General features: G+C 41.0%; 1 protein-coding gene and 1 long non-coding RNA gene across 3 annotated transcripts; one reads left to right on the top strand and one right to left on the bottom strand.

Annotated features, from left to right (window-relative positions):
* Positions 1-51025: 51025 nt before the first annotated feature.
* Positions 51026-114595, bottom strand: LOC115030889 (uncharacterized). 2 transcript variants are annotated; one of them, XR_003836478.2, is made up of 3 exons: positions 114365-114594; positions 110831-111034; positions 51026-56411 (listed from the first exon to the last, which is right to left on the bottom strand). It is a non-coding gene; the product is annotated as an uncharacterized LOC115030889 (long non-coding RNA). The 2 variants fall into 2 exon arrangements; XR_015047459.1 differs by lacking the exon at positions 51026-56411 and adding an exon at positions 107984-108228 and having other exon boundaries at positions 114365-114595.
* Positions 86127-124070, top strand: Ubxn2b (UBX domain protein 2B). Its single transcript, XM_021160893.3, has 8 exons — positions 86127-86243; positions 91355-91458; positions 97492-97642; positions 106448-106531; positions 107213-107322; positions 111197-111334; positions 117144-117305; positions 118397-124070. Exons 1-8 carry the CDS (start codon positions 86160-86162, stop codon positions 118557-118559), a joined length of 996 nt encoding a protein of 331 aa, XP_021016552.1. The 5' UTR covers positions 86127-86159; the 3' UTR covers positions 118560-124070.
* Positions 124071-144179: the final 20109 nt, after the last annotated feature.

Below are 144179 nucleotides of genomic sequence, written 5' to 3'. Positions count from 1 at the left end.
AATTAACTCAGTTTTTAAAAATGGAGTATAGAGCTAAACAGAATTCTCAACAGAGGAAACTTGAATGGCTAAGAAGCACTTGAAGAAATGTTTAACATCCTAAGTCATCAGAGAAATGTAAATCAAATTGACTCTAAAATTCTGCCTTACACACATCAGAATGGCTATGATCAAAAACTCAAGTGGGTTTGGAGCAAGGGGAATACTCTTCCATTGTAGGTGGGAATACTCTTCCGTTGTAGGTGGGAATACTCTTCCATTGTAGGTGGGAATACTCTTCCATTGTAGGTGGGAATACTCTTCCGTTGTAGGTGGGAATACTCTTCCGTTGTAGGTGGGAATACTCTTCCATTGTAGGTGGGAATACTCTTCCATTGTAGGTGGGAATGGAAACTCATACAACCGCTCTGGAAATTAATATAGCAGTTTCTCAAAAGGGGGGAGGGAGTGGTTCTATCTCAAGACCCAGCTATATACTCCTGGGCATATACCGAAAAGATGCTCCACCATCCCACAAGCATACTTGCTCAACTGTGTTCATGGCAGCTTTATTCATAATAGCCAGAAAATGGAAACAATCCAGATTTCCTTCACCTGAAGAATGGATAAAGAAAATGTAGATCATTTACACAATGGAATGCTACTCAGCCATTGAAAATAAGGACATCGTGAATTTCTCAGGCAAATGAATGGAGCTAGAAAATATCCTGAGTGAGGTAACCCAGAACCAAAAGGACATGTGTGGTATATACTCACTTAAGTGGGTATTTGCCACAGACCCTTTTTGGTCCCTGTCTGCGTAAAACGGGTCTCTAGTTGCAGGTGGACAAGGAGTTGGCGAATGAATGACAAACAGAAGCAACACAAGAGATTGTGTAAAATCTAAATGTAATTTTTCAAGTCGAGCTTCCAACTTTTTATACAGAAGAGCGACAAGAAACCAGGTGAGAGTTACAGTGACACAATACAAAAGGAATGTATACATCAAAAGAAGGTGGGGACCAGGCCGCTGCTGTTTACCACTAAGAAGGGAGCCAGGTGTAATGCTAGTCTATTGTTAACCCAACCACCAGGGGTTCTTAGTAAATGCCTGATTTATGCTGTTTCTTTGGGCCTACTGAAGAAACCTGTCTCAGGGGGATTCCCTAACTCTTTCATGGTAAACCCACCTATTCACTAGGTCATTGTAAATTCCTTTGTCTGGGTAATGTATGGCTCCATTCTTTTGTAATGTCTAATTAGTTTCACCATCTCTATTAGAAGTAAATTTGAATATTACTGAATAAATAACCTTCTTACTGAATTCCAAGTTTGTTGGCTTCAAGGATTTTCTATGACTTTGGAACACTGGCGAAGGCTTAGCTATGTCAGAATTCAATCTTTATAATAAGATAATACTAAAAGAGAGCACATGGATCCACACACCAGACTAATGTGGGGATAGGGCATGAGTATAGAGGTTATGAGAGGTTTCCAGGAGGTTGAGTTTCCTTGAAACTCCCTGCCTCATGAGTGCTTCCTGGCCTCTTGGCCTGCCAAGCAGACTTCACTGGAGAGTGCATAGCAGATATTAGCCATAAAATACAGGACAATCACATTTTAACCAACAGATCCAAAGAAGAAAAATAGCAAGGAGGGCCCAAGGGAACCTTTCTCAGAAAGGGAAACAAATAGATATAGGATGCTAATGGAAGGAGGAAAGTGGATGAGAGAGGGGATAGGGATGGGAGCAGGGAAGGATGGGGATGGATCAGATGTAGGGAGAGCAGCAGAGAGAAAAGGGTTAGCAGTAGTGGGGGGAGGGGGAAATCTCTAGGATATGCCAGAAACCTGGGATAAGTTGAGGCCCCAGTGGATCTATGGGGGTGACTCTAGCTGAGACTTCTAGAATTGGGGGATATAGACCCAAAAGTAGCCCTTTCTCTAGCCAGGCAGGACTCAGTAGGGGAATAAGGACAGTAACCCACCCATAAAATCTTCAATTCAAAATAGGCCTTGCCTACAAGAAGTGCAGGGATGAAAGCAGAGATGAAAGATTTGGGCAAGTAATGACTGCCCCAAATTGAGACACATCACATGCGCAAGAACCAAACCCTGATACTATTAATAATACTCTCTTAAGCTTGCACACAGGAGGCTAGTGTAATGGTCCTCTGCAAAGCTCCACTCAGCAGCAAATGGAAAGAGAAGCAGAGACCCACAGCCAAATATAAGATGGAACTTGGGGAGTCTTATAAAACTGTTGGGAGAAGGATTAAGGGACCTAGAGAAGACAGGAACTGCACAAGAAGACCGATGATTCAACTAAACTGGACCCTTGGGGGTTCCAAAGCTTTAATCACCAACCAAAGAGCAAGCATGGGCAAGACCTAGGCCCCCTGTACAAATGCAACATATGGGCAGCTGTGGATCCTGTTCCTCTAAATGGTCTGCCTTGTCTGGCCTGGGGGGGGGGGGTAAAGGAGGATGTACCTGGTCCTGCAGGGACTTGATGTGTAAGGAGGGGGTATTGGGTGAAGCTAACACCTAGAGGAAAGCTCTTCCTCCACAAAGGAGAAGAGGGGGAATTGATATTGAGATATAAAGTGAATAAATAACTATATTTTTAAAAAAGCATGTAGGAGAAGAGGAGTCTATATGCTTTGCAGGAGGGGATGTAAACTGTTGCAAGGAAGTCAGCGGCAAACTACCTCAAAAAACTAAAAATAGAATGACTACAAAATACACTTATTCTATCATTAGGCATAATCTTGAAGAATCTAAGTCAGCATACCCCAGAGACACATGCACTCCCATCTTTATGGGTGTATAATTCATAGGAGCCAATAAATAGAACCCAGAAAGTTAGATGCTCACCCACATATTAATGGATAAGTGTGGCATATATGCACAACTGTTTTATTCAGCCATGAAGAATGAAAGTTTGCCATTTGCAAGAAAATCGATAGAACTGGAGATCAAGTAAAAAAAAAAAATAGCCAAGGCTCAGAAAGAAAACTACCATGTTTTCTCTCATATACAGAATACAGATGAGTGCATGTAGATACATGCACACACACACACACACACACACACCATGAAAGTAGACAGAAATGGGACTATTTGTGGGGAGGATGAGAACAAATGAGGGGCAAGGACACTTGAAAGAGGAAACTGGGGCAGTGTACAATGATGAAAGTCTGAGATGAGGTTTGGTTCAGCAGGTAAGAGCATTTGTTACTCAAGCATGAGGACCTGAGTTCAGATTACCAACACCTATATAAAAAGCTGAGTGTGACACATAAACTCATAATCCAGTGTTGGAAGAGACAAGAAGCAACAAGATATTCATAGGGTCTCAGTCCCTAGCCAGATAGCCTAGCCAAAACACAATTAGTTCCAGGCTCAAAGAGAGACCCTTTCTCAAAGAAATAAAGTAGAGGGGGCTAGAAGGAGATATAATTCTTCCTCTGGTCTCCACACATGTATTCACAAAAAACAATACATGTATGTTACCATATGCACAGTGAAAATGTCACAATTAAGTCCATTAATTTGTTTGCTTTAGAGTTTTAAATGAAAAGATGATTAAATAAGTATAACTACATGATATATACCCAGCACCCATTCCTTTCATATCAGTCCTAGATGGCTTTAGATTGAAACATGTGGGATGCTGTGTGGTTTTTAAAGCAAGAGAGTAATTCTAGAAACATTAGGTTAAGATTACTGTTTTATCATAACATAATAGAAAATGTATATATGATCCACAAAAGCAAATCTTAAACAAATTAAGGTTTAAAACAGACAAAATTCTCTGCATTGCAAGAAACACATCTTTAATATCAGAAGGATAATATGTTTTTGAACGTACATAAATAAAATTTCAAATTTAGTAGCAGAAATCAGAAATTTTCTATTTTGAATATATTAAGAATCAGTGCAAGCATTGATGGAAGCCTCCTACTCCACCAGATACCAGACCCTTGTCCTGAGTCCCAGGTAAGAACATGCCCCACCCCACCCATGCCTTTCTGGCAAAAACCCATGGTCCTTCCTTTCCTCATCATCACATCCCTGTCCACAATTCTGGTGGAATCCTTCTACACCAAAGGAGGATTAGCCAACCCACTGAAGGTCAGGTAAGCCACCACTCCCTCCCCCACACTGCTGATGCCTGCCCTCCATAGCCCAAACTGCCCCTTCTCTCCTCACCACACCCTAGCACATACTGGAAGAAGCCCTTTACCTGTGAGATGTCAAGCCAGAATCCTGAATCCCAAAGGTCAGATCAGAGGCTACCACCCAGATTGCCGGAATTCCAGCTACCAACTTTGGCAGAAAACCCCTTCTGGACCAGAGGCCATCCAGGCCATCAAATCTAACCCCTAACATGGTCAGAGACCATTTATTCAACCACAGGCCACTCCATCTGGAAAACTCAAGAAACTAATAGAGGAAACAGAAACCAAGGAAGAAAACATGCATCCAAAAAAGACAAACCCAGAAATCAGCACCTAGACCTATAATCACTTCAACTCAGTGTGCCTAAATGTCACTATAAGGACACAATAAACAAGATCCAGGGCACTACCAGAGTCCAGCCATACCACTACAGCAAGCCTTGAAAATTGCAACTCAGCTGAAGCACAAGAAAATGATCTTAAACGAACTTTAAGATGATGATAGAGGTCTTTAAAGAGCACATTTATAACTTCCTTAAAGGAATCGAGGATAAGACAACCAAAAATTGGAGGAAATAAATCCCTTAAAGAAAGACAAGAAAAGAACAAACAGTTGAAGAAAATAAATAAAACTGTTTAAAACCCCAAAAAGTGGAAATAGAAGCAATAAAAAAAAAATACAAACTGAGGGAATTTTGGACATGGAAAATCTAAGTAAGCAAACACAAACTATAGACACAAGCATCATTGATAGAATGCAAGAGATGGAAGAGAGAATCTCAGATGCAGAAAATATGATACAAGAAATAATTATGTATGGAGGGGGGCCTTCCTGGGGAAGGGGGCACAGAGAGGAGCATCAGAAGGTCTTTGCTGACAGGGCAGCTGGTAGAGAAGATGAGTAGGTTACGGGAGAAAGTAAGCCAAGCAAGAGAGTCAGGGGAATCTTACAGCTGCCTTACTAGCAATCATGCCACTTCTGTGGCTCTATCAGCAATCAAGCCATTTTTCATGCTCTAACTGACTAGCAACAGGCACTTCTTTATTTATACTAGTTTCACAGAACAACGACATGATTATCCAAGTGGTAGAGAAGATATGTTTGACTTTTCATTGCATGTCCAAGGTTACAAATTCAGTCATAATTAGAAAATACAAAACAGAGTATTCTTATTTTTCTTAGCCCAATAACTCCAATTTAAAGAATTTAAAGGAACATCTCCTTTAAAGCAAATACATATATTATCTGACAGCCTACTTTTAGATTGGCAATGTTTAATATTTGAAAGCATTCTAGACAAACAGAAAATATCTGAAACTCTCTTCTTATAAGTAGCAAACACTAATACCTAACTTCTTTTACTATATGTCTATACATTTCATCATCTACACTATAAAGTGTAAAAGGCGTATTTTAGCCAAACTAATCTTATTTGCTGAGTTTTATTTCTTCAGGAGTATACCCTGTATAGCCCCTTATATCTTCATAGAACATTTTTAGAGTTGTTTAAGCATATAATAAAAAAGAGACCTTGAATCTATAACCTATTCTCCTGGTGAGTCAGTTGGTCAATTGTCTCTGCCCTACATCAAATATACTGTTTGAGTTTGCTCAGAGGCAGATGCCCTGAGAAAATTCTTAGAGTAAGGGCCTCATCTAGCTCTGTGTTTATGTGTGCTTAATGATCTCCAGGGCACAAGGAAGACTTTCAAGTAGTAGCCAGATAAAGTTAATTTTAAGATTTTCCTAAAAGGACTCAGACTCAGTTACTTGGTGTGCCAGAGTGTGATGATACCCAGAAGAGGCCTTCACCTTCTCAGAGGAGGAGAGAGGGTAAGGCAGGGAGGAGATGGGGGGCTGGGAGGAGAAGGGGTATTGATGTTGATATGTAAAGTGAATTAATTAAAATGATACAGACATAATTTTTTTCTCAGAAGAAATAAAATGAGCCATAAGGCAGAACGTCCCCAACACTCAGAGACCAAAACAAAACATGTAGAGATTGAAGGACTGCAATTGTAGCGATCTGTTCAGCTTTCCTGGAACTGTCAAACAAGCAGCAGTGCTAGCTTCATGACTCTTGCCATTTCTAGTGGATATAGCTATGCCATACATAAATCAAAAAGGCATAAATCTAAAAATTCTTGATACAAAACATTCACTCTGGAACACTATGAAAAGGCAAAACTGAAAAGTAATAAGAGACAGGAGGAGAAGATTTCCACCATAAAGTCCCAGAAAATATTTAACAAAATCATAGAAGAAAAATTTTCTAACCTAAAAACAGCATGCCTATAAAGATACTAGAAGCATAAAGAACACCCCACAGATTGGACCTAAAAAGAAATTCCCCTCACCACATAATAAATCAAAACACTAAAAATATCCTGCTTTAAGTATTTAAACAATATCTATCCCCAAATCCAGCCCTACAGAAAGTACAAACAAAAAACAAACAAAACTCTCCAACCCAACAAGGTTAACTACACCCCTAAAACATAGGCAATCAATATATTCAAACAATCATAACCCAGAGAAGGAAAACACACACACACACAAACACACACCACCACCACTAACAACAACAACAACATAACAGGGATTAACAATCATAAAGGTCTAATTTTCCTAATAAAAAGAAACAAGCTAACAAAATGGATGCAAAAACAAAATTCATGGTGCTGTATACAAGAAACACACTTCAACATCATAGACCTTAACCCAGAGTAAAAGGTTGGAAAAAGATTTGCCAAGCAAATAGACCCAAGAAACAAGCTGGTATAGCTATGTAGTATCAAACAAAAGAGAAATCAATCCAAAATGAATCAAAAGAGATGGGGAAGGCTACTTCATACTCAAAGTAAAAATCTACCAACATTGTATTTTAATTCTCAACATTTATGCCCCAAAGACAAGGAATTTAGACATTTGTAAAAGAAATATCACTAAAGCTTAAGTCACACATTGATCCTCACACATTGGTAATGGGAGACTTCAATACCCAACTCTCACCAATGGACAGGTCACCCAGACACAAACTAAAAAGAGAAATAATAGAGCGAACAGACATTATGAAACAATTGAACCTAACAGATATCAAACAAGAAACAAGCTAACAAAATGGATGCAAAAACAAAATCCAGAACTTTTCACACAAACACAAAAGAATATACCATCTTCACAACACCTCACAGAACATTCTCCAAAATTACAACATACTGGGTCACAGGCAAGTCTCAACACATACAAAAAAATTGAAATAACCCCCAGCATCCTAACAAACCACTGTGAATGAAAGCTGGATTTCAACAACAGTACAAAGAACAGAAAGCCTGCAAACTCATGGAAACTGAATAATTCTATCCTGAATGACCAGGTTAAGGCAGAAATAAAGAAGAAAATTACAGACTTCATAGAATTCAATGAAAATGAATACACAGCATACCTAAACTAATGGGACGTAATGAAAGAGGAAAGTTCATAGCATTAAGTGCCTTCATAAAGAAATTGGAGAGATCTCACAGTAACAACTTAACAGCAGAATGTAAGCTCTAGAACAAAACAAAAGCAAACCCACCCGAGAAGAGATGTCAGGAAATAATCAAACTGAGGGCTTTAATAAAATAGACACAAAGAGAACAATACACACACACACACACACAAAATCAAAGAAACAAAGACTTGGTTCTTGAGAAAATCAACAAGATAGATAAACCATTATCCACAGTAGCTAAAAGACAGAAAAAGAATATCCTAATTAACAAAATCAGAAACAAAAAAGGAGACATAAAAACAGACACCAAGGAAATCCTAAGAATCATTAGGTTATACTTTAAAAGACCTGAACTCCACAAAATTGGAAAAATCTAAAAGGAATGGACACCTTCCCAGATAGATACCACTTGCCAAACACAATAAAGGCAATATACAGCAAGCCAATAGCCAACATCAAGTTGAATGAAGAGAAACTCAAAGCAATTCCACTAAAATCAGGGACAAGACAAGGCTGTCCACTCTTTCCATATATATTCCATATAATACCTGAGTTTAATAAGAGAGTAAAAAGACAACTAAATAAGATCAAGGGGATTCAAATTAAAGAGGAAGAAGTCAAAGTTTCATAATTTGCAAATGATATGACAGTATATATATATATATATATATATATATATATATATACATATATATATATATATATATATATATATGACATGAAACTTCCTACCAGAGAACTCCTACAGCTGATAAACACCTTAAGCAAAGTGGCGGGATATAAGATTCACTCAGAAAACAAAATCAGTAGCCCTCTTATATACAAATAACAAAGGGGCTGAGAAAGAAATCGAGAAACAACACCCTTCACAATAGTCACAAATAATATTAAATGTCTTGAGTAACTCTAAACAAACAAGCGAAAGACCTATATGATTAAAAACATTCAAATCTTTGGAGAAGGAAATTGAAAAAGATACCAGAAGATTGAAAGAGCTTTCATGCTCATGGATTGATAGGATCAAGATAATAAAAATGTTCATTTTACCAAAATCAATCTACAGATTCAATGCAATCCCCACCAAAATTTCAATACAATACTTTATAGACCTTGAAAAAAATAATAATCAACTTCATATGGAAAAAAACAGATAGCTAAACAATCTTATACAAGAATATCTGAGATACCAACTTCGGTAATTAATCTGTACTAAAGACAATAGTCATAAAAACTGCATGGTCTTTGCATAAAAACAGGCAGGTTGGTCAATGGAATCAAATCAAAGTCCCAGACAAGAATCAGCACACCTATATACCTGGTTGCTGTTTTTAAAAAGCCAGAATTATACAATGGATAAAAGAAAAGCATTTTCAACAAATAATGCTGGTCTAACCGGATGTTGGCATGTTGGTAAATGCAAAAAGATCCATATCTATCGCCCTACACAAAACTCAAGTCTATGTGGAAGACAGACCCAATGTAAAACCATAAACACTGAATAGGAATGAAAACAAAATGGGGAATAGCCTTGAACACATTGGTACAGGATACAATTTTCTAAACAGAACACCAATAGTACAGGTACTAAGATCTACGATTAATAAATGGGATCTGTAAGACTAAGGCCATGGTCAATAGGAAAAAAATGTCAGCCTATGGAATAGGAAAATATTTTCACCAACTCCACATCTGACAGAGAGCTAATCTCCAAGATATAAAAAAAAAAAAATCGAGAAACTAGACAACAACAAACTAAATAATCCAATTTAAAAGTAGAGGACAAATCTAAAGAGTTCTTGCTTTCTTATAGAACCCAGGACTAGCAGCCCAGGGATGGTACAATTCACAATGGGCTGGGCCCTCCCCTTCTGATCACCAATTGAGAAAATGCCTTACAGCTGGATCTAATGGAGGTATTTCATCAAGGGAGGCTCGTTTTTCTGTGATAACTCCAGCTGTGTCAAGTTGACACACAAAACCAGCCAGTACAACTGACCCCTTGTCAACTTGACACACAAACACATCACCATTAAGCCTCAACACTTACTTTCTTATTCATTCCAAGATGTAAATAACTTTAAAAGTTCCACAGTCTTTACAAATTCTTACATATTAAAGTTTCATTCCCCTTAAAATATCAAAACTCTATTGAAATTCAAAGTCCTTGTACAATTCCAAGTCTCTTAGAAGTGGGCTCCACTGAAATACTTTCTTGCTTCAAGACTGAAAAACACAGAGCACAGTCACAAGCAAAAGGAAAATGAACCTCTAATCATCCAATATCTGAGATCCACTTATGATCTTTAGGGCTCCTCCAAGGGCTTGGTAACTTCTCCAGCTCTGCCCTTTGTAGGACACACCTTGTCTTCTAGGCTCCAGATGCCTGTGTTCCACTGCTACTGCTGTTCTTGGTGGTCTTCTCCTGGTACTGGTATCTCCAAAACACTGCTATCTTCCACTGTAACAAGTCTTCACCAATAGTCTCTCATAGGCTCTCTTCATGGTCCCAAGCTTCAACTCCTTTGCATGACCCCTTCAAGTCCTGGGCCATCAATTGCAAATGAGGCTGCACCTTCACCAATGGCCTTCTGCAGCCTCTCGGTGCTGAGCCTCAGCTGCTCTTCAGGACCCCTACATGTCCTCAAAACCAGTACAACCTGGGTGACACTTACACATTACCAAGTCCTGCTGCAGCAGGAGGTACAACCTTGGTTATCTCTGGATCACAGCCTTTGTGCTCTCAGAAAACACTTCCCAGAAGATTTCACATCATTGATGCTTGTATCTTCTTATTTATGTATTTATAAATATTTATTTAATTAGGTATTTTCTTCATTTACATTTCCAGTGCTATCACAAAAGTCCCCCATACACTCCCCCCAACTCCCCTCCCACTTCTTGGCCCTGGCGTTCCGCCATACTGAGGCATATAAAGTTTGCAAGACCAATGGGCCTTTCTTTCCACTGATGGCTGACTAGGCCATCTTCTGATACATATGCAGCTAGAGACACGAGCTCGAAGGGGTACTGGTTAGTTCATATTGTTGTTCCACCTATAGGGTTGTAGATCCCTTTACCTCCTTCGTTACTTTCTCTAGCTCCTCCACTGGGGGCCCTGTGATTCATCCAATAGCTGTCTGTGAGCATCCACTTCTGTGTTTGCTAGGCCCCAGCATAGTCTCACAAAAGACAGCTATATCAGGGTCCTTTCAGCAAAATATTGCTAGTATATGCAATGGTGTTAGCATTTGGAGGCTGATTATGGGATGGATTCACGGATATGGAAGTCTCTACATGGTCCATCCTTCCATCTCAGCTCCAAACTTTGTTTCTGTAACTCCTTCCATGGGTGTTTTGTTCCCAATTCTAAGAAGGGGCACAGTGTCCACATTTTGGTTTTCATACTTCTTGAGTTTCATGTGTTTTGCAGATTGTATGTTGTATCTTGGGTATTCTAAGTTTCTGGGCTAATATCCACTTATCAGTGAGTACATATCATGTGAGTTCTTTTGTGATTGGGTTACTTCACTCAGGATGATGCCCTCCAGGTCCATCTATTTGCCTAGGAATTTCATAAATTCATTCTTTTTAATAGCTGAGTAGTACTCCATTGTGTAAATGTACCACATTTTCTGTATCCATTCCTCTGTTGAGGGGCATCTGGATTCTTTCCAGCTTCTGGCTATTATAAATAAGGCTGCTATGAACATAGTGGAGCATGTGTCCTTCTTACTGGTTAGAACATCTTCTGGATATATGCTCAGGATCTGAAAATTCATCTGGAATAACAAAAAACCTAGGATAGCAATAACTCTTCTCAAGGATAAAAGAACGTCTGGTGGAATCACCATGCCTGACCTAAAGCTGTACTACAGAGCAATTGTGATAAAAACTGCATGGTACTGGTATAGCAACAGACAAGTAGACCAATGGAATAGAATTGAAGACCCAGAAATGAACCCACACACCTATGGTCACTTGATCTTTGACAAGGGAGCTAAAACCATCCAGGGGAATAAAGACAGCATTTTCAACAAATGGTGCTGGCACAACTGGTTGTTATCATGTAGAAGAATACGAATTGATCCATTCCTATCTCCTTGTACTAACGTCAAATCTAAGTGGATAAAGGAACTCCACATAAAACCAGAGACAGTAAAACTTATAGAGGAGAAAGTGGGGAAAAGCCTCGAAGATATGGGTACGGGGAAAAATTCCTGAATAGAACAGCAATGGCTTGTGCTGTAAGATGGAGAATCGACAAATGGGACCTCATAAAATTGCAAAGCTTCTGTAAGGCAAAAGACACTGTCAATAAGACAAATAGGCCACCACCAGATTGGGAAAAGATTTTTACCTATCCTAAATCAGATAGGGGACTAATATCCAATATATATAAAGAACTCAAGAAGGTGGACTCCAGAAAATCAAATAACCCCATTAAAAAATGGAGCTCAGAGCTAAACAAAGAATTCTCACCTGAGGAATACCGAATGGCAGAGAAGCACCTGAAAAAATGTTCAGCATCCTTAATCATCAGGGAAATGCAAGTCAAAACAACCCTGAGATTCCACCTCACACCAGTCAGAATGGCTAAGATCAAAAATTCAGGTGACAGCAGATGCTGACGAGGATTTGGAGAAAGAGTAACACTCCTCCATTGTTGGTGGGATTGCAAGCTTGTACAACCACTCTGGAAATCAGTCTGGCAGTTCCTCAGAAAATTCTTATGTCTTCTTAATCACTCCTAATTCCTTAGCTCCAGCTAACCAGCATCAAAGTCCCAGTAACACAAAGGTTTGCTTTAGTGGTTCTCCTATCTTGTTAATCACAGCTTATTCTTCAGCCCCAGTGAACCAAAACCACAGAATCTTCACAATCAAAATACCAACAGCCCTGATAAGAGTCTTTAATCTTCCCTCTGAAATTTCACAAGCCAGGGCTCCATCTTCTGCACTTTTCTCAACATTATCTTCCAAGCTTCTACCCAACATCCCACAGAGCTCTTAACACCAAATGTATCATCTAGCCTAAAGTTCCAAAGTCCTTCCACAGTCCTCCTCAAAACATGTTCAGGTTGTCACAGGAATACCCCACTATGCTGGTACCAATTTGTCTTAGTCAGAGTTTCTAATCCTGCACAAATATTATGACCAAGAAGTAAGTTAAGAAGGAAAGGGTTTATTCAGCTTACACCTCCAAACCCTTGTTCATCACTAAGGAATTCAGGACTGGAACTCAAGCAGGTTAGGAAGCAGGAGCTGATGCAGAGGTCATGAAAGGATGTTACTTATTGGCTTTCTTCCCCTGACTTGTTCACTCTGTTATCTAATAGAACCCATGTAGCCTAGGGATGGCACCACCAACAATGGGCTTTCCCCCCTTGATCACTAATTGAGAAAATGCCTTACAGTTGGATCTCATGGAGACATTTCCTCAACTGAAGATCATTTCTCTGTGATAACTCCAGCCTATGTCAAGTTGACACACAAAACCAGCCAGTAGAGGGATTAAAATAAATAAAAGCACTGGAAATGAAATCATCAATGAATCAAACAAACAACAAACAAACAAACAAAAACAAAAAAATAAAATAAAATAAAAGAAGATCAGCAATAGACTAGGCCAAAAGAGAGAGTATGTCAGTCAAGAACTGAGATCCCTACATGTATACCAAAACTCACATTCCCTCACCACACACACAGAGAGAGAGAGAGAGAGACAGAGAGAGAGAGAGAGAGAGAGAGAGAGAGAGAGAGAGAGAGAGAGAGAGAGTCGAATGACTTAACTGTATCTAACAAAACTATCTTTTAGATCAGAGAGGACACACGCAAATCTCAACATATATAGGAAAAGTGAATCAGTATCTTATATCCTACATTCTCTGACCACAATTGAATACAGTTACAATCATAACAGGCCAATTTCACTAATGAACATAAACACAAGAAAACTTATTAAAACACTTACAAATCAAAGTAAAAGTACATGCAAAAGGATTAGACACTACTATCAAACAATTCATTCCATGGATTCACACACTCCCCACTAAGTACAATGTGGTCCAAAGACTCAGACAGATACCTCAAAGAATGCAGATAAGCCACAAAGCTCAACATCCCTTCATATTAAAAGCTCTGAACAAAGAGACAGAACACACCTTAGCATAATTAAGGCTATATTTGGGGGAAATCTGTAGTCAACACTATGTTAACTAAACATTTCCTCTGCCATCAGAAAAGACAAGACTTTCTACTCTTCACTAGCGATCTTAGCTAGGGCAATAAACCAAGATGTGGGGCTGTGGGTGTAAGGAAAGAGGGGGGAGTTTAAGAGCCTGCATTCTGCCAGAGTTCCTGTGCTCTGGGTGGGCAGATGTGTGAGGACTGCCAGATGCTTTCCACGGGGCTCCAGGTGGGCATATGGCTGTATGAAACCACTGACCCCACATGTGGGGGGTGGAAAACGGGGCAGCCAGCAGTACCAGGTCCTCAGACTCTGGCATCCCACACTGGATATGGCAGAGGAGCTGAGAACAGAATAGGGGCCACAGGGCAACACTCTAAGCCCAGAGATATGGGAAGAGGGCAGAAGGAGAGAGGTTCCCATGCAGGCGAGAGTCCTTAGTCCCGTCCGTGGCTGGAGCACAGGAAGGCCTTCTGATAGGAGATTGGGCATGGCTTGTTAGAAGAAAGCTTATCCCATCGTCCAAGCACAGCTGGCCTTGATGAACAGACAGTCTATGGTTTTGGAGCTTTATTGTAGAAATGCAGGGGGAAAGAGAAAAGGTAGAAAGAGAGAGACCAGTCATGGCCAAGAGGAGAGGGTAGGGGGGAAAGGAGAGAGAGAGAAGAAAGGCTAGAGAGTAAAAAAGGTTAAAGAGAGAGAGGTAAAAGCTTAGAGAGTAAGAGAGAGAGAGTAAGAGGGAGAGAACGAAGTGGGGCCAAGAAGTTCCTCTTATAGTGGGCTTGTTATCTTGCTGTTGCTAGGTAACTGGAAGGAGTCTAGCCTGAAGGTAGGAAGCTTGGGACATTGTGTATGTGACTGCTAGCCATGAGCCTCTCCTGTGGGGACTGTGGGGGTGGTAATGGAGCAGTAACTTTGGCAGGAGCCAGGGAGTCCAGGAGACATAAGGAGAAACCTTCCGTCCCATGTAGTTAAAAATTATCACCACTGGGTTTCACCGGGGTTCCACACCTCAGCTCGACTGAAAACCAAGCTGTCTCTGCATAGCCCATTGCCCCACACGAAGAGAATGAAAAAAAAAATAAAGGAATACAATCAGGAAAGGAGTAAGGTGAATGCAGGAGTAAGTCAGTCTACTTCACACAATATGAGTCTATACTATTAGAAGACGCTTAGATTTTAAAAACACTTTCAATAAAATACCAGAATACCATAGTAATATGCAAAAATCAGTAGCATTTCTACAAACCATATGAATCTAAGAAAGAAAAATCAAGGGAAAACAGTACCATTCACAATAACTTCTGTCCCCCCTCTCTCCCTTCTTCCCAACCCCCTTCACACACACACACACACACACACACACACACACACCTCTTAAACAAGAAAGTGAAAGTTTTAGGAGATTGAAGACCCCAGATGTTCACATTAAGAATGGCTATATCACCATTAAAAAACATTGACAAATTCAAGGTAATCTCCCTCAAAATTCTAATGACATTTTTAAAGAACTAGAAAAAAATACTAAAAATACTAAAAATCCTTTGGGAAAACTGAGGGTATGTGAAGGGGATTCTGGATCAGGTCACTCATATCACTTATCAAGTATTTGAATTACAGCTTTTGGTACCCACAAGTGTTTTTGCTATACCTGTGCATCTCTCCCTACCTCCACTTCCTGGAAACCACAGACTGTTTATTATCTCCACACTTTTCATCTTTTCCAGAAACCCTTTTAGTTAGAATCATAGATATGGTGTTTTCCAGATTGACCTTCCCATTTAGCAGTATGCATAGAGATTGCTTCAAGTGTGCTTATGACTTGGCAGCCAAGTTAATTTTTCTCTTTCTTTTTTTTTTTTTTTTGCTAAATATTATCCAGTTTGTGGTAATACTTAAGTTCTATTATATACTTAAGGATAATTTGCCTATTTCCTACATTTGGACATTTATGAATAAAGGTACTTGCTATGACTTGTAATAAAATATTCCCCCACAAAAGTGTATTGGAGGATTGACTCTTAATGAAATGTTCAGGATTTGGGCTTTGAGGATTAAATTGTAAGGCCTGAGATCCAATCAATTTATCAGCAGATCAGCTGATCAATGGATTCATAAGATGATGGTATTATGGGGAAGTGATGGAAACTAGAATGTGGTGCCTATTTGGAGGAAGTGGATCACAGGGCATACCTTTAAAGGATGTACCTTGTCTCTGGCCCCATTCTCTTGTTCTGATGTTTCCTGGCTTCCTTCAGGTGAGCAGCTTTCCCCCATCAATCCTTCTAAGATGATATTTCTGCCTTCTCATAGACCTGAAATCAATGGGGCTAAATGACCAGGAAACTCTGAAAGTATGAACTATAACATATTTTTCCTCCTTTGTTTGGTGACATATTGTCATTGACATTAGACATGAGCCACCATGCCTAGTCTAAATCCTTCCATTTTGAGTAGTATTTATCAAAAAAAGTGTTGCTGTAAACATTGACTGTGGCTTTTTGCATGGTTGTAAACTTTCAAATGAGTGGTTAAATACCATGGAATAAGACAGATGAATCATACAATAATGATGTTTACTTTACAAGAAAATGCCAAGCCATATTAAAAAGTGCCTGAGCTATTTGGCATTTGCTTCAGAAATGATTGAATGTTTCTGAATTTGGGAACAATTAGTATTCTTGTTTCTTGCAATTTGAGTAGATGTATAGAATTTTCTCACCCTTTAAATTGCCTTTATTTGTAATAGCCATAAACTGGAAACAACCTAGATGTCCCTCAAATGAAGAATGGATAAAGGAAATATGCATGTATGAAATGGAAGAGTATTCAGCTATTAAAAACAAACACATGGTGAATTTTGCAGGCAAATGGATGGAACTTGAGAATATCATCCTGAGTGAGGTAACCCAGTTCCAAAAGGACATGAATGGTATATACTCACTTATAAGTTGATATAAGCCATAAAATACAGGTACCATGCTAGAATCCACAGACCCAAAAAAGTTAATCAAGAAGGAAGACCCAAGCAAGGAAGCTTGAATCTTACTTATAAGGAGGAATAAAATAGTCATAAGAGGCAGATGAAGTGAGGGAACTTGGGATGGAGGGTTCAGGATCAGGTGTGGGGAAAGACAGGAGAGATGGCTAAATGACCATGAAAATGAATGGAAATCTTCAACTGATGGGGATGAGAAGGTGAGGGGCACCTCCAGAATGAGACAGAGACCTGAAATAAAGGAGGACCCCAAGAATCAATGGGGATGACCTTAGCTGTGACTTGCTACATTGTAGATAATGAACCTGAGGAGGTTTCCTCCTGTAGTCAGACAGGAACCCCAGTGGAGCAATAGAGACACCAACCCACCCACAAAATTTTCAACCCCAAATTTATCCCATTTATAGAAATGCAGGTATGGGGAGATGGAGCAGAGAGTGGGGGAATAGCCAATCAATAACTGGCCCATCTTGGGACCCATCCAATGGATGAGCACCAGTCCCTAACACTATTAATCATACTCTGTTATACTTGCAGACAGGAGCATGTTGTCCTCTGAGAGTCTCCACTCAGCAGCTGACTCAGACAAATACAGACAGCCACAGCCAAACAGTGGATGGCGCTTGGAAATTCTTATGGAAAAGTAGGAGGAAAGAATGCTGCCCCTAAGGGGATAAGAACTCCATAAGACCAACAATATCAACTAACCTGGGCCCTTGGGGGCTCTGAAAGCAACTGAACCAACTAAATAGCATACAGGGGCTGGACCTAGGCCTCCCTGCACATATGTAGCAGATCTGCAACTTGGTCTTTGTGTGGGTACTGAACAACTGGAACAGATGCTATCAGAAAAGCGATTGCCTGCATATGGGATATGTTCTTCTAGCTGGAATGCCTTGTCTAGCCTTAGTGGGAAAGGAAGCATCTAGCCTCACAGAGACCTGAAGTGCCAGGATGGGGAGGGGGGAGATACCCAAGGGAGTCTCTACCCGATTAGAGTAGGGGAGAGGAGAGGGAGAAGGATTGTGGGAGTGTGGGAGGAGGTGACCAGGAGTGGGCAATGAGCAGGATGAATAAGTTAAAAAAAATAAATTAAATTTTTTAAAAAATTGCTGTCTCCTGATGGAATATGACACTGAGCACCTTTCTGTGAGATTATTTATCATCTGAGTGGCTTCTTTGGTGATATATAATTTAAGGTCTTTGCTATTTTTTAATTGGGATATTTTGATCTTTTAATGTTGAGTTCTCAAGTAATGTGGGTGTCGTTTCATTGCCAGGTATGTGTTTTACAAAGACTTTTAAATTTTGTTTGACTTCTCATTCCCCAACAGTACCACTTATAGAGGGAAAAGTTTAAATTCTAGCAAAATTCGATTGCATTTATCATTCATAGACAATGTGACACAACTCTGCTCATCTCACTGAGGTTTAGCAATTCATATCATGTATATGGCTGCTGGTCACATTTATCTTTTTTCCACTGGATATTTCCATTTCCATATTTCCCAAATAATATATATAAAGGTGCTAAGTAACTCATTAGGCTGAAAAATTGGAAACCTGGCACAAAACATGATAAGAAACCCAAGACAGTGTTTCATATATTATGAGATACTAACATATGCATTTTTAAACCTGGTAACATGTCAACATTCTTTAGTATGAATATATGCTGTGGGGACAGGCGATGTAGTATGTTAGTAGGGTATTTGCCTAGCACACTCAAGGCCCAAAGTTCAATCTCCAGATCCCTCAACACAAAACACACACATGTGTGCACACACACAGAGGCAATCACACACAAACTCACACATAAACATAAACATTCATATACATACACAGAGACACAGACACACACACACACACACAAATAATGGAAAGATTAAGAAAATAAACAGTAATTAGATAACATTCATATGTTACCTTCAACTAGGTGAAGCTTTATTTTGGTAAATAGAAATAAAAATCCAGGAACATGTGTAAGACTAAGTAACAGTGGTGGGTGTAAAACAAAGTCAGAAAGAATGGGAGAGAGAAGGCTCATGAAGTTTTCTATGGCATCTCAGAAGACCAGAATCACATGACCTTGCCTAGACATGCTGTGAGCTTGAGACAGAAGGAATGCTTTCCCACAAATCCCTTTACACTTGGCTAAAGCACACTGATGCTCTTAGGCTCCTTTCACCTCTCAATGTTGCTTAAATCAGTCATAATATATAAATACCATTCATTATCTAATCTATTCCACTTCTGAGACTGGGTTACAAGACTTTTGATGCCACTTATTCGAGCCTCTTAGGTTTAGTTATTTAGAGAGTGAGTGTTTTGATGACATGGATTCATTCCTTCCTTCTTTGAAAGGGAGGAAGAAACTATGAAAGTTCTCTGAGCTCATTCCCCATCGCTTGTTTATATAATACCTCCTAAATCAACTCAGATTACTGTCTGTCCTATTAAAAACTTTCACAGACAGTTCCCATGTCTTTCCAAGGAAATGATATATAGCAATCCTCTCTGTAAGTGATTTCTCATTTCTAACTGATAAAAAAATTAAAACAAAGCAGAATTTCAAAGAACTTTTTTCTAAGTAGCACCAAATAATTTGACTTGTGGCTTTTACTGCTAACTATATAAAAACAATAAGCATTTGGTTATGGAATTTATGAGGTAGAGCCAGTTTCTGTAGCATGTTTTAGATTAGCATTAGTATTCTATATGACATAAGCATCACTAGATATTGTACACATGGCGAGTGAAGCATCATTACAATAACAGTCCCTTTGTTTTTATTTCCATGATCACCGTTAACATTGCTCATCAAATAGCATTTAACTTAAAGAAAGGTGTTATAAACTGTTTGGGAAGTCATAGCAGATGTGACTGCCATAAAAGCTTTTTTGCTTGCTGTCTGGCTTTTAGAAATTTTCAGTATTCATTTGTAAGATGTGTAAAATAGAAGACCTTAGTAGTTCTTATTGAATATGTACATTTAATCTATATCTAATGTAAATATTATTTTCAGTTTTACTTTATTTAATCTCTGTAAGTGCCTTCCTCTATTTTTCCTTTCGTATTTTATTCTATTTTAGTCTCCCAAAAAAATCAAATCCATTCAAACAAGACTTTTTTCCACTAAATTATATATGGAATTTAGCTGCTTTTAACAGAATTTTAAATATTTGCAGCTTTTTGCGAACACCTATTTTTGTGTACACTTTTGGATTTTTCTATTATATAATTATACCATTAGTTTAATTGACTTTCTGACTACTTTTATCTCCTTTAATTCTCCTTTTATGCTGAGTTTGTTTTTGTTTTGTTTGTTGAAGTTTCAATAAAGTAAGGCTAGGCTGTATAGACAGCAGCAGAGCACTTGCCTAGCGTGTGTGGCCCAAGGATTGGTTCACAGTGCTGGAAACAAAAAAGTCAATAAGATCAAAGAATTGAATCTGAATCATCCCCTACTCACCTGAACCATTTCCCTAAAACCAAAGTGTTTGTAAAGCTCTGTTAAGGAAACTAATGACACATTGGAAGCCACATCACCTAAGGCTATCTATTAACTAGATTGGGATTGCAATTTCTAAAGATAGTAAAAGCAAAAACTATCAGTTGGTATCCCAAGTGAGTATATAAAATGCAATGTAGTAAATTTTACGAGCATGTATTAGTCTATAAATTAAATTTTTAGTACTATGGAAAAGAATGTTTCTAAACTGAATCCTGAGGAGAAATCCCTTGCCAAGTTCCAGTCAGTAAGCTTTGGGTGCTGGGATACCACCACCTGCTGGAGGATTAGAATCAGGAGGTTTGTATTTAGAAATCTTTAATACTAGCAATCCTCATTCAATCCAGAATTCCTCAATTCCTGCTCTTCTAAGGTGCCGAAATCCTCACAAGTTTCCTGTCTGTATGGATGAAAACAGGTAAGGGCTACATGGGGCCCATTTATCCCCCGAATCATACTGTTAATTGTATACATTGATGCGATGTCTGAGTGATAAGACTCATCTAGGCCATCGATGGATTTTCTCAAGTAAGTCCTCAGCAGCTTGTTTTAGGGGAAGTATAGGTTTTCCTTCTTGTGTGTGCCACTGCCCTTCTTTCTCTAGGCAGTAGTTGGTAGGGTAGCTAGCAATCTGAGTCCTTTCTTCTTCAATATATTCTAAATGAGGCCATCCCTTAATCCAGTCCCATTTCCCAGCAGGTGTCTCTTGCAGGCCCATAACCAGGATAGGCTCCTGCATAGCCACTTCTCAAACAACTTCTTCCTGGTTATTGCCTTGGACCACTGAGTGTCTTCCCTTCTGATGTCCTAGACAATGAATAATCTTCACAGTTGACAATTTTATCAGGGCATCCAAGAGATCCAAGATTTCCTTTGTTTTTTATTTCTTTTTCCTCTGATGTAAGCAGTCCTCTCTTTTGGTATATAGGCCTCATGGATATAGGCTGTGGCAAAGGCATTCTTGCTATCTGTATAGATGTTAATTTTCTTAAACAAGCGATGGGGAATGAGCTCAGAGAACTTTCATAGTTTCTTCCTCCCTTTTAAGATTCAAGGCCTTGTTGAGGGCAATTAGCTGCATTTTCTGTGCTGATATGCAGGGATGAGGGTGGGGGTAAAGGTTCCGCCCAGACAACATTTCTGCCATCCACCACAGCAGCACCCACTTGTCTCTGACTTACATGGAGAAAACTGCTCCGTCTGCAAAGCAGGTAGCCATGGCTCCCAGCAGGGATCAGTCAGATAAGTCTTCCCTCCACCCATTGGGCTCTCTTTTTGGATCAGTTAGTTGTGTCCATTCGGGGCAGGAAGTGTATTTGGACCCTATCTTGGAGACTAAGTCTCTCCCAAACAGAAGGAAGGGACAGTCTGGGATGACCGTAAATGAATAGGATACCTGGCCCATCCCTGTTATGGTAGACTTTCTCAGCAACCTGCACTAAGTCCTTCAATGACTTATCCTGTCGTCCCTCTAGCCTCTGAAGCCTTTTCCTGATAGCTCTACTAGCCTGGTCTATAAAAGCCATAGTCACAGTGCTTTGTGCTCCTTGCTGCTGGGGTCATAGGGTGTATACTGATGGAATGTCTCCGTGAGTCACTCTAGAAAGGCAGCAGGCAACTCATCCGATCCTTGCCGAACCTCACATACCTTGGTCAAGTTTGTGGGTTGTCATGCAGCCCCCTTGAGACCTAACAATAGAGCCTAGTGGTAGACCTTCAGGTGCCTCTCACCTTCTGCTCTCCCAGTCAGGTCTAGTCAGGGGAAACTCACTGTTGATGACAGGCTGATCAATCGATGGTGCCCTCGTGTCTAAGGGGACATTCTTTCTGGCTTCCTGCATTATCCTCTTTCACTCTTTTGTCCTGAAGAGCACTCTCACGAGTTGTTGGATATCATCCTAGATGGGCTGATCAGTAAATAAAACAGTCTCAAAGAGATTAATTGGTCTCTTGGGGTTATCTAAAAAGGGGGAAGGGGCATCTGGGCATTCCAGTCATTCAAGTAGGCTGAAGAGAAGGGACAATATTGCATAGCCTGATTGCCCTTTTCTAGAGGCCCATATGCCCTCAGTGGGAGAGCCACCATGGTATCAGGGAAGGTGGCTTTCAGACCTTAGGTCCTCATGGCAGGACCAAGAAGTTGGGGGTCTCCTCCTGCTCCTCCCTCCATTAAAGGGGGATACAAGGGCCCCGGTCCCATATGAGCTGAGGATACCAGAGCCAGTGCTGGTACTGACAGGACCATGGGGGCAAGGGTAGGGTGATATGGAGGAGGAGGGTCTTAGAGCAACAAGTCTGCTGTTGAAGGGTCTTGGAGAATCGACTTCTTCTCAGGTATGGATCCGTTCTCCCATGTTTCCTTTTTCCCTGATGGCCAGAACCTGTGAAGTGGGTTTTGGGTAAAGAAAGGCTTTTATCTATGAAGGGGGAGTAGGGGAGGGTCCTCCACTAGATTCTAATGGGTAACTGTATAGAACATTTGGTCTGGGTGTCTGAGGGATCCTGGCCTAAAGACTTTTTCTTCTACTACTTTGATCACCTCCAAGTTGAAGGTCCCTACAGGTGGCCTCCCTACTCTGAAGGTGGGCCATTCAGAGAAGCAGAGAGTAAGTAACTTTCTCTTCTTTACTACTACTGACAAGTTTTCTCCTCCAGTGATTAACTAGGATGTTTAAGGGGATAGATTCAGTCTGTCCAACCTCCAAAAATGTTGTCAGTCCAAGTCCAAGAACACAGAATGAGATAACTAATTCCAACCAACACAACAGAAAGACAATCAACGCACAGACAGATCACCCCTGCCACCGGTGCAGACAGTCCAGATCCAAGAACACAGAGAAAGACAATTTGCCCCTTCCACAGGCACAGAAATCAGGTTATAGCAAGACTTGGTTCCCGTCAATACTGTCTTGCTATTTCCAAAAGGAGCAGGGTCCTCTCAACTCCCTCTGGGGAACCATAAGCATCCTCCAGACTCCCTACAGTCAAGGCATATCTGCACACAACAATTGACCTCACCAGACCAGAGGCTTTCTAGTCATTCTCATGAGCCAAAAAACGAAAGCAAAAGACAGAAAGTTTTACACTTACAAGTTGGTGCCTGTTGCCAAGCTCGGGCTTTTTCCCTCCAATCAGTCTAGTAGGTCACTCAGGGGTGGGAAGTGGGGGTAGTGTCTCCTTGAATCCTGGATTAAGCCCCCAAAAGTAAGAACACACCCTTGGTCAGTGGTACTTACTTCGATATGTCCCTGAGTGAGACACTAAGATACAGATGGATGCAAAAGCAAGACTTGGCTTATTTTCCTGTGCATTGGGGTCAACCTTCAATTAGTTCCTCAAGGCAAGTTACTAAGAATGCAACTGAATTTTTTAATTAAATACTTCATAACCACAATAATATTACCTATCAAAGAACTATTTTCATTATCTTTTCTTTTTCTTTCATTGGCAATATAAATTAATATTACTTTCATTATGTGAATGATTTCCAATATATTCAAATGCACATCATAATGTAACAAACAGTTCCTCATACTGCCACCTCCTCCTTGAACAAGGTCTTCTGATGCTGCTAGAGTACAGTGTGAGGACTGAGTGAAGTCCTGAGTGAATGTGGTTCATTAAAATGGCCATGTCAAGAACCCCACTACCAAAGATACTAGTATGCTGTCTAGTTTTGTATCAACTTGACTCATATAGAGTCACCAGAGAAGTGTGCTTGTACACTGAACTGTGTTCACTAGTTAAGCTCCATGAATAAAAATCTTAGCCAGGAGAAGTAGAGTACAGACTAGAAAATTCCCAAAACTGATCTGGCAATCACTTGCTATAATCTCTTTCCCACACCCACAGCTGTCAATACAAGTTGCTGGATCGTAGGATCAGACATGAGCAGGACATTACATCTGCCCCAATATGTGAAGTAACTAGGACCAGCAGGACCCAGGAATTCAGGGACTCCACCTGACCAGTATCACAGAATCGCAGATCACAGGATCACAGAGACAGCTGAACTCTGAGGAGTTCTGACAAAACCAGGATCACAGGAAGGACAGGCTCCACAAAAATATATTGAGGGCAGGTAGCACTAGAGATAATCATATGGCGGGAGGCAAGCATAAGCACATAAGCAACAGAAACTAAGGTTACTTGGCATAATCAGAACCCAATTCTCCCACCATAGCAAGTCCTAGACAAACCATCACACACACTGGAAAAGCAAGATCAGGATCTAAAATCAATTCTCATGTTGGTGTTAGAAGACTTCAATAGGACATAAATAACTCCCTTAAAGAAATACAGAAGACCACAGCTAGAAGCCTGTCTTAGTTAGGGTTTTACTGCTGTGAACAGACACCATGACCAAGGCAAGTCTTATAAAAAACAACATTTAATTGGGGCTGGCTTACAGGTTCAGAGGTTCAGTCCATTATCATCAAGGTGGGAGCATGGCAGTATCCAGGCAGGCATGGCTCAGGCTGAGCTGAGAGTTCTATGTCTTCATCCAAAGGCTGCTAGTGGAAGACTGACTTCCAGGCAACTAGGGTGAGGGTCTTATACCCACACCCACAGTGACACACCCATTCCAAACAGGTCACACCTATTCCAACAAGGCCACACCTTCAGATGGTGCCACTCCCTGGTCCAAGGACATACAAACCATCACAAAGCCCTTAAAGAGGAAACACAAAAACTCTGTTAAAGAATTACAGGAAAACACAATCAAACAGGCAAAGGAAATGAACAAAACAACCCAAGATCTAAAAATGAAAATAGAAACAATAAGGAAATCACAAAGGGAGACAACCCTGGAGATAGAAAACCTAGGAAAGAGATCAAGAGTCATAAATTTAAGCATCACAAACAGAATACACGAGACAGAAGAGAGAATCTCAGGTGCAGAAGATACCATAGAAAACATTGACACAACAGTCAAAGGAAATGCAAAATGCAAAAAGCTCCTAACTCAAAACATCCATGAAATCCAGGACACAATAAGAAGACCAAACCTAAGAATAATAGATATAGAAGAGAGTAAAGATTCCCAACTTTAAGAGCCAGTGAATATCTTCAACAAAATTATAGAAGAAAACTTACCTAACATAAAGAAAGAGATGACCATGAACATACCAGAAGCCTGCAGAACTCCATATAGACTGGACCAGAAATGAAATCCCTCCTGTGACATAATAATTAAAACACCAAAAGCATGAAACAGAAGAAAATATTAAAAGCAGTAAGGGAAAAATGTCAAGTAACATATAAAGGCAGACCTATCAGAATGACATCAGACTTCTAACCAGAGACTATGAAAGATAGAAGGTCCTAGGCAGATGTCATACAGACCCTAGGAGAACACAAATTCCAGCCCAAGCTACTATTCTCAGCAAAACTCTCAATTATCGCAGATGGAGAAACTAAGATATTCCATGACAAAACCAATTTTACACAATATCTTTCCATAAATCCAGTGCTACAAAGGAAAATAGATTGAAAACATCAACACAAGGAGAAACTACACCCTAGAAAAAGCAAGAAAGTAATCTTTCAACAAACCCAAAAGAAGATAGCCACACAAACATAATTCCATCTCTAACAACAAAAATAAGAGGAAGTAACAATCACTTTTCCTTAATATCTCTAAATATCACTGGATCAATTCCCCCAAAAAAGACATAGACTAACACATTGGCTACATGAATACGACCCAGCATTTGCTGCATACAGGAAAAGCATCTCAGTGACAAAGGCAGATACTACCTTGAGTAAAAGACTGGGAAACAATTTTCCAAGCAAATGGTCCCAAGAAACATGCTGCAGTAGCCATTCTAATATCAAATAAAATCAACTCTCAACCAAAAGTTATCAAAAAAGATGAGGAAGGACACTTCCTACTGGTCAAAAGAAAAATCTACCAAGATGAACTCTCAATTCTGAACACTGATGCTCTAAATGCAAGGGCAACCAATTCATAAAAGAAACTTTACTAAAGCTAAAAGCACACTTTGCACCCCACACAATAATATTGGGAGACTTCAACACCCCACTCTCATTAATGAACAGATCCTGGAAAGAGAAACTAAGCAGAGACACAGTGAAAAAACAGAAGTTATGGGCCAAATGGATTTAACAGATATCTATAGAACATTTCATCCTAAAGCAAAAGAATATACACCTTCTTCACAGCAACTCATGGTACCTTCTCCAAAACTGACCATATAATTGGTCACAAAACAGCCCTCAACAGATACAAGAAGATTGAAATAATCCCATGTACTCTCTCAGATCATCACAGAATAGGGCTGGTCTTAAATACCAACAAAAACAACGGAAAGCACACATGCACATGGAATCTGAACAGTGCTCTACTCAATGATAACTTGGACCAGGAAGAAATAAAGAAAATAAAGGCTTTTTACAATTTAATGAAAATGAAGACACATCATACCAAAATGTATGGGACACAATGAAAGCAGTGGTAGGAGAAAACTCATAGCTCTTACTGCCTCCAAAAAGAAACTGAAGAGAGTTTACACTAGCAGCTTGACAGCACAACTGAAAGCTCTAGAACAAAAAGAAGCAAATACAGCCAACAGTAGACAGTAGGAAATCAAACCAAATAGAAACAAAAAGAACTATACAAAGAATCAACAAAACCAGTTGCTAGTTCTTTGAGAAAATCAACAAGATAGATAAATCCTTACCAAGACTACCCAGAGGGCACAGAGACAGTATCCAAATTAATAAAATCAGAAATGAAATTAAACAATGAATATATCTTAAAATAACTTCTTATTGTTGAATATCAACAGGTGAAAACATGAAAATCATGTTCAAAAAATCATGGAAATATTATTGATAATTTTTCTCACTGTGCTTGAAATTAGATATATAATGTGTTTTAAATACTCTCTCACTATGTCAGGTGGTATCATATAAGGGCTTTTGAATATATTTCTTTTTCTTCTTCTTTTTCTTTTTTTTCCCAATTTTTTATTAGGTATTTTCTTCATTTACATTTCAAATGCTATCCCGAAAGTCCTCTACACCCTCTCCCCCCCCCCCATCCCCTAACCACCCACTCCCACTTCTTGGCCCTGGTGTTCCCCTGTACTTGGGCATATAAAGTTTGCAAGACCAAGGGGCCTCTCTTCCCAATGACGGCCGACTAGGACATCTTCTGATACATATGCAGCTAGAGAAAATGAGATCTGGTGGTACTGGTAAGTTCATAATGTTGTTCCACCTATAGGGTTGCAGACCCCTTCAGCTCCTTGGGTAATTTCTCTAGCTTCTTCATTGGGGACCTGTGTGCCATCCAATAGCTGACTATGGGCATCCACTTCTGTGTTTCCTAGGCACTGGCATATCCTCATAAGAGACAGCTATGTCAGAGTCCATTCAGAAAAAGCTCGCTGGTGTATTCAATGGTGTCTGCATTTGGTGGCTGATTATGGGAAGGATCCCTGGTGCGGCAGTCTCTGGATGGTCCATCCTTTCGTCTCAGCTCCAAACTTTGTCTCTGTAACTCCGTCCAGGAGTGTTTTGTTCCCAATTCTAAGAATGGGCAAAGTGTCCACACTTTGGTCATTGTTCTTCTTGAGTTTCCTGTGTTTTGCAAACTGTACCTTGGGTATTCTAACTTTCTGGGCTAATATCCAATTATCAGTTAGTACATATCATGTGACTTATTTTGTGATTGGGCTTCCTCACTCAGGATGTTACCCTCCAGGTCCATCTCTTTGCATAGGAATTTCATAAATGCATTCTTTTTAATAGTTGAGTAACTCCATTGTGTAAATGTACCACATTTTCTGTATCCATTCCTCTGTTGAGGGGCACCTGAATTCTTTCCAGATTCTGGCTATTAAAAATAAGGCTGCTATGAACATAGTGGAGCATGTGTCCTTTTTACCGGTTGGAACATTTTCTGGATATATGCCCCGGAGAGGTATTATGGAATCCTCCGGTAGTATTATGTCCAATTTTCTGAGGAACTGCCAGACTGCTTTCCAGAGTGGTTGTACAAGCTTGCAATTCCACAAACAATGGAGGAGTGTTCCTCTTTCTCTACATCCTCACCAGCATCTGCTGTCACCTGAATTTTTGATCTTAGCCATTCTGACTGGTATGAGGTGGAATCTCAGGGTTATTTTGATTTGCATTTCCCTGATGATTAAGGATGCTGAACGTTTTTTCAGGTGCATCTCTGCCATTCGTAATCCTCAGGTGAGAATTTTTTGTTTAGCTCTGAGCCCGATTTTTTAATGGGGTTATTTGATTTTCTGGATTCCAGTTTCTTGAGTTCTTTATATATATTGGATATTAGTCCCCTATCTGATTTAGGATAGGTAAAGCTCTTCCGGTCAGACCAGCACCGGAGTAGCTAGGGCGCAGGGTCGACTGACACTCGCCAGCTACCCACAATACCCGCCACAGGATCTTGGGACTTCTGGTGAGTGGAACACAGCTTCTGCTCCGGTCCAGTTACATGTGGGACCTGAGACTGCATTGGTTAGGGAAGCAGAAGACCAGCCTGAGTGGAGTCACAAGCCTCTTCGGGTCTGGCCAGCACCTGGGTAGCTAGAGCGCAGGGTCGGCTGACACCCGCCAGCTACCCACGACACCCGCCACAGGATCTTGAGACTTCTGATGAGTGGAACACAGCTTCTACTCCAGTCCAATCACGCGGGACCTGAGACTGCTTTGGTTGGGGAGGCAGAAATCGGGCCTGAGTAGGGCCACAAGCCTCTTCCGGTCTGAACAGCACCCGGGTAGCTAGAGCGCAGGGTCTGCTGACACCCACCAGCTACCCACGACACCCGCCACAGGATTTTGAGACTTCTGGTGAGTGGAACACAGAGTCTGCTCCAATCTTTAAACAGTGACAACAATAACAACTAATCCCAGAGATTACCAGATGGCAAAAGGTAAACGTAAGAATCTTACTAATAGAAACCAATACCACTCACCATCATCAGAACCCAGCACTCCCACTTCACCCAGTCCAGGGCACCCCAACACACTGGAAAAGCTAGACCCGGTTCTAAAAGCATATCTCACGATGATGGTAGAGGACATCAAGAAGGACTTTAATAACACACTTAAAGAAATACAAAAGAACACTGGTAAACAGGTAGAAGACATTAAAGAGGGAGCACAAAAATCCCTTAAAGAATTGCAGAACACTGCTAAACAGGTAGAAGACATTAAAGAGGAAGTACAAAAATCCCTTAAAGAATTGCAGGAGAACACTGCTAAACAGGTAGAAGACATTAAAGAGGAAGCACAAAAAACCCTTAAAGAATTGCAGGAGAACACTGCTAAACAGGTAGAAGACATTAAAGAGGAAGGACAAAAATCCATTAAAGATTTGCAGGAAAACCAGACCAAACAGGTGATAGAATTGAATAAAACCATCCAAGACCTAAAAAGGGAAGTAGAAACAATGAAGAAAACCTAAATTGAGGCAACACTGGAGATAGAAACACTAGGAAAGAAATCTGGAACCATAGATACGAGCATCAGCAACAGAATACAAGAGATGGAAGAGAGAATCTCAGGTGCAGAAGACTCCATAGAGAACATCGGCATGACAATCAAAGAAAATACAAAATCCAAAAAGATCCTAACTAAAAATATCCAGGAAATCCAGGACAAAATGAGAAGAACAAACCTACGGATAATAGGAGTAGATGAGAATGAAAATTTTCAACTCAAAGGACGAGCAAATATATTCAACAAAATTATAGAAGAAAACTTCCCAAACCTAAAGAAAGAGATGACCATGAACATACAAGAAGCTTACAGAACTCCAAATAGACTGGACCAGAAAAGAAATTCCTTCTGACACATAATAATCAGAACAACAAATGCACTAAATAAAGATAAAATACTAAAAGCAGTAAGGGAAAAAGGTCAAGTAACATATAAAGGCAAGCCTATCAGAATTACACCGGATTTTTCACCAGAGACTATGAAAGCCAGAAGGGCCTGGACAGATGTTATACAGAAACTGAGAGAACACAATTTCCAGCCCAAGCTACTATACCCAGCCAAACTCTCAATAAACATAGATGGAGAAACCAAACTATTCCATGATAAAACCAAATTCACCCATTATCTTTCCACGAATCCAGCACTTCAAAGGATAATAACAGAAAAAAACCAATACAAGGACGGAAACCACGTCCTAGAAAAAGCAAGAAGGTAATCCCTCAACAAACCTAAAAGAAGACAGCCACAAGAACAGAACACCAACTCTAACAACAAAAATAAAAGGAATCAACAATTACTTCTCCCTAATATCTCTTAATATCGATGGACTCAACTCCCCAATAAAAAGACATAGACTAACAGGCTGGCTACAGAAACAGGACCCAACATTTTGCTGCTTACAGGAAACTCATCTCAGAGAAAAAGATAGACACTACCTCAGAATGAAAGGCTGGAAAACAATTTTCCAAGCACATGGTAGGAAGAAACAAGCTGGAGTAGCCATTATAATATCTGATAAGATTGACTTCCAACCCAAAGTCATCAAAAAAGACAAGGAAGGGCACTTCATTCTCATCAAAGGTAAAATCCTCCAAGAAGAACTATCAATTCTGAATATCTATGCTCCAAATACAAGGGCAGCCTCATTCATTAAAGAAATTTTCTTTTTTTCTTTTTTTTTTTTAAAGATTTATTTATTTATTATATGTAAGTACGCTGTCCTCAGACACTCCAGAAGAGGGCACCAGATCTCGTTCCGGATGGTTGTGAGCCACCATGCGGTTGCTGGGATTTGAACTCTGGACCTTCGGAAGAGCAGTCGGGTGCTCTTACCCACTGAGCCATCTCACCAGCCCCTAAAGAAACTTTAGTAAAGCTCAAAGCACACATTGCACCTCATACAATAATAGTGGGAGACTTCAACACACCACTTTCACCAATGGACAGATCATGGAAACAGAAACTTAAAAGGGACACTGAAACTAACAGAGGTTATGAAACAAATGGATCTGACAGATATCTACAGAACATTTTATCCTAAAAAGAAAGGATATACCTTCTTCTCAGCACCTCACGGTACCTTCTCCAAAATTGACCACATAATTGGTCACAAAACAAGCCTCAATATATACAAAAATATTGAAATTGTCCCATGCACCCTATCAGATCACCATGGACTAAGACTGATCTTCAATAACAAAATAAATAATAGAAAGCCAACACACACGTGGAAACTAAACAACACTCTTCTCAATGATACCTTGGTCAAGGAAGGAATAAAGAAAGAAATTAAGGACTTTCTGGAGTTTAATGAAAATGAAGCCACAACATACCCAAACTTATGGGACACATTGAAAGCATTTCTAAGAGGAAAACTCATAGCTCTGAGTGCCTCCAAAAAGAAACTAGAGAGAGCACACATTAGCAGCTTGACAACACACCTAAAACCTCTAGAATGAAAGGAAGCAAATTAACACAAGAGGAGTAGACAGCAAGAAATAATCAAACTCAGGGGTGAAAACAACCAAGTGGAAACAAGAAGAACAATTCAAAGAATCAACCAATCGAGGAGCTGATTCTTTGAGAAAATCAACAAGATAGATAAACCCTTAGCCAGACTCACTAGAGAGCATAGGAAAAGTACTCTAATTAACAAAATCAGAAATGAAAAGGGAGACATAACAACAGACCCTGAAGAAATCCAAAACACCATCAGATCATTCTACAAAAGGCTATACTCGACAAAACTGGAGAACCTGGATGAAATGGACAAGTTTCTAGACAGATACCAGGTACCAAAGTTAAATCAAGATCAGGTTAATGATCAAAACAGTCCCATATCCCCTAAAGAAATAGAAGCAGTCATTAATAGTCTCCCAACCAAGAAAAGCCCAGGACCAGATGGGATTAGTGCAGAGTTCTATCAAACCTTCAAAGAAGAACTAATCCCAGTTCATCACAAATTATTCCACAAAATAGAATCAGAAGGTACTCTACCCAACTCATTCTATGAAGCCACAATTACTCTGATACCTAAACCACATAAAGACCCAACAAAAATAGAGAACTTCAGACCAATTTCCCTTATGAATATTGATGCAAAAATCCTCAATAAAGTTCTCGCTAACCGAATTCAAGAACACATCAAAACAATCATCCATCCTGACCAAGTAGGATTCATCCCAGGGATGCAAGGATGGTTCAATATACGGAAATCCATCAATGTAATCCAGTATATAAACAAACTCAAAGACAAAAACCACATGATCATCTCGTTAGATGCTGAAAAAGCATTTGACAAAATCCAACACCCATTCATGATAAAAGTCTTGGAAAGATCAGGAATTCAAGGCCCATACCTAACCATGATAAAAGCAATATACAGCAAACCAGTAGCCAACATCAAAGTAAATGGTGAGAAGCTGGAAGCAATCCCACTAAAATCAGGGATTAGACAAGGCTGCCCACTCTCTCCCTACCTATTCAACATTGTACTTGAAGTCCTAGCCAGAACAATTAGACAACAAAAGGAGATCAAGGGGATACAAATCAGAAAAGAAGAAGTCAAAATATTGCTTTTTGCAGATGAGATGATAGTATATATATAAGTGACCCTAAAAATTCCACCAGAGAACTCCTAAGCCTGATAAATAGCTTCGGTGAAGTAGCTGGATATAAAATTAACTCAAGCAAGTCAATGGCCTTTCTGTACACAAAGGATAAACAAGCAGAGAAGGAAATTAGGGAAACAACACCCTTCTCAATAGTCACAAACAATATAAAATACCTTGGCATGACTCTAACTAAGGAAGTGAAAGATCTGCATAACAAGAACTTCAAGTCCCTGAAGAAAGAAATTAAAGAAGATCTCAGAAGATGGAAAAACCTCCCATGCTCATGGATTGGCAGGATCAACATTGTAAAAATGGCTATCTTGCCAAAAGCAATCTACAGATTCAATGCAATCCCCATCAAAATTCCAACTCAATTCTTCAATGAATTGGAAAGGGCAATCTGCAAATTCATCTGGAACAACAAAAAACCTAGGATAGCAAAAACTCTTCTCAAGGATAAAAGAACCTCTGGAGGAATCACCATGCCTGACCTAAAGCTGTACTACAGAGCAATTGTGATAAAACTGCATGGTACTGGTATAACGACAGACAAGTAGACCAATGGAACAGAATTCAAGACCCTGAGATCAACCCACATACCTATGGTCACTTGATCTTTGACAAGGGAGCAAAAACCATCCAGTGGAAAAAAGACAGCATTTTCAACAAATGGTTCTGGCACAACTGGCGGTTATCATGTAGAAGAATGCGAATTGATCCATTGCTATCTCCTTGTACCAAGGTCAAATCTAAGTGGATTAAGGAACTCCACATAAAACCAGAGACACTGAAACTTATAGAGGAGAAAGTAGGGAAAAGCCTCGAAGATATGGGTACAGGGGAAAAATTCCTGAATAGAACAGCAAAGGCTTGCGCTGTAAGATCGAGAATCGATAAATGGGACCTTATAAAGTTGCAAAGCTTCTGCAAGGCGAAAGACACCGTCAATAAGACAAAAAGACCACCAACAGATTGGGAAAGGATCTTTACCTATCCTAAATCAGACAGGGGACTAATATCCAATATATATAAGGAACTCAAGAAGGTGGACTCCAGAAAATCAAATAACCCCGTTAAAAATGGGGCTCAGAAATGAACAAAGAATTCTCACCTGAGGAATACCGAATGGCAGAGAAGCACCTGAAAAAATGTTCAACATCCTTAATCATCAGGGAAATGCAAATCAAAACAACCCTGAGATTCCACCTCACACCAGTCAGAATGGCTAAGATCAAAAATTCAGGTGACAGCAGATGCTGGCGAGGATGTGGAGAAAGAGGAACACTCCTTCATTGTTGGTGGGATTGCAAGCTGGTACAACCACTCTGGAAATCAGTTTGGCGGTTCCTCAGAAAATTGGACATAATACTACCAGAGGATCCAGCAATACCTCTCCTGGGCATATATCCAGAAGATGCTCCAACCGGTAAGAAGGACACATGCTCCACTATGTTCATAGCAGCCTTATTTATAATAGCCAGAAGCTGGAAAGAACCCAGATGCCCCTCAACAGAGGAATGGATACAGAAAATGTGGTACATTTACACAATGGAGTTCTACTCAGCTATTAAAAGGAATGAATTTATGAAATTCCTAGGCAAATGGATGGATCTGGAGGGCATCATTCTGAGTGAGGTAACATATTCACAAAGGAACTCACACAATATGTACTCACTGATAAGTGGATATTAGCCCAAAAACTTAGGATACCCAAGATATAAGATACAATTTGTTAAACGCATGAAACTCAAGAAGAACGAAGACCAAAGTGTGGACACTGTGCCCCTTCTTGGAATTGGGAACAAAACACCCATGGAAAGAGTTACAGAGATAAAGTTTGGAGCTGTGAAGAAAGGATGGACCATCTAAAGACTGCCATATCCAGGGATCCATCCCATAATCAGCTTCCAAACGCTGACACCATTGCATACACTAGCAAGATTTTGCTGAAAGGACCCATATATAGCTGTCTCTTGTGAGACAATTCCGGGGCCTAGCAAACACAGAAGTGGATGCTCACAGTCAGCTATTGGATGGATCACAGGGCCCCCAATGGAGGAGCTAGAGAAAATACCCAAGGAGCTAAAGGGAACTGCAACCCCATAGGTGGATCATTATTATGAACTAACCAGTACCCCAGAGCTCTTGACTCTAGCTGCATTTGTATCAAAAGATGGCCTAGTAGGCCATCATTGGAAAGAGAGGCCCATTGGACTTGCCAACTTTATATGCCCCAGTACAGGGGAATGCTAGGGCCAAGGGGTGGGGGTGGGTGGGTTGGGGACTCAGGGGGGGGAGTGTATTGGGGACTTTTTGGATAGCATTGGAAATGTAATTGAGGAAATTACCTAATAAAAAAAAAAATCTTTTAAAAGTCAAAATCATTCTGCTCCAATCCAATTGCACGGGACCTGAGACTGCATTAGTTAGGGAAGCAGAAACCGGCCTGAGTAGGGCCACAGGCCTCATCCGGCCGGATCAGTGCAGGGGTAGCAGGAGCGCAGTGTTGCCTGACACCCGCCAGCCACCCACGACCCCCGCAGCAGGATTTTGGGACTGCTGGTGAGTGGAACACAGCTTCTGCTCCAATCCAATTGCGCGGGACCTGAGACTGCCTTAGTTAGGGAAGCAGAAACCGGCCTGAGTAGGGCCACAGGCCTCATCCGGCCGGATCAGTGCCGGGGTAGCGGGAGCGCAGGGTTGCCTGACACCCGCCAGCTACCCACGACCCCCGCCGCAGGATTTTGGGACTGCTGGTGAGTGGAACACAGCTTCTGCTCCAAGCCAATTGCGCGGGACCTGAGACTGCATTAGTTAGGGAAGCAGAAACCGGCCTGAGTAGGGCCACAGGCCTCATCCAGCCAGATCAGTGCCGGGGTAGCAGGAGCTCACAGGGTTGCCTGACACCCGCCAGCTACCCACGACCCCTGCCGCAGGATTTTGGGACTGCTGGTGAGTGGAACACAGCTTCTGCTCCAATCCAATTGCGCGGGACCTGAGACTGCATTAGTTAGGGAAGCAGAAACCAGCCTGAGTAGGGCCACAGGCCTCATCCGGCCGGATCAGTGCTGGGGTAGCGGGAGCGCAGGGTTGCCTGACACCCGCCAGCCACCCACGACCCCCGCCGCAGGATTTTGGGACTGCTGGTGAGTGGAACACAGCTTCTGCTCCAATCCAATCACGCGGGACCTGAGACTGCATTAGTTAGGGAAGCAGAAACCGGCCTGAGTAGGGCCACAGGCCTCATCCAGCCGGATCAGTGCCGGGGTAGCAGGAGCTCACAGGGTTGCCTGACACCCGCCAGCTACCCACGACCCCCGCCGCAGGATTTTGGGACTGCTGGTGAGTGGAACACAGCTTCTGCTCCAGTCCAATCACGCGGGACCTGAGACTGCTCTGGTTGGGGAGAGAGAAATCCGGCCTACATAGGGCCACAACCCTCTTCCGGTCAGAAAAGCACCTGGGCAGCTGGGGCGCAGTGTCGGCTGACACTCACCAGCTACCCACAACACCCACCACAGGATCTTAAGACTTCTGGAGAGTGGAACACAGCTTCTGCTCCAATCCAATTGCACGCGGGACCAGAGACTGCATTAGTTAGGGAAGCAGAAAAACGGCCTGAGTAGGACCACAGGCCTCTTCCGGCTGGACCAGCACCTGGGTACCATCAGCTACCCACGACCTCCGCCGCAGGATTTAGAGACTGCTGGTGAGTGGAACACAGCTTCTGCTCCAATCTTTAAACAGTGACAACGATAACAACTAACCCCAGAGATTACCAGATGGCGAAAGGTAAACGTAATAATCTTACTAACAGAAACCAAGACCACCCACCATCATCAGAACCCAGCACCCCCACTTCGCCCAGTCCAGGGCACCCCAACACACCGGAAAAGTTAGACACGGATTTAAAAGCATATCTCCTGATGATGATAGAGGACTTCAAGAAGGACGTTAATAACACACTTAAAGAAATGCAGGAGAACACTGCTAAACAGGCAGAAGACAATAAAGAGGAAGCACAAAAATCCCTTAAAGAATTTCAGGAGAACACTGCTAAAGAGTTACAAATCCTTAAAGAAAAACACGATAACATAATCAAACAGGTAGAAGTCCTTACAGAAAAACAGGAAAACACATCCAAACAGATGATGGAAATGAACAAAACCATACTAGACCTAAAAAGGGAAGTAGACACAATAAAGAAAACCCAAAATGAGGCAACACTGGAGATAGAAACCCTAGGAAAGAAATCTGGAACCATAGATACCAGCATCAGCAACAGAATACAAGAGATGGAAGAGAGAATCTCAGGTGCAGAAGATTCCATAGAGAACATAGGCACAACAATCAAGGAAAATGTAAGATGCAAAAAGATCCTAACTCAAAACATCCAAGAAATACAGGACGCAATGAGAAGACCAAACCTACGGATAATAGGAGTGGATGAGAATGAAGATTTTCAACTCAAAGGACCAGCAAACATCTTCAACAAAATTATAGAAGAAAACTTCCCAAATTTAAAGAAAGAGATGCCCATGAACATACAAGAAGCCTACAGAACTCCAAATAGACTGGACCAGAAAAGAAATACCTCCCGACACATTATAATCAGAGCAACAAATGCTCTAAATAAAGATAGAATACTAAAAGCAGTAAGAGAAAAAGGCCAAGTAACATATAAAGGCAAGCCTATCAGAATTACACCAGATTTTTCACCAGAGACTATGAAAGCCAGAAGATCCTGGACGGATGTTATACAGACACTAAAAGAACACAAATTCCAGCCCAGGCTACTATACCCAGCCAAACTCTCAATTAACATAGATGGAGAAACCAAAGTATTCCACGACAAAACCAAATTCACACATTATCTCTCCACGAATCCAGCCCTTCAAAGGATAATAACAGAAAAAAACCAATACAAGGACAGGAACCACGCCCTAGAAACAACAAGAAGGTAATCTCAACAAACCTAAAAGAAGACAGCCACAAGAACAAAATGCCAACTTTAACATCAAAAATAACAGGAAACAACAATTACTTTTCCTTAATATCTCTTAATATCAATGGACTCAACTCCCCGATAAAAAGACATAGACTAACAAACTGGCTACACAAACAAGACCCAACATTTTGCTGCTTACAGGAAACTCATCTCAGAGAAAAGGATAGACACTACCTCAGAATGAAAGGCTGGAAAACAATTTTCCAAGCAAATGGCATGAAGAAACAAGCTGGAGTAGCCATTCTAATATCTGATAAGATTGACTTCCAACCCAAAGTCATTAAAAAAGACAGGGAGGGACACTTCATACTCATCAAAGGTAAAATCCTCCAAGAGGAACTATCAATCCTGAATATCTATGCTCCAAATACAAAGGCAGCCACATTCATTAAAGAAACTTTAGTAAAGCTCAAAGCACACATTGCACCTCATACAATAATAGTGGGAGACTTCAACACACCACTTTCACCAATGGTCAGATCATGGAAACAGAAACTAAACAGGGACACAGTGAAACTAACAGAAATTATGAATCAAATGGATCTGGCAGATATCTACAGAACATTCTATCCTAAAACAAAAGGATATACCTTCTTCTCAGCACCTCATGGTACCTTCTCCAAAATTGACCACATAATTGGTCACAAAGCAGGCCTCAACAGATATAAAAATATTGAAATTGTCCCATGCATCCTATCAGATCACCATGGACTAAGGCTGATCTTCAATAACAGAATAAATAATAGAAAGCCAACCTTCACGTGGAAACTGAACAACACTCTTCTCAATGATACCTTGGTCAAGGAAGGAATTAAGAAAGAAATTAAGGACTTTTTAGAGTTCAATGAAAATGAAGCCACAACATACCCAAACTTATGGGACGCAATGAAAGCATTTCTAAGAGGAAAACTCATAGCTCTGAGTGCCTCCAAAAGGAAACTAGAGAGAGCACACATTAGCAGCTTGACAACAAACCTAAAAGCACTAGAACAAAAGGAAGCAAATTCACCCAAGAGGAGTAGACGGCAGGAAATAATCAAACTCAGGGGTGAAATCAACCAAGTGGAAACAAGAAAAACTATTCAAAGAATCAACCAATCAAGGAGCTGGTTCTTTGAGAAAATCAACAAGATAGATAAACCCTTAGCCAGACTCACTAGAGGGCACAGGGAAAGCATCCTAATTAACAAAATCAGAAATGAAAAAGGAGACATAACAACAGATCCTGAAGACATCCAAAATACCATCAGATCCTTCTACCAAAGGCTATACTCAACAAAAATGGAGAACCTGGATGAAATGGAGAAGTTCCTAGACAGATACCAGGTACCAAAGTTGAATCAAGATCAGGTTAATGATCTAAACAGCCCTATATCCCCCAAAGAAATAGAAGCAGTCATTAATAGTCTCCCAACTAAAAAAAGCCCAGGACCAGATGGGTTTAGTGCAGAGTTCTATCAGACCTTCAAAGAAGATCTAATCCCAGTTCTTCACAAACTATTCCACAAAATAGAAACAGAAGGTACTCTACCCAACTCATTCTATGAAGCCACAATTACTCTGATACCTAAACCACAAAAAGACCCAACAAAGATAGAAAACTTCAGACCAATATCCCTTATGAATATTGATGCAAAAATCCTCAATAAAGTTCTTGCTAACCGAATCCAAGAACACATCAAAACAATCATCCATCCTGACCAAGTAGGTTTCATCCCAGGGATGCAGGGATGGTTCAATATACGGAAATCCATCAACGTAATCCAGTATATAAACAAACTCAAAGACAAAAACCACATGGTCATCTCCTTAGATGCGGAAAAAGCATTTGACAAGATCCAACACCCATTCATGATAAAAGTCTTGGAAAGATCAGGAATTCAAGGCCCATACCTAAACATGATAAAAGCAATCTACAGCAAACCAGTAGCCAACATCAAAGTAAATGGTGAGAAGCTTGAAGCAATCCCTCTAAAATCAGGGACTAGACAAGGCTGTCCACTTTCTCCATACCTATTCAACATTGTACTTGAAGTCCTAGCCAGAGCAATTCGACAACAAAAGGAGATCAAAGGGATACAAATTGGAAAAGATGAAGTCAAAATATCACTTTTTGCAGATGATATGATAGTATATATAAGGGACCCTAAAAATTCCACCAGAGAACTCCTAAGCCTGATAAATAGCTTCGGTGAAGTAGCTGGATATAAAATTAACTCAAACAAATCAATGGCCTTTCTCTACACAAAGAATAAACAGGCTGAGAAAGAAATTAGGGAAACAACACCCTTCTCAATAGTCACAAATAATATAAAATATCTTGGCGTGACTCTAACTAAGGAAGTGAAAGATCTGTATAAGAAAAACTTCAAGTCTCTGAAGAAAGAAATTATAGAAGATCTCAGAAGATGGAAAGATCTCCCATGCTCATGGATTGGCAGGATCAACATTGTAAAAATGGCTATCTTGCCAAAAGCAATCTACAGATTCAATGCAATCCCCATCAAAATTCCAACTCAATTCTTCAACGAATTAGAAAGTGCAATCTGCAAATTCATCTGGAATAACAAAAAACCTAGGATAGCAAAAACTCTTCTCAAGGATAAAAGAACCTCTGGTGGAATCACCATGCCGGACATAAAGCTCTACTACAGAGCAATTGTGATAAAAACTGCATGGTACTGGTATAGTGACAGACAAATAGACCAATGGAATAGAATTGAAGACCCAGAAATGAACCCACACACCTATGGTCACTTGATCTTCGACAAGGGAGCTAAAAACATCCAGTGGAAGAAAGACAGCATTTTCAATAAATGGTGCTGGCACAACTGGTTGTTAACATGTAGAAGAATGCGAATCGATCCATTCCTATCTCCTTGTACTAAGGTCAAGTCTAAGTGGATCAAGGAACTTCACATAAAACCAGAGACACTGAAACTTATAGAGGAGAAAGTGGGAAAAAGCCTTGAAGATATGGGCACAGGGGAAAAATTCCTGAATAGAACAGTAATGGCTTGTGCTGTAAGATCGAGAATTGACAAGTGGGACCTCATGAAACTACAAAGCTTCTGCAAGGCTAAAGACACCATCAATAAGACAAAAAAACCACCAACAGATTGGGAAAGGATCTTCACCTATCCTAAATCAGATAATGGACTAATATCCAATATATATAAAGAACTCAAGAAGGTGGACTCCAGAAAGTCAAATAACCCCATTAAAAAATGGGGCTCAGAACTGAACAAAGAATTCTCACCTGAGGAATACCGAATGGCAGAGAAGCACCTGAAAAAATGTTCAACATCCTTAATCATCAGGGAAATGCAAATCAAAACAACCCTGAGATTCCACCTCACACCAGTCAGAATGGCTAAGATCAAAAATTCAGGTGACAGCAGATGCTGGCGAGGATTTGGAGAAAGAGGAACACTCCTCCATTGTTGGTGGGATTGCAAGCTTGTACAACCACTCTGGAAATCAGTCTGGCGGTTCCTCAGAAAATTGGACATAGTACTACCGGAGGATCCAGCAATACCTCTCCTGGGCATATATCCAGAAGATGTCCCAACTGGTAAAAAGGACACATGCTCCACTATGTTCATAGCAGCCCTATTTATAATAGCCAGAAGCTGGAAAGAACCCAGATGCCCCTCAACAGAGGAATGGATACAGAATTTATGGTACATTTACACAATGGAGTACTACTCAGCTATTAAAAAGAATGAATTTATGAAATTCCTAGCCAAATGGATGGACCTGGAGGGCATCATCTTGAGTGAAGTAACACAATCACAAAAGAACTCACACAATATGTATTCATTGATAAGTGGATATTAGCCCAAAACTTAGGACACCCAAGATATAAGATACAATTTGATAAACGCATGAAACTCAAGAAGAATGAAGTCCAAAGTGTGGACACTGTGCACCTTCTTAGAATTGGGAACAAAACACCCAGGGAAGGAATTACAGAGACAAATTTCGTAGCTGTGATGAAAGGATGGACCATTTAGAGACTGCTGTATCCAGGGATCCGTCCCATAATCAGCTTCTAAACGCTGACACCATTGCATACACTAGCAAGATTTTGCTGAAAGGACCCAAATATAGCTGTCTCTTGTGAGATGATGCCGGGGCCCAGCAAACACAGGAGTGGATGTTCACAGTCAACTATTGGATGTATCACAGGGCTCCCAATGGAGAAGCTAGAGAAAGTACCCAAGGAGCTAAAGGGATCTGCAACCCTATTGTTGGAACAACATAATGTACTAACCAGAACCCTGGAGCTCTTGTCTCTAGCTGCATATGTATCGAAAGATGGCCTAGTCGGCCATCAATGGAAAGAGAGGCCCATTGGACTTGCAAACTTTATATGCCCCAATATAGGGGAATGCCAGGGCCAAAAGAATGGGAATGGGTGGGTAGGGAAGTGGGGGGCGCTATGGGGGACTTTTGGGATAGTATTGGAAATGTAATTGAGGAAAATATGTAATAAAAAAATAAATAAAAAAAAAAAAAAAAAGAAAGCTGCTCACATTTGGTGGCCATGAGGAAAAAGGAGGAAAAAAAAAAAAAAGTCAAAATCAACAGGAAGAAATAAAATGAATATTTTAAACAGTAAAAAAAAAAAAAAAAAAAAAAAAAAAAAAAAAAAAAAAGGATAGGTAAAGATCCTTTCCCAATCTGTTGGTGGCCTTTTTGTCTTAATGACAGTGTCTTTTGCCTTACAGAAGATTTGCAATTTTATGAGGTCCCATTTGTTGATTCTCGATCTTATAGCACAAGCCATTGCTGTTCTATTCAGGAATTTTTCCCCTGTGCCCATATCTTTGAGGCTTTTCTACACTTTCTCCTCTATACGTTTCAGGGTCTCTGGTTTTATGTGGGGTTCCTTGATCCATTTAAATTTGACCTTAGTACAAGGAGATAGGAATGGATCAATTCGCATTCTTCTACATGATACCAGTTGTGCCAGCACCATTTATTGAAAATGCTGTCTTTTTTCCACTGGATGATTTTAGCTCCCTTGTCAAAGATCAATTGACCATAGGTGTGTGAGTTCATTTCTGGGTCTTCAATTCTATCCCATTGGTCTACTTGTTTGTCACTATACCAGTACCATGCAGTTTTTATCACATTGCTCTGTAGTACAGCTTTAGGTCAGGCATAGTGATTCCACCAGATTTTCTTTAATCATTGAAAAGAGTTTTTGCTATCCTAGGTTTCTTTGTGATTCCAGAAGAATTTGCAGATTTCCCTTTCTAATTCTTTGAAGAATTGAGTTGGAATTTTGATGGGGATTGCATTAAATCTATAGATTGCTTTTGGCAAGAAAACTATTTTTTTCTATATTGATCCTGCCCATCCATGAGCACGGGAGATCTTTCCATCTTCTGAGATCTTCTTTAATTTCTTTCTTCAGAGACTTGAAGTTCTTATCATACAAAACTTTTATCTCCTTAATTAGAGTCATGCCAAGGTATTTTATATTATTTGTGACTATTGAGAAGTGTGTTGTTTCCATAATTTCTCTCTCAGCCTGTTTATCCTTTGTATAGAGAAAGGCCATTGATTTGTTTGAATTTATTTTATATCCAGCTACTTCATTGAAGCTGTTTATCAGGATTAGGAGTTCTCTGGTGAAATTTTTAGGGTCACTTATATAAACTATCATATCATCTGTATAAAGTGAAATTTTGACTTCTTCCTTTCCAATTTGTATACATTTATCTCCTTTTGTTGTTGAATTGCTCTAGCTAGGACTTCAAGTACAGTGTTGAATAGGTAGGGAGAAAGTGGGCAGCCTTGTCTAGTCCCTGATTATAGTTGGATTGCTTACAGCTTCTCACCATTTACTTAGAAGATGGCTACTGGTTTGCTGTAGATTGCTTTTATCATGTTTAGGTATGGGCCTTGAATTCCTGATCTTTCCAAGACTTTTATCATGAATGGGTGTTGGATTTTGTCAAATGCTTTTTCAGCATGTAACGAGATGATCATGTGGTTTTTGTCTTTGAGTTTGTTTATATACTGGATTACATTGATGGATTTCCGTATATTGAACCATCCTTGCATCCCTGGGATGAATCCTACTTGGTCAGGATGGATGATTGTTTTGATGTGTTCTTGAATTCGGTTAGCGAGAACTTTATTGAGGATTTTTGCATCAATATTCATAAGGGAAATTGGTCTGAAGTTCTCTATTTTTGTTGGGTCTTTATGTGGTTTAGGTATCAGAGTAATTGTGGCTTCATAGAATGAATTGCAAAGAGTACCTTCTGCTTCTATTTTGTGGAATCTGCACAAAACCCATCTGGTCCTGGGCTTTTTTTTTGGGGGGGGGGGAGTTGGGAGACTATTAATGACTGCTTCTATTTCTTTAGGGGATATAGGACTATTTAGGTCATTAATCTGATCCTGATTTAACTTTGTTACCTGGTATCTGTCTAGAAATTTGTCCATTTCATCCAGGTTTTCCACTTTTGTTGAGTATAGCCTTTTGTAGAAGGATCTGATGGTGTTTTGGATTTCTTCAGGATCTGTTGTTATGTCTCCCTTTTCATTTCTAATTTTGTCAATAAGGATGCTGACCCTGTGCACTCTAGTGAGTCTGGCTCAGGGTTTATCTATCTTGGTGATTTTCTCAAAGAACCAGCTCCTCATTTGGTTGATTCTTTGAATAGTTCTTCTTCTTTCCACTTGATTGATTTTGCCCCTGAGTTTGATTGTTTCCTGCCGTCTACTCCTCTTGGGTGAATTTGCTTCCCTTTGTTCTAGAGTTTTTAGGTGTGTTGTCAAGCTGCTAGTATGTGCTCCTCTAAATTCTTTGTGCAGGCACTCAGAGCTATGAGTTTTCCTCTTAGAAATGCTTTCATTGTGTCCTATAAGTTTGGGTATGTTGTGGATTCATTTTCATTAAACTCTAAAAAGTGTTTAATTTCTTTCTTTATTCCTTCCTTGACCAAGGCATCATTGAGAAGTGAGTTGTCCATTTTCCACGTGAATTTTAGCTTTCTATTATTTATGTTGTTACTGAAGATCAGCCTTAGTCCATGGTGATCTGATAGGATGCATGGGAAAATTTCAATATTTTTTTATCTGTTAAGACGTGTTTTGTGACCAATTATATGGTCAGTTTTGGAGAAGGTACCATGAGGTGCTGAGAAGACGGTATATCCTTTTGTTTTAGGATAAAATGTTCTGTAGATGTCTGTTAAATCCATTTGTTTCATAACTCCTGTTAGTTTCACTGTGTCCCTTTTTAGTTTCTGTTTCCACAATCTGTCCATTGAAGAATGTGGATAGTTGAGTCTCCCACTATTTTTGTGTGAGGTGCAATGTGTGTTTTGAGCTTTACTAACGTTTCTTTAATGAATGTGGCTGCTCTTGAATTTGGAGCATAGATATTCAGAATTGAGAGTTCCTCTTGAAAGACTATACCTTTGATGATTATGAAGTGCCCCTCCTTGTCTTTTTTGATAAGTTTGGTTTAAAGTCGATTTTATTTGATATTAGAATTGCTACTCCACCTTGTTTCTTCAGACCATTTGCTTGGAAAATTGTTTTCCAGCCTTTCATTCTGAGGTAGTGGCTGTCTTTTTCCCTGAAATTGGTTTCCTGTAAGCAGCAAAATGTTGGGTCTTGTTTGTGTAGCCAGTTTGTTGGTCTATGTGTTTTTATTGGGGAATTGAGTTCATTGATATTAAGAGATATTAAGGAAAAGTAATTGTTGTTTCCTATTATTTTTGTTGTTAGAGTTGGCATTCTGTTCTTGTGGCTCTCTTCTTTTTGGTTTGTTGAAGGTTTACTTTCTTGCTTTTTCTAGGACGTGGTTTCTGTCCTGGTATTTTTTTTTTCTGTTATTATCCTTTGAAGGACTGGATTCGTGGAAAGAAAATGTGTGAATTTGGTTTTGTCATGGAATACTTTGGTTTCTCCATCTATGGTAATTGAAAGTTTAGCTGCGTATAGTAGCCTGGGCTGGCATTTGTGTTCTCTTAGTGTCTGTATAACATCTGTCCAGGCTCTTCTGGCTTTCATAGTCTCTTGTGAAAAGTCTGGTGTAATTCTGATAGGCCTGCCTTTATGTTACTTGACCTTTTTCCCTTAGTGCTTTTAATATTCTATCTTTATTTAGTGCATTTGTTGTTCTGAATATTACGTGTTGAGAGGAATTTCTTTGCTGATCCAGCCTATTTGGAGTTCTGTAGGCTTCTTGTATGTTCATGGGCATATCTTTCTTTAGGTTTGAGAAGTTTTCTTTTATAATTTTGTTGAAGATATTTGCTGGCCCTTTAAGTTGAAAATCTTCATTCTCATCTACTCCTATTATCTGTAGGTTTGATCTTCGCATTGTGTCCTGGATTTCCTGGATGTTTTGAGTTAGGATCTTTTTGCATTTTGCATTTTCTTTGATTGTTGTGCTGATGTTCTCTATGGAATCTTCTGCACCTGACATTCTCTCTTCCATCTCTTGTATTCTGTTGCTGATGTTAGCATCTATGTTTCCAGATTTCTTTCCTAGGATTTCTATCTCCAGCATTGCCTCAATTTGGGTTTACTTTATTGTGTCTACTTCTCTTTTTAGGTCTGGTATAGTTTTTTTCATTTCCATCACCTATTAGGATGTGTTTTCCTGTTTTTCTTAGTTTTCTTGATGTTCTTTAAGGGATCTATTGACTTCCTCCAACTTTTTGATTGTCTTATCTTCAATTTCTTTAAGGAGTTATTTATTTCCACTTTAAAGACATCTATCATCTTCATAAAGTTGGTGTTAAGGTCCTTTGGTCTCTTTCTCTGATTTTGTTTGTTTGTTTTGTGCTTCAGCTGTGTTTGAATATTCAGGTCTTGCTGTAGTGAGATGGATATGCTCTGATGGTGACATACTGCCCTGGTTGTTGTTGCTTGTGTTCTTTTTTTTTCTGAAAATTTTTATTATTTAAATGCATTTTATACATATTAATAATATTGAGTATTTTGAGAATCAAATAATACATAATATTGTTCTACTTTTATATTCATATCCTTTCATACCCTAAAATGTCATTAATGGATATTTAATACTATCCATAACTGAAGATCCTATATCTAATGTTGAATACTCAATTGTTTCAAAACATACAAAATCTTCGTTGGGAGTTAAGCATAGTAAAAAAGCATAAAATATTAAAAATGAATCATTAATAATTATATTCAACTCCTCCATTGTTGGTGGAGTGCTCTAGCCAGCTGCTACATTATGTTACTCCTTACAGGAACTTTCCCGTGTCTACACTGTTGGGGCCAGCCTGAGGTTTTCATGTCTGGGTTCGAGCCTGGGAGGCATCTAGTATCTGAAAGAAAAGAGGGACTCTATGTGTGTACAGAGAGAAATGGAACCAAGACAGTATTCTAATCAAGGTTCGACTTTAATGGCAGCGGACATGCTTTATAAAGGAGAGGGGAGGCCCATTCCCAGCCATGTCAAGTTCCTTGTGAAGTTGTCACAATAGCTTTTTAACAGGAACTTGAAAAATTCACAGTTCGCAGCTAACTTCTGAAGATCTTTGAGAACCAGTTCGACCTCAGGCAGGTAGCAGGCAGTGTAACATCAAAGGAGAGTGATGAGAAGCAGCACAGTAGGTGGCTCTGCCTCAGTGGTGGACAGTCTGAACCAGCCTGACTAGAAGGTTACATTTCCCCTCCCCCTTTAAATAATATTAAACAAAACTGGACTGAGGCATAAAATTTATTTATGCTCTATAGTCCTGCCTGGGAGTTATGTTGGCTGGTGGCCCCGCCTGTCTTAGGAAATCTTAGCTCTTCTCGATTCATCCTTATCCGTCATAGACTGTACCTGCAGCTAGTTTGTGTTATATTTCACACAAACATGACTCTGTGGTGTATTATCAACAGCCACGGCATTTTGGCATGTACCCCTGTCTTAGATTGGTATGATTCAGAGATCTGGGTGCCCGTCATTGACTGTCAGGCCCTCATAGCACACCATACTCCCAATTCAGACCAATGCCACAATATGTACTTAGAATGTTTCTTGATGGAGAATAATAACTGCCATCTGCGCTGTTGGAGGCAAGGTTTTACTCCTGCTGTAGTCAGGCTGAACAGTGTTGACCGACCTGCTTGAGAAACAAAGGTGGGACAGCGAAAAGCAACAGTATAAAAGCCGCTTTGAAGAAGATCATGTACTCCATTCAGTTGCAAATTAGCAACAATCAAGCTCAGGCTTTGAGCTCCCAGTGTGCGGGAGCTGGCTTTGAGAATTAGCAGAAAGGCCAGAGATTCTCTGGAAGTGGAAGCTGAGCTCCAAATTAACTTTGCTAGGTAATTAAGAATTTTAGCTATCTTCAATAGGAATCTCTAATATTGGAATTATTACTAGACCAGTCTAAGATTGAATTAGAATAACTGGTCACATTGAAGAAGAGAGAAAAATCATTATGACTCTATTATATGACTAATCTTTCTAAGTCAGATTACACAGTCTCTGATGTTCTTTTTAGCATAAGGTTAAAAGCTTGAAGCAAGGCAGCTTTACTTGTCCAAACTGGAAAAACAGCAAGCAAGGATGGGTTGAAAACATGTACCCAATTCAGCTTCCTTGTCACTTCAGTCAGGGCACTGAGCCAACTCACCTGTCAGCTTGTCACATGAATTAGCCATCATGCTTCTGCAGCGTTGTGTGGAGAGAACCTATGTTTTTCCCTTCCCTAATAAGGTTGCTGTTCAGGATCAAGCCATATGCCAATAAGTAGATCCTTTTAAGATACTATAAAGCATTTATTAAGTTCTTTGACATCTAAATTTCAAAATTCTAAAATAAAAGTATGATTTAAATAATGTGCACAGGAATGCACTAAATAATATGCACAGGAATATAATTTCCCTCCTTCTTTGTTTTTTAAGAAGGTATAGTTTTAAAGTTCCACAATACCTTGTCCTTGAGAATTAATAATTTGTTGACAAAACATCTCAAATACTTGGCTGTTATAGTCAGTATTAATGTAACATGGGTTGTGACTAATTGCACTTTCAATAGTTTCTCTTGAAGAGTGGTTGTAACTTGAAAGCTTGAAAAGTTATTAATAGTCACATGTGTATAATTTATTTAGTTATTAACTCAGAAATAGGAGCATTTATTTGCAGCAATTTATTAAGTATAAGTCCTCAAGAATTAACACTATTATGTGGAAACAAGTAGTAACTGAGGACGCTAAGAGCAAAGAAATTGATATGCACAATTTCCAGGAATACTAAAATATTATCTTAAACCATAGCTGTTTTGAATATATAAAGAATGAGATTATATATCCAATCTATCTTATATATAGGACCTATAGACTGTCTGACATATAAATCTAGCATGGCATTGCTTTAAGATGTCCCGGCAATCTAGAACAATTTATTAACTGTCCAAAAACAGCCTTCTTAAAAGTGCAGCATATTTTCTTATCAGTTGTATATGCATAAGCAATTGCAAATTTGAGAATTAATAGCATCCGAGGGACAAACAATCTTAAGCAATTGTGAGCTCTGAGATACAATATTGACTATTAATATACAAATTAAGGTTTGATTGTTCAGCGTTTTAAAACACCATCCACAGCATACAACTTAATTATCTGTGCTGAAGCAGGGGGAATCTCAAAAGAATAAGCGTGTGATCCAATTCACATCTACTTATTTCCCACGGAGGGGTTGTTTTTAAACACAATAATTGGGATGCATGCATGCATGGATTTATAGAAGATACAGAAGCATGCATAAAAACAATTTTTAACTTATCTATTATTTAAAATGATGGTATGCAATAGGTCAATTATTAATATTCTTTAATAACCAAATTAATTGCTGTTTGGAACAAGGAACAGACTTTGTCAGGTTCCTTAGACACAATTTTTGTTATAGGTTTTCTAAAATACCTGAATATATCTTACAATTCTTTATTAGTACCACAGTAGTTTTAATAGGATGCTGAAACTGTGCTTTGAGGTGAATGCCACCTCGGCCCCTCCCACCTGCCTTTTCGCGCCTGGTCCAGGGCTCCACACCCACCGGGCACCTTGGAGGGCTCATTTGCCCTTGTCCTTTTCGGCCCAGCCTGAGCCAAACCTCGGCCTCCCATCACCCTGGCATGCGGAGCCACTCTGAAAAGGACCCTGGATTTCAACCCGCTGCTGAGCCCTGCATCTCCAAAGCAGAGGCAGTGCACACCTATAAAGGTGCTGTTTTTGGCTGCCGCAGCCACCACCACAACCACCTCCCCCCAAGGAAAGGTGTTTGCACGCTGAGCAGGACTGGGGCCCTGTCTGCCATGGGGCCAGCTATTCACAGCGCTATTCACCATGTCAAGCGGCAGCTCTGTGGCCCTGGCTCTGGTGGCATAGCACCCCCGAGTCTTGGGGGGGGGGAATATGGCTACCCTGGCAGGGACAGGCGGAGGCTCATGAGGCAATGGCAAGCAAGGCCCTCCCCTGAGTTCGCTACAAAGCTGCCCGCCGTATGGTGGCCTCTCGCATTACCACGCCCAGGGAAAGCTTCGTGCCCAAAGGCCCCGCCCCACAGCTACCACTAGCTGCTGGCCTGGAGCCAAAGAATACAGAAAATAAAGGGGGTAGGAAGTTACAGCAGGCAAAGTACCTAAAAGTTACCTGACAGGAAACAAAGGAATGACTACAAAAGGATTAACAGGAACCAGATAAATGTTTACAGTAAGGATAAAGCAGCTCTGCTTAGGGTCAGCTTAATGACAACTAGGGTTTTAAGTAAACTTCCCTTGATAGGCATTAGCTATTGCCCGCGCTTTTATTCCCCCTGGTAAGAACACGCTCAGGGCAACCGGAATCTTCTGCAGCACAAACTTTATTGCTTACCCCATCAGGAGCCAGTGGAGAAGAGAGCCAGAGAGAGAGAGATATGGCGGAGCCCCCTCCCTTTTATGGAGGACTGTCCTCCGCCTCGGACGTGTCACTCCCTGATTGGCTGCAGCCCATCAGCCGGAGTTGTTGTCACGGGAAAGGCAGAGCACATGGCGTGGAAAGCTACCCCGGCACATGCGCAGCTTGCTTGTTTACTACTTAGAACACGGGTGTCAGTGCCATCAGCGCCATCTTGTAATGGCGAATGTGAAGGCGGCTCCTTACATCTCCCCCTTTTCTTTTATATAAGAGCAATAGGCCACCCATATTAATGAGAGTGGAGATAGAGGTCAAATCCCCAGTGTGTAAAATAGGGGCTTTACACAAAACCTCCTCCCAGGCTCATCACCCAAAGGGGTCTTGGTCCGCTCCCGTGTCGTTTTTCCTGGGGGAAGGACACTTGGACACTCAACCTTCTTGAAAGATGACATGTCTCCCTAGAATAGGCTCATATATGCCACAGAGCCCTTCTACTGCAGTGCTTAGCCATGCAACTCTCTCGGGCTGCTGAAGCACACTCACTCTATCCCGTGCAATGAGACTAGCCTCGTGGGGTGCAAGAGCTGAGTGGCCAGCGACCTATTGCTTAAGCATAGATAACCATATATCAGGGGAAGCACCATGTTCTAGTGCTGCAAGTGCCTGGGAAATAATCACCATGTCTCTCCTAGTTTGGGCCTTAAGCTTACAGACCAATCAAAGAAGCAACACTAATCCACAGCAAAGAACAGCTCCAAATAATTCCACCCCCACCCATTCTTTAAAGAAGGAAAATGTTGAAAAGATAGTCCTTAGGTCAGGGACAGGTCCAAGTGCATGGGGCAAGTCTCAATTTTCAAAGGGTCTGTTCAAATTTAGCCGTCCAATTCTGTATCTCCCAACGCTGCTCTCCCTTTGTTGTTATCGCACTGGACATCACCAAGACGAGGGACATCAGTATTCCCTTGGTCAGTCTGGATTTTTCGGGTGAGTCTTTCTGGTATCCAAAATGGGTTGTCTTTATTCTGTGGAAAAACACAAACAGCTCCCCTGGATCTTATCAAAATAGGATCCGGGCCTTTCCATTTGTTATTTAAAACATCTTTCCATTTAACCATCTCTTTGGGCCTATCTGGCTCTGAACAATGTCGTTCAGCCGCGGTATGGCCATGAGAATCAAGATTTAAAAAATTGAGTGTAAAAAGTGCTGTAGACACAGACACTCTTGGTACTCGGGGTAGAGCCTCCTCGACTCCCCCTTTCTGTTTTATTAGATGGAAGTCCAGTCAGGTGGGTCACGTCCATCTGACGGCAGAACTGTTGGAATTTTTGAGATGTATAAGCTGGTCCATTATCAGTCTTAAGTAGTTTGGGTTTTCCCCAAGCACTCCATGCCTTAAGGCAATGTTGAATCACACGTGAGGCCTTTTCTCCAGTTAAAGGAGGGGCAAACATGATGCCAGAGCATGTGTCAATGGACACATGGAGATATTGAAATTTTCCAAAGGAAGAAACATGTGTAACATCCATTTGCCAGACCTGTAGAGGTCGAATACCACGTGGGTTAATTCCCACCTGAGGAACTGGCAAGAACTCACAGCAGCTTTGACATTGAGTAACAATGTCACAGGCTTCTTTTCTTGTCAAGGAGAAACGGCGGCGTAATGTTTCAGCCGTCACATGAAAATTGTTATGAAAATTTCTTGCAGCCTCTATCGGGGATGTTAGGGCAGCAGCCACCACTTTAGTGGCTTTATCTGCCAAATCATTCCCCAGAGCCATGGGGCCAGGTAGGCCTGAATGGGCTCTAACATGAGTAATATAAACAGGAAATCTTCTAGATAACAAAACTAATTGTATCTGCTGAAAAATATTGGCAACTTTACTGGAAGGCTTAATCACTCCAGCCACTTCTAAAAGATTTACTGCATTAACCATATAACAGGAATCTTGACACAATATTAAGGGGTTCTAAAAAGGTTTTTAAAACTTCTAAAACCACTAAACACTCTACCACTTGAGGTGAATTTTCATTATATTGTTTGGATACTACTTTACCATTAGCCACATAGGCACCTATGCCAGTTTTTGATCCATCAGTATATACCACAACCCCATTTTTAAGTGGGTTTCTTACTGTTATTTGTGGAAACACAACAGATTGATTTGGGGCAAACTGTAAAATTGGATGTTTTGGATAATGGTTATCTATTTGTCCTGAAAAGGAGGTAACTAAAACTGCCCAATCATTGGATGTGGCTGCCAAGGTTTGAACCTGTCAAAAGTCCAATCTCTCTGCTCTGGAGTCAAAGCAGCAGCGTTTGCTCGGGCCTGCGTTTGTGCAGCCTCTTGCCATAGAGCTCTCCATTCCGTATATTTGCCCGTATTGGGGAGAGCGGCTTTTGCAATCATTTGCCAGTCGGCAGGAGTTAGTGCCATGCCGGCAAGCCTGTACTCTACCTGAGCATGAACACACCCACCCTTGGCTCCTTCAAAGACCGGAAATGCCTGTTGCATCTTCCTTTGTTCCTCTCTTGGAATGAACGAGTCTGCGCACTGCTGCTCTGCACACAGCCGACGCACTATGCAGGGCGGGGGCTCCGCATAGGGCGGAGGTGCACTATGACCCTGAAGCCGACTGCCCTGAGGCCAAGCAGCAAGCTGGCCTTTGCCAGCCGCTTTTGGCTTTTTTCTTGACTCAAAAGCTCGAATTTCTCTCTCATAACGAGCTGCTCCCTCCTCCAAGTCTGTTTTCTCAGAAGGGCTAATTTTTTCATCTGATTCACAGCTACTAAGAACTGGCTCTTTAAACTCGTCTCTTTTCTCCTCTTTCCTTCCAATCTCTCCCCAGGTATTCTTCCCTGACATTAACTTTTCTTTTTTCCTTTGTTTTTTCTCCTCTTTCCTTCTAATCTCTCCCCAGGTATTCTTCCCTGACATTAACTTTTCCTTGGGTTCAAGACCCGTGGAAAGGCCTGTATACTTATTTCGCGCGCCATGCTTTCTCTTTTTTCCTGCTCTCTCTCCCCGCTTTACTTCTGATAGACTGTCTTGAATTTCGTTCAGAATTCTCCACCCTGTCGTAACCGCTTGTTGACATATGAAAAGAAATAAAAGGGCTTTTAACACTAGAGAAAGTTCAAGACCAGACATACCTTGTAAAGCTGTAACAAACGCGCATCCGTTCCCCAGCTGAAGAGTTCTGAATCTACGCCGGATCCTTCTCAACAGTCTGTTTCTGGGAACACTTCATTACCACAGTTCCCCAGCTGTAGAGTTCTGAACCCACACCTGATCCTTCTCAACAGTCTGTTTCTGGGAACACTTCATTAACCGCTCCTTCTCCATGATGTAGTAGCTCGCGGGTTCCGGCACCATTTATTGCCCTCGCTTTTATCCCCCCTGGTAAGAACACGCTCAGGGCAACCGGAATCTTCTGCAGCACAAACTTTATTGCTTACCCCATCAGGAGCCAGTGGAGAAGAGAGCCAGAGAGAGAGAGATATGGCGGAGCCCCCTCCCTTTTATGGAGGACTGTCCTCCGCCTCGGACGTGTCACTCCCTGATTGGCTGCAGCCCATCAGCCGGAGTTGTTGTCACGGGAAAGGCAGAGCACATGGCGTGGAAAGCTACCCCGGCACATGCACAGCTTGCTTGTTTACTACTTAGAACACGGGTGTCAGTGCCATCAGCGCCATCTTGTAATGGCGAATGTGAAGGCGGCTCCTTACAATTAGCTAATAAAATACTTTCCACTTAGAAAACAATATACACTGAAAGATTCAAACTCTTAGCTTCTTGTATAGAAGCAGAAATGATAAAAATTTCTTATATAATGTAGACCTATATTTAGCCATACCTAGAGGCAACATTTTTCAGTGATTACAAACTCACTACAAGCAAACCCTTTACAATTATTAAGATGCAAAGGAAAAAACAAACTTTTAGATCTATAATAACTATATAAAAAGTAGGCGAGCCAAATTGTAATGCCTTTATAAATTCTACAGTCTGAATGATCCTTTATAAACTTTGAATTTGAACTTTATTAAAATAGCATCTCGCTAGACCTGCAAAGGTTCTCTTTTAGCTAAAAGAAAATTCCCCTGGAGGCAAAGAGAGGCCAGGAGAGCCTCTTTAGTCACCATTTGCAAGACAAAAGAAAGTCACACAAACCTTGCAGAGGCTGCTCTGAGCTTAGTTCCTCCTGCCATGAGGACAGATTTTAGAACTACTGAGTTTCTTTTGCAATATTAGACCATAACTACAACTTTAGGAAAGCAAAACCCAATTTCAAAACAATTTATCATCTTTAGAATCAATATTAGAAGCATTACTATCATATTACTAAGTTTGGCTGCCAATTTATACCTATGAATGCATGACAGTGCAAGCTTTAATGCTTCAGTAAAGAGACATTGCTTTAAATCTTATCTTTAAATTTACTTTCTAGGATAAGAATCACATTAAATATTATCTCAGCTAGAAGTATCTTAGGAGGCCCAGTTTTTTGGCCTGCTTATGCCACATGTTTGAAAACCTCCTGAGTTGCCAATTTAAGGCTAACCTTCTGTTACCAATGTAACAATTATTTAATCCTAACCAATAACTTATGAGCTGATTGTGAATACACGCAGAGCACATTACCAGTAAAAAAAAAAAAAAAATGAAGCAGCTAAACTTAGACCAATCAGAGAATATTAATTTTTCTAGCTATAATTATAAAATAAAAAGCACTTTGTCATTAGATAACCGCAATAATAACAAATGCAGAGAATTTTCTTAGGAAAATACCATCTATCAGCTTTTTTGTCCCAATACCATGAGGCTGCAGACTCCCTTTTTTTAAAAACCAGTTTTTCCAGCAGGGGCCCTCCTGCTGTGCCTGATCCTGGCTAAAGCATGTGGCCACTCTCAGCTTTGCTATAGCAGCAGAGAAAATATTAGCCATTTTTTATTTTTCAACACAAAACACAGAACATTCAGTCATTCAGACGACTAGACACGAACACACATGGATTGAACACGTGGACAGACCAGTGCACCAGACATTAGACAAGACCTTAGACAAAAACACAAAGAGGGCAGAGAACTTCTGCTGTAGGGACCAGAGAGAACAAAGCAGGGCGTCACCTAAAATATCTCTCTGCTTCTGGGACATTTTCCTCCCACCCGATACAGTTTCCAACTGCAGCCAATCCGCCTGATTATTAAATCCAAACCCTTTTATCTCTCTCACCTAAAAAGCAGCTTCTAGAGGCTGCAGCCAACTGCCTGTTATGTTCCTAGATCCTGATATCAAGGAACTGGTGAACCTAAGTGAATCCAGCACGCGGATTTAGCGCTGTTCCAGCTTAACCTGTACCACACCTTCTCCGGTACAAATTTTCTTTAATTCTTTTCTTCTTCCATGGAGCTCCAAACCAGCAATGTTTCTTCCAAATGTCCTCTGCCATTCCCAGGCCCCGCGTGGGATGCCAATTTGTTGGGGCCGGTCTGTGGCTTTCATGTCGGGGTTCGAGTCTGGGAGGGATCTTGGAGCTGAAAGAAAAGAGGGAATGTAGGCATGTAGAGAGAGAAAATGGAACCAAGACAGTATTGTGATCAAGGTTTAACATTAATGGAGGCGGACATGCTTTATAAAGGAGAGGGGACGTCCATTCCCAGTCACTCCAAATTCCTTGTGAAGTTGTCAGAATTGCCTTTTAACAGGAACTGGCAAAATTCACAGTTCACAGCTAACTCCCGGAAGATCTTGGAGAACCGATTTGGCCTCGGGCAGGTAGCAGGTAGTATAACATCAAAGGAGAGTGATGAGAAGCAGCACAGCAGGTGGCTCTGCCTCCTTGGCAGATGGTCTGAACCAGCCTGGCTAGGAGGTTACACTACACCTCTGGACTTAGACCACAGTTATGATATTGATCCTTATATGTTGATAATGAAAGACTTCAATACCTCACTCTCACCATGGACATGTCACCCAGACAAAAACTAAACAGAGGAATTATGAAATTCATAAACATTGTGAAACAAATAGACCTAGCAGTTATCTATAGAACATTTCACCCAAATACAAAAGAATATACCTTCTCAGCACATCACAGAACATTCTCCAAAATTGAGCACAGACTTGGTCACAAAGCAAGTCTCAATAGATATAAGAAAATTGAAATAATATCCTATCCTATAATGTCCTATCAGACAATCACAGAATAAAGTTGGATTTCTACAATAATAGAATAAACAGAAAGCCTACAAACTCATGGAAACTGAACATGTTGATATTGAATGACTAAGGCTAAGGCTAACATGTGATTTCCTGGAAGTAACCCACTATTTTTTCAATGGCTTACAATCCTCCAAATGTATTTATGTATATATCTGTTTGTATATTCACATATGTGTAGGTATAAATGTATGTATATAAGTACGCAGGAACACTGGTGGAGTTGATGAAACCGGTCCAACCAGAATGTGTTTATGTGTTTGTGCATATTGCCTATTTAAAAGAGGTTTCTTTCTGCGTGTATGTCTTTCTTTTCTTTTCTCATAAGGAGCTGATGAACTCTGAGTCTCTTGCAGGATCAGCAGAGAGACTTGCAAGAAAAGAACAAGAAGCCAGAGTAATTAATCCTTTACTTAATCCTCTGCTATTGAATAGCAGGCACTAATTGCCAGAAACCCAGAAAGATAAATATTACAAAATAAACAACATTTTAGCACTTGAAAAACTTAGTTCAGCCACCGATAATCATCAATGCTGCCCCCAGTGCTGCCTTCCAGAGAGAACTGGTGCTCAGGCAGGCTCCCAGCTGAACAAAGAAGAAATAAAGAAGGAAATTAAAGGCTTCCTAGAATGCATTGAAAAATAAGTGCACAGTGTACTCAAACATATGGGAACAATGAAAGCTATGGTAAGAAGAAAGTTCATAGCTCTAAGTGGCTTCATAAAAATGAAAGGGAGGGAGGGAGGGAGGGAGAAAGGGAGGAAGGGAGGGAGGGAGGGAGGGAGGGGAAGGAAGGAAGGAAGGAAGGAAGGAAGGAAGGAAGAAAGAAACAAAGAAAGAAAGAAAGAAAGAAAGAAAGAAAGAAAGAAAGAAAGAAAGAAAGAAAGAAAGAAAGAAAACCTAAAATAACCTATTATTAAAAGAATATTTCCCATGAGTATTATAAATAAAATTCTATATAATGTTTATATATACTTACAATAATTGACATATACATCATTTAAGGAATATAACTACTATATAAAATATAACTGTAAATAAAGTGTTGCATTATTAACATCTCATTCCTTTGATTTAGTTATTTATTTCTTGGTGCTATGGATAGTCTATGGCTTGCACATTCCATGTGAAGCACATCCCACACTGTGGGTAACCCCAGTAATCTCCTATCTAAATCTACAACATCTCTAACATTCTACATTCCTTTCTTTACCTTAATACTTTTCTTTCTCTGTCTCTGAGTGAGTGACTCTCTGTGTACTCTCATTTGAGGAGGGGCTTTTTTGGTTCAGTTCTAGAGTTTAAACCTAGCAGTATTCATATACTAGCATTCTAGTAATAAATTAAATCACTGCTCTCTAGGATTTTTTTTTTAAGGAAGGGTCTTACTATGAAGCCCCACCTGGCTTAGAAATTACTGTACAGTAATTTATCAATATATGAAGGAAGGAAAAGAAGAAAGGGAAGAAAGAAAGAAAGAAAGAAAGAAAGAAAGAAAGAAAGAAAGAAAGAAAGAAAGAGAGAGAGATCTCATACTAGCAACTAGCATTATACCTGAAATCTCTAGGGAAAAAAAGAAAAGAAAATGCACCCAAAAGAAAGAGACTACAAAAACTAATCAAACTGAAGGCTAAATCAATAAAAATAGAAGCAAAGAGAACAATAGAAGGAATCAATGAAACAAACGGTTGGTTCTTTGGGAAAATCAGCAAGATAGACAAATAATTATCTAAACTTATTAAATGACAAAAAGAGAATATCCAAATTAACAAAATTAGAAATGAAAAGGAGAACTTAACAATAGACCAAGAAAATCCAAGGAATCATACTTTGGTATACTTCAGGTCTTACTTCAGAATCCTGTACTTCACAAAATTGAAAAATCTAAAAGAAATGGATAGTTTTCTGTATAGATACCACTTACATAGAAGCACTTATCAAAGGTTTCCCCACCCAAATTAAATAACTAAATAAAAAAGAGCAGGCAATTTTAGTGCAGGATTCTACCAGACATTCAAAGAAGAGCTAATACCAGTATATCTCAAATTATCCTATAAAATAGAAACAGAAGGAACTCGCCAAAAAAAAGTAAATTTTTTTATAAAGCCATAGTCATCCTGATACCCAAACTACACAGAGACTCCACAAAGTAAGAGAATTACAAACCAATCTCTTATAAACATTCATATAAAAACATTGATAAAATATTTGCAAACCATATACCAGAACACATTAAAAAAGATCATCCACTATGATCAAGTAGGCTTCAGGCCAGAGATGCAGAAATAGTTCAACATATAAAAATGTATCAGTGAAGTCCATCATTTAAACAAATTGAAAAAAAAAAAAAAGAAAGAAAGAAACCACTATCATCTCATTAGATGCTGAAAACACCTTTGACAAAATCCAACACAATTTCATGATAAAAGTCTTGAAGAGATCAGGAATACAAGGCACATACCTAAATATAATAAAAGCAATATACAGCAAGCCTATACCAACATCAAATCAAATGAAGAGAAAAATCAAAGCATTTCCACTAAAATCAGAAACAAGACAAAGCTGCTCACTCTCTCCATATCTATTTACTACAGTGCTTGAAGTTCTAGCTACAGCAGTAAGACAATGAAAGGAGCTCAGGGGGATACAAATTGGAAAGGAAGAAGTCAAAGTTTCATTATTTGCAGATAATATGATAGTATACAAAAGTGACCCCAAAAATTCTACCAGGGAACTCTTACAGCTGATAAATACCTTCAGCAAAGTGACTAGATACAAGATTAACTCAAAACAATCAGTATTCCCCCTATATATGAATGATGAACAGACTGAGAAAGAAATCATGGAAAAATCACCCTTCATAATAGCCACAAATAATATAAAATGTCTTGATGTAACTCTAACCAAGAAAGTAAAAGACATGTATGAAATTAATTTCAAGTATTTGAAGGAAGCAGTTGAAGTAAATATTAGTAGATGGAAAGACCTCCCATGCTCATGGGTTCACAGGCTTAACAGTAAATATGACCATCTTACCAAAAGCACTTCCCCATCAAAATTCCAGCACAATTTTACAGACCTTAAAAGAACAATCCTCGACTTCATATGGAAAGCTCTGATTTCAAGCTCTACTACAGAGTTGTAGTAAAAAAAAAAAAAAAAAAAAAAAAAAAAAAAGCAACAACAACAACAAAAATCCCAACAACAACAGCACCTGCATAGTATTGGCATAAAAACAGACAACTTGAACAATGGAACTGAATTGAAAACTCAGATGTTAAGTCTACACACCCATAGACACCTGGTAAAGAGAGAAGCCTGAATTACACAATGGAACAAAGAAAGCATCATCAACCAATGGTGCTCCCGCCTGACGTTTTCCCTCCTCCCCTTCAGAGCTGCCTGTCCTATCTCCTTAGCCCTCCTCTCAGCCTCCTCCTGCAATCTCAGAGCTTCTCTAAGCCCAACTAAACTTTCTCTCAACTTCTTGGAACTTACAGGAACTCTCCCCATCAGTGTTCCACTTTGCAACCTTTTCTCTTTTCCTCCATGGACTCAGATTTTATTAAAGCCTTGCTATGTTACTACAAATAGTTTGGCCTAAGTTCAGATAGATCAATGCCCAAAGATTGGTATACGTGATTTTCAAATTCTCTCATAAGGTAATAACTTCCACCACTGTACAAACAAATGTTTTATACCTCTTATACCTAAATAAATCTCTTATGCTTTAAATTACAATACTTCCAAAAATATAATTTTAGAAAGAACACACTTCCAAAAGCCTCTTATCTCTAAGATTTTTCTAATTTCTACCTTTAAAAAAATTTTTATAAAAGTCTATGATTTATCTGTGCTCTGCTCTTTAAAAAAAGAAAATCCCTTAAAACAATGCTGTAAACTCTATCTCAGAATTTGGAACTTCATTGAGTATGGTTAAAAAAAAAATCTATAAAATCTGTAACAAAAAATCTGGCTTAAAAGTTATAGCAAAAGGTTTATAGTCTTAAAAAAAGTCCATATATGGGTAATATAAACTTGTACTACTTTACATATATAAATTAATATATATTATAAACAAGTATTCTTATATTCTTAGCATACCTATTCAAATTAGAGTTGAGATAGATGATTGAGAGACTGATTTAAACTCTTGTTTAGAATATTCTGTATATGTAACTTAGATCCAACTCCTGTTTAAAGAATTGACCTGCCCCCTTAAAAATAGATATTTTAAATAGCAACCACATGGTTGACAGCTATCTTTTTTTTATATATAAAACCAGCAAAAATATTTATTACTTTCCCTTCAGTAAACTTTGTTCCATGGAAATTAAATAGTTGCTATTTGTAATGTACAGTTTAGGGAAATACTATATATGTTAATTTCTATAGTAATACATGGAAAAACAAAGTAATGCATATGACTTAGTAGTAGAATTTTCCCTTTTCTACTCATAGCTCAGTGACTACAAACAAAGTAAAAACATCTGTGTAGGTAGGGAGATATGAGAAGAATTTGTGGGGACAGGTGCACTGTCATACCAAACTGATATCAGCTTGGTAGCATAGTTAATATGTATTTATTATATGTACATGTTTGGAAGAAAGTCTTAAGTAGACATCAGAAGGTTCAAGTGAATCAGGTCAAAGGATTTAACTTCTATGAGCTCCACGAGCAAATCTGTGCCCTTGACATGCCCAATTTCTGGACATCTGCAACTCTTGTCTTGTGCCTACTGTCTTCATTTTCTTTTTCTTTTTTTTATTACTTTCCTTATTTACATTTCAAATATTAAATCCTTTCCTGGTTTCCCCTCTGAAAACCCCCTATCTCATCCCCCTTCTCCTGCTCACCAACCCACCCACTCCTGCTTCTTAGCCTTGGTATCCCCATATACTGGAGCATAGAGCCTTCACAGGACCATGGGCCTCTCCTCCCATTGATGGCCAACTAGGCCATCCTCTGTTACATATGCAGATAGAGCCATGAGTCCCACCATGTGTTTTCTTTGGTTGGTGGTTTAGTCCCAGGGACCTCTGGAGATACTGGTTAGTTCATATTATTGTTCCTCCTATGGGGCTACAAACCCCTTCAGCTCCTAGGGTACTTTCTCTAGCTCCTCCATTGGGGACCCTGTGCTCTGTCCAATGAATGACTGTGAGTATCCACTTCTGTATTTGGGTTGACAGCTATCTTTAGCAAGGTTAAATGGTACAAGCCAAGTAACTTCAGCAACATCTTAAGATAACCACATGGTAAACTAAGGCAGCACCTATGAAGCTCCTTGGTCCTACAGAACCTTCTGTGTATCGTTGCACTTGCTTTTCAGTCTAAGGAGACAACACAGGCCTCTGAAGTAGTTTAGATTCGTATGAATTTTCTAAGGTTTATAAATTCCTAAGGTTATAAATTGGACTCAGTTTAACAAAAACTGATTTAGAGATGATTGCTTAACCACTTACATCATTGTTAACTGTTCCACACCAGGCTTCTAGAAAACTTAAATAAGAAACATGTTTGAATAAGGTATCTTTAATAATTTATAAATTCCTAAAGTCTACTCAGGTTAACAGTAACTGACTTAAAGATGAATGTCTACCCTTTTTGTCTTTGCTGACTTTGTAAACCTTTGGCTACTTGTGTAAACTGTCTCAAACAAGAAACTGATATTCTAAAATTGTGCTCTATAAAATGATTAAGTTCCCAGCCTATCTATGCACTATATTTATGGTTTTATAAACCTTCTAGTCTCTCTATGGAGTGTATTTATGGTTTAAAGTTTACTACATTTCTGATTTAAAGTTCTATTTTGATGCTAAAGGATCTTCAACTAAATCTTCAACTTGTACAGAAAATCTCTTATAAGCACAACCTGTCAATAAAAAGCTTATTATAGCCAATGAGCTGAGGCAGAAATAGGAGGTGGAATATGCTTCAAGGAGAGCTGCAACATGGAGGAGACAGACATAAGGCAGCAGGTAGCTTAACTGAAGATAGAATAAAGGAGAGATTTGCCCCAGGAACTTTGAAGAGACAGACATAAGAAGACAAGGACAGGAAAACAGTCACATAGCTGAACCCAAATTAGAATAAAAGAGATAATTTAAAAATAAGTCAAATCTTATGACCTAGGCATTTATTAATAAATAATTAATTTCAGAGTTGTAATTCCAGAAACAGGGGCTAGGAGAAAAAAAAAAAAACTTGGTTACTTTTTTACATCGACTCTAATTTTTAAGGCTCAAATTTAACAGAGATAAAGCTTAAAATTCCTAACCTTATAAAAGTTACCAACTTGTAAACTGTTATATAATTCATTTAATGGCAAGTTTTATTTAGCTTCTTGCTTATGTTTTCAAGGTTGAGTCTAAAACAATAAAGTTTATTTAAATTCAGGTATATGTAATAGATGATTCTCAAACTCTTCAGAGATCTGCCGAATATGGTATTTAAAATGTTTAATAGCTGGGGCAATGTTGGTGCATGACTTTGGGAAGAAGAATCAGGTGGATCTCTGAGATAGAGGCCAGCCTAGTCTACAAAGCAACTTCTAGGACAGCCAGAGCCACACAGAGAAATCCTATGTCAAAACAAAAACAAACAAAATGTTTAATTAAAAAGTTTGCAGGGGGCTGGAGGGAATGGCTCAGCAGTTAAGAGCACTGGCCACTCTTTCAGAGATCCTGAGTTCAAGTTCCAGTAACCACATAGTGGCTCTCAACCATCTGTAATGGGATCTGATGCCCTCTTATGACATTCAGGCATACATGCAGATAGACCACACACACACACACACACACACACACACACACACATATATATATATATATATATATATATATATATATATATATATATATATATAAGTTTGCCATGCCCTCAATCCTTCCCCCAACTATTCCATAAAAGTCCCTCACATCCATACAATGTTTGGCTGTGAGTATCTATATCTGTCAGCTGCTGGGTAGAGCCTCTCAGAGGACAGTTATGCTAGGTTCCAGTCTACAAACATAACAACAGAGTATCACTAATAATGTCAGGGATTGGTGCTTATCCATGGGATGGATCTCAAATTGAGCTAGTTATTGGTTAGCCATTCCTTGAGTCTCTGTTCCATCTTTGTCCCTGCATTTCTTTTAGACAGGTAAATTTTGGGGTTGAAAGTTTTGTGGAAGGATTGAAGACCCTGAAGGGGATAGGAACTCCACAGTAAGACCAATGGAGTCAACAAACCTGGACCCTTGTGAGCTCTCAGAGACTGAGCCACCAACCAAAGAGCATGCATCGACTGGACCAAGGCCCTGGGCATGTATGTAGCAGACATGAAGCTCAGTCTCCATGTGGGTCCCTCAACAACTGGAGCAGAGACTGTCAATAAAGCTGTTGCCTGATCGTGGAATCTGTTCCCAAACAGGGCTGCCTTGTCTGGCCTGTGGGAGAAGACACACACCCAGCCCTGCAGACACTTGATGAGCAAGGCCCAGCGGGTGGGGTAGGAATACTCAGGAGGGGGTCCACCCTCTCAGAGGAGAAGGGGAGGGAGGATGGAAGGAAGGACTGTGAGGGGTTGACCTCGAATGGGATAAAAAATAATAAATTAAAAAAAAAACCATAATGGGGGGCGGGGGGCTTGCTGTGATAGACAAAAATGCCAGTTCTAGCAGCAACCATAAGGTCTCCAATGAAGACAATGAGGCGCCAAACTATATCACCTGAATTGTGGTAACATTATTCACTGGGAAAAACTGTCCCAGGCCGCGCCTGCTGCCAGAGTTCTGCCCAAACCGTGGGCACTATTGGATTGGTTGCCATACTGTGCCTGATCAGTTTTCCCAGGTCCCTTCACCACAGAAAAAGTTCTCAGATCTTCTAGGTCTGGAAACTGAAAGCCAATGCTGCTCTGTGTAGCAGCTGAAGATTAAATGCTGTCCTGCTTGACAGCTGAAGACCTCTGCCCTCAACGAAGCCACGGAGACCATAAGTCACTCATTTAAGTTGACAAGCCATTTGGATTACACTTCCTGCTATAATTAATCAATTGAAAATTCCCAGATATAGGACAACATTGACTGGCTAACTGTATGCTCTCATAACAGCAGGCATACCAGCTCCTTCCCAGAGGCTGCAGTTCCTTGTTAATTAATTTAAATCGGGTCTCAGGCCTCACTTTTCCAGAGCTGCTAAGTCTCCTGCGAAGAAAGGCAGTTTACCTTGCTGAGAGTCTTCACAGTGATAAAGACAGACTCACAAAACAGGTTTCAAAGATTCTTTTATTTAAAGTAACTTGCTTTACAATAACCGCTCTCAGGAATCCATCACCTTCTGAATGGAAAAAAGGAAACAAACAAACAAAGAGAAGGTGTGAGGGCTCCTAAGGGATTGAGGCTTTTATTATGCATATAAGGGAGAGCCTAGGCAGAGCCTGAGACTTCACTGCCTGGATTGCGGTGGGCAGCATGCTAGGAGCGACAGGAAGGGGGGGGGGGCAGGTCCCTAGAAACAGAAGGACACTCAAGGAATCTCTGATTAACATTTTTCTCTAAATCAGTAAGTGAAATAAAAATTCAGTTATCCTGGCTGCTTTAAAATTGCTTTCTAAACCTTAAAGGATTATGAAATGAATAAACAGCAGCTGCAAATTTCATATTAGCAGTTCATCCTTTTGTTAATCAAACTCAACTTTACAGTTCCACACGGAACACTAGTCACAGCAAGATAGTTGATCCCCTCACCCTGTATATTTTATAAACTGGAGACTTCCTGTGTAACAAAAGATTAGAAGTTTGGTGCTGGGGCTCAAGTTAGAGCTCAAGGCTCTGTGTTGATGCTGGTGGGCCCTCTTGTGGAAATGTGTCACACTGAATAAGTTTTGGCTTCTTTTTTTTTTTTAAATGTGGGAGCATAATCACAAACCAAGGAATAGTTTTAACAATTAAGATGTAGCTTGCAAAATCTTTTCATACATACACACACACACACACACTCCACTGACTGAACTTGTATTCACCACAAACCTCTGCAGATTTTTTTAAGATTTATTTATTTTATGTATATCAGTACACTATAGTTGTCTTTAGACACACTGGAAGACGGCATCAGATCCCATTAGAGATGGTTGTGAGCTACCATGTGGTTTCTGGGATTTGAACTCAGGACCTCTGGAAGAACAGACAGTGTTCATAACCTCTGAGACATTTTTCTAGCCCCAGATTTTGTTAAAGAGAAATAGCCAAGCCAGACACAACTGGGTCCAGCTTTTCTTGGCAACATAAAGTAAAAACAGTTTACAGTGGAAAGGGATAACAAAGATAACTCATTGTTATTGTTCTTAAATGTTAAATGTTATATTAGTTGGTTTTCTTGTGCTAAATAAATAAATAAATGAGAGAAGCAACTTGTGGGTGGACGCTGTGGCTCAGTTTCAGGTGGGAACAAATCCATGGAGAATGTGGAAGGATTGTTAGCAGGAGAGAGGCAGTTGTTAGTAGTGAGATTTTGAGATGTAGATTGTTCACGTTAGCAGATCAAGAAGCAGAGAAAAGGACCAGATTAAGGCTAAGCAATAAGGCTCAGAATCTAGCCCTACTGGCCTTTGCCTGACGGCTAGGCCTAATAACACAAAAGTTCTAGCTCCTAGAACAGTTCAATCAGTTGGAGATCAAGTATTCAATTGCACAAACTTGCAGAGAGCATTCTTGATTCAACACTAACAGATAGGGAACTTGAGTTTCAGAGTTAGGAAGAGAAAACTCCCATCCTCACCCCGGGACAGCCTATCATAGTAGATACCAGGGAGAAAATGCATGTCAGAATGCTCACACTGTGAGCCTGGTTGCTGAGCTTACCTGGGACCTTGCATTAGAGAAAACATTGAAGATATGAAGATGTAGAGTCTGAATTCTCTATCTCGCAGGATTTGGGGAGCTGCTATGGACTGCACGGTGTTGTACTGCTAATTCATATATTTAAAACATGAAGCTCTAGTCCCAAAGATAACATTGTGAAGTAGAGATATGGGAAGCAATTCAATCCTGTTCACAACATGGGTATCCTTATTTGGATAGACACTACAACAATCTCTTTCCCAACACCACAGTTCAAGGACATAGTAAGAATGCAGCCATCAAAATTTCAGGAAAGACGTCTTGGCCAGAACCCACTGGCCATCTTGACTTTTCAGTTTCTAGAACTACAACACAATAAACATCAGTGCTTAAAAGCCCATCTGTGTGCTGCTTTGTTATGGCAACTAGTTATACAGCCCCCAGCCCAAATCTAGAGAAGCCCAGAGTTACCAAATGAAATGCCATGGTCCTTCACTGGGGTGATCTTTAAGTCAGTGAAGCTCAATTACCGCTTTCTCATACTGCGTGAGGGTTGAGAAACGATGAAAGTGGTGCTCCAGGTGGATGTTTCCCAGCCCTTTTCAGAGCCAAAGTCACACAAGACATGAAAGTCACAGACAGAGGTTCAAGGCTTGTACCTCCACACACCATACTGCTTCACTAGAGCTGAAAACTTCAGAAGCTCAGCCCAACCTCAGTCTACCCTGTGGATGCCAGGGAGATTCTGTGGTTGGGAGTTTGTGTAAGCTCAAATGGTGTCAGATCTTTTGATCAAAAGAAGCCACAAAAACCCTAGAGACTCTCTTGCACAAGGGGTATGTCTTGGAAACAACCGAAACAGATGATACAAGGTCCCTGCATAAGACTGACAGGAGGCTTGCACAGTTCTGAAACTGCTGATAACAGTTCTGACTTCTGTATCCAGCCTGACTAAGGGAAGACCACGGTGGTCTTACATCATGGTATTTGCTAGTCTTAAACTTTTTCTGTTCATAACACTAATGCCTCACAATTTTTACACAATTCCAGGGAATAAGTATACAAATAAATATACAATATCTATAAATATATATAAGTATATATAAATAAGTATACAAATAAAAATGTTCTTAGAATTTTATTTTCAAGCAATTATTTGGTGTGCAAATAATTTTCTCACTAATTAAAAAGGAAAACAAATTCATATACTGAGAAGATAAATACAGTTGTTTTATATAAAAATACATTTTCATTAAAGATTTGATATTAGAGAGCGTATATCATCACTGTTTTTAAAAATGGATTGCTATTTTGATTTTATCATTGTCAATACTGAGAATATTATTTAGTACAAATATGTAGGATAAGACATAGAAGTGTTTTTAGGACCATTTAGGAAGTTGTTGGAAATTCTGTCCTGATTGCAATTTTTTCACGTTTCAAGTCAGTGACTTAAACAGCAGGTTTGTTTTTTTTTTTAAGTCAAACATTCTAACATAATACAATCTAAAAATGTAGTAATCTAACATTCCATGCTGATGAATGATAATTAGAAACCACAAAGCCTTTGTCTTCCATGTTTATACCACTATGTTTGACAAGAGCAGGAAAGATGGTATGTATAGTAATTATACTTTAATTCAGTCTCAACTGACAGACAACAGTCTCAACTCAGGTCAAGCTATTCCAGACAGCATTGTTTGGCACAGCAGGGCAGGGCAAACCTTTGTGATTAAAGCCAAGGCACGTTTGTGATTAAAGCCAAGGCTTCAGTGACACATGACTCAAGATGGGACAGAACTACCAGAAACACCTCAGACTCATTCTGCATTTGGTTTTGAATTACTTTTTGTTGCTATGTATCCAGAAACTTTTACTCTTGGCTTTTTTTTTTTTTTTCACCTACAATTCAGTTACTAAGCAGCATAAAGGTTGTGCTTTGCTCAAGGAAACATGAATGGTACTAGCCCACATCACTTGCAGGATGAAATTCTCAGCCCTGAGTTGGATTACTATCTTAGGGTTTCATTGCTGTGAAGAGACACCATGTCCAAGGCAACTCTTATCAAGGACTGGCTTATAGTTTCAGAAGTTCAATCCATTATCATCATGGTGGGAAGCATGGCAGCAGCCCTGCAGATATGGTGCTGGAGGACCTGAGAGCTCTACACCTTGATCCAAAAGCAACCAGGAGCCAAAAGGAGGGTCTCTTCCATACTGGGATGGAGCCTAAACACTGAGACCTCAAAGCCCACCCCCCACAGTGACACACTTCTTCCAACGAGGCCACACCTACTCCAATGAGGCCTCACCTCCTAATACTGCCACTTCACATGGGTCAGGCATATTCAAACCACAATTACCCATTCCCTCTGCTCTTTCAGAAGATAAATGTGGCGTTACTCTCATCTTAAAGCAAGAATAACATGGGAGAGCCTCCAATCATGTCATCCTCTCAGCCTAAGTTCTTCAAATGATATATTACAGTAGTGTGTTCCCCACCCATCTCTCTCTCTCTCTCTCTCTCTCTCACTCTCTCTCTTTCTCCATGTCCATATAGAGATAGATATATATATGGAAGTTTTCAGAAATAATTTATTGCTGTGAAATCACAGACACATCTGTACAGCAGAGAGACTTCACAGTTTTGCTTTGTCCTGCCTGGGATCTGCATCAGTTCCATTTTCAGCTTATTCAGACTGCACACTGCCCACTTCAGCAACCCATTAGCCACTGAGTGTCCATCTCAGTTCACAGAGCATCTGTCCCTTTATCACAATGTAAGGAGCAAGATATAAACAACATAAGGAAGCGATACCAAGGATGAATGTAACCATGGAAACCAAACCTACAGTGTGTGCGTGAGTCTGATAAAGTTGAAGTGAGGTAAATGCCCAATGAAGTAATGTGTGAACACTTTAATTATGATTGGCTAATTGTATCTTAAACAGCTTGTTCTGGCCACCACAACTCACTTGCTTTCAGAGTCCCAAGGCGATGCCATCATGCTGAGAGATCGAGTCCACCCACCTGGATGTCCATCAGCAGATGAGAGGAGACCATATGGAGGACCGAACCTGATAGCCGAAGAACATGTCGAGAACCTTACCGACACACCGCCATCAAACCAGGCTACTCAACATCAGGCCAGACTGGAGGTTAGGGAAGTGTATATGTGTAAATGAATGCAATCCCATCTCGCTATTTATTTCTGTTTATGAATCAATAAGTTACTATAACCTGACATCCGAGTCCGAGGCTTCATTCTCCCTTCTGTCCCCAATCCCAATTTGCAACACACAATGCTTGTGTTCATGACACCTTCGATTTACACAAGGGCTCCAGCATGCAAGAGAGATTACCTTGACCCTTTGGACATGCAAAGAGAAACTGCAACATGCTTCCTTCAGGTAAAAAAGTGAGCATAAACAGAATATTTTTTGAGACCACATGAATATAAACTTTCTTAAAGTACATTAATAGTTCTTATTATATTTAATATCTCACAAATTTGTAAACTAGGTTTACACCATCTTCAGTTGTGGGAATTGACTGTTGTTTTTGAGCACATGTTCCCATTGCTAAGGATAAATAAGATTTTATTTATTATCCAATAAAATCTCAGAGCTGGCTGGCTGTGAAGGTACCAATAATTTCACAGGAGTGTCAGGAGCCATAAAACCCCTAAAATTCTGTTGAGACAGTTTTCCTCTTGTATTATTTTATGTCAATAACAAAAATTTAGATCCAGCAGATATGAATGGTTGTTCGTGCTTATTGGAGATACTTTTACAAAAAATATTAGATTCAGAGAATAGAACTGGGTGACAGTTCAAATGACTTGAAAATATACTTTTTAAATAAACCTTTAGACAAGTAATGGGTCAAAGGTGACAGCTTAGTCATATGCATCTGCAACTTTTTTTTTATGTTGGGGGAGGGAGGCATTTTTACAGAGTTCAGGCTCTCTGAGTAAATGTTGACAAATATTTTGATTTCTGGTTTAAGGGTTCCAACTATGGGAGAGTTCCAGAGAGAAATTCTGGGGTTATCATGAGATATATTTTTGTTTTGAGGGGGACCCTGGTGACATCTATAAGTCACACGAGAGACATAAGGATTCTCGAGGCCATGGGAGAAATTAGTTTCATTCCAACGATTAGAGCAAAGACCCAGGGCATTCCTATTCCATCCCTACCTGGGGAATCCCATCTCATTTGACTTCCTTTATTGCTATTTGCCCACCAGAAGTGAGGCCTGCCTACACTGCCGGAACTGAAGTGACAGCAACTGCAGCCCTGGTCCTGAGTGTATCCTGTGGGCACTCAGGACAAAATGTGAAGATAGGTCCTGAGGCCCCATACTGGCCTCAGCAAAGTGTCCCCAAATGCCACAGTCTCCTAACCTCCGAAGGTCTCACAGAAGAGATTCTAAGTGTCGTGGTCTCCTCTGAACTTTTCTAGATTTTCAGAATACCTGGTGCAGAGCGGACATCTTCTCCTGGTTGCACTTGGCTGGGAGCTCTAATCTCCACTTTCCATAGTGTTTCTGTAGACTTGTCTCTGCTCATTTACTCGCATTTGAGTCTAGCCACATATTCTCAGAATGTAAGTTTGCTGTATTTGATGTGGAAAAAAATAATGGCTTGAATAAAGTCCAATTTTATTTCTCTTTCATATTAAGTTTGAAGCTGCTACATTCACAGGGGGGAATATATGGCCATAGCACATACAAAATAAAGGCACACTTACTACATGCCACAGAGCCATCCCATGTTCTGTTCTGCTTACCTCAGCATTCTTATGGATTACCACTGCCTACACACCAGACAGATTTAACCTGTTTTAGACCATCAACTAAAAACAAATAAAATATCCTGCTGAAGAAAATTAATTTCATTATATCCTGTTTCAAGTCTATCAGACTATGGCTGAGTGACCTTGCACTCAGAAGCTGTTCCAGATCTTCCACGTGTCTACAGACAGACAGTTTCGTACCTTAGGAAAACCTCTCCAAGAGGACAGACCTTTTCACAGTTGCTCCTAATGATGGAGGAAAGAAAAGAATCAAGCGGTGATTCACAGAAGTGAGCCAGTGCTGGGAACCGCATTGCAGTGGCTGAGGGAATATCTGAGGCACACAGACAATTTTCTTCATTGTTGTCTTGTCTCTCCACCAACAGACTGAAGGAAGCTGCCCTGTGGGGACTCGCCCGAGGCAGGACTTACCAGAGCACAGCACCATAGCTTCTGTCAGGTTTGGTGGAGGCAACAGCAACACATGGCTGCTGCAAGTCAAGGAGGAAGATTCCTTGAGAGATGGAGCAACAGGGCCAGGTCTGACTGCACTACCATACCACTGCTTGGCTGCACTGCACATCATTAAACCTCAGCTGACATAGGGAAAACTCAACAGGCCCACCCAGCACAAGCCTTTGCCTTCTTGTGAAATACAACACAGCTGAAGCCCGAGCTTGAAGAAAATGGAAACAGGTGCACAGTTTGTGCTTCTGATGAACAAGCAAGCGGGGTGTTCTTAAGGTGACTGTGCTTGAACCTTGGTCAAAACAGTGGAAACATGGGCTGAATTGTCAAGAAAATGCAACTCCAGAAAGTAAAAAAAGAAAGATTGTTATAAATCACAGCAATTATTTATAAAAGATCAAATTATACTAAACCAATGTTAATGAAGCTTTCCTGTTTACAATCAGTCAATTTGGTATGCCAACAATCTTGTAACTTTGACAATGAACAGTGAGAGATTTTTAAATAATGCCTCTACGTATAAAAAAATAGAAACAGGTGATAGAGAAGATAATGTCAAAAGATGCTTCTCTGAAAACAAATGAGATGTTTAACACATTGGGTCACTCAGACATGGTGGAGAGTGAGCAGGATGATGGAGGCTAATCTTGGATATATAGAAAGGCAGAGGCTAACCTGGCAAAGCTAATAAAGGGGATGGGGAGTGGGGAATTAAGCAGAATCAACAATGAAAAGGGCACTAATGTGGTTTTTATCTATAATATATGATTATAAGGCAGGCTGCCCCCTTGCAATAGTTTTATCTACAATGGTCCCAAAGCCCATATGTTCAAAAGCTCGAGGTGTTGAACAGATAACAGGAGTTAACCCAAAGTGAAGGACCCCTGCTCTTTCTCTCATCTGCCTCCTGGTTACACGGAGAATAATTTGGTTCCATAGCATTCTTCAGCTACCATGTGCTGCCACAGCCCAAAGCAACAGAGCCAAGCAGTCACAGGTTATAAACCTCCAAAATCGTGAGCCCCCCAAAATGTCTTTTCTTTTTCAAATCACATGTATTTATTTGTGTGGGAGTGAGGCATGTGTCACAGAGGTCCCGTGGACGTCAGAGGACTTGTAGTAGTAGATTCTCTCCTTCCACCATGTAGGTCCAGAGGACAAATTTCAGCTCATCAGTGTCAGCAGCAAATGAGGTTACCCAGTGAGCTATCTCATCCACCCATTTTTTGCCCTTTTTTGAGTATTTATTAGAATAATAGAAAGCTCATTAATGCACCATTTAGGCCAACAAAACATAAATGTAAAAGGAGAAAAAATAAAGCTGAACTAAAACTAGATAATCCAAAAGAATTCATAACTATTAAATAAGTTATTTAATTTTAATTTTTCCCCATGGGAAAAATCTGGGCCTGAACACTCTTTCCAATAAACTCTAGCCCCACATTAAAGGGAAAAAATAATAAAGATATAGAATAACACGACTGGAGAGGTGGTTTAGTGGTTAAGACAGCATAGTATTATTGCAAAGGATAGGGTTCTCTCCCCAGGTCCCACATGGTGGCTCACTCCTGTGAGCTGTTTGTATATCCACTCTCTTCTGGTCCCCATAAGCACATACAGAGTGAACACACATACACACACACAAACACACAGCAAAATACACATACACATAAAATAAGAATAACCAATTTTTTTAAATCTTTAAAACAACAAAAAACATAGCTTTAGGTTTTCTAGGGATTAAAAATAAAAAGAAAATGACCAGAATGTCTGACAAGCTAGAATAAACCTGGTGTTAAAACTAAGCAAGGAATTTGTTAAAAAGAGAAAAAACAAGCTACTACTATTCATTAACATAAGTGCAAAACCAAACAGTATTAATAACTTTGAAGTTGAAGAACCAGTGATATCAAAACAGTTTATATAACAATAATCTCCTAATGACAGCCATAAATTTAGGACCAAAGAATAGCCATATGCGGACAGGCATCTGGAGGAACGTATGCCCTAGAAGAAGGGAACACACTGAGTGGATCCAAACTCACTGGCCTGCTGCACGAGAAAGAGAGAGAGAGAGAGAGAGAGAGAGAGAGAGAGAGAGAGAGAGAGAGAGAGAGAGAGAGGATGTGTGTGTAGAAAGCAAAATACTTGTTGGACTTAGGATTCAGATATAGACTCTCAAGCTGAGAGTGATAGGAACCTAAGAAAAATCCTAGTTAAAAACTGTTCCAAATCCTATAGGCAAAAATAAGTATTTCTAAAATCTTCAAGTATTCTCTAATACAAACAAAATAAAATGAAATAAAGCCCAGACAGATACCAACAAAAGGCCGAATGAGAAAAGACAAGTGGATATGTCTTAGAACTGACTACAAGAAAGTGACATCCCTTTCCCAAGAAAGATGACAGAATGCAGAGAGACTCTACAATATCCTTAAAAATGCTTAATATACAGCAAAAATGCAAGAAATAGTGACGAGCACGGTTTTAAAGTTTTCAGAGTAGCTAGTATAAACAGACAGTGAGATCTATGACTCAGACATTGAAATCACCAATTGATAGTCGTGAAGTAGAAGCCAGCCATGGTGATATGCATGGAATTTAATACTAATACTGTAATGTAATCCTAAGGCTGACTTGGATTACTCAAACCTAGGATTTCAAGACCAAGCTATGCAACTTAGTAAGACCTTGTCTCAAAGCTCTATGAGTCAGGATTAGATTAGAATTTAGTCAGCTTTAATTGTGATAAATTGTTTTTCCATATGAAATTGAGAATTGCTGTTTCCTTGTCTTGAAGAATTGTGTTTGAATTTTGATGGAAATTGCACTGAATTTGTAGATTTCTTTTGATAGGATGGCCATTTTTAATATGTTAATCCTACCAATCCATGAGCATGGGAAATCTCTCCATTTTCTGAGGTCTTCTTCGATTTCTTTCTTGAGAGACTTGAAGTTCTTGTCATGATGATCTTTCACTTGTTTAGTTAAAGTCACACCAAGGTATTCTATATTATTTGTGACTATTGTTAAGGGTGCTGTTCCCTATTTTCTTTCTCAGCCTGTTAATCATTTGTATAAAGGAAGGCTACTGATTTGTTTGAGTTGATTTTATATCCAGCCACTTCACTGAGGTTGTGATAGCAAAAGCAATTCTTAACAATAAAAGAACTTCTGGGGGAATCACCATCCCTGACCTCAAGCTGTACTACAGAGCAGTAGTGATCAAAACTTCATGGTATTGGTACAGAGACAGACAGGTGGATCAATGGAATAGTATTGAAGACCTAGAAATAAACCTACATACTTGTTCTTTAACAAAGAAGACAAAAATATACAATGAAAAAAGGAAGGCATCCTCAATAAATGGTGGCTGGTCTAACTGTCAGCCTGTATGTTGAAAAATGAAAATAGATCCATATTTGTCACCTTGTGAAAAGCTCAAGTCCAAGTAGATCAAGAATCTCCACCTAAAACTAGATACACTGAATCTAATAGAAGAGAAAGTGGGAAAGAGCCTTGATCTCATTGGCACTGGGGCTTGGTGGGTGAGCCATCTCCTAAACAGAACTCCAATAGCTCAGGATCTAAGATCAAGAATTGATAAATGCACCTCATGAAATTGAAAAGGTTGTGTAAGGCAAAGGACATAGTCAATAGGACAAATCAGCAACCTACAGATTGGGAAAAAAATCTTCACTAACCCCACATCGAATAGAGGGCTAATATCCAAAATATATCAAGGACTCAAGAAGCTAATCTCCAAAAAACCAAACAACCCAAACAAAAAATGGGGTATAGAGCTGAACAAAGAATTCACAACAGAAGAATTTCGAATGGCCAAGAAGCACTTAAAGAAAGGTTCAAAGTCCATAGTCATCAAACAAATGCAAATCAAAAAAAACCCCGAGATTCTACCTTACACAAATCAGAATGGCTAAGATAAAAACTCACATGACAACACATGTTAGAGAGGCTGTGGAGAAAGGGGAACACTCCTCCACTGCTGGTGGGATTTCAAACTGGTACAGCCTCTCTGGAAATCAACCTGGAGATTCCTCAGAAAATTGGAAATAGATCTACCTGAAGACCCAGCTATACCACTCTTGGGCACATAACCCAAAAGATGCCCCACCATGCCATAGGAGCACGTCCTCCACAATGTTCATAAAAGCCTTATCTGTGATGGCCAGAAGCTGGAAACAATCCAGTTGTCCCACAACAAAAGAATGGATAAAAAAAATGCAGTTCATTTATACAACAGCTATTAAGAACAAAGGCATCATTAGTTTTACAGGCAAATGGATGAAACTAAAAATTATCATCCTTAGTGAGGTAACTCACACCAAAGGACATACATGGTATGTACTCACTAATAGTGGATATTAGCCAAAAAAAAGTACAGAATACCTAGGATACAATCCAAAGAATTCACAAAGGTTAACAAATAGAAGGGCCAAGGTAAGGATGCCTCAATCTCACTTGGGAGAGAAAAGAAATCACAGAAGGCAAAGGGAAGGAGGGACTTGGGTGGGAGAGGGGAGGGGGAGAGAAAAAGGGAATATGGTCAAGTATTAGGGGTGGGGGAGACGGGAGAGAAGCCCTGAGGGCCAACTGAATGATTGAAAATATGCAACCTCAGGGTGTGGAAGGTGGGAGAACCCTCTAGAAAGTACCAGAGATCTGGAAGGTGAGAGACTCTCAGAACTCAAAGGTAAGGACCTTAGATGAAATGCCCAACAGGGGAGAGGAAATTTGTAGTGTCCACCTCGAGTAGAAAGCCAGGGCATCAAATGGAGGGATGGGGTTTCCATCCCACAGTCAAAAACTCTGACCAGAATTGTTCCTGTCTAAAAGAACTGCAGGGACAAAAATGGAGAAGCGACTGAAGAAAAGGCTGTCCAGTGACTGGTCCAACTTGGGATCCAGGTCAAGGAGAGGCTCCAAGGCCTGACACTACTACTGATGTGTGTGCTAACAGACAGGAACCTAGCATGGCTGTTCTCTGCGAGGCCCAACAAGCAGCTGACTGAGACAGATGCAGATACTTACACCCAACCATTGAATTGAAGTCGGGAACCTTTGTGGTTAAATTAGGGAAAGGTTGGAAGAAGCTGAGGAGGAGGGCCACCCCATAGGAAGACCAGCAGTCTCAACTAACCTGGACCACTGAGATCTCTCAGACACTGAGCCACCAACTAGGTAGCATACATGAGCTCGTCTGAGGCCTCCAACATATACAGCAGAAGATTGCGTGTTCTGGCCTCAATGAGAGATGTTCCTAACCCTCTAGAGACCTGAAGCCCCAGGAAGTGGAGATGCCTGGAAGGGGGGAAAGGAGCGACATCCTCTTGGAAACTGAGGGGAGGGGAAGGAGGCATGGGATGAGGAAGTGTGGGATGATGGACTGGGAGGTGAGCCACGGCTGGATTGTAAAAAAATTAATAGTAAAAAAATAAAAATAATAAAAACATATCAAAAAAGACATCAAACTTAAGATTTAAATAGTCATAGTGCCAAAGACTTATATCTTCACAAACAATGTTTCATGAATAAACCTGACCCACCTCAGCTGAAGCCCATGTCTCACCTTTATGCTACCACAAACTGATTTGATTTACAGCCTCACTGCCTCCACCCAAAAGGTGCCTCAAAGAGCTTTTGCCACTCCACTGACTTCCAATCTTGCCCTCAGCTGCTCTGGTCAACCACGTTTTATTGCTAAAATGCAGGAAGATCAACATTTTCCCACCAAACCCTTTGATTTTTGTAAGTATATTTGTAGAAATAAGAATTAGACTCCTTAGCGTTGTGTTTGTGGTCTTTCCTGGCCATTGCCAAGCCATTTCTTCCCTCCTTGGGTCTTCTATTCAAGCCATATTGCATGCTTCTTTAATTATGCCTATATATATTTCCTCTTTGAAACTTTGCCCTTCTGACACTGGTCAGACCATGGTGCCTGGTGACCTTGGGTGGGAAGTTCTCAATGATACAGCCTCCCCCTGACAACTCTATCTTGTAGAACACATTGAGTGTCTGGAGCTGCACTTCAGGAAAAAAACTGAAACGTCAGCTGTTGGCCACAATGTCTACCTCAAGAGCCCTTGTTCTAGTCATAATGGCTCAAGCCCACATCTGCCCTGGAAATTTTAACTCCAGCCATAAAAAGCCTCAGTGACATCCTAATGACTAATTTCAAATGTTAGATGATTGTGGTGATTTGAACATGCTTGGCCCAGGGAATGGTACTATTAGGAGCTGTAGCCTTGTTGGAGGAAGTGTGTCACTGTGGAGGTGAGCTTTGAGACCCTCCTCCTAGGCATGTGGGAGTCAGTCTCCTCCTGTTTGCCTTCAGAACAAGATATAGAACTGTCAGCTCCTCCAGTGCCATGCTTGTTTTGATGCTGCCATGCTTCCTGCCATGATGATAATGGACTAAACCTCTGACTCTGTAAGCCAGCCTCAATTAAATGTTGTCCTTTGTAAGAGTTGCCTTGGTCATGGTATCTCTTTACAGCCATGGAAACCCTAACTAAGACAACGATGATATTATCAGGAACATAATGAACAAAGCAGCAGTTTGGAGGAGAAAAGGGAGAGTTTCAAGTTGAGGTAGCAACCTTTTTGAAACATTCAAATGGACAAACAATTTTAAAAAGCAATTAGAAATGTAGATCTGGAGTAATGGAAAGAACTGGATGGCTACTGAAAAACCAGACTTGGAAATTCTATATATACTCAATCTACATTATTTGCAAAGTGTATATATGAAAATTGCATACTTGTTGCAACTGGCTGCATACTGTTGTTACTTACCCCAAACCACAGACATGCATGGGGAAGCAAATGTTTGATGAGCTTATTTCTAAACGAGGTCAAACAAGGTGAGACTATGCCTTTTTCAGCTCTTACGCTGTAAAGAAGTAGCCTTTTTGGCAGTCTGCTTAATGCTACATCCTTCATATTCTGTGCTTCTCCTTTCAGATCTATTTAAAACTGCCTGCTAGTGCAGTGCTGACGTGTTGTCTAGAGTTCCTAAGTGGATGTGTCTTGAGGAGAATACATGTTAGGCAAACTTCCTTCAAGAAGGAATTACAGTGCTGGGATGGTGAGTTCAATGTTAATGAAGCCATAGTATATATCACATAAAGTGTCTTTATACAGAAACAGACATAGAACAAGACTATGCACCAATCACCTGGTAAACATAAACAGGGGCTTCAAGGACATAACCTTGTATCTCAACAGCAATAATTCAGTGTTCATTAATTTAGTGTGCTTGGCAAGTCCATGGAACACAACTGTAGATAATGAGAATCAGCTGTATCGACACGATAGGTATAAGAACAGATGACACTGTATAGTGAAGTTGCACACAGCCAGAGAACAAAAAATGCTAAAGCAGAACCCAAGGACCCAAGGGGATGTCATTGGTTAAGGGCTAGATGTTGTTGTTGGATGGCCGACTCCCCCTCCACCACCACCACCCCCCAGCAAAAAAAGGTACAAAAGGTAGTAAGAGGTCCTTAGGCAATAACACAGTGCAATCTTGCCAGGAGCTACAGAGCAGCTCCCAGGAATCAGGGAGAGAGGGTCAAAAGACAAGCATGAACTTTTGAGTATAACGCACCTGAATTTAAAACATAGTTCTGGTGCTTATTAGCTGAGTGACAGAAGAAAATCCATCTTATTTCTCTGTCTCTCACCCCCTCCCTTACTTCTAAAATATGAAGACAATACCTCCGTCAGAAGTTATTGTGGAGGGCATAAATAGTATATGCAAGCCATGAAAATTACCAGCTGTAAACATATTCTCTTCTGTCAAATGTTTTAGAAACAGGATAAAAATATTTCAACAGATGAAGCAACAGGTGAAAGCCTGTTCTGAGCTTCACCTCAGTAATGTTCAGGATAAGGACAACTACACAAATATGAATTTTATGTAAGTTACAAGGTTAGAGTTGTCTATGCCTGATGAGGTTCTCCCCTGATTCACCTTACTATTGTGGTTCATGACTTACCAAGAAGAGAAAAGGTGCTACGAAGACAGGCATTCTCCGTCCCAGTTACAGATCACCACTACTTCTATTCATGGATTCCCTCATACAGACCACAAAAATACATTTTTTAGTGAGGGGAATCGTGAGGTTGGCCTGGCCTAGCTGCCTTGAAAGGCATGTGTCATTGCTTTTTTATGTTAGCATCCATGGCTCCTGGAGCACAAAGTGCTTTCCAGTTTTTGAGAGACTGATATACTCCCTCAGACAGTGAAGCATTCTGGCCAACATTCACAAGGATGCTGAAGAACACTCTGCTCAATGAAGAAATAAAGAAATTAAAGACTTTTTTAAAAAAAATTTAATATTTTTATTACATATTTTCCTCAATTACATTTCCAATGTTATCCCAAAAGTCCCCCATAGCGCCCCCCCCCTTCCCTACCCACCCATTCCCATTCTTTTGGCCCTGGCATTCCCCTATATTGGGGCATATAAAGTTTGCAAGTCCAATGGGCCTCTCTTTCCAGTGATGGCCTACTAGGCCATCTTTTGATACATATGCAGCTAGAGACAAGAGCTCCGGGGTACTGGTTAGTTCATCATGTTGTTCCAATAATAGGGTTGCAGATCCCTTTAGCTCCTTGGGTACTTTCTCTAGCTTCTCCATTGGGAGCCCTGTGAAACATCCAATAGCTGACTGTGAACATCCACTCCTGTGTTTGCTAGGCCCCGGCATCGTCTCACAAGAGACAGCTATATTTGGGTCCTTTCAGCAAAATCTTGCTAGTGTATGCAATGGTGTCAGCGTTTAGAAGCTGCTTATGGGATGGATCCCTGGATACGGCAGTCTCTAAATGGTCCATACTTTCATCACAGCTACGAACTTTGTCCTGTAACTCCTTCCCTGGGTGTTTTGTTCCCAATTCTAAGAAGGGGCACAGTGTCCACACTTTGGTCTTCATTTTTCTTGAGTTTCATGCGTTTAGTAAATTGTATCTTATATCTTGGGTATCCTAAGTTTTGGGCTAATATCCACTTATCACTGAATACATATTGTGTGAGTTCTTTTGTGATTGTGTTACCTCACTCAAGATGATGCCCTCCAGGTCCATCCATTTGGCTAGGAATTTCATAAATTCATTCTTTTTAATAGCTGAGTAGTACTCCATTGTGTAAATGTACCATAATTTCTGTATCCATTCCTCTGTTGAGGGACATCTGGGTTCTTTCCAGCTTCTGGCTATTATAAATAGGGCTGCTATGAACATAGTGGAGCATGTGTCCTTTTTACTGGTTGGGACATCTTCTGGATATATGCCCAGGAGAGGTATTGCTGGATCCTCCGGTAGTACTATGTCCAATTTTCTGAGGAACCGCCAGACTGATTTCCAGAGTGGTTGTGCAAGCTTGCAATCCCACCAACAATGGAGGAGTGTTCCTCTTTCTCCACATCCTCGCCAGCATCTGCTGTCACCTGAATTTTTGATCTTAGCCATTCTGACTGGTGTGAGGTGGAATCTCAGGAATTAAAGACTTTTTAGAGTTTAATGAAAATGAAGCCAAAACATACCCAAACTTATGGGACACAATAAAAGCATTCCTAAGAGGAAAACTCATGGCTCTGAGTGCCTCCAAAAAGAAACTAGAGAGAGCATACACTAGCAGCTTGATGGCACACTAGAACAAAAGGAAGCAAATTCACCCAAGAGGACTAGATGACAGAAAATAATCAAACTCAGGGCTGAATCAACCAAGTGGAAACAAAAAGAACTATTCAACCAAACCAGGAGCTGGTTCTTCGAGAAAATCAACAAGATAGATAAACCCTTAGCCAGACTCTCTAGAGGGCACAGGGACAGTATCCTAGTTAACGAATCAGAAATGAAAGGGAGACATAACAACAAAATCTGAGGAAATCCAAAATACCTAACTCAGATCCTATTGCAAAAGGCTATACTCAACAAAACTGGAAAACCTGTATGAAATGGACAAATTTCTAGACAGATACCAGGTACCAAAGTTAAATCAGGATCAGATAAATGACCTAAACCGTCCCATATCCCCTAAAGAAGTAGAAGCAGTCATTAATAGTCTCCCAACCAAAAAAGTAAAGGACATATGGGTTTAGTACAGACCTTCTATCAGACCTTCAAAGAAGACCTAATCCCAGTTCTTCTCAAACTATTCCACAAAATAGAAACAGAAGGTATCTACCCAATTCATTCTATGAAGCCACAGTTACTCAGATACTGAAACCACATAAAGACCCAACAAAGATAGAGAACTTCAGACCAATTTCCCTTATGAATATCTATGCAAAAATACCCAATAAAATTCTTGCTAACCGAATCTAAGAACACATCAAAACAATCATCCATCATGATCAAGTAGGCTTCATTTCAGGGATGCAGGGATGGTTTAATATATGGAAATTCATCAACATAATTCACTATATAAACAAACTCAAAGACAAAAACCACATGATCATCTCGTTAGATGCTGAGAAAACATTTGACCAAATCCAACACCCATTCATGACAAAAGTCTTGGAAAGATCAGGAATTTGAGGCCCATACATAAACATAATAAAAGCAATCCAGTAGCCAACATCAAAGTACATGAAGAGAAGCTGGAAGCAATCCCATTAAAATCAGGGACTAGACAAGGCTGCCCACTTTCTCCCTACCTATTCAATATAGTAATTGAAGTCCTAGCCAGAGCAATTAGACAACAAAAGGAGGTCACGCGGATACAAATTGAAAAGGAAGGAGTAAAAATATCACTAATTGCAGATGATATGATAGTATATATAAGTGATCCTAAAAATTCCACCAGAGAACTCCTAAACCTAATAATCAGTTTCAGTGCAGTAGCTGGATATAAAATTAACTCAAACAAATCAGTGGCCTTTCTCTATTGAAAGGATAAACAGGCTGAGAAAGAAATTAGGGAAACAACACCCTTCTCAATAGTCACAAATAATATAAAATAGTTTGGTGTGACTCTAACTAAGGAAGTGAAAGATCTGTATGATAAGAACTTCAAGTCTCTGAAGAAAGAAATCAAAGAAGATCTCAGAAAATGGAAAGATCTCCCATGCTCATGGATTGGCAGGATCAACATTGTAAAAATGACTATCTTGCCAAAAGCAATCTACAGATTCAATGCAATCCCCATCAAAATTCCAACTCAATTCTTCAACGAATTTGAAAGGGCAATTTGCAAATTCATCTGGAATAACAAAAAACCTAGGATAGCAATAACTCTTCTCAAGGATAAAAGAACCTCTGGTGGAATCACCATGCCTGACCTCAAGCTATACTACAGAGCAATTGTGAAAAAAAAAATACAAAAAACAACCAAACAAACCCTGCATAGTACTGGTACAGCGACAGACAGGTAGATCAATGGAATAGAATTAAAGACCCAGAAATGAACCCACACACCTATGGTCACTTGATCTTTGACAAGGGAGCTAAAATCATCCAGTGGAAAAAAGACAGCATTTTCAACAAATGGTGCTGGCACAACTGGCAGTTATCATGTATAAGAATGCGAATTGATCCATTATGTCCTTGTACTAAGGTCAAGTCTAAGTGGATCAAGGAACTCCACATAAAACCAGAGACACTGAAACTTATAGAGGAGAAAGTGTGGAAAAGCCTCAATGATATGGGCACAGGGGAAAAATTCCTGAACAGAACAGCAATGGCTTGTGCTGTAAGATCAAGAATTGACAAATGGGACTTCATAAAGTTGCAAAGCTTCTGTAAGGCAAAAGACACTGTCAGTAAAACAAAAAGGCCACCAACAGATTGGGAAAGGATCTTTACCAACTGTAAATCAGATAAGGGTCTAATATCCAATATATATAAAGAACTCAAGAAGATGGACTCCAGAAAATCAAATAACCCTATTGAAAAATGGGTTTCAGCCCCACCGGGGGAATCCATCCCATAATCAGCCACCAAACGCAGATACTATTGCATATGCCAGCAAGATTTTGCTGAAAGGACCCTGATATAGCTGTCTCCTGTGAGGCTATACCAGTGCCTGGCAAATACAGAAGTGGATGCTCATAGTCATCTATAGGATGGATCACAGGGCCCCCAATGGAGGAGCTAGAGAAAGTACTCAAGAAGCTGAAGGGGTCTGTAACCCTATAGGTGGAACAACAATAGGAACTAACCAGTACCCCCAGAGCTCGTGTCTCTAGCTGCATATGTAGCAGAAGATGGCCTAGGAAGGCCCCTTTGTCTTGCAAACTTTATATGCCCCAGTACAGGGGGATGCCAGGGCCAAAAAGTGGGAGTGGGTGGGTAGGGGTGCAGGGTGGGGGGAGGGTATAGGGGACTTTCAGGATAGCATTTGAAATATAAATGAAGAAAATATCTAATAAAAAATTGAAAAAAATTGTTACAGTCTCAGTTTTACTGTGGCACCTCCAGTTGGACTGATTTTCATTACTCAAGGCCACATCTGGTGACCTTGGCCCAGTAAATAAGCCTGGCTGCTTACACATCAGAATCTAACTTAGCCCAAAACTCTAGTTTAACTCTCTTTCTGACCACCTCATAATCGCTTCTAAACAAAATCATTTCTAAACAACCAGGTAGTATTTTGGTGAAATGTGTAAGATATTTCCATTACCTGTCTTAGAACCTATCTGTGACTTTTTACTTGTGGTCCTTCCTGACCCAACAACTGTGGAAAGTACTTCTCCTTCAAGGTCCAACATTAAAAGGTATTGGCTCTCTGAGGTCATTTCTTGTCAAAAACATGATGGGAATTTTTAAGGCAGAATGTGCATCAAGACAGCAATGCAAGGTTTGGTAACTTGTACTACTAGTTTCTAGTTTAATTATCATTTGCTTTGCTCAAGTACAGCATTTCATCCTCAGCAATATGAGTGGAGCACTGTTGAGTTAACTGAACTGGGGAGAGGGGCCATCATCCTTTGCCTTCTGAGTCTCAAGGTGAAAAAGAAAACTGAGCTAAATAAATTTTCAGGAGAAAAGGACACAAATTTTATTTTTTAAAACAATCATGTGATTAGTGTCTTCGTGGGTACCTGAAAGCCTGTGTGGCTATATCTACATACCAGGGGCCCCCAAGAAAAGTAGCTAAGATGTGGGTTTAATTCTAAAAGGTCTGTTACAGACCTCTCAGTTTCATCTTCTCTACCTCATAAGTTTTTGTTTTTGTTTTAAGTGCTCGGAACTCAAAGAACAGCCAAGGCAGCAGGCTGTAGGCTCCCACCTAGCATGGTACACACAACAGGCACCAGGAGAGTATTCTCCATTCACATACCGTCCGCGAGTAAGAAATACTCTTCTCAAAGTAAAGTGTACTCTGTCACCTGCTTATATCTTTCTTTCCCTTTCTAGCTTATACATTTCATAAAGGCTTCTTTTTTCTTGGGAGACAATTCTTGGAGGTGTAAGTGTCTGGGACTTAAGATGAGAGTTAAGTCAATCCCAGCAGAAAAGAAGATGGCTTAAGAGTTTCCATTCTCATTGCCAAAAGCTTTACCGTGTTTCCTATCCTCAATACGGATCCATTCAGAAGGACTAATTTACCATCCAATCCTGGATAAGGGAAAATGACAGATAAGGGGAAATGAAAGGTGAAGTTGTTCATCTGCTAAGATACTGCATTGTTGAGTTAAATGAACTTGGAAGACAACGCTGCGCTCTAAGGCAACCTACAGCATCTCCCAGCGAGTCGAATGGTGACTGTAGAGAGATCTCAAAAACTGAAAAACTGGCGAGCCCTGCGGGCCGGAACCCTACAACGAGTGCGCACCGGCTGGTGGGGAAAAGGAGCCCGGAGGAACACCGCGAACCCGGCACGGCTCCGCCCCCTCTCCAAGGGAGTGGGAGTCACGGAGGGGCTCCGCCCCTTCCACAGTCGCTAAGCAACCAGCCCCGGAAGTCGCGGTCCTGGGCGGGCGCCGCAAGCGAGTGAAAGATGGCGGAGGGTGGCCGCGCGGAGCCGGAGGAGCAGGAGCGTGGGTCCTCCAGGCCACGGCCCCCAAGTGCGCGGGACTTACAGGTGCGCAGGCATGGAGCGCGGCGGCGGCGGCGGGCGAGAGGGCGTGGGCATGGCGGGCGCGGGCCAGAGCCACTTTGTACCTCACCTGAGCCTGTCTCCGGAGAACTGGAGGGTCTCTCCTGGAGGCGCATTGCGGAGTGGAGCGTGTGGAATCCAGTCACCTAGCCTCAGGCGGCGGTACAGGGTTTCCCTTCACGCTGGATGCACAAAGCAAATGCCATTTTGCCGAGCCATCTGGGTGGCTCCCAGTTCAGTTGATGCTGCCTGCATTTGGGGAGTTGCTGTGGCCAGTGATAAATCAGCCATCACTAAAAAAGTAACTTTAAAATAACGCGTGCTGGTTTGTTCTCCTGGATGCTTTTTCACGTTTGATGATTTATACATTAAAAGCACTTTCTTCTCCAAAAGCCTGCGGTTTTGCAGGGGAGAACTTAAAACAGTTCAGGCTTTGGTCACAGCTCGCTTGAAAGAGTTCACAAAACAGCTTAACAGAAATAAACTCAGCAATATTATGATGCTGACATTAGCTAAACACTTGTCCAATGCTAATACTGCTTGTCCATTTTAGCCTTTTTCTATATCCTCATGAAATCATTGATAAAACTCAACGAATAAACATATATTAGGGGTTATAGTTCAGAATAAATGAGCCCGGATTCACAAACCTTGACAGAGCATTTTTAATAGCAGGTCTTCATTCAGAATAAATGAGCCCGGATTCACAAACCTTGACAGCATTTTCAATAGCAGGTCTTCATTCTTTAACCAGACGTACTGAGCGTTTGCCATTCTAACTTTGGGCTGAAGCTCTGGGAAATGTGGATACAAATAGGACATCAAATCCAGAAGTAGTAGTGGATACTGTTGTGTGCTATCAAATTTCGTGAAAGGTCTCAGATTTGAAACAGGCTTGTAAAGCAGCTTTACAGACCAAGCCAATGCAGAATTATAATGGTATTAATTGAGCACTGGTTGGTTCCTTGACCCGGGAGCCAGTTAGCTCGTTGTCTTAGAGTTATTGTCACTGTGATGAAACACCATGACCGAAGCAGCTTGGGGAGGAGAGACTCATGCTTCCACTCACAGTTCCTTATCAGACAGGACGTCAGAGCAGGAACCTGGAGGCAGGAGCGGATGCAGAGGCCATGAAGGGGTGCTACTTACTGGTTTGCTCCTCACAGTTTCTTCAGCCTGCTTTCTTATAGGACCCTGGACTCACAGCCCTGGTTTGGCACCACCCATAGTGTGTGTGGCCGTCCACCATCTATCACTAATTAAGAAAATGCTCCAAAGACTTGCCTACAGCCTTATGAAGGCATTTTTTTTTCAGTCGAGCCCCCTTTTCCCTGATATCTCTGGCTTTGTCAAGTTGACATTAAACTAGCCAGCACACTAGTGAGGCAGTGCCCATCTGATAAGGTATTTTCTGTGTCTGGCTTGCTAGTTTCCATAAAGTCACATCTTATTGTCATTTTGATTTTTCCCAGCATGCTCTGGTTCTAGAAGCTGCCTCATTCAGGAATTCTATTTTGTTTTATGAATAATCTAGGTTTAATTGTCCTGAACAGTCCCTATTTTAACCACATACAACCTTTTGGACACCTTCATAACTTTTTGGAGAACTAAGCATAGTTTGAAGCATCACTGAATGCCAAAAAACAAAATAAAACAAAGCAAAAACCAAACCAAAACAAAAAGGCAGTTCAGAAGATGAACTTGGAGAATGCAGAGATCAGCATCAGGTAGGAGATAAAAACCTGATAGTGAATTAATTACCAGCTGAACAGAAATCTATCTCAGCTGCCATTCAGAATAGTCTGTCAGCTTCTACATCAGGAAGGAGGGTTTTAGGAAGAGGGCTCTACAGTTATCACCTGAAGTGTTTCTCTGTTGTGACTTCTGGACTATTTCTAAGGCTGTTGTGTAGTGTCCTTCAGGCAATCCGTTGTAGGGTTTAAAGTTGTTTAAGGTATTTAATTGCATATTTCCCAATGTTCCTCCTGAATAATATCAACGGGATTGCTGCTCTTAATTCCATGTTTCCATCCAGATTAGTATTTGGGGAGGAGTGAACTTGTCTGAGGCTATCTAGATCACTGGTCCTCAGTGAAATCATGTCCCTGGAACGGCTTGATAAAGCAGACACTAGCGCTCACACCCATATCTAATCCACTAGGTATAGAGTGGGACTTGAGCATTATGTATTTCCCAGAGTTCCCAGGTGTGGCTAGTCTGTCCAGTTAACTTTACTGTGTTTTCTACAATGTAGCATAAGGCTGAGCCTTCTAGTTCTCTCTTGCTGTGTTTCTGCCCTTCACAGTGACTTAGATCCAGGTTACCTTCCAGACTGGAAAGAATATCAATCCTTGACTTGGGAAGAATTGGAGCAAGAATGTCTCTTACTTAGGAAGGGCTGGTTTTCTCATTATACTTTTATCTGGTACTTCAATTAATCTTCTTTATTTAATTTCAAATAATATAATCTCAGGAGTACTCAGTCACTATGTCTAATAATCTACGTTTGAAAGAGAGTCGCTAGCTGCATATGTAGCAGAAGAGAGGCCACTTGGTCTAGCAAACTTTATATGCCCAGTACAGGGGAATGCCAGGGCCAAGAAGTGGGAGTGAGTGGGTAGGGGAGCAGGGCCGGGGGAGGGTATATGGGACTTTTGGGATAACATTTGAAATGTAAATGAAGAAAATATCTAGTAAAAAAAATAAAAATTAAAATAAAAGATTTAGTAATCATGAGTGGGCCCATGTCATAATCTGTGACTGGTGCCAACTCCTTCTGAAGAACTTGTTCAAGTCTCAGGAAATAATGCTTGGACCGCATCCTTAGTGTTCCTTTTCTACTTTGCACAAAGTCAAAGCTGCTTTATTTATTTTACAGAAGAAAAGTATTTTAATTGGCAACAATCAAATAGAGGCTAAGGAAAAGAACCTGGTGGGGCAGGCATGGTAGACTTCATGAAGTAGGGCATACAGCTAGGTTCCTCATATCTGTGTGGATCAAGAAAGCAGAGAGTGGGCAAAGCTGAAACATAGCAGCTTTTGCCGTTTTCTTCAGCCCAAGACCCTAGCCCATAATGCTCAGGGAAGGAAGGGTGTTTTTCTTTAGAAATAATGCCAAAAACACATGCAAAGGCATATCTCCGAGGAGGTTCCTAGTCCAGTTGACACTGACAATTCCCCATTACAACTGGCACCTAAGGTACATGTCGTTGGGAGGACAGCATATATTATGTGGGTTTAGAAAAGGATGCTTAAGAAAATGCGAAGCCATGTTTACATAGGTCGCCTGAAACAGGTGTTCGGAATACAGATAACACTGTAGGAGATACATTGAGCATGTAAGTCATTCATAGATCTGAAATAATACAGTTGGCTCAGGAGGTGATCCATCAAAGAAGACTGTTTTAAAGAGTCTTCAGGGGGTAAGTTGGATGCTTACTGTAGTCACGGTCCCTCCCCTAGCTTACTTTGGATTTAGTTTGGGGTTTTGGAGGGTAGGAGTAGCAAAGCATGCCAGGAAGACACATAGAAAGTGAAAACAGGGACACTGACACAGCAGTGTCACAGTTAAAATAAGTCCTATGTTGATGGGATGGGTGTGCCTTGTGCTCTGCACACATTAATCTTTCAGCTGATTGTCAGAAGAATTTTGATAGGCATTTAAAGAAGTAACTATGCTCAAGGATGTTCAGTAATCCAACAGATGTTACACAGTGTCACCAGATGTTACACAGTGTCACCCAATGTTACACAGTATCGCCCAGTGTTACACAGTGTGTTCCTAAGTCAAGATTTGGATCCAGTTGAGAGCAACCTGGGTGTGTGAACATGGGGGAGGAGGGAGCGGGAGGAAAAAGAAGGGAGAAAATGATGGAATTATATTTTAATTTCAAGAACTTAGAGTTCTGTAAAAATTTTGAGTTCAGTTTGTGGGAGATCAGAGCCATTGATTTGCATTTCTAGGGAAATAGCTGCTTTAGAAATTCACAGGTTGATGCATCTATGACAGTCAGAGAGGAGTAGGAATAAGACAGTTGGAGGAGGGGGAAGCTGTCTTCTGTGGGTCTTGAGGGTGTACATTAAATGTGTTTATCTAACGGCTGTGGAATCTTCCAGGGCCAGGGCAAGTCAGTCGCTGGGTGTTAGAAAGCTTGTCTGATATGCATGAGGCCTGCCCGGGTTCAGTACCTAGCCTTGGAGTGAGAGCCCAGAGATTACAATCACACCAGTTGAATATCGACTAGCAACGTTAAGGAAGTTTATGTTGTTGTTTGTTTTTTGAGACAGGGGTGTCTCTTATACAGGCCTGATTGTCCAGGAACTCACTGTATAGACAAGGCTGGCCTCAAATTCACAGAGATCTCCTGCTTCTCTAAGTGCTAGGATTGAAGGTATTTACCACTCTGCCTGGTTGAAAAATTTTAAATTATTGCTAAAAATAGCAAAAGGAGACGGAAAAACTATAATATTTGATAATTCCATTACTATTTTAAATTCTATTTCAAGGACAAGTTTATTTTTACTTTATTTACAAGGTAACCAGCTATATATCTACAATGCATAATTTTTCAGTATTAATTCATAAATGACTAAAACCTATATTTACTTCATTGTCTTTTATAGAATCTCCTTTCCCTAAACTTGATTAAATTTGTGTCTTATAGACTTTTAAGCAATACTTTTGAACTTGTTTTATGTACTTAGGTTTTGAAAACAGCTAAGTGAAATTATATTGTGAGAGTGAATTAGAGAAATTGGCAATAGCTTGAACGGTCTTCAATCATTCTTTAAGACATGGAAGAAAGTTACACAGGTCCACAGCAAACATATACTGCCAAACTCAGTTTTTTAAACTGTTGACAAGTTAATTAAAAGAGTTATTGTAACAATTTTTTCTGATAATAGGCAGTTTGATTAGTTGAATAGTATGAGACCTCGGGAATTAGCCTTGGAAAGATATCTTTTGAGACAACAACCCTCATTTTTTCATACAAAATTGCTATTGCTCAGTTTCAAGCCAGTAGCTGCTCCTCAGATATCTGTCTAGAAGTCTGATTCTAGTGTCAAGTGTGTAATAAACCTGTTGTTCTGTGTAGTTGGCCTTGGCAGAATTATATGAAGATGAAATGAAATGCAAGTCTTCCAAGCCTGACAGATCTACACCTGCAGCCTTTAGGAGCCCGCGAACACCGCCACATCGGTGAGTGTTGCTTCTAAACATCTACCCTGCTAGCTCACTAAGCCCAAACTATTTTAAGTGACCTTGGGACTTTTTAAATTAAAGTTTTTAAAATAGATATGGAAGTACTATTCCTAAATTTTTTTATAATCAGCTAAAAAAATTTTTCAGAAGAATTACGTTAGTATATATGATATTATCATAGGCACCATATGAAATTATATCTTGAATCCTGTTTTCTCTGGCACAGTGGCTCTTTAATAGTTTTGTCAGGGCCTATTGAGCTCTGATGGCATCTTCAGCCCTCTCCTTCCAAAGCTGCTTTTAAATGCAGTCTTATCAGTTGAGGGCCATCAGGTTTCTCACCACCCTTCATGGGACCATGGTAAGTCTTTAGTCCCCATTAAAGAGTCTCAAGTTTCTGTGTGTGATCCTGTTGTGTGATGCCTAGTCCTACAAATAATTTCCTTGAATGTATTTGTTATTATTAAAATCTCTGAACTAGGGCTGGAGAGATGGCTTAGCAGTGAAGAGCATTCTAGAGGTCCTGAGTTCAATTCCGAGAAACCACATGGTGGCTCACAACCTTCTGTAATGAGATCTGATGCCCTCTTCTGGTGTGTCTGAAGACAGCTACAGTGTACTCAGATACATAAAATAAATAAATCTTTAAAAAAATCTCTGAACTATAAAAAGAATGGACTAGAGATTAGAAGATAAGAATCACAGATATTATATTGTGAGTGTTTTTATTTATTTTTCTAGTATTAAGAATGCAAAGTTGAATTTTCTGATTATCTCTCATTCTGAAAAAATACTTTGTTAACAGAAGTAGAAAAGTTTGTTGAACATTAGGTTTTTGCCACTTCATATTCTTTTTTGTAGGGAAGACAAAAATGATGAATTTTTCTGTACTAAAAAAAAAAGCAAAACAAAAAAGCCCATAGAAAATGTAAAGACGAGTAAGATGACAAAGCACCAACCATTTCCTTCTGCTTCCGAGTTTAACGTGTTAGAGTGGAGCATGCACTCTCACATGCTCACTTTCTGTTTTAGTCAACTGTCTGAAAGCACATTATAGCCACTATGACGCTCAACTCTAGATATTTCATCGTGCATCCCTAAGATTAAAGTATATAACCTAAAATCTAAAAGTATAGGTTAACGACGTCCTTTAACTTAGAGCCTGGAGGTTTAACATAGACCCTGTAGGCAGCCATTTCTTCCAGCTTTGGGGATTTTGGGACCCAGTTAGAGACTACTCATTGCATCTGATTCTTCCTGTGTTGAGTTTTAATGCAGGGCATCCTCTCTTTTTTGTCTGTTTTTAGCTCACCTACATAATCTAAAATGCAATACATTCACTTTTAAAATGTATGCACCAGATGTCTCAAAACGTCCCACATTCTAGATCACTGTTTCCTCATAATTAGATTCTTGTTAAACATTTTGTCAAGAGTATTAGATAAGTGATACTGTCTGCTTTTTATTATATCACATCAGGAGCCATATAATTTCAAGTTTTTCCACTATTGGTGATATGCTCACTTGATTAAGGTGCTGACCACCACATCACTCCATTGTCAGGTACAGTTTGTCTTTGTAATCAGCAGGTTGGTATCTCGGCATGGTTTGAATATACTATCCTTTGATGTAATTCTTTCTTGTTAGATAAATGAGTATATGTAGATATGTGTAATATATTAACTGATGCCTTACTGTATATATTCCCCAAAGTTTTGTAGTATTTAATATGTTACTATACCTTGGTATTGTGGTAGTTAACTTGACTCCCTGGTTTGAGCACATGCAGAATAACTTAATATTGCTCTAAGTACAATAAATCTAATATTTGAATTCTTATAAGATGTATAAATATTTTCCTTGCTCTTCACGTGTTAATTCTGTGATCCGGAGTTCAAGTCTCCCTAAGCTGCCAAGCAAGTTCAAACCAGTTTGAACTGCCCCGAAAAACTAAGGTCTGTGGATGTGGCTCAGTAGTAGAGTTTGCCTAGCATATGCAAGACCCTGGGTTCAATCCCTAGAACTCTTTCTTCAGATGAATATACTTATGCAGCCTAAGAATGTCTGTTGTTGGTAGTTTTAATTTCATAATGCGCTTTGGTTTGTTTTTGCTTGGGAATGTGATAGATTAGTATCCCACTCATATCCCATAGACGTCTACTGCTGAACCATACCTCTCCAACCAGTGAGGTAGCTATTAAAGACTTATTGCCTCAGGTTTGACCTCTTGCATTATTTACTACACAAAAAGCCGAGTTTCTTTTTTTTTTTTTTTTTAAAGATTTATTTATTATATGTAAGTACACTGTAGCTGTCTTCAGACACTCCAGAAGAGGGCACCAGATCTCATTGCAGATAGTTGTGAGCCACCATGTGGTTGCTGGGATTTGAACTCTAGACCTTCGGAAGAGCAGTCGGGTGCTCTTACCCACTGAGCCATCTCACCAGCCCAAGCTGAGTTTCTTTAGAAGATGTAGTGACTGTTGAATCACTGGAGATAGTGTGAGAGTCATTGGCAGTCCTTCTTTGTAAGCATGAAGCTGCTTTCCATTCACTAGAGCAATTCCCACTTCCTTGCTCTACACTCAGTAAGAGCACTTGCCCTGTTGTGTCGTCATTGTACTTCAGACAGGTGTCTTTAATTGTCATGTCCTCCTAGGGTAGCCTTAGAGACCAAAACAATTATATGTTGATTGTCATTTTGTTCTTGTGGTTTTCAGGGTATCATTGTGTAGCCTAGGCAGGCCTGGAACTCACTGTCACTCCAGCTACCCTCAAACAGTCCATCCTCGTGCTTCAGCCTCCCAATGTCAAGATGTCCAGAGTCTGCTAGCACCACCACACGTGGCACACTGGCTTTTCAATCCCACTGAACTGGTTTGTTTTTTATCCACTTGACACAAGCTAGAGTCTTGTGGGAAGAAGACTCTCCTATGAGAGGTGACTCTATCCAATGCCTATGGGCATGTCTGTGGGGCATATTCTTAATTAATGAGTTATGTGGCATGGTCCAGCCCTCTTTGGGAAGTACCGTCCCTGGGCAGGTGACTGTAGAATGTTGGAAATACTGTTGTGCAGTAAAGTTCTTTGAGCGATAAAGAGCTGTCATGACAAGACCTGGCTCTAAAAAGAGATTCCTCTCAGCCCCCATGTTTATGTGGTGTGTTTGTGTGTGTGTGTGTGTGTGTGTATCTTTTTCATTAACCTCCCATAAGCTCGGTTTTCTCATCCAAAAAAATGAGAGTTTAGTTATAAGAATAAAGTGAACATATATTTGCCCTTTGGTAATATTTACTATTAACCCTTTTATGAAATAGGAAAAGTGTATCATTTTAGAAAAATACTATCTCTTTTAGAAAAATAGGGTAAAATTACAGCAGGGGTTCAGAAGAAAGAGGCAACTCAAGAAGGTGATAATTTGTAATCTTAGATTACAAATGACAGTAAAAGAATAGATTTGGTGATTCCACTGGAATGAAAGAGAGGGGATGGAATTATTCTAGAACTTTTTAAAAGTTGACTATAGAAACTTTATGACAAGCAATGTACAGCACAAGTAAGAAAGAGACAGGTTTGGGATCTGTGGTAGAAGAACCATGCGTGCTTGCTGATGAGAGGGATTCAGCATGGAACATGGCTAACCTTGGGGTTAGTGGGCTTCAGTCATGCAGAATTATTGAATAGGTGCTTTGCTTTTAGGTTTTCAGGTTTTTTTTTTGTTTGTTTGTTTGTTTTTTAGGTCTTTACAAACTTTTAAATACCAATAAGATCAAGGGGGAGACCAGGCATGGTGGCACATGTCTCTACTTGTAACACTTGGAAGGTAAATGCAGGAAGATCAGGAGCTGAAGGTCAGGGTCAGCTATGCACTAAGTTCAAAACCAGACTGGAGTACTCATGTACATGAGGCCCTGTCTCATACCTGCCCCAAGCAACCAGTCAAACAAAGTAAGGAAGTGCTAAGCATAATGCTGTATGCTTGTAATGTCAGTGCTTGTATGACTAAGGCTAGAAAATCAAAAGTTTGAATCATACTTTCAAGCTATGCTAGCAGAAGTTGCAATCTGAGAGGATATTTTGTTGATCAAATAAGAGGAGAACAGACAGCAAGGGCATCACCATCTTATTGTGGAAAATGAAGAAAGGAAATAGTAAAACCAAATCATAGCTGGAATCCACTACACAGAGAAACAGTTTTGCTCTTGAGAAAGTCAGAGAAGGACATGTTCAGATATGAAATGAGGAAAAGAAACTGGAAAATGTTTATTGCACCAGTTGTAAATACTGTTGGTGCCTGTCTGCACAAGAATGGCTGGAGAATTCATGAAGAACCCAAGTTCAGGATTTAAAGTACTGGCTATGAAGACGTACCAAAACTTCAGAGGAATGATGGAGACTGACCAGTAAGCCAAGACCCAAACTCAGTCTTAGACCTATGGAGATGGCTGTTTGACTTGTGACAAAGATGCCACTGCAGAGTAACAAGGAGAATTTTGTTACAAATATGCAACAAAAGGAAGAAATTAGTGTTGTCCTGTCCCTTATGCTATATACAGTCATCAAATTGTGGACCTGAATATAAAAGTTCAAATAAAGACGCTGCTTGAAGAAAATACAGTGCTTGCTTGCATGATCATAGGGGAGGCCATAACGGCTAAATCGGTTCCTATGCTCAGTTTTCTCAGGCCTTCCTCACCAAAACAGAGGGGCAGGATCAGTTACTTTGCCAGCTTGCAGACAGACAGGAGGAGAAGAAGCTATAATGGGGGTTAAGCATAGCAGGAGGCTTAGCTCTGCTTTTCTGTTTACAATTGCCTGAGGCCATGTGCTGTCCAATCCCACCTCTCCAACACTGCTTATCTCAGGGATGGACAGGCAGGCTGTTTCTCCCGTGCTTGCTGCACTCCCTCTCCCCAAGTATACAGTAGAAGCATGGGAGGAAAGCCTGGTGGGGTCTAGTGTAGTCAGTGACACTGGCAAGATGGCAGCCCTGCCCACAGCAGTAGTGAGATTCTGCTGGTGTTCACATTGTGTCCACGTGGATTGTCTTTCAGTTGCAGGAGCTGAGAACTGCCAATTCCTCTGTGTCATTTGTCAGTTTAGGAGAAAACCTTGAAGAGTACCTCTGCTCCTCCTGCAGGGCTGTTATAGTTTCCACTATTGCTGTGTGAGGTAGTGGGAATTGGGGATTGGAGTAGAACGTATGGGAAAAAAAAAAAAACCTGAACTCTGCACCTTATACTGGAAGTCTCTCTGTGTTTCTTCATTGATTAAATCTTGTCAGTATCCTGGGCAGAAACAGTAATCTAGAAAGAATATTAATCTTCTTTTTTTGCTTTTTTTTTTTTTTTTTGCTTTTTTTTTGGTTTTTCGAGACAGGGTTTCTCTGTGTAGCCCTGGCTGTCCTGGAACTCACTTTGTAGACCAGGCTGGCCTCGAACTCAGAAATCTGTCTGCCTCTGCCTCCCAAGTGCTGGGATTAAAGGCCTAAGAATATTAATCTTAGGTGACTGAAAATTTATGTTTTGGAGCACTTAAGTTAGAGTCAGGGTAGATCTTAGTTACTACACAGAGAATATATGAAATTATTTACACTGGGAATTGTAATGCAAGTTTTAATTTTAAAAAAATTTCTTAATTCAAGGACTTTTTTAAATCTAAGAATTTCCAAAGAAGAAAGCTTCGTGTGTAATCATATGTGGCTGGTGAATAGCCTCCCAGAGCTGAGTGTTTCCCCACAGCAGAAGAGTGTGGTCTGTGAGAACAGAACTTCATTGGCAGTCACCAGGGTGAAGGGAGGAGGCAAGGACCCCGTTACTATGTTGTTAAAATTGTCAGAATCTCCACAAACTCAGAAGGGATACAAATTATCCCATTTGATTTTTGCCTGAGTTCCATTTTAAGGTCACATCTGAGGAACTCAGGTGTACTTCTTTGTACATGTAAGTTATTTCATAAGACTATGCAGCTTCCTATTTTAAAATAGTTTGTCTGTTGTGAGTTTTTATTTATGATCTCTGATGTTTAAAGGCTTTATTCAGGTGATCACAAATATGATGGATTACATATAGCTCAACCTCCAACTGGGAAAATTGTGAATGAACTTTTCAAAGAGGCAAGGGAACATGGAGCTGTCCCTCTAAATGAAGCCACAAGATCTTCAAGGGAAGACAAAACTAAGGTCAGTACTGTCTTAAAACTACATTGTTTCTGGGAAGTTAAGAGGCACAGCCTTCCTAATCATTTTGGTACCCACTGTTGAGATTGGCTGTTCTCTGTGAGGCTTGAGTTGTAGTCTTTATTTGGCAACAGCTGGACAACATCCTTCTGTCAAGCCTTGAGGCCATTTTAATATCTCTAAGTTCTCCAATTCTGTTTGAAAAGTATGGATTTGATTTAGTATGTAAAACAAAGTAAGGTTATAATTAAAAGTACATGTGTGATATAAATGGTAATTAAAAGAATAGCCATTTCTCCTCAAATTATCCTGTGTGATCATAGCCAATTTGCTACAAGATTAAATTGTGACTACAGCTGACTTACTCAGAAAACAGCTTAAAGTGGAGGCCATCACAGAAAACAAATGGGCACAAATTGTGAGATCAGTATGACATGGCGAGCCCAACCCCAGCATCTGCATCACAGCTCCAGCACAGCTCAGGGAGTATCAAGGTAGAGGGGCGTGGGAGATTGTAAGAGCCAGAATACCAGGAAGGCTGCTGTGAAACAGTCTCTTCTAGAAATGGCCTGCTTAAACAAGACTGGAGCAATGGCAGTTTCAATGGGCACATTTACATGAAAGGGGGATATTTTATGAGGTCATACTCCTAAGAACTACAGGCAGCTAAGGACTGTTGGGAGAAGGGAATTTACCTCTCTCAGGAATGAAGCCTTTATTGATTGTCCAATACAGTGATTAGCCTTGAAACTATACAGGCCACTAACAAAAAGATTCTGTATGTGTGTGTGTATGCATTTGCATACACATATATATTATGTAACAATGTATGCTTGTAATAATAATAAAAAAAGGTTATCAACTTGAGAATGGGGAGATGTGGGAGGGCCTGGAGGGGGAAGTGATAGAATTTATATATTTTTTTTTTTTTTAATATTTTTATTACATATTTTCCTCAATTACATTTCCAATACTATCCCAAAAGTCCCCCATAGCGCCCCCCACTTCCCTACCCACCCATTCCCATTCTTTTGGCCCTGGCATTCCCCTATATTGGGGCATATAAAGTTTGCAAGTCCAATGGGCCTCTCTTTCCATTGATGGCCGACTAGGCCATCTTACGATACATATGCAGCTAGAGACAAGAGCTCCAGGGTTCTGGTCAGTACATCATGTTGTTCCAACAATAGGGTTGCAGATCCCTTTAGCTCCTTGGGTACTTTCTCTAGCTTCTCCATTGGGAGCCCTGTGATACATCCAATAGCTGACTGTGAACATCCACTCCTGTGTTTGCTAGGCCCCGGCATCTTCTCACAAGAGACAGCTATATTTGGGTCCTTTCAGCAAGATCTTACTAGTGTATGCAATGGTGCCAGCGTTTAGAAGCTGATTATGGGACGGATCCCTGGATACAGCAGTCTCTAAATGGTCCATCCTTTCATCACAGCTACGAACTTTGTCTCTGTAACTCCTTCCCTGGGTGTTTTGTTCCCAATTCTAAGAAGGTGCACAATGTCCACACTTTGGTCTTCATTCTTCTTGAGTTTCATGCGTTTATCAAATTGTATCTTATATCTTGGGTATCCTAAGTTTTGGGCTAATATCCACTTATCAATGAATACATATTGTGTGAGATCTTTTGTGATTGTGTTACTTCACTCAAGATGATGCCCTCCAGGTCCATCCATTTGGCTAGGAATTTCATAAATTCATTCTTTTTAATAGCTGAGTAGTACTCCATTGTGTAAATGTACCATAATTTCTGTATCCATTCCTCTGTTGAGGGACATCTGGGTTCTTTCCAGCTTCTGGCTATTATAAATAGGGCTGCTATGAACATAGTGGAGCATGTGTCCTTTTTACCGGTTGGGACATCTTCTGGATATATGCCCAGGAGAGGTATTGCTGGATCCTCCGGTAGTACTATGTCCAATTTTCTGAGGAACCGCCAGACTGATTTCCAGAGTGGTTGTACAAGCTTGCAATCCCACCAACAATGGAGGAGTGTTCCACTTTCTCCACATCCTCGCCAGCATCTGCTGTCACCTGAATTTTTGATCTTAGCCATTCTGACTGGTGTGAGGTGGAATCTCAGGGTTGTTTTGATTTGCATTTCCCTGATGATTAAGGATGTTGAACATTTTTTCAGGTGCTTCTCTGCCATTCGGTATTCCTCAGGTGAGAATTCTTTGTTCAGTTCTGAGCCCCATTTTTTAATGGGGTTATTTGACTTTCTGGAGTCCACCTTCTTGAGTTCTTTATATATATTGGATATTAGTCCCTTATCTGATTTAGGATAGGTGAAGATCCTTTCCCAATCTGTTGGTGGTTTTTTTGTCTTATTGATGGTGTCTTTAGCCTTGCAGAAGCTTTGTAGTTTCATGAGGTCCCACTTGTCAATTCTCGATCTTACAGCACAAGCCATTACTGTTCTATTCAGGAATTTTTCCCCTGTGCCCATATCTTCAAGGCTTTTCCCCACTTTCTCCTCTATAAGTTTCAGTGTCTCTGGTTTTATGTGAAGTTCCTTGATCCACTTAGACTTGACCTTAGTACAAGGAGATAGGAATGGATCGATTCGCATTCTTCTACATGTTAACAACCAGTTGTGCCAGCACCATTTGTTGAAAATGCTGTCTTTCTTCCACTGGATGTTTTTAGCTCCCTTGTCGAAGATCAAGTGACCATAGGTGTGTGGATTCATTTCTGGGTCTTCAATTCTATTCCATTGGTCTATTTGTCTGTCACTATACCAGTACCATGCAGTTTTTATCACAATTGCTCTGTAGTAGAGCTTTAGGTCCGGCATGGTGATTCCACCAGAGGTTCTTTTATCCTTGAGGAGAGTTTTTGCTATCCTAGGTTTTTTGTTATTCCAGATGAATTTGCAGATTGCACTTTCTAATTCGTTGAAGAATTGATTTGGAATTTTGATGGGGATTGCATTGAATCTGTAGATTGCTTTTGGCAAGATAGCCATTTTTAAAATGTTGATCCTGCCAATCCATGAGCATGGGAGATCTTTCCATCTTCTGAGATCTTCTATAATTTCTTTCTTCAGAGACTTGAAGTTTTTATTATACAGATCTTTCACTTCCTTAGTTAGAGTCACGCCAAGATATTTTATATTATTTGTGACTATTGAGAAGGGTGTTGTTTCCCTAATTTCTTTCTCAGCCTGTTTATTCTTTGTGTAGAGAAAGGCCATTGATTTGTTTGAGTTAATTTTATATCCAGCTACTTCACCGAAGCTGTTTATCAGGCTTAGGAGTTCTCTGGTGGAATTTTTAGGGTCCCTTATATATACTATCATATCATCTGCAAAAAGTGATATTTTGACTTCATCTTTTCCAATTTGTATCCCTTTGATCTCCTTTTGTTGTCGAATTGCTCTGGCTAGGACTTCAAGTACAATGTTGAATAGGTATGGAGAAAGTGGACAGCCTTGTCTAGTCCCTGATTTTAGAGGGATTGCTTCAAGCTTCTCACCATTTACTTTGATGTTGGCTACTGGTTTGCTGTAGATTGCTTTTATCATGTTTAGGTATGGGCCTTGAATTCCTGATCTTTCCAAGACTTTTATCATGAATGGGTGTTGGATCTTGTCAAATGCTTTTTCCGCATCTAAGGAGATGACCATGTGGTTTTTGTCTTTGAGTTTGTTTATATACTGGATTACGTTGATGGATTTCCGTATATTGAACCATCCCTGCATCCCTGGGATGAAACCTACTTGGTCAGGATGGATGATTGTTTTGATGTGTTCTTGGATTCGGTTAGCAAGAACTTTATTGAGGATTTTTGCATCAATATTCATAAGGGATATTGGTCTGAAGTTTTCTATCTTTGTTGGGTCTTTTTGTGGTTTAGGTATCAGAGTAATTGTGGCTTCATAGAATGAGTTGGGTAGAGTACCTTCTGTTTCTATTTTGTGGAATAGTTTGTGAAGAACTGGGATTAGATCTTCTTTGAAGGTCTGATAGAACTCTGCACTAAACCCATCTGGTCCTGGGCTTTTTTTAGTTGGGAGACTATTAATGACTGCTTCTATTTCTTTGGGGGATATAGGGCTGTTTAGATCATTAACCTGATCTTGATTCAGCTTTGGTACCTGGTATCTGTCTAGGAACTTGTCCATTTCATCCAGGTTCTCCAGTTTTGTTGAGTATAGCCTTTGGTAGAAGGATCTGATGGTGTTTTGGATGTCTTCAGGATCTGTTGTTATGTCTCCTTTTTCATTTCTGATTTTGTTAATTAGGATGCTTTCCCTGTGCCCTCTAGTGAGTCTGGCTAAGGGTTTATCTATCTTGTTGATTTTCTCAAAGAACCAGCTCCTTGATTGGTTGATTCTTTGAATAGTTTTTCTTGTTTCCACTTGGTTGATTTCACCCCTGAGTTTGATTATTTCCTGCCGTCTACTCCTCTTGGGTGAATTTGCTTCCTTTTGTTCTAGTGCTTTTAGGTGTGTTGTCAAGCTGCTAATGTGTGCTCTCTCTAGTTTCCTTTTGGAGGCACTCAGAGCTATGAGTTTTCCTCTTAAAAATGCTTTCATTGCGTCCCATAAGTTTGGGTATGTTGTGGCTTCATTTTCATTGAACTCTAAAAAGTCCTTAATTTCTTTCTTTATTCCTTCCTTGACCAAGGTATCATTGAGAAGAGTGTTGTTCAGTTTCCCCGTGAAGGTTGGCTTTCTATTATTTATTTTGTTATTGAAGATCAGCCTTAGTCCATGGTGATCTGATAGGATGCATGGGACAATTTCAATATTTTTATATCTGTTGAGGCCTGTTTTGTGACCAATTATGTGGTCAATTTTGGAGAAGGTACCATGAGGTGCTGAGAAGAAGGTATATCCTTTTGTTTTAGGATAGAATGTTCTGTAGATATCTGCCAGATCCATTTGATTCATAATTTCTGTTAGTTTCACTGTGTCCCTGTTTAGTTTCTGTTTCCATGATCTGTCCATTGGTGAAAGTGGTGTGTTGAAGTCTCCCACTATTATTGTATGAGGTGCAATGTGTGCTTTGAGCTTTACTAAAGTTTCTTTAATGAATGTGGCTGCCTTTGTATTTGGAGCATAGATATTCAGGATTGATAGTTCCTCTTGGAGGATTTTACCTTTGATGAGTATGAAGTGTCCCTCCCTGTCTTTTTTAATGACTTTGGGTTGGAAGTCAATCTTATCAGATATTAGAATGGCTACTCCAGCTTGTTTCTTCATGCCATTTGCTTGGAAAATTGTTTTCCAGCCTTTCATTCTGAGGTAGTGTCTATCCTTTTCTCTGAGATGAGTTTCCTGTAAGCAGCAAAATGTTGGGTCTTGTTTGTGTAGCCAGTTTGTTAGTCTATGTCTTTTTATCGGGGAGTTGAGTCCATTGATATTAAGAGATATTAAGGAAAAGTAATTGTTGTTTCCTGTTATTTTTGATGTTAAAGTTGGCATTTTGTTCTTGTGGCTGTCTTCTTTTAGGTTTGTTGAGGGATTACCTTCTTGTTGTTTCTAGGGCGTGGTTCCTGTCCTTGTATTGGTTTTTTTCTGTTATTATCCTTTGAAGGGCTGGATTCGTGGAGAGATAATGTGTGAATTTGGTTTTGTCGTGGAATACTTTGGTTTCTCCATCTATGTTAATTGAGAGTTTGGCTGGGTATAGTAGCCTGGGCTGGAATTTGTGTTCTTTTAGTGTCTGTATAACATCCGTCCAGGATCTTCTGGCTTTCATAGTCTCTGGTGAAAAGTCTGGTGTAATTCTGATAGGCTTGCCTTTATATGTTACTTGGCCTTTTTCTCTTACTGCTTTTAGTATTCTATCTTTATTTAGAGCATTTGTTGCTCTGATTATTATGTGTCGGGAGGTATTTCTTTTCTGGTCCAGTCTATTTGGAGTTCTGTAGGCTTCTTGTATGTTCATGGGCATCTCTTTCTTTAGATTTGGGAAGTTTTCTTCTATAATTTTGTTGAAGATGTTTGCTGGTCCTTTGAGTTGAAAATCTTCATTCTCATCCACTCCTATTATCCGTAGGTTTGGTCTTCTCATTATGTCCTGTATTTCTTGGATGTTTTGAGTTAGGATCTTTTTGCATTTTACATTTTCCTTGATTGTTGTGCCAATGTTCTCTATGGAATCTTCTGCACCTGAGATTCTCTCTTCCATCTCTTGTATTCTGTTGCTGATGCTGGTATCTATGGTTCCAGATTTCTTTCCTAGGGTTTCTATCTCCAGTGTTGCCTCATTTTGGGTTTTCTTTATTGTGTCTACTTCCCTTTTTAGGTCTAGTATGGTTTTGTTCATTTCCATCATCTGTTTGGATGTGTTTTCCTGTTTTTCTGTAAGGACTTCTACCTGTTTGATTATGTTATCATGTTTTTCTTTAAGGATTTGTAACTCTTTAGCAGTGTTCTCCTGCAATTCTTTAAGGGATTTTTGTGCTTCCTCTTTATTGTCTTCTGCCTTTTTATCAGTGTTCTCCTGCATTTCTTTAAGTGTGTTATTAAAGTCCTTCTTGAAGTCCTCTATCATCATCAGGAGATATGCTTTTAAATCCGTGTCTAGCTTTTCCGGTGTGTTGGGGTGCCCTGGACTGGGCGAAGTGGGGGTGCTGGGTTCTGATGATGGTGAGTGGTCTTGGTTCCTGTTAGTAAGATTATTACGTTTACCTTTCGCCATCTGGTAATCTCTGGGGTTAGTTGTTATCGTTGTCACTATTTAACGATTGGAGCAGAAGCTGTGTTCCACTCACCAGCAGTCTCTAAATCCTGCGGCGGGGGTCGTGGGTAGCTGACGGTACCCCGGTGCTGGTCCAGCCGGAAGAGGCCTGTGGTCCTACTCAGGCCGTTTTTCTGCTTTCCTAACTAATGCAGTCTCTGGTCCCGCGTGCAATTGGATTGGAGCAGAAGCTGTGCTCCACTCACCAGAAGTCTTAAGATCCTGTGGCGGGTGTTGTGGGTAGCTGGCGAGTGTCAGCAGACCCTGCGTCCCAGCTGCCCCGGTGCTTTTCTGACCGGAAGAGGGTTGTGGCCCTATGTAGGCCGGATTTCTCTCTCCCCAACCAGAGCAGTCTCAGGTCCCGCGTGATTGGACTGGAGCAGAAGCTGTGTTCCACTCACCAGCAGTCCCAAAATCCTGCGGCGGGGGTCGTGGGTAGCTGGCGGGTGTCAGGCAACCCTGCGCTCCCGCTACCCTGGCGCTGATCCGGCCGGGTGAGGCCTGTGGCCCTACTCAGGCCGGTTTCTGCTTCCCTAACTAATGCAGTCTCAGGTCCCGCGCAATTGGATTGGAGCAGAAGCTGTGTTCCACTCACCAGCAGTCCCAAAATCCTGCGGCGGGGGTCGTGGGTAGCTGGCGGGTGTCAGGCAACCCTGCGCTCCCGCTACCCTGGCGCTGATCCGGCCGGGTGAGGCCTGTGGCCCTACTCAGGCCGGTTTCTGCTTCCCTAACTAATGCAGTCTCAGGTCCCGCGCAATTGGATTGGAGCAGAAGCTGTGTTCCACTCACCAGCAGTCCCAAAATCCTGCGGCGGGGGTCGTGGGTAGCTGGCGGGTGTCAGGCAACCCTGCGCTCCCGCTACCCTGGCGCTGATCCGGCCGGGTGAGGCCTGTGGCCCTACTCAGGCCGGTTTCTGCTTCCCTAACTAATGCAGTCTCAGGTCCCGCGCAATTGGATTGGAGCAGAAGCTGTGTTCCACTCACCAGCAGTCCCAAAATCCTGCGGCGGGGGTCGTGGGTAGCTGGCGGGTGTCAGGCAACCCTGCGCTCCCGCTACCCCAGCGCTGATCCAGCCGGATGAGGCCTGTGGTCCTACTCAGGCCGGTTTCTGCTTCCCTAACTAATGCAGTCTCAGGTCCCGCGCAATTGGATTGGAGCAGAAGCTGTGTTCCACTCACCAGCAGTCCCAAAATCCTGCGGCGGGGGTCGTGGGTAGCTGGTGGGTGTCAGGCAACCCTGCGCTCCCGCTACCCCAGTGCTGATCCAGCCGGATGAGGCCTGTGGTCCTCAGAATTTATATTTTAATTAAAGACATTAAACAAATTTAAACGCCTATTGTCTTAGGGTTTCTATTCCTGCACAAACATCATGACCAAGAAGCAAGTTGGGGAGGAAAGGGTTTATTCAGCTTACAATTCCATACTGCTGGTCATCACCAAAGGAAGTCAGGACTGGAACTCAAGCAGGTCAGGAAGCAGGAGCTGATGCAGAGGCCATGGAGGGATGTTCTTTACTGGCTTGCTTCCCCTGGCTTGCTCAGCCTGCTCTCTTATAGAACCAAGACTATCAGCCCAGGGATGGTCCCACCCACAAGGGGCCTTTCCCCCTTGATCACTAATTGAGAAAATGCCTCACAGTTGTATCTCATGGAGGCATCTCCTCAACTGAAGCTCCTTTCTCTGTGATAACTCCAGCTGTGTCAAGTTGACACAAAACTAGCAGTACACCTATTAAATACATATGGAATTTTTTGTTGTAACAATTATTTATTTGCATCTATGTTTTCATGTATGCACTTATCCACAACCCACGTGTGGCAGGCAGAAGACAACTTGCAAGAGTCAGTTCTCTCCTCCTTCTACCATGTGGCTTCTGACAATCAAACTAAGTTATTTCATGTTTTGAGTTACTGATGTTTTTATGAAAAGACATTTAACTTCTCACACTTCTTTTTAACTTAAGGTCTTCATTCCAGTATATTTTCCTAGTCAATATGAGTCTGGCCAATCATTATTTGTCTAGTCTATCAAGTATAAGAATAATATTTTGAGTGTAAGCCATGGAGAACTTTTATCCCATTTATATCCATTTATTGTGTGTTTTAGTCATTTACAGGTGGAGGATACAGATTGGGGAATTCCTTCTACAAACGATCAGAGTATATCTATGGAGAAAATCAGCTCCAAGATGTAGGTACAGTCACTAAAATGTTTAAGCATTTGCCTCTAGTTTCTATTTTTCCCCCTTTCTGAATTAACAGTTGACACTATAAATATAGTCTCTCTTGTGGGTTAAAGAACCTGTGTGCTTCCAACTTCAGTGTTTCTATCTGCTATGTCTTACATTTAGAGACGTATAACTGTTTGTGGAAGGAATATAATTCTTATAATTTTCCTTTTAAATTGTATACCTTCAAAATGAATAACGAACTCAATTTAAAAAAAAAAACATATGAAACCATTATTTCTGTTGACTTTGGAATGTTAAAGTGATATGATTTTAGCTTTTGAGAAGGTCTGCCTTGCGCCGTGGCCTGGCTGTTTAAGCTGTGGAGCCAAGGAGAGTGTGGGTGTGGATGAGGGGTCTGAGTCACAGGTGCCAAGCAGAGGCTGACTTCTCACTGTTTGTGTCCTGCGTGATGCACAGAAGCCAGGCTCCACCTGTGGGGCTTCAATATTTGCAGCTATTATCAGTGCTTTAAGCTAAAAATAAACCTACTAAGTAAACATGTGAAGACACATGGTTAGCTTCAAGTAAAGCAAATATCTCTATATTTTAAGATAAATTAATCAGATAGTAATTTGGGAAATACCACATTGAAACGTAAAATTATTTAGAGATGAATTTCTTTTTTTTTTAAATCTCCAAAGGTTCAGGTTTTACTGAAGCTGTGGAGCAATGGTTTCAGTTTAGATGATGGAGAATTGAGGCCTTACAATGACCCAACAAATGCTCAGTTTTTGGAATCTGTTAAGAGAGGGTAAGACGAACTATCTGTGTTCTGTTTATCATGTTGAATGGAGCTATTTTGAGTATGTGCATGCATGTTCCTGCACCTGTATGTGTGTGCAAGTGCATGTGGGGATCATAGGTCAGCCTCAGTGGTTTTCTCACTTGCTGAGAATTTGCCAAATAGGCCAAGCTGGCTGGTCACTGAGCTCCCGGGTCCGTGACCCCAGTGCTGGGATGCAAGTGCATACCACCACATCTAGTCTTTTTGTTTATCTTCTAGAGGTTGAGCTCAGGCTGCCATGCTTGGGTGGCCTCAGTTGGACAAAATAGCTTCTCTCCCCAGAACTATTGCCTTTTTTTTTTTATCACTGTTCTGTATATACTACTAGCTTTCAAGAATTAGTTACTTTGACATATTACCTAAGTGACTTGGGGGAGATGGAGCTTTGTGGAGAAAGGACATTAGATGATTGAATCTCTTTTAACTATGATGACACTATAGGCTTTGCTCCAAGAAATACCTTTTTTAAAAAAAGATTTATTTATTTTTATTTTTTTTTATAATAATGCTAGTTTATTTATTTTTTTAATGTAAATGTAAGCATTCACTGAGTTATACACTTTTTTTTAAAGATTTATTTATTTATTATATGTAAGTACACTGTAGCTGTCTTCAGACACTCCAGAAGAGGGCGCCAGATCTCATTACAGATGGTTGTGAGCCACCATGTGGTTGCTGGGATTTGAACTCTGGACCTTTGGAAGAGCAGTCGGGTGCTCTTACCCACTGAGCCATCTCACCAGCCGAGATTTATTTATTTTATGTATGTGAGTACACTGTTGCTCTCTTTAGACACATCAGGAGAAGGCATCAGATCCCATTACAGATAGTTGTGAGCCACCATGTAGCTGCTGGGAGTTGAACTCAGAACATCTGGAAGAGATGTTAGTGCTCTTAACCACTAAGCTATCTCTCCAACCCCCTCTAAGAAGTATCTTAATATAATAAATCACTAAGTTGAATGCCTAGCTAGCTAGCTAGCTATTAAGCTTCTGCCCTGCTTCCTGTTGACTGGGTGCCATGACAATGAACCATGACTAAGGTAACTTATTAAAAAAAAAAAAAAAAAAGCATTTAATGAGGGCATACTGTTTCACCAGAGGGTGGAGCCATGATTATTAGGGCTGTAGGCATAGCACTCAAGCAGTGGCTGAGAACTCACATCTGAGCAACAGTCATGAAGCAGACAGAGACAGTCAGAAGTGATGTGGGCTATAAAACCTCAAAGCCCACCCCCAGTGACACAGCTCCTCCAAAGCCTTCCCCAGGAGTTCCACCAACTATGGACGGTGGCCAGTACTCAAACATATGTGCCAGCGGAAGCTATTCTTACTCAAAACCACCCAGTTCTGCTCCCTGGCTCTCATAGACTTGGAGCCTTATGACAATGCAGAATGCATTTAGTACAACTAAAAGTCTTCATAGTCATTAGCAGTCTCAGCACTGTTTCGAAGTTTCAAGTGTCTTCTGAGACACAAGGAAATCTCCTAATTGTAACTCGGTAAAAGCAAAAGCAAATTATACGCTTCTCACCTACGATGGTGCAGGACACAGATGCCCATTTTAAAAAGGGCGAATCAGAACATAGTGAGGAAGTACTGAACCAAAACAAGACCAGAACCCAGCAGGCCAAACTCCAAATCCTGTCTGTACTCCTGCCTCTGACATCAGATGGCTTGGATGGCTTTTTAGAAGTCCATCTCCTTCCAGCTTTTTTGACTACAGCGCCCTTCCCCCCCCCCCCCCCCGCCCTCGCCTTGGTTCCTCTTCCTGTATAGATAATACTCTTTGACAGATATCCCATGATTCTATATCATCTCCAACATCTTGGGATCTCTAAAATAAAATGACCCAAGCATCATTTCACAGTCTCATGTAGTATCCTCTCTGGGTCTGCATTGAGGGAATCCCCTGCCTCTCACCTTTCCGCAGCAGCTTTTCATAACCCCTTTACTCCTGTATCCTTTGTACTGTAAACCCAGCACCCTATGGCCAGAGCTCTCAAAATCTGCCTGCTTGGGGTAGAACCATGGCCCCTCCTGAATTACTTTGGCATGAGTTCTTTAGGAACAGATAATTCCTTAGGCCTTTTCTTTTCACAAGTGTCAGGGTTAGCTGGGTGGGGTCTCCCTGGGGGCACCACACCCTTTATTCCTTGCCTCCTTATCTCTTTCAGCTCAAACCGAGACTCCAGCATTCCTTAAAGAAACAGAAGGGAGAGCCCCTTTAATGAAACATGCCCAAGGAGAGTGGCTAAAATGGGCTAGGGATAAAATCCTTTGAAACAAAGGAACTCTGAAAGAAAGACATTGTAGAAAGTGAGTGTGTAAATCTAATTTTTAACTTAAATTTGCATAGATACTGTAAGGATACCAAAGAAAGGCATGAAATGCCATCAATGGAGTGCTGAAGTCATTGGTGGCAAGTACTTGGATATAGCAGTTAAGACAGTGTACAGTTGAAAACTAAGAGTAATGGGGCAATGGAAATATTCGAGTAATACATGAAAACCAACATTGTTCAAACTCACACTCTAGCTTCAAGGTAATAGAAGAAAATGGTAATTATTTGCTAGAGTTAATTTCAGGCAAGTAGGACATTCATTGGGCTTACATAATATGAAGTGCAAACAGTGAGCAAAGTCTCCTTTCTGGGAAGAATATCTGTTTGAGGTTCTCTCTGGTATACTGTCTTTACTGGTCTTCAAGAGCAGGTATTAGGTAGTGTAATCTACTATACACATCACTTCTCCAGATACATCCTACCTTATATATAGTAAATAGACATAACTCTGTAAGTCAAAAATGTCTAGCAGTGATATCTACATAATTTCTTTAATATAAATTCATATTCCTATATATATATATATATATATATGTATATATATATATGCTTGATTCATCAATCTAGCACTTTTTCTGTAAATGTAACAAGCAGAAAATTACCGTAATGAGGTGTATGGAATTTTCAGCTTAATTACTGTTAGTGGTACTCATTCTAGGACTTGGTAGATTAAACGATAAACATATTCCTGGAATTGCAAAGTATTAAAAAATAAAATGAAACCTCCTAAAGTGCTCAGTGCTTCTACTTATTTGTCTGACAGAATAGACTTAGGCTCAGACGTTATAAAGAGAAGAGTTGTTCCCCATGGGAATCTCAGGCACATTCTGATTGCTGTAGCTGTGATACTGTCCTTGGTGGATAAGACCAGTCTTCCATAGCCCTGAATTCCACAGCCTCTGCCCTGGACACTGAAGTAGAATGGTTTTTACCTGTTACCTGATAATCAAAAATACCTTTATCAGTTTCTAGTTCCCTCCAGGATAGAGTTAGAAATAGATATTTGCAGCCAGGTATGGAGATTCTATGTACCCGTGACAAGTCCTTGTATAAGAGAAGATGTCTTTACAGTGTAGAACCTGTTCACTGTGATGAGTGCAAAGATGTGAAACAATGAAGAACCCTTACTTACCCACTGATGTGTATGCAGATGACGTGTGTATGCAGATGACATGTGTGTATGCAGATGACATGTGTGTATGCAGATGACATGTGTGTATGCACATGCCATCATGAGATCCAATTCCTTCCGGGATTCCCATGGTAGGTGCTTTATGGCCATCTGTAACTCCAGTCCCAGGAGCTTTATCGCTCAAGGACACCAGGTATGCACGTGCTGCATAGACAAACAGAGAAAACACTCAGACAAATAAGTTCTCAAAGTTAGAAAAGTGTGACAAAATATATGTGAACCCCCAAATCACCATGAAGCATTTTATATTAGCATGTAGCTCATGATGTAATTATCTCCGTGGAATCTTCCTTCTCTCCTTTGCAGAGAGATTCCCCTGGAGCTTCAGCGATTGGTCCATGGCAGCCAAGTGAACCTGGATATGGAGGATCATCAAGACGAAGAGTACATAAAACCCAGGCTGCGATTCAAGGCTTTCAGTGGAGAAGGGCAAAAACTCGGAAGGTAAAATCCCTCTAGTGGGAAAACCACTTCTTTGCTCAAAATGACATTTCTTAGAAAATACGAAATCAAAATAGCTTGTAAAGTAAAAACTGCATTCTGACTATGACGACTTTGCTGCTGTAAGTGGGCATCCAGCCCTCATAATATTCATAGCCAGTACCCAGAGGTCAGTACTTCTCACATACGTTAAGATCTCGTGTTAACAGCTCTTTCAACACACACTGCTCTTACAGAGGGCCTGACTTTGGTTCCCCATGCCCATGCCATGCAGTTCACAGCTACCTGTAACTCCAGTTCCAGTCATCCATGGGCATCTATACATGTGTACACATAGCCACATAGGCACACACACATGATGAAAGGCAAATTTTTAAATTCATGAAAATTTAAAATAATATGTGGAAACTTATTACTCCATTTTGAAATAACGGTAATTTGCACACGGAATGATGGAGCTAAAGAATTTTTAGAACTAGCACTAGTGGTGGTTCCAACCACGCACTCTGGGGCGTGTGCTTCTCACTGCTGTGCCATGTACTCTGCTTCAGTTTTGGTATGTAGGGTTACATAAGGCCATTTTCCTGTAAGTATATAATGAATATTGCTTTGAGCATATCCCCCCCTGCACACACTGCCCCCCTCTTCACTAGTCCCCTTTGTTCTCCAGTTTCAGGTTTTTTCCTGTTTTTGTATGTGTGTATGTGTGTGTGTATGTATATGTGTGCGCACACGGTTTCATTTCTGCTTCCAGTCTTATGGCTTCAGAAGAGAAACTGTAGAGGTATTGCTGATTGGAGGACGCAGTTGATATATCTTTACCTCACACTTTTAAGTGGCTGTATCTGTATGAGTAAGCACTGAGGTGCTACAGCAGGAGCAGCAGACTTTAGTTGGTACTTTTCTGTGACTTATTAAGGAGCCTTAAGTTCCTTCTCCAGCATTACCAACCTAGCCTGGTGCTCTACACCTGCAGTCCAAGCACTACAGGCAGGAAGAACAGAATTTCAAGGTCAGCAGCCTCTTGCCAGGCTGTGACCAGTCCCAGCTGTATACCTGCTTTTGCTGGCCTGGGCTAGAGCCTGACCTTACTTCAAAATGGAAAATGAAGTTTGTTCAGGTTTACTATACAGAAAATTAACACTAGAATATTAATGTACTCTACTCATAAACTCATATTTAATCAATTATTACATTTAATAAAGTGAAGAATTATACATAACACTTTACAATGAACATTTAGATTGAGAACTATATAAGGTTTGATCCCTGGCACCAAAACTATTGAGAAAGAGAGAGAGAGAGAGAGAGAGAGAGAGAGAGAGAGAGAGGTATTCTTCTACATGCTGACCACCAGTTGAACCAGTACCAATTGTTGAAAATGCTGTCTTTTTTTCCACTGGATGATTTTTATCTCCTTTGTCAAAAGTCAGATGATTTCCATGTACAAAACTCAAGTCCAAGTGGATCAAGGACCTCCACATAAAACCAGATACACTGAAACTAATAGAAGAGAAAGTGGGGAAGAGCCTCAAACACATGGGCTCAGGGAAAAATTTCCTGAACAAAACACCAATGGCTTATGCTCTAAGATCAACAATAGACAGATGGGACCTCATAAATTTGCAAAGCTTCTGAAAGGCAAAGGACACTGTCAGTAGGAGAACACAGCAACAAACAGATTGGGAAAAGATCTTTACAAACCCTACATCTGAGAGAGGGCTAATATCCAATATATACAAAGAACTCAAGAAGTTAGACTCCAGAGAATCAAATAACCCTATTAAAAAATGGGGTACAGAGCTAAACAAAGAATTCTCAACTGAGGAATACCGAAGGGCTGAGAAGCACCTAAAGAAATGTTCAGCATCCTTAGTCATTAGAGAAATGCAAATCAAAACGACCCCGAGACTTCACCTGACACCAGTCAGAGTGGCTAAGGTCAAAAACTCAGGTGACAGCAGATGCTGGTGAGGATGTGGAGAAAGGGGAACACTACTCCATTGTTGGTGGGATTGCAAACTGATACAACCTCTCTTGACATCAGTCTGGCGGTTCCTCAGAAAATTGGACCCTGCTATACCACTCCTGGGCATATAACCAAAAGATGCCCCAACATATAACAAGGACACATGCTCCACTATGTTCATAGCAGCCTTATTTATAATAGTCAGAAGCTGGAAACAACCCAAGTGTCCTTCAACAGAGGAATGGATACAGAAAATGTGGTACATTTACACAATGGAATATTACGAAGCTTTAAGAAACTCTTGGGCAAATGGATGGAACTAGAAAATATCATCATCCTGAGTGAGGTAACCCAATCACAAAACACACATGGTACGCACTCACTAATGAGTGGATATTAACCCAAAAGCTCGGAATACCCAAGATACAATTCACAAACCACCTGAAACTCAAGAAGAAGGAAGACCAAAGTGTGGATGCTGAAGGGGTTTGCAACCCCATAGGAAGAACAACAATATCAATCAACCAGCCCCCTCCCCCCATCCAAGCTCCCAGGGACTAAACCACCAATCAAAGAATACACATGGAGGGACCCATGGCTCCAACCACATATGTAGCAGAGGGTGACCTTGTCCAGCATCAATGGGAGGAGAGGCCCTTGGTCCTGTGAAGGCTCGATATCCCAGTGTAGGGGAATGCCAGGGAGGGGGAACACCCTCATAGAAGCAGGGGGTGGGGGGATTAGCTAGGAGGTTTCCGGGGGTGGAGGTGGGGACCGACCAGGAAAGGGGATAACATTTGAAATGTAAATAAAATATCTAATAAAAAAAGAACTGTTAATATAGACGCTTAATAGTTATCATTTTCCAAGAGAGCCAGTCAGCTACTTAACACAAATATATAGAAGAAAAGAATCCATTTTCCTATAGTCTATTCAAAGACAATACAGATGGAAGCTAGCCATGTTTTGTGATACACACGTAATTATGGAGTAATCGGAATAAAAATGTTATCCAGTTATATAAGAGAAATAACGAAATCATGCGAGACAAATGGCAGAATAACCTGAGTTGAGCCGGAGTCATTTGTTGGCAGGAAGACTAGAGGTGACATTCTCCATGGATTTGATGATGAATGATGAAACGTGGATAGCGATCTCTTTGTTTCTAAAGGCATTCTCTGTCCATTTGCAAGCTGCGTAGAGAAGATTCTGCTTGCCGCACAGTCTTTGACTCTGAGGTTGAGCTTTGCCCTGGTCCCTAGTCCTCAGGGATGCTCTTACCTAACACTGAGTGTTGCCCTGCAAGCACTGCTGCCTCCTGGACTCTACATGGCTGAGCCCAGACGCTCCCTGCTTCCTTCCCTCAGCCCCAATTCTAGTCCCACATCACATACTTAAGCACATTCCGTTGCTTTGGCTTCAAAGAATTTCTCAGCCTGATAATAATTGTTTTCATGTTACTTCCAGATTCCTGGTTAGTCCTTTAAGTTTCAAACTGTCCAAAGGACTTGTACTGGCTAGTTTTGTGTCAACTTGACACAGCTGGAGTTATCACAGAGAAAGGAGCTTCAGTTGAGGAGCTGCCTCCATGAGATCCAACTGTAAGGCATTTTCTCAATTAGTGATCAAGCGGGAAAGGCCCCTTGTGGGTGGGACCATCTCTGGGCTGGTAGTCTTGGTTCTATAAGAGAGCAGGCTGAGCATGCCAGGGGAAGCAAGCCAGTAAAGAACATCCCTCCATGGCCTCTGCGCCAGCTCCTGCTTCCTGACCTGCTTGAGTTCCAGTCCTGACATCCTTGGTGATAAACAGCAATGTGGAAATGTAAGGTGAATAAACCCTTTCCTCCCCAAATTGCTTCTTGGTCATGATGTTTGTGCAGGAATAGAAACCCTGACTAAGACAGGACTCTTAGCCCAAAACCTTTCTTCCTGCCTTTCTAGCAGAATTTTTGTATGTCTTAATTTTTCTCTTTAAAAATAGTTTTTAATTAACCTTAAAACAAAAACTGTATATGAAAATGTCACTGTAGGGCTGCAGGGATGGCTCAGTGGTTAAGAGTATGTGCTGTTTGTACAGATGACCTGGTTTGGTTCTCAGCACCCATGTGCGAGAGATGACAGCCATCTATAAATTCAGATTCAAAAGAACTAACGGCTTCCCTGGCTTTCTCATAGTGCATACACATAAATGTAGGCAAAACACTTGTACACATAAAAACAAATCTTTTTAAATAACCACCACTGTAGTGTGGGGTTGAATAAGGGGGAAGTTTGCTGTCCACGGGTGTAATCCCTGTAGTAATGGGGTTGAAGCAGAAGGATCAGTTCAAGGCCATCCTGAGATACAGAATGAGTCACTGACTCAAAAGCGTTCAACAGCAAAGAAAAGTGGCTCTGAAAATGAACACTGAATTTAGCCATATAACCTCAGTGCCTGCTTACCAGTGCTGAACTTGGCATTGAACAGAGTTCTGGTCTGCCTTTGCCTCAGAGCTTTCCACTGTCATGGTGCCCTACCTATTCTGAAAGTCCATCCATTTCAGTTTGTAAATAATTCATTTTCACACACCTGCTTCTTACAAGGAGACACATCCAGATGCTTTCTACCTAGATTTTCCCCCTGCTTTGTACTTCATTTTTGTTTCAGAAAAAGCTTAGCCGGGTGTGGTGGCACACGCCTTTAATCCCAGCACTTGGGAGGCAGAGGCAGGCAGATTTCTGAGTTTGAGGCCAGCCTGGTCAACAGAGTGAGTTCCAGGACAGCCAGGGCTACACAGAGAAACCCGGTCTCGAAGAAACCAAAAAAGCTCATCTGCTCAAAATTTTTTGCCAAGCGAAATTTTAAATGATGGAAACAGCATGATGAAGTGCTTTATGTCATAGAAAAGAGCTACATCAGCTTTCACATTTTCTCAGTAGGTCCCACCTTTAGGTAGAGTAGAAGTGCCTTTGTGCCTGATGAAGTTAATTTGTACAACGGTTGTCTCTCACCAGATAGACTTGGGACAGTGGGGATGGCTCACTTGTCAGGGTCACACGGGACACGTGAGGGAGATGACCGTGCAGTGGTGGTGATGATGTGTGTGCGTGGTTATTGGTGAGAAAGGCATCTTGTGCCTCTTTTGTGATCTCCATCTCTCTCTCCCCTGGGCAGTAGTATGACAGTGTAGCTGTTTAAGTCTTCAGTTTGGAACTTGAAGAATTTCCTTAAGTATTTAGTAATTTGCTGTTTTCTCCTTTTGTTTATTTTTATCACATGTTTTCTCAAATTGTGATAAAGTGTGAAAGGTGCAGGTGTTGGCAGTAACGATCGGCTAACTTTACTATCAGATAACTGTTTGGGAGAGACTTTGAATAAGAGTCAATGCCTAGTGCTCATAGCAGGAGCTGTATAAAGTAAAATACATGGGGGACCCTGAAATCTTAGTATTTGAGAGAATAAACAAAGCTGTAAAAACTCCACTAAGATGGTACTTGGTATTTGAAATCTGCTTTCTTTATGCTCCTGGGCATGCTGATGTTAACTCTCAGATTTCGGACTTCTCTCCAAACTGTATGGTAAACAGTGTGAGGAAAACTCAAGAGATGAAGTTGAAGAAATGCAGCTAGTCTTCTAAGAGGTCTGGGATTAGTAAGTGGGACTCATAGGCTCCAGACTAATGTTAATCTAACTGAAGAAGCCGAAGGAAGTGGTAAGCTGGAAGGAGGCTGTGTCTTGCTTGTTTGGAAGTCCTCTGAGGGATCCCAGCACAGTTGACTGGAGAGCTGAAGCTTTGCCTCCTTGGGTGTGTCCTGTAGCCTACATACTCAGTTTGCTCAAATTAATAAACTCTTCTTTCTTAGCCTTACACCTGAAATCGTCAGTACTCCTTCCTCCCCAGAAGAAGAGGATAAATCAATACTGAATGCAGCTGTTCTTATTGATGATTCAATGCCCACCACAAAAATTCAGATCAGGCTGGCAGATGGAAGTCGTCTCGTACAGAGATTCAATAGCACACACCGGTAAGCGGCTCTGCCAGCTGGAGGTCTTGTGTTCCTTTCTGTTTCATCCACAGGACAGCACACAAAGCATATTGAATAGATGAAGGTATTACAATTTAAAGTAAGCCTTTGACAGAAGAATGCTTAAAAGGATAGCAAATACCTACAGTAAATTAAATAAATGGCCATAATCTTTGTAAACTATCCAGTTTGTCCAAGTTCAGAGAATGCAAAGGTAAAAGCAGTAGGTTTGCATTGTGACTAAAACTGAGCCAAATGGACTCAGATTTAAGCTAAGATCCTATTGGGACTTTCTCAGTTAAAATGTTGGTCACTGTCAGCGAGGCACAGTTGTATTCACCTGTCAGCCCATCATTTGGAAACTCAAAACAATACAAGTTTGAAGTAAGTATGAACTACATGACAAGACATTATCTCAAGAGGGTTAGGACATCTGATCAGACCTATCTGTATAACAACAGCATAATGGAAATGCATGGCATAAGCAGTTTATTTTGTTGGTACAGAATCTCTAATACACTGCTTCATTGTCTCTTTGATACTCATTTGAGTATAAATATTTCCCTATACATAAGAGTTCTTATAAAACCCTAGTGTGCATTTATAGTCTTAGTTAAGTTACTAGGTATATGTGAGAGTGATTTTTAAAATTCTTTTTTGTTACTATTTTTAAAGATAGAATTTCACTCTAGCCTCAAACTCAGTGATCTTGACTTACTCTTCCAAGAGGTGGAATTACAGATTTGTACCACACATAGCTTTTATATGTATGGATGGGTGCATGTAAAATCCTTTTGATAGTGTTAGACTGACCAGTGTCCACAGGTGACTTAGACACTTAGACTGCTAACAGTTCTTACTCTGAACACAGATTTATACTTTTAATATAGTATAGCAATATTTTTAACACTATTTTATACACAATTCACTTCAAGATTGTTTTGTTTCATTATAAATGTATACTCCAAAGTTATTTTTCTTTTAAAATCTGATAAACTTTCCCATCAAAATAATGTATATTTTAGTGTGAGAATGGTTTTCACTAAAAATGTCCCTTTTCTACAATAAGCCATTTTTACTTCTTCCTTCAGGATTCTGGATGTACGAGACTTTATAGTACAGTCACGTCCTGAATTTGCAACTACTGACTTTATTCTTGTGACGTCATTTCCAAGTAAAGAACTGACAGATGAAAGCGTGACACTACAAGAAGCGGATATTCTTAACACTGTGATACTGCAACAGCTAAAATAGTATTGCTCCAGCCCGTGTAGTAGCATATAGGAGTAGGTAATGCTGTGTGTATTGGTAAAATACTTCCAGCATAAAACAACCAGGTTATTTTTATTATTCAGAAATTCTGGTTTTCCTGTTATTCTGTCTTTCAGTCTTTGTCTAGATAAATTTAGACTAAGGATAGATCTTGATGTTTGAATTCTTAGTTGTAGGGCTGGCTTGTATTGATGGCTTATAAATGTTTAGATCAGTCAACTTATTACATGCTCAGTGCTAAATGTAATAACATTTTCAGATGAAACGAACAGAACCCCTTTTTGGTAAGTGTATTTGATAAAATTTGCACTCAAGTTTCTTAATGTAGCAGTGACCAGTAGCCAGAAAGGATCCTTCACTGTAATATATGCCATAGTGTCTCCCTTGAGTTTGAAATTGTTTGTTCATACAACAATTAAGATTTTGCATATTCTTTTTGCATATTGTTTAAACTATGCTAGTACCACAAAATATATTTTTTTCCTTCTGTTTTATAAAATTACAACTGTCATAAACTGAATTTTAATAGATAAAAAAGTCATCAGCTCTTGGTAAGATGTGATAAACAGCACTCCTTTGCAGAGCCTGTGTGTATCACAGTCGTTCACTCATTCAGCATTTCTCTAGGGTCTCTGTCACACACAGACACCGCTGGAGGTTTCCAACACATAATATATTCCTCAGTGTAGGAACTCAGTCTGAGAGACTGAAGTCAAAATTACCAGCAAGATGTTTGTGTTTCCCTGGTCCAGGCACTTCTTGGATAGCTTGGGAAATATCAAAAATGGCAGGAATACTTGTTTGCCCCCTGAGCTCCATCCTATCCATGGTCACCATTTCTCTGTCATTTCCTGGTGTTGACATAAGAAAGTACAAAATTTGTGACTGAAGTAGCACCGCTTTAGAAGTATGTAAGTGGGAAGTGGACACAGAATTCCTCCCTGGCTGCTCAGCCTCCAGAGACCACTGTGCCCCATCCCCATGGTGCTCTCCATCATCTAACAGCCAGCATTGCTGCTCTCTGACAATGATAAGATAGGAAGGAGCACAGGGCAAGTCGTTGGCACTGCCGAGTGTGAACTTTATAGTAACCTTAATCATTCTTCAGAGTTGCTCTTTCTTTGGAGGGATTGACATGCTTTTTTACCCGAGTCCACACTGTCTCTAAGATTCATTTGCCAAATAAACTCACCCCATTCACAGGTGCTCAGGTATCCCAGCCTGTTACATTGATGCCAGCTCCAAAACCTTATCTGGATTTTATTGACTCAGAAGTCCCAAATCTCATTAAGATTATCCACATTAAGTGTGTGTATGGGTGGGGGGGGGTGGGATCCTTTGACAGTACAATTGTCTGCTCACAAGTTAATGGCAGGACAATTATAAACTATGCTATAAACATTGGCCTGTAAAGGGGCAGGAGGCAATGGAAGCGGAGTCACTGGGATCAAGGAACACACAGAATCAGCCAGACACACCATTCACCATCTAAGGCTTGATGTGCATCCAAGGCTGATGTGCAGCTGCATAGCTCAGGCCTCTAAGTTTTGGCTGTCCCTGTCATCTTCCTTTCGCAGAAGCCACTCAGCTCGCTTCTTCATTTCTATTGTACTGTGTACTCTTCATGCTAAAATAGCACAGGTCTGTCAAGAAACCTCAGGATCTCCTGTGAGCCTTGGGGATGAGGCCCACTAAGTAGGACACACTTCCAAGCATCTTTCTGTGTAACAGAAATAATCCCATCTCTAAGTTTTACTTTTTCAGAGAAAAAAGAACTGTGTCATATGCGTAATCTCCTCAGAGAGCCCTTAGACTGAATATGCAAACCTTTTTGTTAGATGTGTTTTGGGGTGGAGAAGCCTGAATGTGATGGTGGCCATCTTCCTCAGTTTCTTTCCACCTTATTCAGGCAGGGTCTCCCAGTTACAACCAGAGTTCACCACTGCACCTAGTTTGGCTAGCCTGCCCTAGGGATTTCCTGTTCCTGCCTTCTGAGTGCTGGAATTGTAGGCAACCATCCTACCCACCACACAAGACAAGCACTTTAGCTACTGAGCCATCCCCCTGCCCTCACATTCTCAAAATACTATACAGCCACCTCTTCGTCTCTTTCTAGACATCAGGTTTCCTGACAGTGCTGTCATTTTCTTAAATCTTTTGTAAGTGTTAGTAGTTGTTTACATACACTAAGTATTCTACCAAGCCCTGCTTTCTCTTTATAAATCACCTCTCCACACACTGTTTCTGTTTACTGTCAAACTCTATTACAACCAGCAAAGAGAACACAGGTTAACGTTTACTTGAAAAATTCAGCTTAGTCTTAAACTCATCATATACAAATTCTGCTTATCACATATCTGTCCAGCTGCACACTGTGGCCGTACAGAATGTCTGAGTCTGTAGCCACATCTACCTTCTGGGATTGCCCCAGCAGCAGGCTCCACTTCTTCCTGGTTAGCTGGAATGTGCTGTAGGGACCTAGGGTTCTCTGGTTATTGCAAGGAAATGAGCTAGGATTTTTGCTTTGTAGTCTTTGAAACAGGGTCTTGCTATATAGTCCCTGGGTGATCTGGGATTCATTAGGTAGACCATGCTGACCTCAAACTCAGATCTGCCTGCCTCTACCTCCTGAGTGCTAGGATTAAAGTCCCGTGTCATCTGAGAGCTAAGATTTTGAATACTTGGGTCTGTTGCAGCAAGATCTCTGTGGAGAATTTTTCTCAGTCATATAGAAAACAAACCCTTCAGAATCCTTCCTCTCACTATACAGACTCTGCCCTGCCCCTTTTCCTGTGTTCAGTACAATGTGGGGTCACAGTTGTAGTTCAAAAGATTACTAAAGCCAGCTGTGGTCACACACGCCTGATCCTACCACTAAGGAAAGACCACTGGAGGCCAGCCTAGGCTACAGTATAAAACTGCCTTAAACAAAACAAAACAAAAAAGGAAAACACATAATTTCAGATGGAGGGAAAGTAGTGCTAGAGAGATGGAATCAATAGGTAGAGCAGGGATGAGGAGCAGAAACTGCAGGCCCAGAATCCATGTCAGTCCCAGCAGCTATGTGGCCACCTGTAATCTCAGGACAGGGTGGAACAGGGGGCTAACTAGACTGGCTAGATTGGGTACTTCCAGATTCTGCAAGAGCTCCCTCTTCAGTAAATAGAGAACAATCAGGAAGTCGTGGTCAGCTTCAGCCCTCTAGGCACACACACGTATGGGCATACATACTCCTGGAGTTGCCTCCTCCCCAATATACATGTGCAAAAAAAAAAAAAAGGAAAAATGGTGAAATACCTTAATCATTGGAAACAAATGAGCATTACCTGTTTTTAAAATTGGAAAAAAAATCTCTAAACCTTTAAAATAATTTGAATTTTTCTTCTAGCGTTTTCATCCATTATATGGAATGCCTACAGATGCATATACAAAAAGGATGGCTGCTGTTTTTGTGCACAATTGTCTTCCAAAAGACAGAGGTGTGCATTAGGACAAAGAATCGAATGCCCGCATGGGTGATGGGGACTTTGACAGCGACTCCAGTGTATGCTTTATTGAGAATCCACATATGCTCTAGTCACTATAACTTTTAAAATATGTCACTGTCACAAGGCAAGGTGGCCACATAAGCACTTAGGAAAGTGTCTGAGGACAGTTGTTTTAAATGATGATGTAATAAAAGTTTGTAATATCTGCTTACAAATAATGTTTTCATTGAAACTCATTGAATGATTCTCAAATTAGCCATGATGTGTAGGTTTGACTTAAGTGGTTGACTGGGTTAAACTTGAGTATTTTCATGACTTAATTCATATGGCTGAGTTTGCCTTTTCTATTTTTGTCCTACTACAGAAATAGATTCAGGTACTTTTTGGCTGTTTACCCCTGTGTAGTTCTGAAAACATTGGCATAAAATATATGATTATAAGGCACATTCAGTTTCCCCTTAAGATTTTGTATCCATGTTGATAATGCATATCTGGCCAATATTGCCAAAAGCCAAGGAAGTTTTTATACTCTGAAATATCTCTAATTTCAGTTAAAGAGTTTATAAAAGAAGTCCTGGTGCATATATAAGAGTGTGCTTGCGCGCACGTGTGTGTGTGTGTGTGTGTGTGTGTGTTTACAAAGTCCAGAACAATGACTTCTGTGTCTTACAACCTAACAAAACTTAAGAGTTTTGCCTCTTAAAGACCGCATTGCCATGATCTGGGGGTCCTGGGTATGCTCTTTAGAAGGTTTGGACTTGGCGGTCCCTCTTCCTTTAGATAACTGTTTATATAGGAAGCAGACTTAGACTCACTGTAATCCGCAGCTACCTTAAGAGTTCTCTTGTATGCTGCAGTTGATTTCAAAGAAAACTCCTTAAAGGAAAGACATCAAGAAAGAAAGTTAATGAGTCACCACTGGTTGTATTGTAACACTGCCTTTTGTTGCAGGACCAAATAAATGTCTAGTTAACACAGTAGGGTGGACTTAACAGCCTTGTACAAAATTAGCAACACAACCCTTTTTCTCTTGGCAAGTTAGGATATTGTCTAATTTACAACACACCAAAAAGGGGGGCAAGAGACTAAAGATGAGGGAGTGCTCACTGCCCTGTGTTAAACAGTCTTTGCTGTTCTGCCTCTCCCTCTGCAGTCTGCACGAGCTTGGTCCTGTGTCTAAGTACTGGAACAGTCAGAGACTACTAAGCGCCCTTTTGACTTTGTGCCCTCCTCTACGCAATGTACCTTCGAATGTGTTTTTCAGAACAAAGTAATAAATGGTTATTTTATGTGCTTTTCATTTTTAAAATCTTCCCCATTTTATTTTGATTTTTAACTCTGTGACAAAGTTTTATTTCCTTGCTAACATTGCCACTTTTATTTTAGGGTCAAGAACGATAACTCATTTTTAGTGTTATATGCCAATCTGTGTTAATTTAAAAGTGGCAAATATAAATAATACATACTTTTAGGAAATGGTAGACTTGAAAATCATATTGTGAGCATAGTTGAGAGCAAATGGACAAATGGGCTGCTTTCAATGGCCTGCAATTTGTACTAAGGTTTAAAGCTGTAAGAGAAATAATGTCTTAAATGTTCTTGTTTCCTGTAGATGGATACAATGTTAAGTTCAACATTCTAAGGCATGAGGTATTTATTTTTATTCATGTAATAAAGTTGTATGTAAAACCATGTTTTCATGTTTATAAAATTCATAGTAATGAGTCTAGGAATACCCCTTAAAAACATATACATATTTATATGGAAGTGTTTAAAATATTGTACACATAGCAACTTTATAGCAACTCAGACTATCTTTCTTTGTATTCTGTAATACTAAGCATGTGTGCCATTCCGTTTTGATAAAGAGTACATCTCTTAGAGATGTGTGGGTTTATTTCTTACTGAAGCCTTCCTGAGATCAGCATTCTCTACAGCCATGTTATAGATAATGTCACTGTATTGTATAGCTTGTCCTGATCTTAGCTTAATAAATACCGTTTGCTCAGAGAAGCCTCCTTTCGTGCCTTGTGTGACATTTCTGTCTCCATAGACCTCCTTACCCTGTTTACAGGAGCTGCTCCTAATCGTAATAACTTAGCTTCTTATCTGCTAGCACTTCTTATTCCCCAGCATCTCAGACAAGGCAAGGACTTTGGTCTACTGGATCCCTAGGTCGAATGACAGTACTTTATGTAAGAGTGGCTCTGAATGGCCAAGTGATAAGTTAGTACAAAAATAGTAGTCTCTGGACAATGTATGCATTTATGTTTCTAAACAGAGATTCAGAAAGATACCAAGAACTGATACCGGTAATAACAAATGTTTTTAGCTTTACTGGGTTTGGAAAGGAAAATAGATTCTGGAAATGTCATCATGATTCATTTCCAGGACTAGTTGCATGTGTAGCATAGTGAAAGTAAAGTGCCCAGTGGCTGTCCTTGGTAATGGCTGGAAACACCCAAGGAACTCCTTTCTGGGGAACTAACAGCAGGAGATGTTTTCTGAGTCCCTGTCTGTGTGCACTGATGGCAGAAGTGTGATGATAAGGGAGATCCTACTAACAGCCCTGTGTCTAAGAGTAACTCTGACCTCTGATCCACTCAGGGGAGAGGGAAATGGTCTGTACAACAGACATTCCCCTTCAAGGAGAGAGGAATATGCAACTGTGAAGTTCCCATGGAATTTTCCATCTGTACTTCCTTGTCTTTGTTCTCCTTGGTGATCTGTTATTTAAAACGTTCTTCTGATGAACTGAGCTCTGCTCTCCACAACCAGATGCAGTGGAAAGTTTTCAACCTGCTGAATGGTTTCTATTTGTTTGCTCAAAAGCAACCATAAGGTCACGGTCATGTAGTCTGAAATAAGTTTGTATCTTTATACAGACCTGAGTGCTAACATAATTATATCTACTCTTCATTAATTTCACATGGCTACTGATGCCCCTAAAATGTGAAAGAGCAGTTCAGAAAATATAACTAGTAAATTGAGTGTCCATTAAAATATATTTAATAATCTTTCAAATTAAGAAGCTTCAGAAGAGCAAATGATAACAGAGACTTAATAACATGGCATCAGACATCTTACATAATCCAGCTTGAGGAGCTGTTGATTTTGGCCCAACTCTAAATTGGCTGCACCTATAAAGATGTCTCACTTTCATTATATATTGTTCTTGTTCTCTGACTATACTCCATTGTGCAATCTCCCACGTAAGCAGAGGCAGCAGAAATGACCTGTAGTTACAGATTTCCAAATAACCTTTATAAGCAGATAAAGTCTGCAAACATGCATGTGTTTCAGTGTTCTTGGAATTATTTTGAGAAAGATGTGGTGAAAGTCTACATTTTGATATCCCAAAATAATAAACTCAACAGATTCATTTTTACTTACATACATGCATTTTAATTATATTTGACAAAAACCAGCACTAAAGCTCCTAATAGCAAGAAGCATTCTCTGTGCAGTCCATGAAATAAATCACTTTTAGCACAGCTGGATTCTCACAGGCATCTGGATCTCTTATTTTTGTCTAGTCTGGTTTTGGTGTAAGGAAGGCGGCAGCACACTGATGCAACTCCAGGTTGTTGTGCCGATTCCTTGGTGACATTGGCTATGAGATAAGTTTGACTTGCACCCAGTTGCAAAGGGCTGCCAAACAAGTCACAAGTTATTTTGCACTTCTCCTAAAATGGTAGTTTTTAATAAAGAGAACTCATCATAATCTATCTGAAAATAATGAGATATGTACATTTCTAGAAGTTTATTTATGCTTTTTTATTTCATGTATGCAAGTAAGTCTCAATTTCACTTTTATAAGTGATTATGGAAAGCTAAGATTTCATTGGATAATGGCATTTAAATATAATAAGCATGGTTATTCATTCTTTGTTCTGCAAATAATAGTTGATGCCTGCCTTTGCTCTGTTCATGTCCAAACACACAGAAGTTCTCCAACTTAGAAGCCTTCACTTCCATTCATTTTTCTGCCTATTTAAAGCATTTTGGGTGCCCTGTTTTCTGTTGTTTTCAGAACTGGTAATTAAACTCAAGCCAGGTACATGCTGACTGGGTATTTGCTCTGTGACCGGTCTGTATCACAAGCCCTTCATATACTTCTAAATATGGCTTCCCTAGGCTTTTAGATTCCTGGGAATTTTGCTTGGGACAGTAAGTTCTCCCTTCTAAAAGGAGTAGGGGGAGGAGCCTGGTGTAGTCAGAGCTGTGCCAACAACAGGGACAAGGCAGAACGTAGTTGGTTGTGATAAGCTCTCACTGAGGGTTACAAAACTGTATTACAAACATGCCCTCTGTCAAGAATGTTTCACATATAAAATTAGACTCACATTGGAACCAGTTCAGCTGCCAAATGCTTGATAATTGGATGGATCTCTAGACATTATCATTGATTATATTCTGAATGGCTCAATTATGCAAATCAGTTCATTGTAAAAGCACAAAGGACATTGGATTTTTAAATGAGATATATCTACAAATAATAGTAACTTAAAATCTTTTTTCCATGCATTATTTCATATAGCCATTCGGAGATCACTGAAAGGTGAGAGGAACAAATAAGATTTTCATGGGAGAAATGCTAACTGACTTGCAGAAGTACTAAGTGGGATATGGGCAATCCCTTCATCATGGCTGTGGTTTGTCTTCCATCGCTCTACCATTTGGGGTAATTGGAGGTGGAACGAGGAGTTATCTGCTACACACGTCTCACAGCTGTCTCCTAAGGCCACAGGCAAAGGTGTGTGCATGCTCACTGCATGTTTTATGTAACAGTTGCCTGTAAATATGAAGACCCAAGCCCCATGGAAAGCTTTATGCTTAGGTCCTTTGAGGAGTGGACAGCTGTAATTGAACGAATGGCCATAGCAAGGCCTGAGGTTTCAGGGACTCTCCGTGCATAATCCAGGGGCCTCTGGAACCAGAGCTGGAAGAAGACTGCTGTCCGGAGAAGACTTCAAGTCTTATCATTTTGAAGAAGAGGACATCCGGTTTTAATAAGTCTGGAGGACTGGTGAGTCAGGAGCCAGAGGCTTAGCTTGAGGACGCTTCCTGGACCTTACAGTTCCCTTTGAAGTTCTTTACATACCAGAGTTCCATGCTGTATGTTGGAAGCCCCCATCTTTTGTGTGCATAAATGCGTGCATGTATGTGAATATAGCTCAGTCCAGGCTTAAGCTCAGTGTGTGGCTGAAGTTGCCAAACTTGATTTTGTAGATCATATTCTGTGTAAGCAAATATGGTAACTACTCACTCACTTCAATGTATTGTTTCTCTCTCTCTAAAACTCACCTACCTAAAGCTGGGCAAGGTCACTTGCAACTTCTGCAATTGGAGGGCAAAGATGGAGAATTTCTGAAGCTCATAGGACTACATAGCTAGCCTGGATTACATAGCCATGAACAACAAAGAGACCCTGACTCAAACAAGATGAGGCCAGCATTGAGCTTGCCCACTGATCTCCACATTCAAGCATGCCAGCACACACATGCACATTTTTCAAAAGTTGCTTTACTGTATTTCACTTCTTCCAAAAACACGACATGTGACAATAGGCAAAAACCCACATCTCTACTGTCCATATGTGTAGGGGAGGGGCTATGTGAGGTAACAATTAGTGAAACAATGATCGCAGTTTTCAACAGCACCTGGAAATGAATCCTTAGGGTCAAGGGTCCTGGTATTCTCAGCCCTTGTTTCTTACTGCTGATGGCAAAGCATTATGAGTGTGTAGTTACTTATTTTCTCCACCAGGGGGTGAGCAGACACTGGGAAAGAATTTCATCAGTATCATTGCCTTTGCTATAATGGGATCAAAAGTACTTGTTAGTTACTAGGGTTAACCCAGTCACAAATGATCATTTAGCAATGCCATCTGTGACCTGCACTGTCTGTCCCCCTACAGATGTGATAGCCTAATGCGATTGACATTTCAGTAGTGTAATAATAGTTTATAAACACATTTTTGCTATCACTTCAGTAGGCCCTGCAGTGCTTTTCAGTGTAAACATCACTTGAGTGAATTACTTACAAAGCTTTCTTCCTGTAAATCATGTGGCTTGCCTCACTGTGTTTAGTTTCCTTAGTACAGTATCCATTTGAATGCATCAACATAAAATGTAGTAGTATTTCCTTTTTTTAAAATTTTATTTTTTTAATATTTTTATTAGGTATTTTCCCCAATTACATTTCCAATGCTATCCCAAAAGTCCCCCATACCCTCCCCTCCCACTCCTCTACCCACCCACCCCCACTTTTTGGCCCTGGCGTTCCCTGTACTGGGGCATATAAAGTTTGCAAGTCCAATGGGCCTCTCTTTCCAGTGATGGCCGACTAGGCCATCTTTTGATACATATGCAGCTAGAGTCAAGAGCTCCGGGGTACTGGTTAGTTCATAATGTTGTTCCCCCTATAGGGTTGCAGATCCCTTTAACTCCTTGGGTATTTTCTCTAGCTCCTCCGTTGGGGGCCCTGTGATCCATCCAATAGCTGACTGTGAGCATCCACTTCTGTGTTTGCTAGGTCCTGGCATAGTTTCACAAGAGACAGCTCTATCTGGGTCCTTTCAGCAAAATCTTGCTAGTGTATGCAATGGTGTCAGCGTTTGGAAGCTGATTATGGGATGGATCCCCGGATATGGCAGTCTCTAGATGGTCCATGCTTTCGTCACAGCTCCAAACTTTGTCTCTGTAACTCCTTCCATGGGTGTTTTGTTCCCAGTTCTAAGAAGGGGCAAAGTGTCCACACTTTGGTCTTCATTCTTCTTGAGTTTCATGCGTTTATCAAATTGTATCTTATATCTTGGGTATCCTAAGTTTCTGGGCTAACATCCACTTATCAGTGAGTACATATCGTGTGAATTCCTTTGTGATTGGGTTACCTCACTCAGGATGATGCCCTCCAGGTCCATCCATTTGCCTAGGAATTTCATAAATTCATTTTTTTAATAGCTGAGTAGTACTCCATTGTGTAAATGTACCACATTTTCTGTATCCATTCCTCTGTTGAGGGGCATCTGGGTTCTTTCCAGCTTCTTGCTATTATAAATAAGGCTGCTATGAACATAGTGGAGCATGTGTCCTTCTTACCACTTGGAACATCTTCTGGATATATGCCCAAGAGAGGTATTGCTGGATCCTGCGGTAGTACTATGTCCAATTTTCTGAGGAACCGCCAGATTGATTTCCAGAGTGGTTGTACAAGTTTGCAATCCCACCAACAATGGAGGAGTGTTCCTCTTTCTCCACATCCTCACCAGCATCTGCTGTCACCTGAATTTTTGATCTTAGCCATTCTGAGGTGTGAGGTGGAATTTCATTCCTATTTGCTTGCCTATATTCTGTTTCTTGAATTTCAGTTCTTGGTTTTCCTATATCTTTGCAGTCATCAATTCTTACCAAAGTCAATTACTTTGATCTGTAGCTCTCAAAACTAATGAGGCAATTTTTTTAAAGATATTTTCTTTATTTACATTTCAAATGTTATCTCTTTTCCTGGTTTCCCTCCAAAAATCCCCTATCTCCTCTCTTCTCCCCCTGATCACCAACCCACCTACTCCCACTTTCTGGCCCTGGCATTCCCCTACACTGGGACAAAGAACCTTCACAGGACCAAGGGCCTCTCCTCCCATTGATGGCTGACATACAAGGCCATCCTCTGCTACATATGAGGCTAGAACCATGGGTCCCTCCATGTGCACTCTTTAGTTGGTGGTTTAGTCCCCGGGAACTCTGGGGGTACTAGTTAGTTCATATTGTTGTTTCTCGTATGGGGCTGCAAACCTCTTCAGCTCATTGGATACTTTCTCTAGTTCCTCCATTGGAGACCCTGTGCTCAGTCCAATGGTTGGCTGAAAGCATCCACATCTGTATTTGTCAGGCACTGGTGGAGCCTCTCAGGAGACAGCTATATCAGACTCCTGTCAGCATGCACATGCACTTCCTGGCATCCACAATAGTGTCTGGATTTGATGGTTGTATATGGATTAGATTAGGTAGGACAGTCTCTGGATATCCTTTCCTGCTGTCGCAGTCCTTTCTTCCGCAGAGACAGGAAGAACACGGACACCAAGGCGGGTTCACGCAGCAGCTTCTTTACTGTGGCTTTTTCTCCTACAGCTCTCTTCCCTAGCAGCTTCTTCTTCTCCTTCTTGCAGCTTTACTTAACAACAACCTCTCCACTTAGGCATGGGCAACAACAACAACAACAACCCTCCTATACTTGCCCAGACTGACCTCATCTTGCTCCACCCCACCTCATCCAATCAGAAATCACACACGCTCCAGGCACATGCTCAGGTCGGTCACCGATAGGCTGACAGGTCCGGATCACGAGGAACAGTCCAACCTGGCAGGCAGCCCATGCATGCTTTTTCACTGCGCATGCTTGGGCAAGGCAGTAAACGTGGGGCCTGGCAATGGCCAGGGTGCCATCTAGGTCCATGCGGCTGCACCTGCTTCCCACACTCTGCTCCACACTTTGTCTCTGTAACTAACTCCTCCCATTGGTATTTAGTTCCCCTTTCTCAGAAGGACCAAAATATCCACACTTTGGTCTTCCTTCTTCTTGAGCTTCATGTGATCTGTGAATTATTTTGTGGGTATTCTGAGCTTCTGGACTAATATCCACTTCTCAGTGAATATATACCATGTGTGTTCTTTTGTGATTGAGTTACTCACTCAGGATGGTATTTTCTAGTTCCATGAATTTGCCTAAGAATTTCATGAATACATTGTTTTTAATAGCTGAGTTGTACTCCATTGTATAGATGTATCACATTTTCTGTATCTAATCTTCTGTTGAGGGACATCTAGGTTCTTTCCAGCTTATGGCAGCTTAAGGCATCTCTTTCTTTAGATTTGGGAAGTTTTCTTCTATAATTTTGTTGAAGATGTTTGCTGGTCCTTTGAGTTGAAAATCTTCATTCTCATCCACTCCTATTATCCGTAGGTTTGGTCTTCTCATTATGTCCTGTATTTCTTGGATGTTTTGAGTTAGGATCTTTTTGCATTTTACATTTTCCTTGATTGTTGTGCCGATGTTCTCTATGGAATCTTCTGCACCTGAGATTCTCTCTTCCATCTCTTGTATTCTGTTGCTGATGCTCGTATCTATGGTTCCAGATTTCTTTCCTAGGGTTTCTATCTCCAGTGTTGCCTCATTTTGGGTTTTCTTTATTGTGTCTACTTCCCTTTTTAGGTCTAGTATGGTTTTGTTCATTTCCATCATCTGTTTGGATGTGTTTTCCTGTTTTTCTGTAAGGACTTCTACCTGTTTGATTATGTTATCATGTTTTTCTTTAAGGATTTGTAACTCTTTAGCAGTGTTCTCCTGCAATTCTTTAAGGGATTTTTGTGCTTCCTCTTTATTGTCTTCTGCCTTTTTATCAGTGTTCTCCTGCATTTCTTTAAGTGTGTTATTAAAGTCCTTCTTGAAGTCCTCTATCATCATCAGGAGATATGCTTTTAAATCCGTGTCTAGCTTTTCCGGTGTGTTGGGGTGCCCTGGACTGGGCGAAGTGGGGGTGCTGGGTTCTGATGATGGTGAGTGGTCTTGGTTCCTGTTAGTAAGATTATTACGTTTACCTTTCGCCATCTGGTAATCTCTGGGGTTAGTTGTTATCGTTGTCACTATTTAAAGATTGGAGCAGAAGCTGTGTTCCACTCACCAGCAGTCTCTAAATCCTGCGGCGGGGGTCGTGGGTAGCTGATGGTACCCCGGTGCTGGTCCAGCCGGAAGAGGCCTCTGGTCCTACTCAGGCCGTTTTTCTGCTTCCCTAACTAATGTAGTCTCTGGTCCCGCGTGCAATTGGATTGGAGCAGAAGCTGTGTTCCACTCTCCAGAAGTCTTAAGATCTTGTGGTGGGTGTTGTGGGTAGCTGGTGAGTGTCAGCTGACCCTGCGCCCCAGCTGCCCAGGTGCTTTTCTGACCGGAAGAGGGTTGTGGCCCTATGTAGGCCGGATTTCTCTCTCCCCAACCAGAGCAGTCTCAGGTCCCGCGTGATTGGACTGGAGCAGAAGCTGTGTTCCACTCACCAGCAGTCCCAAAATCCTGCGGCGGGGGTCTTGGGTAGCTGGCGGGTGTCAGGCAACCCTGCGCTCCCGCTACCCTGGCGCTGATCCGGCCGGGTGAGGCCTGTGGCTCTACTCAGGCCGGTTTCTGCTTCCCTAACTAATGCAGTCTCAGGTCCCGCGCAATTGGATTGGAGCAGAAGCTGTGTTCCACTCACCAGCAGTCCCAAAATCCTGCGGTGAAAGACTCCAAAACTCCCAAAGGGAGGCACTTACTCAAGCCTCGGGTCAGCCGCGCACCCAAGAAGACACTGAGACCGGTACTTAAGATGTATAGATAGCAAGATTTAATACAGCAACGACAAGAAAGCAGACAAAACAAACAAAAAGCACATATATACCAGATATCTGGGGCCGGACCTCATGCAGCCTGCAAGGTGCAGAGGAGATCCGGCCATTAGCCCAAATTTTTCACAAGCTTTTATAGGAGAAGGGCAAGGGGGGGAGCAGGGCAGGGAAAATACAGTTTTTACGTCACTAAGTGATTCAACCAAGGGTTTTTCCAAAGTGCTTTTGCAACCGCGTCCCACACTTTGGCCATGTACTTGATTCATTGAAACTGAGGTTTTTACTCACACCCTTTATCTCAAAAATGTCCCTGGCACAGTCCTTAGTTGGGAGGGGTAGGACTGGGTTCGTTCCAGGAAACCCTTATCTCAGAAATGTCCCCGGAACAGTTTTCATTTGAGAGGGGGTCTGACTCTGGTGTGAGAGTTCAGAATGTACTCTGGGGTGAGAATTCTGGTGGTCAGTAATTTTCCTCTTTCATTCCCCCCTTCTTTTAGTAAATAATTCTAATCTTAGAATTTCAGATACTGCATAATGCACCAAATGAAAGACTCTATTTTAACATGGGAACAAAAACAGAACAAGAAGCATTAGTAAACAGAACTAGGCAGGGGCCCTTTTAGCGAGGCTTGAGGGTCTGGGCATGATGTAGGTGCACGTAGATCAGATCTCTGGCTGGAACTGGTGAGATGTCCTTGGGATACCCAGCTCGTTCACTGTCTCAGCTGTTGGGATCCCTGGAGCAATGTTGTCCGCGTACTCAGTCCAATTTTTCCCAGTTGTGACCAGACCACCTGCAAGCCTTTTAACTTAGCATACAGATCATTATTATAACAACATAGGTTTAAACACATCATTTGAAACAGTAATGGGCATAGGAGTCTCATAAAGGATTTTAAACAGAGTAAAACTGGATACGTTTGAATAGGGCATAGGGAAGGAACACCAAGTCTGTGCCAGTCTCTACGATTAATTTAGTCAAGGTCTGTCATAGAGTTTTAAACTAATTTTTATCTATCCTGAGCTCTGAGGTCTATACACACAATGTAATTTTTATTTGACCTCTAAATACTTGGCCACACCCTGACTTACCTGGGCAACAAAGCAGGGCTATTATCTGACACTATTGCTTTTGGCACTCTGAACCTTGGAAAAATTTTCTTTAATAGTCTTCTTGATGACTATGTGAGCAGTATCATTTATCCATATTGAGAACGTTTTTTCTCAGTAAAGTTTATTTCTCAGTTGATGTCAGGTCTGTCTTTTCAAGGGAGGACTAGTTTTCTTTCTTTCAGTTTTTACCATTTTATACAGGGTTTCTTTTACCAGTCTTAATTTGTCTATAACTTGATAGTCTTCAGACTGCTAGGATCATTGCTCTTTGGGATGCCTGTTTTTGGCGGTTAGATCTGCCATCTGATTTCTTTTGTTCACAGCATCTTAGGTCTTTTTCTGTAAATGTCAACAGCTCTCTTTGTCTGTATATTGTTCCATACAGTGGCAAAAGCATACCTGCTGTCAGTGTAGACTTTTATAAAGCTTGTATCAAAACCACAAGTTCAGCTTTTTGGGCTGAAGTCCCTTCAGGGAGGCTGCTGGCCTGGATCACTTGCTTTTTGTCCACCACTGCACTGCTGTCCCCGCCTTCCGCTTACCTTCAATCGCGAGGCTACTGCCGTCCGTGTACCAGCTCAAACTCTCAGGCCAAGGCTGATCTGATCTTTACTTGCCGAGGTAAGTAGCCCCCTCTGTTGGTAGATGGCCCCATGGATATGAGCTGCCTTCCATCTACTACTGCTGCTCCTGTGACAAAGCTGCTGCCATCTGTGTACCAGGCAGGCACACCTGGCCAAGGCTGATCAGTCAGATCTCTTCTTGTTCCAGTTTCCTCAGCCAGGACATCAGCACATTGATGTACAGGAGTGGAGTCATCCGCCAAGGAGCAGTAAACTCTGGTAGTGGGTATAGTCACATGCTGACCCAGAGTAAGCTTGTCAGCGTCTTTAACAAGCAGGGCTGCCTTTATGCTGTCAAAGGCTTTTTGGTGTTCCTCAGTCCAGGTGAATGGGACTTTTTCTTTTCTGCAAAAGCCCGCCGTCCCCAGAAACTCACGTACTTGGCGCGGGGTGGTGGGGGTTGGGATCAGCATCACAGTCTTTTTTCTGGCCTCGGTGAGCCACCGCTTTTCGTCGTCTCGGCACCTCGGTACGACATAACTGGGCTTTACTCCAACTCACCCAGTCCATTCAGGAGCTTCTAGGAGGGCCAGAATTTCTTCTTTGTCTTTGATGTCTCTGCCTTCAGCCAACCGCAGGGCTTGGGTTAGTGCCAAGAGTTCATGTTTTCCAGAGCATTAGTCAGCCATCGGTCAGGGGGCTGAACCACACTTTTAGGGCATGTGCCAAGTTTTGTCTCAGAGTCAGTTTATCTGCGTCCTTGACTAGAAGCCACTATGTGCAGACAAGCAGGTCATCTTACAGTCACCAGATCTAATTTTCACAAGTATGCCACCGGTCTTTTTCAGGGTCCCAATCTCTGAGTAAGAACCTCTTTGGCAATACTTTTGTTCTCAGTCACATCTAGGAGTCCCAAAGTTAGGGACAACATTAGGGCAGTCTCAATAGCATCTAAGGCCATCCAAGGTTGTTCTTTTTATTTTATACGAGGGGCTGTTTATCTTTTTAATGCAGCAAAACCTGGAATCCACAGTTTGCAAAGACCTGCAGTGTCCAGGAACCTTTTAAACTTGCTTTGCACTGGTCAGTGGAGGAATATGAAACACAGTCTCTTTTTAGCTGCTTTTAACAGGTAGGCCACCGGTTAAGGACTCAGCTTCTGTGTTAGCACCCCTTCTGCTTTTTCTTTACTTTCAGCCACAAACAGGTGAAGGGTTTGGTCATGAGGGGGGGCTCCTCTTCTTTTTGTTAGGACAGTCTCTCACCCAGTGTTCTTCTTTTTCAACAGCAAACACTCTGATCTTTAGCCAAAAGCTTTCTTTTTTTGTTGCCAGGTACTAAGTTTTCTAGCTTCCCTGACTTTTGTGACCAGCATTTCATTTCTCTTATCTTTTTTAGAAAATTTTCTGGCTCCCTATTTCTTACAGATCATCTCTAAGTGCTAGTATTATTAGCAAGTGTCACTTTGCTAGGTTCTAGTCTTTGTCATTTATCTCTCTTTGCTCCTGTTTCTTAACTGCAATGGAGATCTCATATAATGTCTCTCTTTCTATCTATATATATATCTCTTTGTTGTCTTTGCTTACTTTGAATGTTATCTAATTATTACATCTATATTCTGTCACTTAACTTTTTTCATAGTTCGACTACCCTGGTTTATTTTTCTGTCTTACAGCACATTTCTGATTCTGACTCTGGTCTCTGTACTTGCCAGCCTCATTTTACTGGTTCCTCTTTTAAATATTTCTCATTTAGAGTATCTTTCTCATTTCAGACCTAATTTTCTTTATCTCTATTTTTACCTCTTTTCACTGTTAACCTATCTCTTCTGAGTCTGCTGAAGCTTTGCTCTCAGCTCTTTTTTTTTTCAGACCTCTATCCTTCATCAGAGCCTGGCAGTCAGGTGCTCCTTACCTTGTATGTCTCCCTCACCGGAGCTTAGAACAAACTCACACAGCTCAGGGCAGTGCCTGAGAAGAGAAAACACATGGGGCAGAGAAGGGAGTGTAGTTCTCACATCAGACCACTGATATTTCAAAATGAACACAATTTTTTCTGTTTACAAGAGACAGGATACAGGGGGCAGGAGAATGAGCCTTTCTCCCACCCAGGAGGCAGGCAAAGGCTGAAAACAGATCCTTTGATGTGAAGAGCCCAGCGCCCGAGTCTCCGCTGCGCACCGGAATGCGGAATGCGGCGTAAACTTCTGGGAGTGGCAAACAAACGCTGGCAGGCAGAGGTGCCCCCTCCAATTTAACTATTTAACTACCTGATAGATTCCTGGTGCTCTCTGCACTGTCTTTGGGGAGGGAGCACGCAGCCGGCCGGCACAAGGGAGTGCGGGTAGACTCTGGGGGGGGGGGACCAAAAGAGGGACGCTGTAGTCGGCCCCCCCCAGCTGTGGCAAGCTTCACGGCCACTCCGGGACTGGCAGGCGGGGGCTGGCAGGCCACTGCACTCACTATCAGCATTTTACAACTCGGGGCACAGACAGCCTCTGCCTCTGCCGTGCCTGCAGAAGCCAGAACCTCAGCGCCACTGCTGCAGCTCTAGATCTCAGAGCTCTTTTGAGCAGCCTGGGGAGGACCGGCCTGGTGGTTTTCTTTCCTTTTAAAACCATTTCTGACAAATTCTGTCCTGACGTCAGTCCAAGTCTACAGTCGACAAAGGGTTAACACACACACACACAGTCTGTCATGTGGCCACAAACAAGCACACTCGTCCACGCCTGGACTTACACAACCAGCCAAACACTTTTTTTCTGACGGGGTCGGATTTCACATTGACTCTTTTTCCTGATAGGGGTGGGATCCTACATCCACTCCCGCTCTGGCAGAGAGAACGCTCTCTCTCTCACTCTGCCAGGCAACAGCCAGGTCTTTTTGACTGTTCTGTACCCTGGGCACTCCTTCCAGGGTCTCCCTTGGAACATCTTTTTTGGGGTGCAGACTGTGAGGCCATAGACAGTCGTCCTCTCACAGCCACTGGGGTCCTTACGGTCCACAGTGGCAGCTGCCAGAATAAACCCACAATCTCAGAATACACAAATGCAGCAGTTCCACACCTACACACCCAACAGATTGTCCCATTTCTAGAATAATAGCAGACACGAGAAAAGCAGACACGAGACTGAGACAAAAAGAAAAAAACCAAAGCACGAGGTGGGACTCGAACCCACGATCTCGCACCCTGAAGCACGAGGTGGGACTCGAACCCACGATCTCGCAACCAGAAGCACGAGGTGGGACTCGAACCCACGATCTCGCAACCAGAAGCACGAGGTGGGACTCGAACCCACGATCTCGCACAGAGGGGTCCACTAAGCGTCCTTAGTCCTCCCCTATCTCACCTGGGACGTCTCCCAGGGGCAGATCGGACGGTGGGCACCTGAGCACGTCTACTCTTACCCACTTCGCATTCCCTCCCGGAGTGCGATCTCTGGTGCTCTTACTGAGCACAGAGCGTCACGCAAAACCAGAACAGCGATCGCTCATACAGAATGGCCTTCCTGGCCTCTCAGAAACTAACAGAACACAGACACCAGACCAAAGCAGAACAGTAAATCTTACTTCTGAGTGGGTCCAGGACTTCTGGGTAGACGCGCTGATTCCCGGCCAATGCACCAAATGAAAGACTCCAAAACTCCCAAAGGGAGGCACTTACTCAAGCCTCGGGTCAGCCGCGCACCCAAGAAGACACTGAGACCGGTACTTAAGATGTATAGATAGCAAGATTTAATACAGCAACGACAAGAAAGCAGACAAAACAAACAAAAAGCACATATATACCAGATATCTGGGGCCGGACCTCATGCAGCCTGCAAGGTGCAGAGGAGATCCGGCCATTAGCCCAAATTTTTCACAAGCTTTTATAGGAGAAGGGCAAGGGGGGGAGCAGGGCAGGGAAAATACAGTTTTTACGTCACTAAGTGATTCAACCAAGGGTTTTTCCAAAGTGCTTTTGCAACCGCGTCCCACACTTTGGCCATGTACTTGATTCATTGAAACTGAGGTTTTTACTCACACCCTTTATCTCAAAAATGTCCCTGGCACAGTCCTTAGTTGGGAGGGGTAGGACTGGGTTCGTTCCAGGAAACCCTTATCTCAGAAATGTCCCCGGAACAGTTTTCATTTGAGAGGGGGTCTGACTCTGGTGTGAGAGTTCAGAATGTACTCTGGGGTGAGAATTCTGGTGGTCAGTAATTTTCCTCTTTCAGCGGCGGGGGTCGTGGGTAGCTGGCGGGTGTCAGGCAACCCTGCGCTCCCGCTACCCAGGCGCTGATCCAGCCGGATGAGGCCTGTGGTCCTACTCAGGCAGGTTTCTGCTTCCCTAACTAATGCAGTCTCAGGTCCCGCGCAATTGGATTGGAGCAGAAGCTGTGCTCCACTCACCAGAAGTCTTAAGATCCTGTGGCGGGTGTTGTGGGTAGCTGGCGAGTGTCAGCAGACCCTGCGCCCCAGCTGCCCAGGTGCTTTTCTGACCGGAAGAGGGTTGTGGCCCTATGTAGGCCGGATTTCTCTCTCCCCAACCAGAGCAGTCTCAGGTCCCGCGTGATTGGACTGGAGCAGAAGCTGTGTTCCACTCACCGGCAGTCCCAAAATCCTGCGGCGGGGGTCGTGGGTAGCTGGCGGGTGTCAGGCAACCCTGCGCTCCCGCTACCCTGGCGCTGATCCGGCCGGGTGAGGCCTGTGGCCCTACTCAGGCCGGTTTCTGCTTCCCTAACTAATGCAGTCTCAGGTCCCGCGCAATTGGATTGGAGCAGAAGCTGTGTTCCACTCACCAGCAGTCCCAAAATCCTGCGGCGGGGGTCGTGGGTAGCTGGCGGGTGTCAGGCAACCCTGCGCTCCCGCTACCCTGGCGCTGATCCGGCCGGAAGACTACAAAATTATTCCTTGGTGCCTGTGTGATAGTAAATATTTCTATTACATAATGCCTACTATATAATTATTCATTTCTCATAGGCATTAAACAATTCAATGATCCCTAATACTTTCTCACTCTAACTCTGAAACAATATATTTTTTTTCTTTACTGATTCTTCATAATTCTCTAGCTTTTGAAATCTTAAAACTAAAGTACATAATGTTAAAATATATCTTTGCATGTTCCTCTATCTCTAATGGTTTCATATTTTCTTTATCTTATTTCTGTGTGCAAATTTTCTCTGAAGGTGCTTCATATAAACACGTGAATTGCTTCAGCTATCAAGTGGAACCACTTGGGTTCTATTCACTGTCACCATTAATTTTCAGAAACATCTATAATAACGTCTTTTATAAATATCATTATTGGGGGTAGGAGGCAATGTCTAGAATATGCCAGAGACATGGAACTGGGTGGGGGAAGCCCCAGGGTGTCTATGGGGATATTCTAGCTGAGATTCCTAGAAATGAGGAATACAGATCCTAAAGTGACCACACCCATAGCCAGGCAGGACTCTCAGTGGAGGGATATGGACAGCAACCACCTACCCACAAAACCTTCGACCCAAAATGTGTCCTGTCTTCAAGACATGCAGAGACAAAGATAGAGCAGAGATGGAGGGATTGACCAACCAATGACTGGCCCAAACTGAGACCTATCCCATGGGCAAGCACAAATACCTGACATGATTTTTTTCATTAGATATTTTCTTTATTTACACTTCAAATGTTATTCCCTTTCCTGGTTTCCCCTCGAAATCCCCCACCACCACCTCTCCACCCTTCCCCGGCTCACCAACCCACCCACTCCTGCTTCCTGGCCCTGGCTTTCCCCTACACTGTGGCATAGAGCCTTTACAGAACCAAGGGCCTCTTCTCCCATTGATGATCAACTAGGACGTCCTCTGCTACATATGCAGCTGGAGCCATCAGTCAGACCATGTGTATTCTTTGGTTGGTGGTTTAGTCCTTGGGAGCTCTGGAGGTACTGGTTAGTCCACATAGTTGTTCCTTCTATGGAGCTGCAAACCCCTACAGCTCTTTTGGATACTTTCTCTAGCTCCTTCATTGGGGACCCTGTGTTCAGTCCAATGGTTGGCTGAGAGCATCCACTTCTGTATTTGTCAGGCACTGATAGAGCCTCTCAGGAGACAGATATATCAGGCTCCTGTCAGCAAGCACTTGTTGGCATCCACAATAGTGTCTGGGTTTGGTGATTGTATATGGGATGGATCCCCAGATGAGGCAGTCTCTAGATGAGCTTTCCTTCAGTCTCTGTTCCATACTTTGTTTCTGTAACTCCTTCTGTTATTCATGCACACAGGAACCTAGCATAACTGTCCTATGAGAGTCTCTACTCAGGAGCCAATGGATAGATATAGAGACCAACAGCCAAACATTAGATGGAACTTGAGTAGTTTTATGGAAGAGTTAGGGAAGGGTTGAGGTTCCCAGAGGAGATAGGGACTCTACAGGAAGACCAACAGGTAACCCGGACCCTGGGGAACTCCCAGAGACTGAACCACCATAGAGCAAGCACAGGCTGGACCTAGCCAACCCCCACGCCACCCCCCCCAAATGTAGCAGATATGCAGCTTGTCTTCACGTGGGTCCCCTAGCCATTGGCACAGGGACCGTCTCTGAATCTGGTGCCTACCTGTAGATCCCATTCCCATATCTGGGCTGCCTTGTCTGGTCTCAGTGGAAGAGGATGCACCTCGTCATGCAGTGACTTGTCACTTGATGTGCCAGAGTGGGGGTGGGGTGATACCCAGAGGGGTACTCCCCCTTCTCAGAGGAGAAGGGGAGGGGGAAGGGCTGGAGGATCTTCATGGAGGATTCTGGTAGGAGAGGAGGGGCTGATATTGGGATGTAAAGTGAATAAATAAATAAACTTTAAAAAACATCTTCTACATTAAAGTCAATAAAACAAGGAAGAGATGTTTTTGAGAGGAGAATAGCACCAATTGTAAAACATGCTAAGGAGCTGGAACAGTGCAAAAGCCACACCTGACCCCTGTGAGTTTATTTAGCCAGAAGTGAGGATGGGCACTATAACTTAAATCATAGGCCTCTCATTCAGGCAAGCTTGCCTAGGTAACACCAATGCCAGTGAACATCCATCCAGATGCAGGAGTGGAAGACAAGAAACAAGCAGAGACAACACTGTCAAGCACGAGTGCAAAGCACTCCTTCCTTCCCGAATCTCAAAAAGCATATTGCATTGTATCTTGAGTATTCCAAGCCTCTGGACTAATATCCACTTATCAGTGGGTATATGACCATGTGTGTTCTTTTGTGACTGGGTTGCTTCACTCAGGGTGATATTTTCTAGTTCCATCCATTTGCCTAAGAAATTCTTTTTAATAGCTGAATAGTACTCCATTGTGTAAATGTACCACATTTTCTGTATCCATTTCTCTGATAAAGGACATCTGGGTTCTTTCCAGTTTTTGGCTATTATAAATAAGGCTGCTATGAGCATAGTGGACCATGTGTTCTTATTACATGTTGGCGCATCTTCTGGGTATATGCCCAGGAGTGGTATTGCTGGGTCCTCAGGTAGTACTATGTCCAATTTTCTGAGAAACCACCAAACTGAGTAGTTGTACCAGCTTGCAATCCCACTAGCAATGGAGGAGTGTTCCTCTTTCTCCACATCCTCACCAGCATCTGCTGTCACCTGAGTTTTAAATCTTAGCCATTCTGCCTGGTGTGAGGTGGAATCTCAGGGTTGTTTTGATTTGCATTTCCCTGATGACTAAGGATGTTGACCATTTCATTAGGTGTTTCTTGGCCATTTAGTATTCCTCAGTTGAGAATTCTTTGTTTAGCTCTTTAACCCATTTTTAAATAGGGTTATTTGGTTTTCTGGAGTCTAACTTCACATGAAGTTCAAGAAGGAAGACCAAAGTGTGGGTACTTCACTCCTTCATAGAGGGGGGAACAAAATACCCATGGGAGGAGTTACAGAGACAAAATGTGGAGCAGAGACTGAAGGAAAGGCCATCCAGAGACTGCCCCACCTGGGGATCCATCCCATATATAGTCACCAAACCCAGACATTATTGTGGATGCCAACAGGTGCTTGCTGACAGGAGCCTGATATAGCTGTCTTCTGAGTGGCTCTACCAGTGCTTGACAAATATTGAGGTGGATGCTCTCAGTCTACCATTGGACTGAGTACAGGGTCCCCAATGAAGGAGCTAGAGAAAGAGCCCAAGGAGCTGAAGAGGTTTGCAGTCCAAGAGAAGGAACAACAATATGAACCAACCAATACCCCCAGAGCTCAGGGACTAAACCACCAACCAAAGAGTACACATGGTGGGACTCATGGCTCTAGCTGCATATGTAGCAGAGGATGTCCTAGTTGGTCATCAATGGGAGGAGAGGCCCTTGGTCCTGTGAAGGCTCTATGTCCCAGTGTAGGGGAAAGCCAGGGCCAGAAATTGGAAGTGGGTGGGCTCATGAGCAGGGGAAAGGGAGAGGGATAAGGGGAAACCAGGAAAGGGAATAACATTTGAAGTGTAAATAAAGAAAATATCTAATAAAAAAAGCATATTGCAAGTGATTTCCAGATCTTGTCAACACCCCTTAAATAAAGTTATATTTTTGTACCCCCCCCCCCAATGTCATCATTAAATCTGAAATCATTATGCTCTCTGGTCTTCAAATATTTCAGTAGTGTGTAGTTAAGATCTGATCATCTCAGCCAGGTGGTGGCGGCACACACCTTTAATCCCAGCACTTAAGTCTCACCTGCTTCTTGCTGTTATGCCTCCCTGCCATGATGGACTATCTCTTATCCCTGTCACTGTAAGCCCAAATAAACTCTGCATTCTGTAAAAACTAATTAAATAAAATTTTAAAATTCTGGTCTTCTGTATTAACTGACATCTAACTGGCCTTTTTAAAAAAACAAAACAAAACAACACAAAACAAAACAAAACAAAACAATTCAACTCTGAAAATGGCATAGTTGTCATTCTTTTTACCTTACCCCTCACTTGTTAATAGTGGGTATTTTCCATATTTTTATTTCAATTTGTCTCAAGTTCTTCTCATTTCTGTTGGAAAATAGAACATCATTCTAATTTGTTTAACAAATTTATGATTTAGGTAAGAAGTGCTTCCTATTGGATCATACACTTCAACATGTGGTTCCTCCATTGCACTGTTTGGAAGGTTGTGAACCTTTAGGAACTGCAGCCTTATTGGAATGTCAGTCCTGGGGATGGGATTTAAGGGTTTATAGCTGTACCCCGCATGCTCCTCTCACTCTGCTTCCTGTGTGTTGTTGAGATGTGACCCCTCAGCCTCCTACTCCAGCCACTTGTTGTCATCCCTCCCTGGCCATCATGGGCTCTGCCTATGGAGATGCAATCCAAATATTCTTTTTCTTCCTTGAGTAGCTGTTGGTCATGATACTTTACTGCAGCAATAGAAAAGGAACTAATATCCAAACTCATCTAAGAAAATTAATTTTGATAAAGATTAATTTTGATAAATTTTAAGAGAAAAATGTTGTATCAAAAGTAATTCCTACTTACTTCTTTAGAGATCTGAAAGTAGAGATCAATATTTAGAGTCACTAAAACATGTCTATCAGCTATTTAGATGATAAGTAGCTAGGGGTTCCCCTCACTTCCAGTGCAAATATCCATTTCAGTCAGTTCTGAATAGCCTGGTGGAATTGATTACCCAGACTGAGAAAGATCTATGATTCCTATTTCTGCTACTTATTCTTGTGTGTCTGTGGAAATGTGACTCACAATTCTGTCTTCACTTTCAAGATAAACAACAGCTAATAGTATATTCCAAATGTGGAGGAATAATAAGTGATACAGAGACAGTTACATTTTTGTTAACCACACCAAGCCCCAAGGATACAGTGTTAGTGGAGTGATAGGGAGGGAGGAGGAGGAGGAGAGAGGAAAGGATATATGGTGGGCATATATGTCTCCAGTTGTCTTCCTTCTAATTTTTGTCTGAGATAGATCTTAATTCTTATTCCATATCGAGCCTTTCCCAGCATTCTCCAGCATTGCCAGCTTACTTCATTTTCTTTCTTTTTTAAAAAAAGATTTATTTTTTTATTTTATGTATATGAGTACTCTGACACTGTCTTCAGACACACTGGAAG

The sequence above is a fragment of the Mus caroli genome, unplaced genomic scaffold, assembly GCF_978045245.1.
Source record: "Mus caroli unplaced genomic scaffold, Mus_caroli_1 scaffold_6, whole genome shotgun sequence".
In the NCBI taxonomy this organism is placed as follows: Eukaryota; Metazoa; Chordata; class Mammalia; order Rodentia; family Muridae; genus Mus; species Mus caroli.
Note: the sequence above shows the minus strand (reverse complement) of the source record. Positions and strands in the feature narration are given on the sequence as shown.

Excerpts from the sequence above, each read along its gene's own strand:
- Ubxn2b (XM_021160893.3), top strand. The coding sequence starts at position 86,160 with ATGGCGGAGGGTGGCCGCGCGGAGCCGGAGGAGCAGGAGCGTGGGTCC. Across the intron at positions 111,335-117,143 it reads GAAGGGCAAAAACTCGGAAG|CCTTACACCTGAAATCGTCA; the intron begins GTAAAATCCCTC and ends CTTCTTTCTTAG. Across the intron at positions 117,306-118,396 it reads AGATTCAATAGCACACACCG|GATTCTGGATGTACGAGACT; the intron begins GTAAGCGGCTCT and ends TTCTTCCTTCAG.